We start from the raw sequence: 112376 nt of genomic DNA on the forward strand, positions 1-112376 counted from the left end.
TTTCACACCCGCCTTCTAATTGAGGTTGTCAGCTGATGTGCGGGGGCAGGAAAGCCGACTCCGTAGTCGGCTTTCACACCCGCCTGCTAATTGAGGTTATCAGCTGATGTTGTGCAAGGGCAGGAAAGCCGACTCCAAAGTCGGCTTTCACACCCGCCTGCTAATTGAGGTTATCAGCTGATGTTGTGCGGGGGCAGGAAAGCCGACTCCGAAGTCGGCTTTCACACCCGCCTGCTAATTGAGGTTATCAGCTGATGTGCGGGGGCAGGAAAGCCGACTCCGAAGTCAGCTTTCACACCCGCATGCTAATTGAGGTTATCAGCTGATGTTGTGCGGGGGCAGGAAAGCCGTCTGAAGTCGGCTTTCACAGCCGCCTGCTAATTGAGGTTATCAGCTGATGTTGTGCGGGGGCAGGAAAGCCGTCTGAATTCGGCTTTCACAGCCGTCTGCTAATTGAGGTTATCAGCTGATGTTGTGCGGGGGCAGGAAAGCCGACTCCAAAGTTGGCTTTCATAGCCGCCTGCTAATTGAGGTTATCAGCTGATGTTGTGTGGGGGCAGGAAAGCCGACTCCGAAGTCGGCTTACACACCTGCCTGGTAATTGAGGTTATCAGCTGATGTTGTGCGGGAGCAGGAAAGCAGACTCCGAAGTCAGCTTTCACACCTGCCTGCGAATTGAGGTTATCAGCTGATGTGCGGGGGCAGGAAAGCCGACTCCGAAGGCGCCTTTCACAGCCGCCTGCTAAATGAGGTTATCAGCTGATGTTGTGCGGGGGCAGGAAAGCCGTCTGCTAATTGAGGTTATCAGCTGATGTTGTGCGGGGGCAGGAAAGCTGACTCCGAAGTCGGCTTTCACAGCCGCCTGCTAATTGAGGTTATCAGCTGATGTTGTGCGGGGGCAGGAAAGCCGACTCCGAAGTCAGCTTTCACACCCGACTGCTAATTGAGGTTATCAGCTGATGTTGTGCGGGGGCAGGAAAGCCGACTCCGAAGTCGGCTTTCACACCCGCCTGCTAATTGAGGTTATCAGCTGATGTTGTGCGGGGGCAGGAAAGCCGACTCCGAAGTCGGCTCACACACCTGCCTGCTAATTGAGGTTATCAGCTGATGTTGTGCGGGGGCAGGAAAGCTGACTCCGAAGTCGGCTTTCACAGCCGCCTGCTAAATGAGGTTATCAGCTGATGTTGTGCGGGAGCAGGAAAGCCGACTCCGAAGTCAGCTTTCACACCCGCCTGCGAATTGAGGTTATCAGCTGATGTTGTGCGGGGGCAGGAAAGCCGACTCCGAAGGCGCCTTTCACAGCAGCATGCTAATTGAGGTTATCAGCTGATGTTGTGCGGGGGCAGGAAAGCCGACTCCGAAGGCGCCTTTCACAGCAGCATGCTAATTGAGGTTATCAGCTGATGTTGTGCGGGGGCAGGAAAGCCGACTCCGAAGGCGCCTTTCACAGCCGCCTGCTAATTGAGGTTATCAGCTGATGTTGTGCGGGGGCAGGAAAGCCGCCTGCTAATTGAGGTTATCAGCTGATGTTGTGCGGGGGCAGGAAAGCCGACTCCGAAGTCGGCTTTCACACCCGCCTGCTAATTGAGGTTATCAGCTGATGTTGTGCGGGGGCAGGAAAGCGGACTCCGAAGTCGGCTTTCACACCCGCCTGCTAATTGAGGTTATCAGCTGATGTTGTGCGGGGGCAGGAAAGCCGACTCCGAAGTCGGCTTTCACACCCGCCTGCTAATTGAGGTTATCAGCTGATGTGCGGGGGCAGGAAAGCCGACACCGAAGTCGGCTTTCACACCCGCCAGCTAATTGAGGTTATCAGCTGATGTTGTGCGGGGGCAGGAAAGCTGTCTGAAGTCGGCTTTCACAGTCGCCTGCTAATTGACGTTATCAGCTGATGTTGTGTGGGGGCAGGAAAGGCGTCTGAAGTCAGCTTTCACAGCCGCCTTCTAATTGAGGTTATCAGCTAATGTGCTGGGGCACGAAAGCCGACTCCGAAGTCAGCTTTCACACCCGCCTGCTAATTGAGGTTATCAGCTGATGTTGTGCGGGGGCAGGAAAGCCGTCTGAAGTCGGCTTTCACAGCCGCCTGCTAATTGAGGTTATCAGCTGATGTTGTGCGGGGGCAGGAAAGCCGTCTGAATTCGGCTTTCACAGCCGCCTGCTAATTGAGGTTATCAGCTGATGTTGTGCGGGGGCAGGAAAGCCGACTCCAAAGTTGGCTTTCATAGCCGCCTGCTAATTGAGGTTATCAGCTGATGTTGTGTGGGGGCAGGAAAGCCGACTCCGAAGTCGGCTTACACACCTGCCTGCTAATTGAGGTTATCAGCTGATGTTGTGCGGGGGCAGGAAAGCTGACTCCGAAGTCGGCTTTCACAGCCGCCTGCTCATTGAGGTTATCAGCTGATGTTGTGCGGGAGCAGGAAAGCAGACTCCGAAGTCAGCTTTCACACCTGCCTGCGAATTGAGGTTATCAGCTGATGTTGTGCGGGGGCAGGAAAGCCGACTCCGAAGGCGCCTTTCACAGCAGCATGCTAATTGAGGTTATCAGCTGATGTGCGGGGGCAGGAAAGCCGACTCCGAAGGCGCTTTTCACAGTCGCCTGCTAATTGAGGTTATCAGCTGATGTTGTGCGGGGGCAGGAAAGCCGTCTGCTAATTGAGGTTATCAGCTGATGTTGTGCGGGGGCAGGAAAGCTGACTCCGAAGTCGGCTTTCACAGCCGCCTGCTAATTGAGGTTATCAGCTGATGTTGTGCGGGGGCAGGAAAACCGACTCCGAAGTCAGCTTTCACACCCGCCTGCTAATTGAGGTTATCAGCTGATGTTGTGCGGGGGCAGGAAAGCCGACTCCGAAGTCGGCTTTCACACCCGCCTGCTAATTGAGGTTATCAGCTGATGTTGTGCGGGGGCAGGAAAGCCGACTCCGAAGTCGGCTCACACACCTGCCTGCTAATTGAGGTTATCAGCTGATGTTGTGCGGGGGCAGGAAAGCTGACTCCGAAGTCGGCTTTCACAGCCGCCTGCTAATTGAGGTTATCAGCTGATGTTGTGCGGGGGCAGAAAAGCCGACTCCGAAGTTGGCTTTCACACCCGCCTGCTAATTGAGGTTATCAGCTGATGTGCGGGGGCAGGAAAGCCGACTCCGAAGTCGGCTTTCACACCCGCCAGCTAATTGAGGTTATCAGCTGATGTTGTGCGGGGGCAGGAAAGCTGTCTGAAGTCGGCTTTCACAGTCGCCTGCTAATTGACGTTATCAGCTGATGTTGTGTGGGGGCAGGAAAGGCGTCTGAAGTCAGCTTTCACAGCCGCCTTCTAATTGAGGTTATCAGCTAATGTGCTGGGGCACGAAAGCCGACTCCGAAGTCAGCTTTCACACCCGCATGCTAATTGAGGTTATCAGCTGATGTTGTGCGGGGGCAGGAAAGCCGTCTGAAGTCGGCTTTCACAGCCGCCTGCTAATTGAGGTTATCAGCTGATGTTGTGCGGGGGCAGGAAAGCCGTCTGAATTCGGCTTTCACAGCCGCCTGCTAATTGAGGTTATCAGCTGATGTTGTGCGGGGGCAGGAAAGCCGACTCCAAAGTTGGCTTTCATAGCCGCCTGCTAATTGAGGTTATCAGCTGATGCTGTGTGGGGGCAGGAAAGCCGACTCCGAAGTCGGCTTACACACCTGCCTGCTAATTGAGGTTATCAGCTGATGTTGTGCGGGAGCAGGAAAGCAGACTCCGAAGTCAGCTTTCACACCTGCCTGCGAATTGAGGTTATCAGCTGATGTGCGGGGGCAGGAAAGCCGACTCCGAAGGCGCCTTTCACAGCCGCCTGCTAATTGAGGTTATCAGCTGATGTTGTGCGGGGGCAGGAAAGCCGTCTGCTAATTGAGGTTATCAGCTGATGTTGTGCGGGGGCAGGAAAGCTGACTCCGAAGTCGGCTTTCACAGCCGCCTGCTAATTGAGGTTATCAGCTGATGTTGTGCGGGGGCAGGAAAGCCGACTCCGAAGTCAGCTTTCACACCCGCCTGCTAATTGAGGTTATCAGCTGATGTTGTGCGGGGGCAGGAAAGCCGACTCCGAAGTCGGCTTTCACACCCGCCTGCTAGTTGAGGTTATCAGCTGATGTTGTGCGGGGGCAGGAAAGCCGACTCCGAAGTCGGCTCACACACCTGCCTGCTAATTGAGGTTACCAGCTGATGTTGTGCGGGGGCAGGAAAGCTGACTCCGAAGTCGGCTTTCACAGCCGCCTGCTAATTGAGGTTATCAGCTGATGTTGTGCGGGAGCAGGAAAGCCGACTCCGAAGTCAGTTTTCACACCCGCCTGCGAATTGAGGTTATCAGCTGATGTTGTGCGGGGGCAGGAAAGCCGACTCCGAAGGCGCCTTTCACAGCAGCATGCTAATTGAGGTTATCAGCTGATGTTGTGCGGGGGCAGGAAAGCCGACTCCGAAGGCGCCTTTCACAGCAGCATGCTAATTGAGGTTATCAGCTGATGTTGTGCGGGGGCAGGAAAGCCGACTCCGAAGGCGCCTTTCACAGCCGCCTGCTAATTGAGGTTATCAGCTGATGTTGTGCGGGGGCAGGAAAGCCACCTGCTAATTGAGGTTATCAGCTGATGTTGTGCGGGGGCAGGAAAGCCGACTCCGAAGTCGGCTTTCACACCCGCCTGCTAATTGAGGTTATCAGCTGATGTTGTGCGGGGGCAGGAAAGCGGACTCCGAAGTCGGCTTTCACACCCGCCTGCTAATTGAGGTTATCAGCTGATGTTGTGCGGGGGCAGGAAAGCCGACTCCGAAGTCGGCTTTCACACCCGCCTGCTAATTGAGGTTATCAGCTGATGTGCGGGGGCAGGAAAGCCGACACCGAAGTCGGCTTTCACACCCGCCAGCTAATTGAGGTTATCAGCTGATGTTGTGCGGGGGCAGGAAAGCTGTCTGAAGTCGGCTTTCACAGTCGCCTGCTAATTGACGTTATCAGCTGATGTTGTGTGGGGGCAGGAAAGGCGTCTGAAGTCAGCTTTCACAGCCACCTTCTAATTGAGGTTATCAGCTAATGTGCTGGGGCACGAAAGCCGACTCCGAAGTCAGCTTTCACACCCGCCTGCTAATTGAGGTTATCAGCTGATGTTGTGCGGGGGCAGGAAAGCCGTCTGAAGTCGGCTTTCACAGCCGTCTGCTAATTGAGGTTATCAGCTGATGTTGTGCGGGGGCAGGAAAGCCGTCTGAATTCGGCTTTCACAGCCGCCTGCTAATTGAGGTTATCAGCTGATGTTGTGCGGGGGCAGGAAAGCCGACTCCAAAGTTGGCTTTCATAGCCGCCTGCTAATTGAGGTTATCAGCTGATGTTGTGTGGGGGCAGGAAAGCCGACTCCGAAGGCGCCTTTCACAGCCGCCTGCTAATTGAGGTTATCAGCTGATGTTGTGCGGGGGCAGGAAAGCCGTCAGCTAATTGAGGTTATCAGCTGATGTTGTGCGGGGGCAGGAAAGCTGACTCCGAAGTCGGCTTTCACAGCCGCCTGCTAATTGAGGTTATCAGCTGATGTTGTGCGGGGGCAGGAAAGCCGACTCCGAAGTCAGCTTTCACACCCGCCTGCTAATTGAGGTTATCAGCTGATGTTGTGCGGGGGCAGGAAAGCCGACTCCGAAGTCGGCTTTCACACCCGCCTGCTAATTGAGGTTATCAGCTGATGTTGTGCGGGGGCAGGAAAGCCGACTCCGAAGTCGGCTCACACACCTGCCTGCTAATTGAGGTTACCAGCTGATGTTGTGCGGGGGCAGGAAAGCTGACTCCGAAGTCGGCTTTCACAGCCGCCTGCTAATTGAGGTTATCAGCTGATGTTGTGCGGGAGCAGGAAAGCCGACTCCGAAGTCAGTTTTCACACCCGCCTGCGAATTGAGGTTATCAGCTGATGTTGTGCGGGGGCAGGAAAGCCGACTCCGAAGGCGCCTTTCACAGCAGCATGCTAATTGAGGTTATCAGCTGATGTTGTGCGGGGGCAGGAAAGCCGACTCCGAAGGCGCCTTTCACAGCAGCATGCTAATTGAGGTTATCAGCTGATGTTGTGCGGGGGCAGGAAAGCCGACTCCGAAGGCGCCTTTCACAGCCGCCTGCTAATTGAGGTTATCAGCTGATGTTGTGCGGGGGCAGGAAAGCCACCTGCTAATTGAGGTTATCAGCTGATGTTGTGCGGGGGCAGGAAAGCCGACTCCGAAGTCGGCTTTCACACCCGCCTGCTAATTGAGGTTATCAGCTGATGTTGTGCGGGGGCAGGAAAGCGGACTCCGAAGTCGGCTTTCACACCCGCCTGCTAATTGAGGTTATCAGCTGATGTTGTGCGGGGGCAGGAAAGCCGACTCCGAAGTCGGCTTTCACACCCGCCTGCTAATTGAGGTTATCAGCTGATGTGCGGGGGCAGGAAAGCCGACACCGAAGTCGGCTTTCACACCCGCCAGCTAATTGAGGTTATCAGCTGATGTTGTGCGGGGGCAGGAAAGCTGTCTGAAGTCGGCTTTCACAGTCGCCTGCTAATTGACGTTATCAGCTGATGTTGTGTGGGGGCAGGAAAGGCGTCTGAAGTCAGCTTTCACAGCCACCTTCTAATTGAGGTTATCAGCTAATGTGCTGGGGCACGAAAGCCGACTCCGAAGTCAGCTTTCACACCCGCCTGCTAATTGAGGTTATCAGCTGATGTTGTGCGGGGGCAGGAAAGCCGTCTGAAGTCGGCTTTCACAGCCGTCTGCTAATTGAGGTTATCAGCTGATGTTGTGCGGGGGCAGGAAAGCCGTCTGAATTCGGCTTTCACAGCCGCCTGCTAATTGAGGTTATCAGCTGATGTTGTGCGGGGGCAGGAAAGCCGACTCCAAAGTTGGCTTTCATAGCCGCCTGCTAATTGAGGTTATCAGCTGATGTTGTGTGGGGGCAGGAAAGCCGACTCCGAAGTTGGCTTACACACCTGCCTGCTAATTGAGGTTATCAGCTGATGTTGTGCGGGGGCAGGAAAGCTGACTCCGAAGTCGGCTTTCACAGCCGCCTGCTCATTGAGGTTATCAGCTGATGTTGTGCGGGAGCAGGAAAGCAGACTCCGAAGTCAGCTTTCACACCTGCCTGCGAATTGAGGTTATCAGCTGATGTTGTGCGGGGGCAGGAAAGCCGACTCCGAAGGCGCCTTTCACAGCAGCATGCTAATTGAGGTTATCAGCTGATGTGCGGGGGCAGGAAAGCCGACTCCGAAGGCGCCTTTCACAGTCGCCTGCTAATTGAGGTTATCAGCTGATGTTGTGCGGGGGCAGGAAAGCCGTCTGCTAATTGAGGTTATCAGCTGATGTTGTGCGGGGGCAGGAAAGCTGACTCCGAAGTCGGCTTTCACAGCCGCCTGCTAATTGAGGTTATCAGCTGATGTTGTGCGGGGGCAGGAAAGCCGACTCCGAAGTCAGCTTTCACACCCGCCTGCTAATTGAGGTTATCAGCTGATGTTGTGCGGGGGCAGGAAAGCCGACTCCGAAGTCGGCTTACACACCTGCCTGCTAATTGAGGTTATCAGCTGATGTTGTGCGGGGGCAGGAAAGCTGACTCCGAAGTCGGCTTTCACAGCCGCCTGCTAATTGAGGTTATCAGCTGATGTTGTGCGGGAGCAGGAAAGCCGATTCCGAAGTCAGCTTTCACACCCGCCTGCGAATTGAGGTTATCAGCTGATGTTGTGCGGGGGCAGGAAAGCCGACTCCGAAGGCGCCTTTCACAGCAGCATGCTAATTGAGGTTATCAGCTGATGTTGTGCGGGGGCAGGAAAGCCGACTCCGAAGTCGGCTTTCACACCCGCCTGCTAATTGAGGTTATCAGCTGATGTGCGGGGGCAGGAAAGCCGACACCGAAGTCGGCTTTCACACCCGCCAGCTAATTGAGGTTATCAGCTGATGTTGTGCGGGGGCAGGAAAGCTGTCTGAAGTCGGCTTTCACAGTCGCCTGCTAATTGACGTTATCAGCTGATGTTGTGTGGGGGCAGGAAAGGCGTCTGAAGTCAGCTTTCACAGCCGCCTTCTAATTGAGGTTATCAGCTAATGTGCTGGGGCACGAAAGCCGACTCCGAAGTCAGCTGTCACACCCGCCTGCTAATTGAGGTTATCAGCTGATGTTGTGCGGGGGCAGGAAAGCCGTCTGAAGTCGGCTTTCACAGCCGCCTGCTAATTGAGGTTATCAGCTGATGTTGTGCGGGGGCAGGAAAGCCGTCTGAATTCGGCTTTCACAGCCGCCTGCTAATTGAGGTTATCAGCTGATGTTGTGCGGGGGCAGGAAAGCCGACTCCAAAGTTGGCTTTCATAGCCGCCTGCTAATTGAGGTTATCAGCTGATGTTGTGTGGGGGCAGGAAAGCCGACTCCGAAGTCGGCTTACACACCTGCCTGCTAATTGAGGTTATCAGCTGATGTTGTGCGGGGGCAGGAAAGCTGACTCCGAAGTCGGCTTTCACAGCCGCCTGCTCATTGAGGTTATCAGCTGATGTTGTGCGGGAGCAGGAAAGCAGACTCCGAAGTCAGCTTTCACACCTGCCTGCGAATTGAGGTTATCAGCTGATGTTGGGCGGGGACAGGAAAGCCGACTCCGAAGGCGCCTTTCACAGCAGCATGCTAATTGAGGTTATCAGCTGATGTGCGGGGGCAGGAAAGCCGACTCCGAAGGCGCCTTTCACAGCCGCCTGCTAATTGAGGTTATCAGCTGATGTTGTGCGGGGGCAGGAAAGCCGTCTGCTAATTGAGGTTATCAGCTGATGTTGTGCGGGGGCAGGAAAGCTGACTCCGAAGTCGGCTTTCACAGCCGCCTGCTAATTGAGGTTATCAGCTGATGTTGTGCGGGGGCAGGAAAGCCGACTCCGAAGTCAGCTTTCACACCCGCCTGCTAATTGAGGTTATCAGCTGATGTTGTGCGGGGGCAGGAAAGCCGACTCCGAAGTCGGCTTACACACCTGCCTGCTAATTGAGGTTATCAGCTGATGTTGTGCGGGGGCAGGAAAGCTGACTCCGAAGTCGGCTTTCACAGCAGCCTGCTAATTGAGGTTATCAGCTGATGTTGTGCGGGAGCAGGAAAGCCGATTCCGAAGTCAGCTTTCACACCCGCCTGCGAATTGAGGTTATCAGCTGATGTTGTGCGGGGGCAGGAAAGCCGACTCCGAAGGCGCCTTTCACAGCAGCATGCTAATTGAGGTTATCAACTGATGTTGTGCGGGGGCAGGAAAGCCGACTCCGAAGGCGCCTTTCACAGCCGCCTGCTAATTGAGGTTATCAGCTGATGTTGTGCGGGGGCAGGAAAGCTGTCTGCTAATTGAGGTTATCAGCTGATGTTGTGCGGGGGCAGGAAAGCTGACTCCGAAGTCGGCTTTCACAGCCGCCTGCTAATTGAGGTTATCAGCTGATGTTGTGCGGGGGCAGGAAAGCCGACTCCGAAGTCAGCTTTCACACCCGCCTGCTAATTGAGGTTATCAGCTGATGTTGTGCGGGGGCAGGAAAGCCGACTCCGAAGTCGGCTTTCACACCCGCCTTCTAATTGAGGTTGTCAGCTGATGTGCGGGGGCAGGAAAGCCGACTCCGAAGTCGGCTTTCACACCCGCCTGCTAATTGAGGTTATCAGCTGATGTTGTGCGGGGGCAGGAAAGCCGACTCCGAAGTCGGCTTTCACACCCGCCTGCTAATTGAGGTTATCAGCTGATGTTGTGCGGGGGCAGGAAAGCCGACTCCGAAGTCGGCTTACACACCTGCCTGCTAATTGAGGTTATCAGCTGATGTTGTGCGGGAGCAGGAAAGCAGACTCCGAAGTCAGCTTTCACACCTGCCTGCGAATTGAGGTTATCAGCTGATGTGCGGGGGCAGGAAAGCCGACTCCGAAGGCGCCTTTCACAGCCGCCTGCTAATTGAGGTTATCAGCTGATGTTGTGCGGGGGCAGGAAAGCCGTCTGCTAATTGAGGTTATCAGCTGATGTTGTGTGGGGGCAGTAAAGCTGACTCCGAAGTCGGCTTTCACAGCCGCCTGCTAATTGAGGTTATCAGCTGATGTTGTGCGGGGGCAGGAAAGCCGACTCCGAAGTCAGCTTTCACACCCGCCTGCTAATTGAGGTTATCAGCTGATGTTGTGCGGGGGCAGGAAAGCCGACTCCGAAGTCGGCTTTCACACCCGCCTGCTAATTGAGGTTATCAGCTGACGTTGTGCGGGGGCAGGATAGCCGACTCCGAAGTCGGCTTACACACCTGCCTGCTAATTGAGGTTATCAGCTGATGTTGTGCGGGGGCAGGAAAGCTGACTCCGAAGTCGGCTTTCACAGCCGCCTGCTAATTGAGGTTATCAGCTGATGTTGTGCGGGAGCAGGAAAGCTGACTCCGAAGTCAGCTTTCACACCCGCCTGCGAATTGAGGTTATCAGCTGATGTTGTGCGGGGGCAGGAAAGCCGACTCCGAAGGCGCCTTTCACAGCAGCATGCTAATTGAGGTTATCAGCTGATGTTGTGCGGGGGCAGGAAAGCCGACTCCGAAGGCGCCTTTCACAGCCGCCTGCTAATTGAGGTTATCAGCTGATGTTGTGCGGGGGCAGGAAAGCTGTCTGCTAATTGAGGTTATCAGCTGATGTTGTGCGGGGGCAGGAAAGCTGACTCCGAAGTCGGCTTTCACAGCCGCCTGCTAATTGAGGTTATCAGCTGATGTTGTGCGGGGGCAGGAAAGCCGACTCCGAAGTCAGCTTTCACACCCGCCTGCTAATTGAGGTTATCAGCTGATGTTGTGCGGGGGCAGGAAAGCCGACTCCGAAGTCGGCTTTCACACCCGCCTGCTAATTGAGGTTATCAGCTGATGTTGTGCGGGGGCAGGAAAGCCGACTCCGAAGTCGGCTTTCACACCCGCCTGCTAATTGAGGTTATCAGCTGATGTGCGGGGGCAGGAAAGCCGACTCCGAATTCGGCTTTCACACCCGCCTGCTAATTGAGGTTATCAGCTGATTGTAGTGCCGGCGTCCCTGCCCTCTGCTAGGCAGGGACGCTGCTCCCCTCACCGCTCTGCCCCGTGCCCGGCGTCCCTCTCCCGCTCTGCTGTCAGCGCGCGCTCCTTCCCGGCGTCCTCCTCCCGCTCTGCTCTCAGCGCGCGCTCCTTCCCGGCCCCTGTGCTTAGGGCGCGCGCGCGCGCTCCCCTCCTCTTAAAGGGGCCGCGCGCGCCGTCCTAAGGAGTCCGCGGCCAATGGCCGGAGGACTTCATCATATTTAAGGCACCTCCTCCAAAATGGAGGTGCCCGAGCAATGTTGTTTGCACCTGTGTCTCACCTGTGCTTCAGCCCTCAGGTCCCGTTGCCAGTTACCTGCCAGTTACCTGTCAGATTCCTGCCTGATTACTTGCTACCTGTCTGCTAGTCTGAGGTCCGACGGTCTGCCTTACTACTCCTGTCAGTCTAAGGACCAGCCTGCCCGCTCACCTGGGAGCGCACCTCAGCTACCTGCCTGCTTGCCTGAGGTCCGACGGTCTGCCTTACAACTCCGGTCAGTCTGTCTATGGACCAGCTTGCCCGCTCACCTGGGAGCGCTTCTCCGCTACCTGCCTGCTTGCCAGCCCGGAGGCTCCGCTGTCACGTGCTGTGACCACCAGCTACTCCAGACTCTTGCCCGCTCACCTGGGAGCGCTTCTCCGCTACCTGCCTGCTTGCCTGCCCGGAGGCTCCGCTGTCACGTGCTGTGACCACCAGCTACTCCAGACTCTTGCCCGCTCACCTGGGAGCGCTTCTCCGCTACCTGCCTGCTTGCCTGCCCGGAGGCTCTGCTGTCACGTGCTGTGACCACCAGCTATTCCTGAGACTCTTGCCCGCTCACCTGGGAGCGCTTCTCCGTTACCTGCCTGCTTGCCTACCTGGAGGCTCCGCCGTCACGTGCTGTGACCACCTGCTATTCCAGAGACTCTCGCTTGCTCACCTGGGAGCACACATTCTTCATCTGCCTTGCTAGCCTACCTGGAGGTTCAGCCATCACAGGTCGTACCTACCCTTTATCCAGAGACTGCCCCGATCACTTGCCGTGTCCTCCTGCCCGTACACCCAGAGACTGTCCTGGTCACCTCCTGTGACTACCTGCCTGGTCGCCACCCGCTCCCTTACAAGGACCGCCCCCTTGTATTGTAGCCCAGAGGTTCCGCCTCCCAGACCCGTTACAGTTTGCTCGGGCCATGGAACCCGGTGGCACCCAAGCTCCCTCGCTCTCGGACCTCTGTCTTGAACTGTTCCGTCAGAGCTCCCAACAGGAGTCCATCCTGGGTCACCTGCGGAATGTCAATACTCGCCTGAACACTCTGTCTGATCCACCAACAACCTCCGCCAGTGCCATATCTTGCAATCCGGCAGCTTCGCTGCCCACTAATACCATGGTATCCTACCCCGGACCCCGGCTTTCTGCACCTCCTCGCTTCGGAGGCGACTCCGTCCAGGCTCGGGGCTTCTTAAATCAGTGCACCCTGCACTTTGAACTTTTGTCCCACCAGTTTAACTCCGACCGGGCCAAAATTGCCTTTATCATGTCCCATCTCACCGGGGAGGCCCTGGCCTGGCTAAATCCTCTATGGGAGAGAGGAGACCCCCTGGTGTCCAACTTGCCTGCTTTTCTCACGGCTTTCCGGAAAGTCTTCGACGAACCCGGACGGAAGACCTCATCTGCATCATCGTTGCTACGCCTCCGTCAGGAGAGTCTCACCGTGGGCCAATATGCCATACGGTTCCGTACCCTTGCCGCGGAGCTGGCCTGGGATAACGACGCTCTGGTTTCCGTCTTCTGGGAGGGTCTGTCCGGCCGTATTAAAGATGAACTTGCCGGTCGGGATATTCCTACCACTCTCGATGACTTAATAACTCTTGCCACCCGGATTGACCTACGGTTCCAGGAGCGTGCCAGAGAGGTCACCCGTGAGAGGAGGTTACCTCATCTAGCTCCTACTTTTCAGAAACCCGTCACTCCTTCTGTCTCTAACCAGGTACACCCTCCTGAGCCTATGCAGGTCGACCAGACCAAGATGGTCAAGACCCGTCAGGACTTACGCCGTGCCGAGGGGACCTGCTTCTACTGTGGCAGTAAGGAGCACCGGATCCGTGCCTGCCCGGAGAGGTCGGGAAACGCCTGTGTCTAGGTTCGCTCAGAGAGGTCCACCTAGACAAGAATAAATCCTCTCCATCCCTGCTGTTGTCAGTTTCAATCGTCTACGGGGAGAACCGTTATTTCGAACTAGCCCAACTGGACTCTGGAGCAGCCGGGAATCTTATTTCACAGTCCCTGGTAGAGAAATACCGCATCCCCACCAAACCTCTGGCTGTACCCTAGTCTGTGGCTCCCGTGGATGGGGGGCTCTTACCACGCCCCATCCAACTCATCACCGAATCCATTACTCTGCAGGTGGGAATGCTGCATTCTGAAAGTATCTCCTTTCATGTTCTGCCTGGACTCTCTCACGCCCTCTTGCTAGGTCTGCCTTGGCTCCAGAAACATGCACCCGTGCTTGACTGGCAAACCGGAGAAGTCCTTCGCTGGGGACAAGACTGTCATAAGACCTGCCTGGTTCCCGTCCATCCCGTCCGTCCCTCTCCTACCCCAGCTAATCTACCTGGACTTCCAATTCCTTATTGGTCTTATGCTGATGTCTTTAATAAAAAGGAGGCAGAGACATTACCCCCTCATAGACCATACGACTGTCCCATCGACCTGTTACCCGGTACTACTCCTCCCCGTGGGCGTATTTATCCTTTATCCGCTGCTGAGACCCGGTCGATGTCCGAATATATTGAGGAGAATCTGGCCAGGGGATTCATCCGGAAATCTACCTCCCCGGCGGGAGCAGGCTTCTTTTTCGTCAAAAAGAAGGACGGCTCTCTCCGTCCCTGTATAGACTATAGAGGCCTAAACCAGATCACGGTGAAGAATAAGTACCCCCTTCCGCTCATTCCAGAATTATTTGATCGTCTGAGGGGGGCTAGAATCTTCACCAAACTAGACCTCCGTGGGGCGTACAACCTGGTTCGTATCCGTCAAGGGGATGAATGGAAGACGGCATTCAACACCCGGGACGGCCACTATGAATACCTGGTAATGCCCTTTGGTCTCTGTAACGCTCCTGCCGTCTTTCAAGAGTTGGTCAATGACATCTTCCGGGACCTTCTCTACTCCTGCGTAGTGGTGTACCTGGACGACATCTTGGTCTTCTCTCCGGATCTCCAGACTCACCGGAGGGACGTTCGTCAGGTCCTGCTCAGGCTCAGGCAGAATCACCTCTTCGCTAAATACGAGAAGTGCCTCTTTGAGCAGACCTCGCTTCCGTTTTTGGGCTACATTATTTCTCAGACCGGCCTACGAATGGATCCAGAGAAACTGTCTGCCATCGAGAAATGGCCCCGACCGGAGGGGTTGAAGGCCATTCAGCGGTTCCTGGGCTTCGCCAACTACTACCGCCTCTTCATACCACACTTCTCTTCCCGGACTGCCCCAATTTCCGCGCTCACCCATAAGGGTACTAATCCCAAAGAGTGGCCGCCCGAAGCAGAAGAAGCCTTTCTTTCCTTAAAACAGGCCTTCTCTTCCGCCCCGGTGCTGCATCGCCCGGACGGCAACAAGCAGTTCTTCCTGGAAGTGGACGCCTCCTCCTCTGGAGCTGGAGCGGTACTTACTCAAAAATCTTCTTCCGGGAGGATGGTAACTTGCGGCTTCTTCTCTAAACTCTTCTCCTCCTCAGAGCGCAATTATTCCATAGGAGATCGAGAGTTATTGGCCATCAAACTGGCATTGGAGGAGTGGCGTTACCTGCTTGAGGGGGCTCTTCACCCGGTAATAATTTACACTGACCACAAGAACTTGGCTTACCTCCAGCATGCCCAGAGACTTAACCCGCGCCAAGCCCGGTGGTCCTTGTTTTTTGCTCGTTTTGATTTTGTCCTTCATTTTCGCCCGGCTGACAAAAACGTCAAGGCGGACGCCTTGTCTCGATCCTTTCTGGTATCTGATCTCGAGGAAGATCCGAAACACATCATCGATCCCGCCAGAGTAATGCAGGTGGCTCCCGTGAGTCTAAATCGTCTCCCTCCCGGAAAGACGTTCGTATCAGTACCTGATCGGGAGAAGATCCTTCACTGGGGTCACTCGTCTAAACTGGCTGGCCACGCTGGTCAGAAGAAGACCCTCCAGCTTATTTCCCGGCACTACTGGTGGCCTAACCTGCACAAGGATGTAATAGACTTTGTTTCTGCCTGTGTGTCCTGCGCCCGCAACAAGGTTCCGAGACATCTGCCAGCCGGTCGCCTCCTTCCGCTCCCAGTACCTGCTGCCCCCTGGCAGCATATTGCAATGGACTTCATAACTGACCTCCCACTCTCTGCCGGTTGTACGGTCATTTGGGTGGTCGCTGACCGCTTCTCCAAGATGGCTCATTTCGTTCCCCTGCCAGGCCTCCCGTCTGCACCCGAGCTAGCTAGAGACTTTATTCGTCACATCTTCCGTCTTCATGGCCTGCCCCTCCACATCGTGTCGGATCGTGGGGTACAGTTCACCTCACGCTTCTGGAGAGCCACTTGTAAACTACTAGACGTCACCCTGGACTTCTCTTCCGCTTACCACCCACAGTCCAATGGTCAAGTGGAGCGGATCAATCAGAACCTGACCAGTTACCTCCGGCACTTCGTTAATGCCCACCATTCTGACTGGGTGGATCTCCTACCATGGGCCGAGTTCTCTTACAATAATCACGAGAGCGAATCCTCCTCCAAATCCCCGTTTTTTGTAGTCTTTGGTCAGCATCCTCGGATTCCTTTTCCTGTCTCCACCTCGGTGGACAACCCGGCTGCGGAATCTCTCGTTAGCAAATTTTCCTCCATTTGGGAGAGTACCCGATCCGCACTCCTTCAGTCGTCCGAGCGGATGAAAAGACACGCTGACAAAAAACGCCTGGATCCTCCTCAATTTCGTCCAGGAGATAAGGTCTGGCTCTCATCTAAATATGTTCGACTCAAGATACCCTCTTACAAGATAGGGCCTCGGTTCATCGGACCTCTGGAGGTCACCAGTCAGATCAACCCGGTGGCCTATAAATTGAAACTCCCGGCCAACTTACGGATCCCTAACTCCTTCCATGTATCTCTCCTCAAACCTGTGGTACTTAACTCTTTTTCCAAGTCTACAGGTACGCCTCCTGCTCCGGTTTCTGCTGAGGACGAGTTTGAGGTAGAGAACATTCTTTCCACCAAAAGGGTAAGAGGAAAGACCTTTTTTCTGGTAGATTGGAAGGGGTTTGGTCCTGAGGAGAGAACGTGGGAGCCCCGGGAGAACATCCATGCCCCTCTCATCCTAGCTAAATTTCTGTCTGGCCTAAAAAAGGGGGGGCCTAAAGGGTGGGGTACTGTAGTGCCGGCGTCCCTGCCCTCTGCTAGGCAGGGACGCTGCTCCCCTCACCGCTCTGCCCCGTGCCCGGCGTCCCTCTCCCGCTCTGCTGTCAGCGCGCGCTCCTTCCCGGCGTCCTCCTCCTGCTCTGCTCTCAGCGCGCGCTCCTTCCCGGCCCCTGTGCTTAGGGCGCGCGCGCTCCCCTCCCCTTAAAGGGGCCGCGCGCGCCGTCCTAAGGAGTCCCCGGCCAATGGCCGGAGGACTTCATCATATTTAAGGCACCTCCTCCAAAATGGAGGTGCCCGAGCAATGTTGTTTGCACCTGTGTCTCACCTGTGCTTCAGCCCTCAGGTCCCGTTGCCAGTTACCTGCCAGTTACCTGTCAGATTCCTGCCTGATTACTTGCTACCTGTCTGCTAGTCTGAGGTCCGACGGTCTGCCTTACTACTCCTGTCAGTCTGTCTAAGGACCAGTCTGCCCGCTCACCTGGGAGCGCACCTCAGCTACCTGCCTGCTTGCCTGAGGTCCGACGGTCTGCCTTACAACTCCGGTCAGTCTGTCTATGGACCAGCTTGCCCGCTCACCTGGGAGCGCTTCTCCGCTACCTGCCTGCTTGCCAGCCCGGAGGCTCCGCTGTCACGTGCTGTGACCACCAGCTACTCCAGACTCTTGCCCGCTCACCTGGGAGCGCTTCTCCGCTACCTGCCTGCTTGCCTGCCCGGAGGCTCCGCTGTCACATGCTGTGACCACCAGCTACTCCAGACTCTTGCCCGCTCACCTGGGAGCGCTTCTCCGCTACCTGCCTGCTTGCCTGCCCGGAGGCTCCGCTGTCACGTGCTGTGACCACCAGCTATTCCTGAGACTCTTGCCCGCTCACCTGGGAGCGCTTCTCCGTTACCTGCCTGCTTGCCTACCTGGAGGCTCCGCCGTCACGTGCTGTGACCACCTGCTATTCCAGAGACTCTCGCTTGCTCACCTGGGAGCACACATTCTTCATCTGCCTTGCTAGCCTACCTGGATGTTCAGCCATCACAGGTCGTACTTACCCTTTATCCAGAGACTGCCCCGATCACTTGCCGTGTCCTCCTGCCCGTACACCCAGAGACTGTCCTGGTCACCTCCTGTGACTACCTGCCTGGTCGCCACCCGCTCCCTTACAAGGACCGCCCCCTTGTATTGTAGCCCAGAGGTTCCGCCTCCCAGACCCGTTACACTGATGTTGTGCGGGGGTAGTAAAGCTGTCTGAAGTCGGCTTTCACAGCCGCCTGCTAATTGAGGTTATCAGCTGATGTTGTGTGTGGGCAGGAAAGCCGTCTGAAGTCAGCTTTCACAGCCGCCTTCTAATTGAGGTTATCAGCTGATGTGCTGGGGCACAAAAGCCGACTCCGAAGTCAGCTTTCACACCCGCCTGCTAATTGAGGTTATCAGCTGATGTTGTGCGGGGGCAGGAAAGCCGTCTGAAGTCGGCTTTCACAGCCGCCTGCTAATTGAGGTTATCAGCTGATGTTGTGCGGGAGCAGGAAAGCCGTCTGAATTCGGCTTTCACACCCGCCTGCTAATTGAGGTTATCAGCTGATGTTGTGCGGGGGCAGGAAAGCCGACTCCAAAGTTGGCTTTCATAGTCGCCTGCTAATTAAGGTTATCAGCTGATGTTGTGCGGGGGCAGGAAAGCCGACTCCGAAGTCGGCTTACACACCTGCCTGCTAATTGAGGTTATCAGCTGATGTTGTGCGGGGGCAGGAAAGCTGATTCCGAAGTCGGCTTTCACAGCCGCCTGCTAATTGAGGTTATCAGCTGACGTTGTGCGGGAGCAGGAAAGCCGACTCCGAAGTCAGCTTTCACACCCGCCTGCGAATTGAGGTTATCAGCTGATGTTGTGCGGGGGCAGGAAAGCCGACTCCGAAGGCGCCTTTCACAGCAGCATGCTAATTGAGGTTATCAGCTGATGTTGTGCGGGGGCAGGAAAGCCGACTCCGAAGGCGCCTTTCACAGCCGCCTGCTAATTGAGGTTATCAGCTGATGTTGTGCGGGGGCAGGAAAGCCGTCTGCTAATTGAGGTTATCAGCTGATGTTGTGCGGGGGCAGGAAAGCTGACTCCGAAGTCGGCTTTCACAGCCGCATGCTAATTGAGGTTATCAGCTGATGTTGTGCGGGGGCAGGAAAGCCGACTTCGAAGTCAGTTTTCACACCCGCCTGCTAATTGAGGTTATCAGCTGATGTTGTGCGGGGGCAGGAAAGCCGACTCCGAAGGCGCCTTTCACAGCCGCCTGCTAATTGAGGTTATCAGCTGATGTTGTGAGGGGGCAGGAAAGCCAACTTCGAAGTCGGCTTTCACACCCACCTGCTAATTGAGGTTATCAGCTGATGTTGTGCGTGGGCAGGAAAGCCGACGCCGAAGTCGGCTTTCAAACCCGCCTCCTAATTGAGGTTATCACCTGAAGTTGTGCGGGGGCAGGAAAGCCGTCTGAAGTCGGCTTTCACAGCCGCCTGCTAATTGAGGTTATCAGCTGATGTTGTGCGTTGGCAGGAAAGCCGACTCCGAAGGCGCCTTTCACAGCCGCCTGCTAATTGAGGTTATCAGCTGATGTTGTGCGGGGGCAGGAAAGCCGTTTGAAGTCGGCTTTCACAGCCGCCTGCTAATTGAGTTTATCAGCTGATGTCGTGCGGGGGCAGGAAAGCCGACTCCCAAGTTGGCTTTCACAGCCGCCTGCTAATTGAGGAAATCAGCTGATGTTGTGCGGGGGCAGGAAAGCCGACTCCGAAGGCGCCTTTCACACCCGCCTGCTAATTGAGGTTATCAGCTGATGTTGTGAGGGGGCAGGAAAGCCAACTTCGAAGTCGGCTTTCACACCCACCTGCTAATTGAGGTTATCAGCTGATGTTGTGCGGGGGCAGGAAAGCCGACGGCGAAGTCGGCTTTCAAACCCGCCTCCTTATTGAGGTTATCACCTGAAGTTGTGCGGGGGCAGGAAAGCCGTCTGAAGTCGGCTTTCACAGCCGCCTGCTAATTGAGGTTATCAGCTGATGTTGTGCGTTGGCAGGAAAGCCGACTCCGAAGGCGCCTTTCACAGCCGCCTGCTAATTGAGGTTATCAGCTGATGTTGTGCGGGGGCAGGAAAGCCGTTTGAAGTCGGCTTTCACAGCCGCCTGCTAATTGAGTTTATCAGCTGATGTCGTGCGGGGGCAGGAAAGCCGACTTCCAAGTTGGCTTTCACAGCCGCCTGCTAATTGAGGAAATCAGCTGATGTTGTGCGGGGGCAGGAAAGCCGACTCCGAAGGCGCCTTTCACACCCGCCTGCTAATTGAGGTTATCAGCTGATGTTGTGCGGGGGCAGGAATGCCGTCTGCTAATTGAGGTTATCAGCTGATGTTGTGCGGGGGCAGGAAAGCTGACTCTGAAGTCGGCTTTCACAGCCGCCTGCTAATTGAGGTTATCAGCTGATGTTGTGCGGGGGCAGGAAAGCCGACTCCGAAGTCAGCTTTCACACCCGCCTGCGAATTGAGGTTATCAGCTGATGTTGTGCGGGGGTAGGAAAGCCGACTCCGAAGGCGCCTTTCACAGCCGCCTGCTAATTGAGGTTATCAGCTGATGTTGTGCGGGGGCAGGAAAGCCGACTCCGAAGGCGCCTTTCACAGCCGCCTGCTAATTGAGGTTATCAGCTGATGTTGTGCGGGGGCAGGAAAGCCGTCTGCTAATTGAGGTTATCAGCTGATGTTGTGCGGGGGCAGGAAAGCTGACTCTGAAGTCGGCTTTCACAGCCGCCTGCTAATTGAGGTTATCAGCTGATGTTGTGTGGGGGCAGGAAAGCCGACTCCGAAGTCGGCTTTCACACCCGCCTGCTAATTGAGGTTGTCAGCTGATGTACGGGGGCAGGAAAGCCGACTCCGAAGTCGGCTTTCACACCCGCTTGCTAATTGAGGTTATCAGCTGATGTTGTGCGGGGGCAGGAAAGCCGACTCCGAAGTCGGCTTTCACACCCGCCTGCTAATTGAGGTTATCAGCTAATGTTGTGCGGGGGCAGGAAAGCCGACTCCGAAGTCGGCTTTCACACCCGCCTGCTAATTGAGGTTATCAGCTGATATGCGGGGGCAGGAAAGCCGACTCCGAAGTCGGTTTTCACACCCGCCTGCTAATTGAGGTTATCAGCTGATGTTGTGCGGGGGCAGGAAAGCTGTCTGAAGTCGGCTTTCACAGCCGCCTGCTAATTGAGGTTATCAGCTGATGTTGTGCGGGGGCAGGAAAGCCGTCTGAATTCGGCTTTCACAGCCGCCTGCTAATTGAGGTTATCAGCTGATGTTGTGCGGGGGCAGGAAAGCCGACTCCAAAGTTGGCTTTCATAGCCGCCTGCTAATTGAGGTCATCAGCTGATGTTGTGCGGGGGCAGGAAAGCCGACTCCGAAGTCGGCTTACACACCTGCCTGCTAATTGAGGTTATCAGCTGATGTTGTGCGGGGGCAGGAAAGCTGACTCCGAAGTCGGCTTTCACAGCCGCCTGCTAATTGAGGTTATCAGCTGATGTTGTGCGGGAGCAGGAAAGCCGACTCCGAAGTCAGCTTTCACACCTGCCTGCGAATTGAGGTTATCAGCTGATGTTGTGCGGGGGCAGGAAAGCCGACTCCGAAGGCGCCTTTCATAGCAGCATGCTAATTGAGGTTATCAGCTGATGTTGTGCGGGGGCAGGAAAGCCGACTCCGAAGGCGCCTTTCACAGCCGCCTGCTAATTGAGGTTATCAGCTGATGTTGTGCGGGGGCAAGAAAGCCGTCTGCTAATTGAGGTTATCAGCTGATGTTGTGCGGGGGCAGGAAAGCTGACTCCGAAGTCGGCTTTCACAGCCGCCTGCTAATTGAGGTTATCAGCTGATGTTGTGCGGGGGCAGGAAAGCCGACTCCGAAGTCAGCTTTCACACCCGCCTGCTAATTGAGGTTATCAGCTGATGTTGTGCGGGGGCAGGAAAACCGACTCCGAAGTCGGCTTTCACACCCGTCTGCTAATTGAGGTTATCAGCTGATGTTGTGCGGGGACAGGAAAGCCGACTCCGAAGTCGGCTTTCACACCCGCCTGCTAATTGAGGTTGTCAGCTGATGTGCGGGGGCAGGAAAGCCGACTCCGAAGTCGGCTTTCACACTCGCCTGCTAATTGAGGTTATCAGCTGATGTTGTGCGGGGGCAGGAAAGCCGACTCCGAAGTCGGCTTTCACACCCGCCTGCTAATTGAGGTTATCAGCTGATGTTGTGCGGGGGCAGGAAAGCCGACTCCGAAGTCGGCTTTCACACCCACCTGCTAATTGAGGTTATCAGCTGATGTTGTGCGGGGGCAGGAAAGCCGACTCCAAAGTCGGCTTTCACACCCGCCTGCTAATTGAGGTTATCAGCTGATGTTGTGCGGGGGCAGGAAAGCCGTCTTTAGTCGGCTTTCACAGCCGCCTGCTAATTGAGGTTATCAGCTGATGTTGTGTGGGGGCAGGAAAGCCGTCTGAAGTCAGCTTTCACAGCCGCCTTCTAATTGAGGTTATCAGCTGATGTGCGGGGGCACGAAAGCCGACTCCGAAGTCAGCTTTCACACCCGCTGGAGCGTCGGCGTCCCTGCCCTCTGCTAGGCAGGGACGCTGTTCCCCTCACCTCTCCGCTCCGAGCCCGGCGTCCTCCTCCCGCTCTGCTGGCAGCGCTCGCTCCTTCCCGGCCACGGTGCTTAGGGCGCGCGTGCGCTCCCCCCCTCTTAAAGGGGCCGCGCGCGCCGTCCTAAGGAGTCCCCGGCCAATGGCCGGAGGACTTCACCATATTGAAGGCACCTCCTCCAAAATGGAGGTGCCCGAGCAGTGTTGTTGCACTGTTCACTACTCTGCTTCAACCCTCAGGTCCCGTTTTCAGTTACCTGCCAGATTGCTGTCTGATTCCTGCCTGTTATCCGCTTACCTGCTTGCTAGCCTGAGGTCCGACGGTCTGCCTTCCGACACCTGTCAGTCTGTCTATGGACCAGCTTGCCCGCTCACCTGGGAGCGCCCACCTGCTACCTGCCTGCTAGCCTACCAGGAGGTTCCGCCGTCACGTGCTGTGACCACCTGCCAGTCCAGAGACTCTTGCCCGCTCACCTGGGAGCGCTCATCTGCTACCTGTCTGCTAGCCTACCTGGAGGCTCCGCCGTCACGTGCTGTGACCACCTGCCAGTCCAGAGACTCTTGCCCGCTCACCTGGGAGCGCTCATCTGCTACCTGCCTGTTAGCCTACCTGGAGGCTCCGCCGTCACATGCTGTGACCACCTGCTTATCCAGAGACTCTTGCCTGCTCACCTGGGAGCACACATCTGCCATCTGCCTGCTAGCCTACCTGGAGGCTCAGCCGTCACAGGTCGTACCTACCCTTTACCCAGAGACTGCCCCGGTCACTTGCCGTGACCTCCTGCCCGTTCACCCAGAGACTGTCCCGGTCACTTGCCGTGACCTCCTGCCCGTTCACCCAGAGACTGCCCCGGTCACTTGCTGTGACCTCCTGCCCGTTTACCCAGAGACTGTCCCGGTCACCTGCTGTGACTACCTGCCTGTCTTCCCTGGTCGCCACCCGCTTCCTTACAAGGACCGCCCCCTTGTATAAGTTGCTCAGAGGTTCCGCCTCCCAGACCCGTTACAGTTTACTCGGGCCATGGAACCCGGTGGCACCCAAGCTCCCTCGCTCTCGGACCTTTGTCATGAACTGTCCCATCAGAGGTCCCAACAGGAGTCCATCCTGAGTCACCTGCGGAATGTCAATTCTCGCCTGGACACTCTGACTGCTCCACCAGCAACCACCGCTAGTGTCTTGACTCGCAACCTGGCAGCTCCGCTGCCCACCAATACCATGGTATCCTGCTCCGGACCCCGGCTTTCTGCACCTCCTCGCTTCGGAGGCGACTCCGCTCTGGCTCGGGGCTTCATAAACCAGTGCACCCTGCACTTTGAACTCCTGTCCCACCAGTTTAACTCCGACCGGGCCAAAGTAGCCTTCATCATGTCCCATCTCACGGGAGAGGCACTGGCTTGGCTAAATCCTCTATGGCAGAGGTCCCCAACCGCCGGTCCGCGGACCAGGACCGGGCCGTTGGGGTTTTTCAGCCGGTCCGCGGCGCCGCTGACAGCTAGCTCCGCGGCCCTGCGCCTGGTCAGAGCTCGCTCTGTGTGGATTTATAATGTTTTCTGCCATAGCCGTGACAGCTCGCAGCTCCCGGCAGAGAACATTATGCAGGACGGGGTGGGGCGTCGGGCGGGTCTTAGTGACGCAGCCCTCCACAGCACAGCATGGTACCTGTTGTACGTCACGGGGCGGGTCTTAGTGACGCGGCCCTCCTGCACAGCATGGTGTGTTCCTGACGGGGTGGGGCGGCAGGCTCTCCTCACTGACACGCCCCCGGCAGAACATGTTATGTGGGGCGTGCTGGGGCAGCAGACTGGCTTCAGTGACGCGGCTCCCGGTACCGGTGTTCAGTGTGTAGCGCTGCTAAGCAGCAGCGCTGTATACACTGACGCTCAATGTACAATGCTGCTACTTAGCAGCGCTGTACACCGAGGTCCCGCCAGCATCCTCCCCATACAGCTCCACCCCTCCATAACCCCACCCCCATATGACCAAAGCCCCGCCCCCACCCCCATCGGGCCATGGAAAACTGGTCTTGCTTAAAGCCGGTCCCTGGAGCAAAAAAGGTTGGGGACCTCTGCTCTATGGGAGAGAGGAGACCCCCTGCCTTTCTCACGGCTTTCCGGAAAGTCTTCGACGAACCCGGACGGAAGACCTCATCCGCATCGTCTCTGCTACGCCTCCGTCAGGGAAGTCTCACCGTGGGCCAATATGCCATACGGTTCTGTACCCTTGCCTCGGAGCTGGCCTGGGATAACGACGCTCTGGTGTCTGTCTTCTGGGAGGGTCTGTCCGGCCGTATTAAAGATGAACTCGCCGGTCGGGACATTCCTACCACTCTCGATGACTTAATAACTCTTGCCACCCGGATTGACCTACGGTTCCAGGAGCGTGCCAAAGAGGTCACCCGTGAGAGGAGGTTTCCACGTCCAGCTCCTACCTTCCAGAAACCCGTCACTCCCTCCGTTTCTCCCCAGGTACACTCTCCTGAGCTTATGCAGGTCGACCAGACCAAGATGGTCAAAACCCATCAGGACTTACGCCGTGCCGAGGGGAGCTGCTTCTACTGTGGCAGCAAGGAGCACCGGATCCGTACCTGCCCGGAGAGGTCGGGAAACGCCTGTGTCTAGGTTCGCTCAGAGAGGTCGACCTAGACAAGAATAAATCCTCTCCATCTCTGCTGCTGTCAGTCTCAATTATCTGCGGGGAGAACCGTTTTTTCGAACTAGCCCAACTTGACTCTGGAGCAGCCGGGAATCTTATTTCACAGTCCCTGGTAGAAAAACACCGCATTCCCACCAAACCTCTGGCTGTACCCTTATCTGTCGCTGCTGTGGATGGGGGCCTCTTACCACGTCCCATCCAACTCATCACCGAATCCATTACTCTGCAGGTGGGAATGCTGCATTCTGAGAGCATCTCTTTTCATGTTCTGCCTGGACTCTCTCACGCCCTCTTACTAGGCCTACCTTGGCTCCAGAAACATGCACCCGTGCTTGACTGGAAGACCGGAGAAGTCCTTCGTTGGGGACAGGACTGCCATAAGACTTGTTTGGTTCCCGTTCATCCCGTCCGTCCTTCTCCTACCCCAGCTAATATACCTGGACTTCCGATTCCTTATTGGTCATTTGCTGATGTCTTTAATAAAAAGGAGGAGGGAGTCCTGAGGAGATAATTTGCATATTCCCACTGCATTTTGGGGTAAGTGAAGAGTCTCCGCGAGCTCAAAGAACACTGGATTTTGGCTGTTGGAGCTGAAAAGAGGACATCGGTAAACCAGGGGAGGAGTCCTGAGGAGATAATTTGCATATTCCCACTGCATTTTGGGGTAAGTGAAGAGTCTCCGCGAGCTCAAAGAACACTGGATTTTGGCTGTTGGAGCTGAAAAGAGGACATCGGTAAACCAGGGGAGGAGTCCTGAGGAGATAATTTGCATATTCCCACTGCATTTTGGGGTAAGTGAAGAGTCTCCGCGAGCTCAAAGAACACTGGATTTTGGCTGTTGGAGCTGAAAAGAGGACATCGGTAAACCGCGCGCCGATAGGCGCGCACATTTTGAAGCTTTTTTTTAAAGTTTTTTTCACTGTTTTCAGAACATTAACAATAAGAACATGGAAGAGTCCAGGAGCCATTTGGTGAGCTGCATATCCTGCTACATGTTCACAGACTTGCCAGTGGAAAAGCCAAACTTCACATGCCAGAAATGCAAGCTTGTGTCCCTGTTGGAGGAAAAGTTGCGAAATCTAGAAGAGAGGTTAACTACCTTGAAAATCATTAAGGAAGGTGAAGAGTTCTTAGACAGAGCAGAATTATCTCTTCATGATTCAGAAAGAGAAGAAATTCGAACTGCACCTGAGGAAACAGAGGAATGGAAGCATGTGACCCACAGAAGCAGGAGGATCGAGAGGCAGTCAGCACCCATACTGCTCAGGAACCAGTACCAGGCTCTCACGCAGGAGAACCATGAAGAAATACAGCAAAATAAGACTTTGCCAGCAATGAATAACCTTGTAAGCCCTCAGAATCCTCCTGGATGGAGAAAGAAGAATGTTGTGAAGAAAAAACGGAGAGTGGTGGTCATGGGGGATTCCCTGTTAAGAGGAACAGAGGCCGCTATCTGCAGACCAGACATAACCTCAAGAGAAATGTGCTGTCTTCCAGGAGCAAAAATTAAAGATGTGTCTGACAGGATATCAAGACTCTTCAGACCTACAGATCACTACCCATTCCTGCTAATACATGTGGGGACAAATGACACCGCAAGAAAGGACCTGGAAACCATCTGCAGTGACTTTGAAGACTTAGGCAAGAAAGTGAAAGAATTGGGAGCGCAGGTGGTCTTCTCATCCATCCTCCCAGTGGATGGCCATGGAACAATGAGGTGGAATAAGATTCTACAGGTGAACAACTGGCTACGTCGATGGTGCCGTCAACAAGGATTTGGATTTCTGGATCACGGAATGAATTACCTATACGATGGACTACTTGCTAGAGATGGGGTGCACCTTACGAAGACTGGAAAACATGTATTTGGAAGTCGCCTTGCTACATTCATCAGAAGAGCTTTAAACTAGAACAATGTGGGAAGGGAAGCAAAAGGCCAGAAAAAGCCATACAGCTGACAAATACTATTGAGATCTCTGCTACTGGAAGTGGAAAGGAAGAACAAAGACAAAACAATTTAAATAATAAAAATATGGGAGGAAGAGAAACCAATCACAAACTAAAATGTTTTTATACAAATGCACAAAGCATGGGCAACAAACAAGGAGAATTGGAGCTACTAATGCAGGAAAAGGAATATGATGTCATTGGAATCACTGAAACTTGGTGGGACGATACACATGATTGGAATAAAAGGCTAAAAGGATACAACTTATTTGCAAGAAACAGACTTGATAAACGAGGAGGAGGTGTTGCATTGTATGTTAGAAAAGCGTATATCTGCACAGAGATTGAAGCTTCAGAGACTGGGAGTTCTGTGGAAACTGTTTGGGTAAGAATACAAGGAGAGAACAACGGAAAGGACACCATTGTAGGCATTTACTACAGGCCACCTGGGCAAGCTGAAGATATGGATGAACTCTTTATGTATCAAATGACCAAGTTCTCCAAAAAATATGACGTAGTGGTGATGGGAGATTTCAACTATCCAGACATTTGTTGGGAATCTCTCTCAAGTAAAACTAACAGGTCAAGCAAATTCTTATCCTCTCTTGCTGACAACTTTATCTTCCAAAAGGTAGGGGAGAAAACAAGGGGATCTGCTACTTTGGATCTAATCCTTATAAACAGGGAGGAAATGGTTGAGGAGGTAAAGGTGGCTGGGACCCTAGGAGGCAGCGATCATGCTATTATAGAATTTTGGATAACTAGAGGAGGAAGACATGTGAAGACTCAAACTTCAAGGTTAGATTTTAGAAAGGCAGATTTTAAGAGACTCAGAAAGAGAATAGGAGGGATCCAATGGCTGGATGTCCTTAAGGACAAAAATGTCCAGGAAGGATGGGAAATTTTTAAAAATGAGATTCTCAAAGCACAATCGTTAACAATCCCGAAAAGTAGGAAGAATGGGAAGCATTTAAGGAAACCAGGATGGATGAACACAGAACTTAAACACATGCTAAAAAGAAAGAAAGAAATGTTTATTAAATGGAAAGAGGGAGGCATATCTAAAGAAGATTATAATGCAGTCTGCAGATCCTGCAGGGCACGTATCAGGTTAGCTAAAGCTGACAATGAATTAAGGCTTGCAAGAGATGTCAAAAGCAATAAAAAAGGATTTTGGGGGTATGTCAAAAGTAAAAGAAAAGTCAAAGATGCTACAGGATTTTTACAGGATGAAAATGGAGAAATGGTAAGAGAGGATGTTGAGAAGGCCGAACTTTTTAATTCCTATTTTGCATCTGTTTTCTCTCAGAAAGAAAATGTAACATCAACTGATCTTCACTGTCCTTTTAAAGGAATAGAGGAATCCAAGTTATCTGTAAACAGAAAGATTGTGAGGGAATATTTAGCTAACATAAATGAGTTCAAGTCTCCAGGTCCAGATGAATTACACCCCAGAGTACTGAAGGAGATCGTAGAAGAAATTTTAGAACCACTCTCCATAATCTTTGAAAATTCTTGGAGAACAGGAGAAGTCCCAGAAGACTGGTGAAGAGCAAATGTTGTTCCTATCTTCAAAAAGGGGAAGAAGGTGGACCCAGGGAACTATAGGCCGGTGAGTCTGACTTCTATACCAGGAAAGATCTTTGAACAAATTATTAAACAACATGTATGTAAGTACATGGATAAGAATGAAGTGATTAACCAGAGTCAGCATGGGTTTGTAACTAACAAGTCATGTCAGACTAACTTAATTTCCTTCTATGACAGAATCACTGACTGGGTGGATCAGGGAAATGCTGTAGATATAGTATATCTTGACTTCAGCAAAGCATTTGACAAAGTATCTCACACCATCCTTATTGAAAAAATGACCAAGTATGCAATGGACCAGGCAACTGTTAGGTGGATTCATAACTGGCTTAGTGATCGGACTCAAAGGGTGGTTGTAAATGGCTTCACATCCAGCTGGATGAATGTCTCAAGTGGGGTACCACAGGGCTCCGTCCTGGGACCTGTATTGTTCAACATCTTTATCAATGATTTAGATGAAGGAATTGAGGGTAAACTGATTAAATTTGCTGATGACACAAAGCTAGGAGGGATAGCTAATACTAGAGAAGAGAGAGAGAGGATTCAAAAAGACCTAAATAAACTGGAGCAGTGGGCAACAACCAACAGAATGGTTTTTAACAGGGAAAAATGCAAAGTACTACATCTGGGCAATAAAAATGAAAAAAGCATATACAGAATGGGAGGAATAGAGCTAAGCAACAGTACATGTGAAAAAGACTTAGGTATACTAATAGATCATAGACTGAACATGAGTCAACAGTGTGATGCAGCAGCAAAAAAGGCAAATACAATTCTGGGATGTATTAACAGAAGCATACAGTCTAGATCACGTGAAGTCATTATCGGTCTTTACTCCTCTTTGGTCAGACCTCATCTGGAATACTGTGTACAGTTTTGGGCACCACATTTTAAAAAAGACATAGACAAACTGGAGCAAGTTCAGAGAAGAGCGACCAGAATGGTGACTGGTCTGCAAACCATGTCCTATGAGGAACGGTTGCAGGATTTGGGAATGTTTAGCTTGCAAAAAAGAAGACTGAGAGGAGACTTAATAGCTGTCTACAAATATGTCAAGGGCTGTCACATTGTAGAAGGATCATCTTTATTCTCATTTGCACAAGGAAAGACTAGAAGCAATGGGATGAAACTAAATGGGAGGAGACACAGATTAGATATTAGAAAAAACTTTTTGACAGGGTGATTAATGAGTGGAACAGGCTGCCACGAGAGGTGGTGAGTTCCCCTTCAATGGACAGACATCTGTCTGAGATGATCTAGTGAATCCTGCTTTGAGCAGGGGGTTGGACCAGATGACCCAGGAGGTCCCTTCCAACTCTACCATTCTATGATTCTATGATTCTATGAGGCAGAGACATTACCCCCTCATAGACCATACAACTGTCCTATCGACCTGTTACCCGGTACTGCGCCTCCCAGTGGGCGTATTTACCCATTGTCCGCTGCTGAGACCCGGTCGATGTCCGAATATATTGAGGAGAATCTGGCCCGGGGATTCATCCGGAAATCTACCTCCCCGGCGGGAGCAGGCTTCTTTTTCGTTAAAAAGAAGGACGGCTCTCTCCGTCCCTGTATAGACTATAGAGGCCTTAACCAGATCACGGTGAAGAATAAGTACCCCCTTCCGCTCATTCCGGAGTTATTTGATCGTCTGAGGGGGGCTAGAATCTTCACCAAACTGGACCTCCGTGGGGCATACAACCTGGTCCGTATCCGTCAGGGGGATGAATGGAAGACTGCATTCAACACCCGGGACGGCCACTATGAATATCTGGTAATGCCCTTTGGTCTCTGTAATGCTCCTGCCGTCTTTCAAGAGTTGGTCAATGACATCTTCCGGGACCTTCTCTACTCCTGCGTAGTGGTGTACCTGGACGACATCTTGGTCTTCTCTCCGGATCTCCAGACTCACCGGAGGGATGTTCGTCAGGTCCTGCTCAGGCTCAGGCAGAATCACCTCTTCGCTAAATATGAGAAGTGCCTCTTTGAGCAGACCTCGCTTCCGTTTTTGGACTACATTATTTCTCAGACCGGCCTCCGAATGGATCCAGAGAAACTGTCTGCCATCGAGAAATGGCCTCGACCGGAGGGGTTGAAGGCTATTCAGCGGTTCCTGGGCTTCGCCAACTACTACCGCCTCTTCATACCGCACTTCTCTTCCCGGACTGCCCCAATTTCCGCGCTCACCCGTAAGGGCACTAATCCCAGAGAGTGGCCGCCCGAAGCAGAGGAGGCCTTTCTTTCCTTAAAACAGGCCTTCTCTTCCGCCCCGGTGCTGCATCGCCCGGACGGCAACAAGCAGTTCTTCCTGGAAGTTGACGCCTCCTCCTCTGGAGCTGGAGCGGTACTTACCCAAAAATCATCTTCCGGGAGAATGGTAACTTGTGGCTTCTTCTCCAAACTCTTCTCCTCTTCTGAGCGCAACTATTCCATAGGAGACCGAGAGTTATTGGCCATCAAGCTGGCATTGGAGGAGTGGCGTTACCTACTCGAGGGGGCTCTTCACCCGGTAATAATTTACACTGACCACAAGAACTTGGCTTACCTCCAGCATGCCCAGAGACTTAACCCGCGCCAAGCCCGGTGGTCCTTGTTTTTTGCTCGCTTTGATTTTGTTCTTCATTTTCGCCCGGTTGACAAAAACATCAAAGCAGACGCCTTGTCCCGATCCTTTCTGGTGTCCGATCTCGAGGAAGAACCTAAACATATAATCGATCCCACCAGAGTAATGCAGGTGGCTCCCGTGAGTCTAAATCGTCTCCCTCCCGGTAAGACGCTCGTTTCAGTACCTGATCGGGAGAAGATCCTACACTGGGGCCATTCGTCTAAACTAGCTGGCCACGCCGGTCAGAAAAAGACCCTCCAGCTTATTACCCGGCACTACTGGTGGCCTACCCTGCACAAGGACGTAATAGACTTTGTTTCTGCCTGTGTGTCCTGCGCCCGCAACAAAGTCCCGAGACACCTGCCAGCCGGTCGCCTCCTTCCGCTTCCTGTGCCTGCTGCCCCCTGGCAGCATATTGCTATGGACTTCATAACTGATCTCCCCGTCTCTGCCGGTTGTACGGTCATTTGGGTGGTCGCTGACCGCTTTTCCAAGATGGCTCACTTTACTCCCCTGCCAGGCCTCCCGTCTGCACCCGAGCTGGCTAAAGACTTTATCCGCCACATTTTCCGTCTTCATGGCCTGCCCCTCCACATCGTGTCGGATCGTGGGGTACAGTTCACCTCACGTTTCTGGAGAGCCACTTGTAAATTGCTAGACGTCACCCTGGACTTCTCCTCCGCTTACCACCCACAGTCTAATGGTCAAGTGGAGCGGATCAATCAGATCCTGACCAGTTACCTCCGGCACTTCGTTAATGCCCACCATTCAGACTGGGTGGATCTCCTGCCATGGGCCGAATTCTCTTACAACAATCACGAGAGCGAATCTTCCTCCAAATCCCCGTTTTTTGTAGTCTTCGGTCAGCATCCTCGGATCCCATTTCCCGTCTCCACCTCGGTGGATAATCCGGCTGCGGAATCTCTTGTTAACAAATTTTCCTCCATGTGGGAGACTACCCGGTCCGCACTCCTTCAGTCGTCCGAGCGTATGAAAAGACATGCTGACAAAAAACGTCTGGATCCTCCTCAATTCCGTCCAGGGGATAAGGTCTGGTTCTCGTCCAAGTATGTCCGGCTCAAGATTCCTTCCTATAAGTTAGGGCCTCGGTTCATCGTTCCTCTGGAGGTCATCAGTCAGATCAACCCGGTGGCCTATAAATTGAAACTCCCGGCCAACTTGCGGATCCCTAACTCCTTCCATGTATCTCTCCTCAAATCCGTGGTACTTAACTCTTTTTCCAAGTCTACAGGTACGCCTCCTGCTCCGGTTTCCGCTGAAAACGAGTTTGAGGTAGAGAACATTCTGGCCACAAAAAGGGTAAGAGGAAAGACCTTTTTTCTAGTAGATTGGAAGGGGTTTGGTCCTGAAGAGAGAACGTGGGAGCCCCGGGAGAACATCCATGCCCCTCTCATCCTTGCTAAATTTCTGTCTGGCCTACAAAAGGGGGGGCCTAAAGGGGGGGGTACTGTAGCGTCGGCATCCCTGCCCTCTGCTAGGCAGGGACGCTGTTCCCCTCACCTCTCCGCTCCGAGCCCGGCGTCCTCCTCCCGCTCTGCTGGCAGCGCGCGCTCCTTCCCGGCCACGGTGCTTAGGGCGCGCGCGCCGTCCTAAGGAGTCCCCGGCCAATGGCCGGAGGACTTCACCATATTTAAGGCACCTCCTCCAAAATGGAGGTGCCCGAGCAATGTTGTTGCACTGTTCACTACTCTGCTTCAGCCCTCAGGTCCCGTTTCCAGTTACCTGCCAGTTACCTGCCAGATTGCTGTCTGATTCCAGCCTGTTATCCGCTTACCTGCTTGCTAGCCTGAGGTCCGACGGTCTGCCTTCCGACACCTGTCAGTCTGTCTATGGACCAGCTTGCCCGCTCACCTGGGAGCGCCCACCTGCTACCTGCCTGCTAGCCTACCAGGAGGTTCCGCCGTCACGTGCTGTGACCACCTGCCAGTCCAGAGACTCTTGCCCGCTCACCTGGGAGCGCTCATCTGCTACCTGTCTGCTAGCCTACCTGGAGGCTCCGCCGTCACGTGCTGTGACCACCTGCCAGTCCAGAGACTCTTGCCCGCTCACCTGGGAGCGCTCATCTGCTACCTGTCTGCTAGCCTACCTGGAGGCTCCGCCGTCACGTTCTGTGACCACCTGCCAGTCCAGAGACTCTTGCCCGCTCACCTGGGAGCGCTCATCTGCTACCTGCCTGTTAGCCTACCTGGAGGCTCCGCCGTCACATGCTGTGACCACCTGCTTATCCAGAGACTCTCGCCTGCTCACCTGGGAGCACACATCTGCCATCTGCCTGCTAGCCTACCTGGAGGCTCAGCCGTCACAGGTCGTACCTACCCTTTACCCAGAGACTGTCCCGGTCACTTGCCGTGACCTCCTGCCCGTTCACCCAGAGACTGTCCCGGTCACTTGCCGTGACCTCCTGCCCGTTCACCCAGAGACTGCCCCGGTCACTTGCTGTGACCTCCTGCCCGTTTACCCAGAGACTGTCCCGGTCACCTGCTGAGACTACCTGCCTGTCTTCCCTGGTCGCCACCCGCTTCCTTACAAGGACCGCCCCCTTGTATAAGTTGCTCAGAGGTTCCGCCTCCCAGACCCGTTATACCCGCCTGCTAATTGAGGTTATCAGCTGATGTTGTGCGGGGGCAGGAAAGCCGTCTGAAGTCGGCTTTCACAGCCGCCTGCTAATTGAGGTTATCAGCTGATGTTGTGCGGGTGCAGGAAAGCCGTCTGAATTCGGCTTTCACAGCCGCCTGCTAATTGAGGTTATCAGCTGATGTTGTGCGTGGGCAGGAAAGCCGACTCCAAAGTTGGCTTTCATAGCCGCCTGCTAATTGAGGTTATCAGCTGATGTTGTGCGGGGGCAGGAAAGCCGACTCCGAAGTCGGCTTACACACCCGCCTGCTAATTGAGGTTATCAGCTGATGTTGTGCGGGGGCAGGAAAGCCGACTCTGAATTCGGCTTTCACACCCGCCTGCTAATTGAGGTTATCAGCTGATGTTGTGTGGTGGCAGGAAAGCCGACTCCGAAGTCGGTTTTCACACCCGCCTGCTAATTGAGGTTATCAGCTGATGTTGTGCGGGGGCAGGAAAGCCGTCTGCTAATTGAGGTTATCAGCTGATGTTGTGCGGGGGCAGGAAAGCTGACTCCGAAGTCGGCTTTCACAGCCGCCTGCTAATTGAGGTTATCAGCTGATGTTGTGCAGGGGCAGGAAAGCCGACTCCGAAGTCAGCTTTCACACCTGCCTGCTAATTGAGGTTATCAGCTGATGTTGCGCGGGGTCAGGAAAGCCGACTCCGAAGTCGGCTTTCACACCCGTCTGCTAATTGAGGTTATCAGCTGATGTTGTGCGGGGGCAGGAAAGCCGACTCCGAAGTCAGCTTTCACACCCGCCTGCTAATTGAGGTTATCAGCTGATGTTGTGCGGGGGCAGGAAAGCCAACTCCGAAGTCGGCTTTCACACCCGCCTGCTAATTGAGGTTATCAGCTGATGTTGTGCGGGGGCAGGAAAGCCAACTCCGAAGTCGGCTTTCACACCCGCCTGCTTATTGAGGTTATCAGCTGATGTTGTGCGGGGGCAGGAAAGCCCTCTGAAGTCGGCTTTCACAGCCGCCTGCTAATTGAGGTTATCAGCTGATGTTGTGTGGGGGCAGGAAAGCCGTCTGAAGTCAGCTTTCACAGCCGCCTTCTAATTGAGGTTATCAGCTGATGTGCGGGGGCACGAAAGCCGACTCCGAAGTCAGCTTTCATACCCGCCTGCTTATTGAGGTTATCAGCTGATGTTGTGCGGGGGCAGGAAAGCCCTCTGAAGTCGGCTTTCACAGCCGCCTGCTAATTGAGGTTATCAGCTGATGTTGTGTGGGGGCAGGAAATCCGTCTGAAGTCCGCTTTCACAGCCGCCTTCTAATTGAGATTATCAGCTGATGTGCGGGGGCAGGAAAGCCGTCTGAAGTCAGCTTTCACAGCCGCCTTCTAATTGAGGTTATCAGCTGATGTTGTGCGGGGGCAGGAAAGCCGTCTGAATTCGGCTTTCACAGCCGCCTGCTAATTGAGGTTATCAGCTGATGTTGTGCGGGGGCAGGAAAGCCGACTCCAAAGTTGGCTTTCATAGCCGCCTGCTAATTGAGGTTATCAGCTGATGTTGTGCGGGGGCAGGAAAGCCGTCTGCTAATTGAGGTTATCAGCTGATGTTGTGCGGGGGCAGGAAAGCTGACTCCGAAGTCGGCTTTCACAGCCGCCTGCTAATTGAGGTTATCAGCTGATGTTGTGCGGGGGCAGGAAAGCCGACTCCGAAGTCAGCTTTCACACCTGCCTGCTAATTGAGGTTATCAGCTGATGTTGTGCGGGGTCAGGAAAGCCGACTCCGAAGTCGGCTTTCACACCCGTCTGCTAATTGAGGTTATCAGCTGATGTTGTGCGGGGGCAGGAAAGCCGACTCCGAAGTCGGCTTTCACACCCGCCTGCTAATTGAGGTTATCAGTTGATGTTGTGCGGGGGCAGGAAAGCCAACTCCGAAGTCGGCTTTCACACCCGCCTGCTAATTGAGGTTATCAGCTGATGTTGTGCGGGGGCAGGAAAGCCGACTCCGAAGTCGGCTTTCACACCCGCCTGCTTATTGAGGTTATCAGCTGATGTTGTGCGGGGGCAGGAAAGCCCTCTGAAGTCGGCTTTCACAGCCGCCTGCTAATTGAGGTTATCAGCTGATGTTGTGTGGGGGCAGGAAAGCCGTCTGAAGTCAGCTTTCACAGCCGCCTTCTAATTGAGGTTATCAGCTGATGTGCGGGGGCACGAAAGCCGACTCCGAAGTCAGCTTTCATACCCGCCTGCTTATTGAGGTTATCAGCTGATGTTGTGCGGGGGCAGGAAAGCCCTCTGAAGTCGGCTTTCACAGCCGCCTGCTAATTGAGGTTATCAGCTGATGTTGTGTGGGGGCAGGAAATCCGTCTGAAGTCCGCTTTCACAGCCGCCTTCTAATTGAGATTATCAGCTGATGTGCGGGGGCAGGAAAGCCGTCTGAAGTCAGCTTTCACAGCCGCCTTCTAATTGAGGTTATCAGCTGATGTTGTGCGGGGGCAGGAAAGCCGTCTGAATTCGGCTTTCACAGCCGCCTGCTAATTGAGGTTATCAGCTGATGTTGTGCGGGGGCAGGAAAGCCGACTCCAAAGTTGGCTTTCATAGCCGCCTGCTAATTGAGGTTATCAGCTGATGTTGTGCGGGGGCAGGAAAGCCGACTCCGAAGTCGGCTTACACACCCGCCTGCTAATTGAGGTTATCAGCTGATGTTGTGCGTGGGCAGGAAAGCCGACTCCGAATTCGGCTTTCACACCCGCCTGCTAATTGAGGTTATCAGCTGATGTTGTGTGGTGGCAGGAAAGCCGACTCCGAAGTCGGCTTTCACACCCGCCTGCTAATTGAGGTTATCAGCTGATGTTGTGCGGGGGCAGGAAAGCCGTCTGCTAATTGAGGTTATCAGCTGATGTTGTGCGGGGGCAGGAAAGCTGACTCCGAAGTCGGCTTTCACAGCCGCCTGCTAATTGAGGTTATCAGCTGATGTTGTGCGGGGGCAGGAAAGCCGACTCCGAAGTCAGCTTTCACACCTGCCTGCTAATTGAGGTTATCAGCTGATGTTGCGCGGGGTCAGGAAAGCCGACTCCGAAGTCGGCTTTCACACCCGTCTGCTAATTGAGGTTATCAGCTGATGTTGTGCGGGGGCAGGAAAGACGACTCCGAAGTCGGCTTTCACACCCTCCTGCTAATTGAGGTTATCAGCTGATGTTGTGCGGGGGCAGGAAAGCCGACTCCGAAGTCGGCTTTCACACCCGCCTGCTAATTGAGGTTATCAGCTGATGTTGTGCGGGGGCAGGAAAGCCGACTCCGAAGTCGGCTTTCACACCCGCCTGCTTATTGAGGTTATCAGCTGATGTTGTGCGGGGGCAGGAAAGCCCTCTGAAGTCGGCTTTCACAGCCGCCTGCTAATTGAGGTTATCAGCTGATGTTGTGTGGGGGCAGGAAAGCCGTCTGAAGTCAGCTTTCACAGCCGCCTTCTAATTGAGGTTATCAGCTGATGTGCGGGGGCACGAAAGCCGACTCCGAAGTCAGCTTTCATACCCGCCTGCTTATTGAGGTTATCAGCTGATGTTGTGCGGGGGCAGGAAAGCCCTCTGAAGTCGGCTTTCACAGCCACCTGCTAATTGAGGTTATCAGCTGATGTTGTGTGGGGGCAGGAAATCCGTCTGAAGTCGGCTTTCACAGCCGCTTGCTAATTGAGGTTATCAGCTGATGTTGTGCGGGGGCAGGAAAGCCGTCTGAAGTCGGCTTTCACAGCCGCCTGCTAATTGAGGTTATCAGCTGATGTTGTGCGGGGGCAGGAAAGCCGACTCCAAAGTTGGCTTTCATAGCCGCCTGCTAATTGAGGTTATCAGCTGATGTTGTGCGGGGGCAGGAAAGCCGACTCCGAAGTCGGCTTAACCTCAATTAGCAGGCGGGTGTGTAAGCCGACTTCGGAGTCGGCTTTCCTGCCCCCGCACAACATCAGCTGATAACCTCAATTAGCAGGCGGGTGTGAAAGCCGACTTCGGAGTCGGCTTTCCTGCCACCACACAACATCAGCTGATAACCTCAATTAGCAGGCGGGTGTGAAAGCCGAATTCGGAGTCGGCTTTCCTGCCCCCGCACAACATCAGCTGATAACCTCAATTAGCAGGCGGGTGTGTATCAGCTGATGTTGTGCGGGGGCAGGAAAGCCGACTCCGAATTCGGCTTTCACACCCGCCTGCTAATTGAGGTTATCAGCTGATGTTGTGTGGTGGCAGGAAAGCCGACTCCGAAGTTGGCTTTCACACCCGCCTGTTAATTGAGGTTATCAGCTGATGTTGTGCGGGGGCAGGAAAGCCGTCTGCTAATTGAGGTTATCAGCTGATGTTGTGCGGGGGCAGGAAAGCTGACTCCGAAGTTGGCTTTCACAGCCGCCATCTAATTGAGTTTATCAGCTGATGTTGTGCGGGGGCCGGAAAGCCGACTCCGAAGTCGGCTTTCACACTCGCCTGCTAATTGAGGTTATCAGCTGATGTTGTGCGGGGGCAGGAAAGCCGACTCCGAAGTCGGCTTTTTCACCCGCCTGCTAATTGAGGTTATCAGCTGATGTTGTGCGGGGGCAGGAAAGCCGACTCCGAAGTCGGCTTTCACAGCCGCCTGCTAATTGAGGTTATCAGCTGATGTTGTGCGGGGGCAGGAAAGCCGACTCCGTAGTCGGCTTTCACAGCTGCCTGCTAATTGAGGTTATCAGCTGATGTTGTGCGGGGGCAGGAAAGCCGACTCCGAAGTCGGCTTTCACAGCCGCCTGCTTATTGAGGTTATCAGCTGATGTTGTGCGGGGGCAGGAAAGTCGACTCCGAAGTCGGCTTTCACAGCCGCCTGCTAATTGAGGTTATCAGCTGATGTTGTGCGGGGGCAGGAAAGCTGACTCCGAAGGCGCCTTTCACAGCCGCCTGCTAATTGAGGCTATCAGCTGATGTTGTGCTGGGGCAGGAAAGCCGACTGAAGTCGGCTTTCACAGCCGCCTGCTAATTCAAGAAGAAGAGTGAAGAGGAAAGAATAGGAACATAGTATGAAAAGTTGAAGGAAGACCTAACATGTTGATTCAGAGGAAGGCAAAAAAAAAACATGCTCCTTTTCTGGGAAAAAAATTCCTTCCTGACTCCACATACGGCAATCAGACTAGTTCCCTGGATCAACGCCCTATCAAGAATCTAGTATATATAACCTGTAATCAGAGTCAGACTCATAGTGCACGGTATGGCAGATCATTGCCATACAGTGCACCATGACTATGACCCCAAAGACTAAAACAAGGGAAGTAGGAAGAGGAGGGAAGAAGACCAGCTCGGAAGAAGACCAGAGGACACAGGGAGAAGACAGAAGACAGGTGGGGGGGGATCGGAGGGCAAGGGTGAGGGGTCCCACCCTCGGGAAGAGGTAAAGCAGAAAAGAAGACAACAAAAACATTTTTATTTCAATCAGGGGGAGATCGGAGGGCAGGGGTAAAGTTAAAAAAGAGGACAATAAAACATTTTTTTTAAAAACAAACAACAATGTGAACAATTCTAACAATTTAAATAAGTATTAAATTAACAATATTTACAAAATGATAACAAAAATAGAAATTAAACGTCACTACAGTTCTTCGTATCGATTGTCTGTATTTGTGTATCCATGCCTGGGGGAAACAAAAGAATCTGAAAACATGGGATACTGTGGGGGGGGGGCCAAGGCTTTGTGGATGCCGGGTCCTCTGCACTGGTGTGCAGTGAAGTGGGTCCGGCGTATGGGTCCAAGAATGTTGTTGAAAAGGGCCAGGGTCGATCTGAGTGTGTACAGTAGAAGTCTCATTAAGTTCACCGGCTGCCGCTTTAGTTAAAGTCTCAAACATGACCCTTTCTGCGTGCGCCCTCTGTCGGTCATCCAGCCTCTGTAGTCTCTCGCCAGCAAATGTTGCAAAGCTGTCCCGCTTGGTCTGGGTCTGTAGCAGTAGAGTCTTGTTTGCCAAAGATATTAGATCTGGCGATGGCGGCAAGCTGGCCTTTCTTTTCCTTGATTTTCTTTGTCGCCGAGGCACAAGGTCTTCACTTGTAGAGGCCATAGGGTCTTCATTCGCCGATGCCATAGGTTCCTCATTCGTTGACAGCACACTCGCCTCCTCCATACCACGTTCCGTAGCCGGGATGTCGTCATCTTGCCGATGGTGCTGTGGGAACACAAAATTAATGTTAAGATTTTGGTTACAACATCCAGCAGGTAGGTCATGACCAGCATGGGTACACGTGCACTAAAAACAAATGTGAGGGGCGGCTAAACTATGGCATGTACATTGAAAGTATAAATGCTATTTACAGGGAAGCAAAGAAGGTACTTACATCTTCAACAGGGGAGTCAGTCCGGATATCAGGGTCTTCTTCCGGGGTCGGCCGCATCGTACACGCCATTCGCCGAGGTAGCTCCTGGTCACGGGTGAAGGCAAGCAAGTCATAATACCATAATGTTGGCACATAAACCTCATCTGTGCTGGTACCCGACTTCTTTGACTTCTCCACCTTATTCAGTTCTTTCTTGTATACGGTGCGAAGACCCTGGATTTTTCTCTTCACCAGCTCCTCATCCACCTTCTCGTTGGGGCCATGCCTATTAAAGAGGGCAATCAATTGCTGGTACGCCTCCCTCTTTTTTTCTCTATTGCAGTAGTCAGTAGATTTTATTTGCCAAAGGCACGGCAGGGAGCGGTACAGGTCAATCATTTCCCTGAGGAATTCTTCAGTTTTAAAAGACATCTGAAAAAAGGATAGCATACAGTGAGCATACATGAAACATTTTAAAACACAGTAAAAAATACCGCACACTGTTTGTTGACCCCTTTAAAATGGCCTCCGATGCATAAGCAAATGTATACTTGTTGGGTGTGGCAGGACCCCCCTTAAAATGGCCTTCAATGCATAAGTAAATATACACTTGTTGGGTGTGGCAGGATCCCCCTTAAAATGGCCTCCGATGCATAAGCAAATGTATACTTGTTGGGTGTGGCAGAAACCCACTAAAATAACTTACCGTGTAAACAAAGCAATATAGGTGCCTGAAGAACCAAGAAATCGATGTGGAGTCACAGCTGAAGAAAATCCACAAACCAGAACGCTCGTCAGGAACAAAGCCCAGATGAATGGATACAGAATCACAGGCAAAGAACACTGCTACAATCCAAAAGCCAAGATGCAATCAGGAACAAAGCCCTGATGAATGGAGTCACAGCTGGAGAACGCTACTAGAATCCAAAAATCAGGACGCTGACAGGGCCTTAACAAAGCCTAGATGAACGAATATTGCCCGGAGAACACTGCTACGATCCGAAACCAGAGCGCAGATAGGAACAAAGGAACGATCCGAAACCAGAGCGCAGATAGGAACAAAGGAACGGAATTGCTGCAACGTGGCCTTATTTTAAACCTGCCGCCCAATCAGAACGCAGTAGCGTCCACCAATTGGAGATGAGGGGGCGCGGAAAAGTAATTTTATGCACGCCTTTGTGACACAGTACAAGTGTGGATCGTTGAAATAGCTGCTGTGTGAAAGCGCCCCAACGACCAACGAGATCGTTAGTTAAATCGCTGGGGCGGCCGAAATTGTTGGGAAGTTCTGCATGTTTGACGGCTCCCCAACGATCATGATAAGACTCTCCAGCGATTTCAAAACCGTGACGTAATAACGATCTCGCTAGCGATCTCGTTATGTGTGACAGGGCCTTTAGGCAACCCACACAAAGGAACAAAATGGCACTGTTTACTAAACCTATAAATCATCACCCAATTAGTAGCCTTTCATTCAGAGGACAGCAAGTCAGAAATGGGAGTCCATGGAGAGGAGAATCCATCGACTTTTGGGGGTGGGGTGGAGACTGAAGTTCAGTTGGACGAGCTTGGGCATTTTGGCTCAGGCACAGATTTTACATGCAATAACATATTCCCTGCAATTCCTAACAATGGTAGGCCACCAAAAATTCCTGGTTATCAATTATGGTATTATTAATCCCAGGGTGACCTGTGAATACTGATTCATTCAAGTCCATCCTTAATGCAGCAGCCAGGGTCATCTATTTGGCTAATTGTTACTCGGACGCTTCAGCTCTGTGCCAGTCATTGCACTGGCTGCCCATACATTATAGGATCCAATTTAAATTGCTTGTTCTCGCCCACAAAGCTCTCCACAGCACGGCACCCCCTACATCTCCTCACTTATTTGTTTATCTGCCTACCCGTTCTCTACACTCCGCAAGTGACTTTCGACTAACATCCACATTAATCTGTACCTCCCACTCCCAGCTCCAAGACTTCTCCTGAGCAGCACCTATTGTTCGGAATGCTCTACCCCAAGAAATTAGGATGAACCACAACTTACAGTTTTAGGAGCTCCCTAAAAACACATCTGTTTAGGGTGGCCTTTCACGTTCCCTAATCAAAGCCCTTTTGTATTTTTATAGCCCACTCATTATTTCTCCAAACATAAGTCTCCACCAAACTCCACAGCACCCAAAAGCACTACAGATACTGGCTGGTGATGAGATCATGTAGCCTTTATATATCCCTCATCCCCTCAAGATGGCTGGACCATCATTGTAAATAAGCCCCTGTTTTTTGTGTCGCCCCCACCTCATTGTAGATTGTAAGCTCTTACGAGCAGGGTCATCATTATTTTTGCTTTAATCATTGTATTATCTTTAGCTATGTTACTTATGACTGTTGTATATGAACCTCTGAATTGTAAAGTGCTGCGGAATATGTTGGCGCTATATAAAAAAGATTATTATTATTCATTCCGGTAGGACTCGCAGACGAAACTGGGGAGGAGCAAATAATCTTTGGGTAGGAGTATTGTCTAGAGCTAACTCTTTAGATCTATAGATCTCTTCCACTAGGTCCAGGGAGACAAAAGACACAACTATACTCTCATCTAGTAGAGGAATAGGTTCAGACTCTTCAGTTGGGCGACTCTGTGAACCAGGGAGGGACCAGGTGCAACTCTGGGACCAACCTTGTGTGAAAGCAGGTGACTCCCACGGGACAGATGGCAGGAACGGACCGGTACAGCGGATGAGCACAGCAGGAAGGCTGACGGGTGCTCCGGGTAGCTAAGCAGGCGGGCAAGGCAGGTAATTGGCAGGTGCTCCAGGTAGGCAGGCTGTTGGGCACGACAGGTAACAGGCAGGTGCTCTAGTCAGGCTGGTGGGCACGACAGGTAACAGGCAGGTGCTCCAGGTAGGCAGGCTGGCGGGCACGGCAGGTGACAGGCAGGTGCTCCGGGGAGGCAGGCTGGCGGACACGGCAGGTTACAGGCAGGTGCTCAAGGTAAGCAGGCTGGCGGGCACAACTGAAGACAGACTGGAGGACAGAACTGTTAGACAGGCTGGCGGGCTGGACAGACTGACAGGCAGCGGGACCTGAGGACTGGAGCAAGTGTTAGCACACGGAACAATAAACTTGCACAGGCACCTCCATTTTGGAGGAGGTTCCTTATATAGGGGAAGTCCTCCAGCCATTGGCCGGGGACTCTAAGCACAGTGCCCAGGAAGCTGCGCGCGGTGCACGCCACAGCAGCAGGGGAGGGGGAAGATGCCGGACCTGGACCGCGGCGGTGAGGGGGAACGGCGTCTCTGCCCGGCAGGAGGCAGAGACGCCGATGCTACAGTGCCCCCCCCCCTTTACGCCCCCTCTTCTTTAGGCCCGTGAGAAATTTTTTAAGAAGATGAGGGGCATGAATGTTCTCCCTGGGTTCCCAAGACCTCACCTCAGGGCCAAACCTTCCAATCCACAAGAAAGAAAGTCTTTCCTCTTACCCTCCTGGTGGCCAAAATGTTTTCTATCTCAAAGACATCCTCAGCGGAGACTAGAGCTGGAGCGGTACCTGGGTTGTCCAGAAAAAGAATTAAGGACAACAGGTTTGAGGAGGGATACATGAAAGGAGTTGGGAATCCGTAAGGTGACCGGGAGTTTCAGCTGGTAAGCCACGGGATTGATCTGGTTCAGAACCTCGAACGGGCCGATGAACTGCGGACCCAACTTATAGGAAGGTATCTTGAGACGAACATATTTGGAGGAAAGCCAGACCTTGTCTCCCGGACGGAATTGAGGCGGATCCAGACGTCTCTTATCAGCATGTCTCTTCATCCGCTCAGAGGACTGAAGAAGTGCAGATCTAGTGTCTTCCCAAATAGCCGAAAATTCGCTGACGAGACTCCGCGGCAGGGTTGTCCACAGAAGAGGAGACGGGAAAAGGAATCTGGGGGTGTTGACCGTAGACCACAAAGAACGGGGATTTAGAAGAAGACTCGCTCTCATGGTTGTTATAGGAGAACTCGACCCAGGGCAGGAGCTCAACTCAATCGTTATGGTGAGCGTTGACAAAATGCCGAAGAAAGCGGGTAAAGACCTGGTTAATAAATTCCACTTGACCATTGGATTGAGGATGATAAGCAGAGGAGAAATCCAAGGAGACATCCAGCAGCTTACACGTAGCTCTCCAGAAGCGCAAAGTGAACTGGACCCCGCGATCAGACACAATGTAGAGGGGTAGGCCGTGAAGACGAAAGATTTGATGGATGAAGTCCTTAGCCAGCACAGATGCAGACGGAAGATCAGGCAGAGGGATGAAGTGGGCCATTTTAGAAAAGCAGTTAGTGACTACCCAAATGACAGTACAATCGGCAGAAAGAGTGAGATCCGTAATGAAGTCCATAGCAATGTGTTGCCACGGAGCGGAAGGCACGGGAAGAGGAAGGAGACAGCTAGATGGAAGGTGCCTGGGAACTTTGTTACGGGCACAGGAGGAACAAGCCGTGACGATGTCTGCGACATCCTTGCGCAGGGAAGGCCACCAGTAATGTCGGGCGATGAGCAGAAAGGTCTTCATCTGGCCAGCATGACCGGCTAGTTTGGATGAATGACCCCAGAGTAGAACTTTCTTACGATCCGGAACCGCTACAAAGGTCTTACCGGGTGGAAGATGAGACAGGTCAAACGGAGCCACAGTCATTACTTTGGAGAGGTAAATGATATGTAGAGGCTCCTCCTCTTGGTCGGAAGACAGGAATTAGTGGGATAGAGCGTCAGCCTTAATGTTCTTGTCTGCTGGGCGGTAATGCAGAGTGAAGCAGAATCGGGCAAAGAATAGAGACCACCTGGCCTGATGCGGATTTAGTCTTTGGCCGTTCTGCAAATAAGCAAGGTTTTTGTGGTCAGTGTAGATGACCACCGGGTGCAGAGCCCCCTCCAGCAAGTAGCGCCACTCCTCCAGCGCTAATTTGATGGCCAGCAGCTCACAATCTCCTATGGAGTAGTTGCGCTCGGACGAGGAGAAGAGCTTGGAGAAGAAGCCGCAGGTTCCCATTCTCCCGGACGAGGATTTCTGGATGAGCACTGCTGCGGCGGAGGATGCATCAACCTCCAGGAAGAACTGCTTGTTGCAATCCGGACAGTGTAGCACAGGAGCGGAGGAGAAGGCTTGTTTTAGGGAGACAAAGGCCTCCTCCGCTTCGGAAGTCCATTCCCTGGGATTTCCCCTTTACGGGTGAGCGCGGAGATGGTAGCAGTCCAGGAGGCGAAATGAAGAATGAAGAGGTGGTAATAATTTGCGAAGCCCAGGAATCACTGAATCGCCTTCAACCCCTCCGGTCGGGGCCACTTTAAGACGGCAGAGACCTTCTCGGATCCATCCGCATACCAGTCTCAGAGATAATATAGCCCAGGAACTGTAGGGAGGTCTGCCTGAAGAGGCATTTCTCGAATTTAGCGTATAGGCAATTCTTCCGGAGCCTTAGCAGAACCTGACGCACATCCCTCCGGTTTGAGGGCTTATCCGGAGAGAAGACCAAGATATCGTCCAGGTATACCACCACACAAGAATACAGGAGATCACCGAAGATGTCATTAACCAGCTCCTGGAAGACGGCTGGAGCATTACAGAGACCAAAGGGCATCACACGGTATTCGTAGTGACCGTCCCGGGTATTGAATGCCGTCTTCCACTAGTCTCCCTGGCGGATCCGGACCAAATTGTACGCCCCACGAAGATCGAGCTTGGTGGAGATCTTCGTGCCTTTAAGGCGGTCGAACAGCTCCGAGATGATAGGCAGGGGGTACTTATTTTTGATGGTAATCTGGTTAAGACCCTTGTAATCGATACAGGGACGTAGAGAGCCGTCTTTCTTCTTGACGAAGAAGAATCCTGCTCCAGCTGGAGAGGTGGATTTCTGGATAAATCCCCTAGCAAGATTATCCTCTATATACTCAGACATGGCCCGGGTCTCAGCCAGTGACAAGGGGTAGATACGCCCGCGGGGAGGAGAAGCACCAGGTACCAGGTCGATGGGGCAATCATACGGCCTATGAGGTGGTAGTGTCTCTGCTTGCTTTTTGTCGAAGACGTCCGCATAGGACCAGTAGGGTGCCGGCAGACCAGGTAGATTAGCCGGAGTAGACGGGGGTCGAGCTGGACGAACCGGAACCAGACAGGATTCATGGCATTCCTGACCCCAACGGAGCACTTCACCAGATCTCCAACTCAGGACAGGCTCATATCTTTGTAACCAGGGTAGACCAAGCAAGAGGGGGTGAGAGAGACTGGACAGCACATGAAAGGAGATCTTCTCCGAGTGCCGCATTCCCACCTGAAGGGTTACTGGCTGTGACAAGCAAGAATCTGATACCGCTCCACAACAGCCTGTTGAATGAGATTCCCAGCGGCTCCGGAATCCAGATGGCCAGTCTCAAAGAAGCGGGTCTCACCACTGGAAATAGAAACAGATAGAGTCAAGGATGGAGAGGATTTACTCTTGCCTAGGACGACCTCTCCGAGCGGTCCTAGACAGTGAACAAACTAACAATAACAGACTGATACAGAGGGGAGAGGGCCCTGCCCTTGCGGGTTTACAGTCTACCAGATAGTGGGGATAGAGACAGTAGGTTGGGGGGTTGCGGCAGCTCTGGTGGTGGTGAGGAGGCAGGGGGTTATTATAGGCTAAGTTTGCTTGAAGAGATGCGTTTCCAAGTTCCATCTGAAAGTTCAGAAGTTGGTGGATAATTGGAGGTGTTGGGGCACAGAATTCCAGAGTATAGGGGATGCCTGGGAGAAGTCTTGGAGGTGATTGGGTGAGGAACATATAAGTGAGGAGGAGAGATAATACAGTTGTGCAATAAATTAGTTTGGTTAGCTTGACAATAAATGGCTTCACCCAACCAATAACCATGAGTGGAGAAAACGTTTTTTTGTTATCATTCATATTCTCTGAAACAAGGCCAAGAAAGCAAAAATCCTGCCGGGGTATGTAAACTTTTGAGCACAACTGTAGTTTCTATAATTCTACTTTTGTTGGGAGTTCTGCAGTTTTTGCACCTCAGGAGCTCTGCAAATTCAACATTGCGTCCATAAGGTATTCCACCCTAATTTGTGCTGTAAAATAGCACTTAATCCCTTCCAAGCTCAGCCGTGTAACCAAACAGCAGTATCCAACTACATTTCAGGTATTGCTATGTTTGGAAGAAATTGCGTTAAAAATTAGAGTATCCAATTTTTTCCTATTACCCCCTTTGTGAGAATTAAAAATTTGAGGCTAGGGTATCATTTTAGTAAAATATAAAATTGGCAAGTGAAAATAAAAATTATTTTTAAAAGTACATTAAAGCATCTGTGGGTTAAAAATGCACTCACCACCCCTAGATGAATTACTTAAGGGGTATTGTTTCCAAAATAGAGTCACTTTTTTGGAAGAGGATGTTTCTGCTTTTTTGGCACCTCAGGAGATTTGCAAATGCAACACGTATCTGCAATCTATTTCAGATAAAACTGAATAACGCTCCTTCCCTTTCAAGGCAAAACAGTAGTTTTCAACCACATATGGGATAATGCTGCATGTGCAAGAAATTGCATAATACATTTGGAGTCCATTTTCTCTTTTACCCCTGTGAACATGAAAAATTTGTGGCTAAGAGGATTATTTATGTGAAATTTGTTTTGATACCATTCATTCCAATTTGCATTAATTCCTTTGAATCACCTAATGGGTTATCAGTAGGGAAATAGGGATGAGCAGACCCGTGGAGGTTTGTGTTCTAGTACCCGACCGAATTTTAGTCCAAAGTTTGGTTCGGGTACCAGAACTTGTACCTAAACCACATTGAAATCAACAAGGACCCGAACTTTGGAGCTGGAAAATCACTCTCTCTTACTCTGTGACACATCGGCCAGGTGAGCCAAGCTTCAAAGCATGGGCATATAGTCCTTTATGGCGAGGCTGGACTTTTCCGATTCACTATTGGGAGATGGGTGGTTGGAAGAAACAAGGTATTTCACATGCAAGATTCTCGCATCTAAGACCATGGTCCAGTTACAGACCTGCGATTTTATTATTACAATCTAGGCTGTCCTGGAAACTTGAGCCCAGGGCCAGGCATATAAAAGATTGGCTACTCAATGAAAAGATGTTCACAAGTGGGGTTCAGGTTCTGCTGGATGTGATCCATAATCCTATTCTCCTTCCCTCAGGGAAATAGAAGAATAACTTTAGATGGAAAGGTTTAGGAATTTCTGTTTTCTTCATTTTTATTGTAGAACTGTTTTTCTTATTTGTGTGTATCATTATTTTTCTCTTTTTAAACCTTTTCATGTAAGCATTATACTTTATATATTAAAGCTTAAAACTTTAGTAAGTTTCGTCCTTGCATGCTCTAAAGAATTCATAGCCTTTCAGAGGTTGTATGGTCTTTTGACTATCGGACAGTAGTATATATTTCGTAGGCTGGATGAGTTGTGGCGTCGTGTTGTGAATCCGGGATGTTTGGATTGTGTCGGGTGTGATTTCTGCTCACTTTCAGCCTATAACAGAGGTTGAGTGCAAGATTTAGTGAGAAGAGATAAAATAACCTGTGCAGGCATACCCGACCTCACATGCGGAAAAGTGTGTTCATGACATGCCAAATCATGAGAAATCAAATGACCAGTGCTGGGAAAAGCCCCTAGGCAAAAAAAAATAAATATGGAAAGGTGAAAAAACAGCTATGAAGGTTATTGAAAGCAAAAAGAAAAAAAAAAAAAGAAGAAGAAAAACAACACAGATAAGTGCAACTTTCTTAATTAGAGAAACATTCTTTATTGATTTTTATGTGCACAATGGAGTCCATAACTTAATAGGTTAACAATACTTAATTTATCACTATAAAGTTTCCCACATTCAAAACATTAAAATAGCTTTATACCTACGTAAACCTTCCTAGGCCTCATTCAGATGTCCATATTTATGGTACACAACAACATGGACTGTCATTCATCACAGTTTTGGATCAGAGTTTCATTAGTTTCTGGTCAGTGGTCTGTTTTTACCACTAGTATTTCATGAGTGTGATTCTTAATGATGAAAAAACAAATTGTGAGGCTTCTTCACTTTTCCTATCCACAATTTTGTTCACAAACAGCACACTGATGCCATTCGTAAGCTGCCCGTGATTTTCACAGACTTGTATGGATAGTTTTCACCCGTGATTCCGATCAAAAAGGAACACATCTCTCCTTAATTTGTTTTCTGGACATACGGTCCACAAAAAGCACAGACATGTAGATAGCACTATAGACTTTAAGGCGTACTTGTCGCATCTGTGAAAACCACGGCTAGAACACACGAGTGAAATCACAGATATCCGAATGAGGCCTTGTGTTTGACAAGATTTGATGCAACATTAATATTTTTACGTATTTTGATGTTTAACAGTATTTTGATGTTTAACAAGAGTTGATTTCTGGTTAAAACATTTTCCACATTCAGAACATGAAAATGGTTTTGTACCCGTGTGGATTCTCTGATGTCTAAGAAGAACTGATTTCTCACTAAAACACTTCCCACATTCTTCACAAAAAAATGGCTTTACACCTATATGAATGTTTTTATGTTTAATGAGGTTTGATTTCCGGTTAAAACATTTCCCACATTCCGAGCAAACATATGGCTTCTCCCCTGTGTGAATTTTCTTATGTTTTACAAGATCTGATGTCTGCCTAAAACATTTTCCACATTCTGAACACGAATATGGCCTCTCCCCAGTGTGACTTCGCTCATGTTTAATAAGATATGATTTTTGATTAAAATATTTCCCACATTCAGAACATGTTAACATCTTTGCTTCTTTGTGAATTCCCAGATGTCTAACAAGATCTAATTTAGTATTATAACATTTTCCACATTGTGAACATGAGAACATCTTTGCTTCTGTGTGAATTTCCAAATGTCTAACAAAATCTGATTTAGCAGCATAACATTTCCCACATTCAGAGCATGAGAACATTTTTGATTCTTCGTGAATGCCCAAATGTCTAACAAGATTTGATTTAGCAGCGTAACATTTCCCACATTCTGAACATGCATATGGCTTGGCACCTGTGTGAATACTTTGATGTCTATCAAGCCCAGATTTCTGGTTAAAACATCTACCACATTCTGAACAACAATACGGCTTCTCCCCTGTGTGAATTCTCTGGTGTCTAAAAAGATCTGATTTCTCGCTAAAACATTTCCCACATTCTCCACAAGAAAATGGCTTCTCCCCTGTGTGAACTTTCTTATGTTTCATAAGTTTGGATTTCTGATTAAAACATTTTCCACATTCTGAACATGAATATGGTTTCTCAATCGTATGACCGCTTTGATTTATAAAAACCCTTCTGTGAGATTTATTTTTTTTAACAGTTTGTGATGAATCAAAAGTTGGAACCTCATTCAAAGAATAAGATGATAGATCATTGCTGTCAAGGCATGGAGGAATAACTTGAATAATGACATGCTCTTCATATGGATCTTGTGTGATACTATGATCATCTAATTTACAATGTAAAGATATCGGCGGTCCCTCTGAGCACCTGGTACAGTCACCTGCCAAGAATAAAACATATTACTTTTTAATAACCACCTGTAAACAGTACTGATATTTTATAACATAACTAAAAACTTTTCTATGCAATTTGTGAGACATGCAGCAAACCGCAAAATTTGATTATTAACGTAAACCAAGGATCTCAAACTGAAGGATTCTTGCTACCTCACAGCCCATGGTTGTCACTGCTTGGTTTTTGGTTTCATAATGCTTCAAATGTTTTCTGTTGGTCAAAATTCTGGACTGCAGGCGGCCAAGTCATCCCCCAAACTCTTCTTCTGCAAAGTCATGCTGTTGTAATAGATGCAGTATGTGATTTAGCATTGTTTAGTTGAAATGTGCAAAACCTTCAATGAAATAGACATTGTCTGGATGGGAGCATATGTTGTTCTAAAACCTCAGCATTGTTTGTGCCTTTCAAGATGTGTAAGCTGCCCATGCTATAAGCACTAATGCCCCCCATACAGACATCAGAGATGCGGAACTGTGCGCCGGTAACAAGTTGGATGATAGCTTTCCTCTTGAGTCTGCAGGACACAGCGTCTGTGGCTTCCATAAAGAGTTTCACATGTTCATTCATTTAACCACAGAATCATTTTCCATTTTGTCTCAGTTCATTATAAAGGAGTTTGGCCAAGAGAAGACAGCAGTGTTTCTGGATTGTGTTGGTTAATGGCTTTTTCTTTACACTGACTGCACAATTATTAGGCAGTGAGTATTTTGACCATATCATCATTTTATGCAGATTTTCCAACTCCAAGCTGTAAAAACTTGAATGCTTATTGGATGAAGCAGATCCGGTGATGTGTATTTGAATATTAAATGAGGGTTTGGCCTAAGGATACCATCACTTTTTGTACAGGTGTACAAAATTATTAACAGCTTTTTTTCCCTCAGGCAAAATGGGCCACAAACAGAACTGTAACCAAAATTGTTAAAGTTTTACACAGGAAGGTAGTACTCCTGAAATTTCTCAGATATTGAGTCGATCACAAAACCATCAGAAGTTTTTTTTGCAAATAGTCAACAAGGTCAGAAAAATGTGTTGAGAAAAAAGACGCACATTAACTACAAGAGATACAGATGCGAAGCGACCAGGAAGCCATTATCCTCCAGTGCTGTCATATTCAAGAACTGCAACCTCTCTGGAGGCCAGAAGTACAAGGTGTTCAGCGCTCAGAGACATGGCTGAGGTAAGGAGGCCGAGCCTGACCACCACTGAGGAAGACACAAACTACAAGGTGCTCAGAGACATGGCCGAGGTAAGGAGGCTAAAATCCGGCCACCACTGAGCAAGACACAGAAGTACAAGATGTTCAGTGCTCAGAGACAAGGCCAAGGTGAGGAGGCTGAGCCCGACCACCACTGAGCAAGACACAGAAAGCGAAACGTTGCAATTGAGCCAAGAAATATCTTAAGACAGATTATTCACATGTTTTATAGATTGAGGAGATCATCGTGACTCTTCACAGACCAGATGGATGGGCCGTGACTGAATCAGTATTGGCAAAAGACCTCCACTTCCACTCAATTGCCAGCAAGGTGAATGTGGGGTACTGCTGGTATTATTGAACATAAACTAGTTAAACCCAAAATGGTCTAAGATGGACTGAAAAATAAACACCCAAATCTACTGCCAGTTTTTAGAAGACACTTTCTTCAAGCAGTGATACAGAAAAAAGTCTGCATCTTTCAAGAAAACCATTATTTTTCTGTAGTAAAATGCTCCATTGCAGCATTGAAGTCTCCAGTGCTCGGTGCCAGGAAAGGCCTTAAGGATGAAAGAATAATGACATGGCCCTGTCATCACCGGACCTAAAAGCTATTGAGAACTTGTGGTCCCTTCTTACATAAGAGATTTATGGTGAATGAAAACGTTCACCTCTCTATTCAGTGTCTGGGAGGCTGTGGTTTGATCAGTGATATATTAGGAACTGACAGACTATGGGCAGAAGGATTATGGCTGTTACTGAAACTACAGAAATGTAGTTTTGTACATTTTTAGTTTTTTGGTTATTGTTCTCACTTTAACAGATGAAAATAAACAACGGACGTTTTTCAGTTAGTTGCATAATAATTCTGCATACAGAGATATTCAGGATAATTAACCTTTGGACTGACAACAGCACTAGAGTTGTTCAATAATAAAATTATTCATAAAAAATACAAATTGGCTAATAATTCTGCACACAATGCACATTATACAACTTTAACTTGTACTTATGGATTGCATAACAAAAACTGTGTTTGCAAACAATGATCTCTGGTCAGTCTTGTCCCTTGTGCACGTGGATTTCTCCAGAATCTCTTGATGATATTTTGTACTGTAGATGGTGGTATATTGAAAGTCTTTGCAATTTTACGTTGAGGAACAGGTTTAGGAAATTGTTCCTCAATATTTAGAAGCAGTTGTTCATAGATTGGTGACCTCTGACCATATTTGCTTCTGAGAGACTCTGCCTCTCTAACATGCTCTTTTATACAGTCATGTGACTTAGTTGAAAACTGATCCTCCAGCTGTTTTTCATTAGTGCCACTAACGTTTCCAAGAAGGTAGTCAGAATTCCTGACATTCATAACAGTATCATATTTTCATCCTTATAAAATGTGTATTTTGGTTGAACGAGGGAAAATAACTGCGCACAGAGTTCAATACAATGAACACAAAATTGTAGCAGCCAGTGAATGACGGCCCCCCATGACAAATAATCAGAAGGGGCACATGGGAATATTGTAACAAAATGGTTTCTCTCAGTTTTCTAATCATTCTGTGTTTCATTGCTGAGTAATAATGATGAGTTAAATGTGTCATGTAACACAAACTCACAGAAAAGATTTGGATGGCCTTGGATAAACAAAAATGAATATAGATACTGACTGGTGTCTGACAAGGGAGAAGTGAGACACTTGGACATAAAAAAACATGCAGTCCAACAGTATTGTCCTCTGCAAGTAGAAACGCTGAAGAGCCAAGTAATTTTGTCTTACTTGATTGTCATGTATGGTTTTTTTTTTGTTTTTTTTTTTAAGAAAAATGTGACACCCAGCTTTTCTTTACATGTTAAGAATTAGTTCTGTCATGGTATATATATTCCCATGAGAAGAATTTGTGACTTCTCTGCACTTAATGGTTACTACTCACCTGAGTCATCATCTGAAGCAATCTCCTCTTTACACCACTCATCATCCATCACACATGTCTCTATAGTATCAATATGGGTCAAATCTTCATCCTGAAATAAATACTATAAAAGTCACAGACAGATGGAGAAGTCACATCTATGATCAGCTCTAATCCTGCCATCTACACCGTTCTCATTACACAAGCATAAAACATATAATGAGGAATCGCTCCTGCCAAACAAACCTGATTGACTTCTACGAGGAGGTTAGCTCTCGAATAGATCAGGGGGAACCAGTGGATGTCGTGTATCTCGACTTCTCAAAAGCGTTCGATAGCGTGCCACATAATAGGTTAGTATACAAAATGAGAATGATGGGGCTGGGGGCAAATGTCTGCAAGTGGGTAGCTAACTGGCTAAAGGATAGAAGGCAGAGGGTGGTTATAAATGGAATATACTCAGATTGGGTAAGTGTCACTAGTGGGGTACCACAGGGGTCTGTACTAGGCCCAATGTTATTTAATATCTTTATTAACGACATAGTCAACGGGATAAATAGTAAAATATCAATATTTGCAGATGACACAAAGTTATGTAAAACAATTAATACAAAAGAGGACAGTGCAGACCTACAGAGGGATTTGGATAAGCTGGGTAGGTCGAGCATTAAATGGCAAATGAGGTTTAACGAGGAGAAATGTAAGGTCATACATATGGGAAGGAAAAATGGAAGTCACCAGTACTCACTGAATGGGAAATCATTGGGGAATTCAGAGATGGAGAAGGACTTGGGCATCTTGATTGATAGCAAACTAAATTGGAGTGCCCAAAGTCAGGCCGCTGCTGTAAGGGCAAACAGGGTAATGGGATGTATCAGAAGAGGTATAGCTGCAAAGGATGAGAACATTGTTCTTCCACTGTACAAAGCACTGGTCAGACCACACTTGGAATACTGTGCTCAGTTATGGGCCCCAATATATAGAAAGGATATAAATGAGCTTGAAAAGGTACAAAGGAGGGCAACAAAATTAATAAAGGGAATGGAGGGACTGCAATACCCAGAGAGGTTGGCAAAACTAGGACTATTCAGCCTGGAAAAGAGAAGGTTGAGGGGGGACATAATAAATGTGTACAAATATGTTAGGGGACAGTATAGAGATCTTGCCCGGATTTGTTCAAAAGGAGGGATATTACGGTAACAAGAGGACATTCACTAAGACTGGAAGAGAAAAGGTTTCAGCACCAGCATAGGAAGGGGTTCTTTACGGTAAGAGCAGTGAGAATATGGAATTCACTGAGTGAGGAGACGGTAATGTCAGATTCACTACACCAGTTCAAGCGGGGACTGGATGCATTTCTAGATACCAGGCAGATTTCAGCATATACTTAAAAATAAAATAAAATAGTAGGTTGATACAGGGATTTATTCTGACTGCTGGTTTCAGAGTCGGGAGGGAATTTTTCCTCAGGTGAAGATTGGCTAAATCATTTGGGGTTTTTGCCCTCCTCTGGATCAACTTTAGCAATTACAGAACTAACAGGTCGAACTTGATGGACGCAAGTCTTTATTCGGCTTTACAAACTATGTTACTAATACTGGGGGATAAAACAAGACTGAACACAAGACCTTCACAGCCGTCTACACATCATAGGGGAGATCTCATGACACCTTCTCTCCATCTACCTGATGATCCTGAGGAACATTGGGATCTTCTTGTTTACAGTCCTGTGGAAGAAGAGGATGGGGACATCTCTCTGGTGTTGTCCTCTTACTAGATAGAACTGGAGGAAACACATAAAGGGACTGAAATCATTCTTTACATACAGATAATCATAAGCCGTCTATATTTAGTCCTGTCTATTACCTGGTGATGTGAGGGGCTGGGGAACCTCCATCATGATGTCCTTGTACAGATCTTTGTGTCCTTCTAAATACTCCCACTCCTCCATGGAGAAATAGACAGCGACATCCTGACACCTTATAGGAATCTGACACATACAATGATACAGTCATCCCCCGATACCTTCATAGCGTTACTGTATAATGTCCCAGCATTCCCAGCAGTGTCACCTCTCCAGTCAGCAGCTCAATCATCTTGTAGGTGAGTTCTAGGATCTTCTGGTCATTGATGTCCTCATGTATCAGGGGGTGAGGAGGAGGCCCAGTGATTGGACCCGGGGGTCTTCTCCATCCCTCAGACATAGGGTCCTGACACAGCTCACTAGAGGTCTTCTTCACTACTGTGTAATCCTGGTTATGGAGAGACACATTAATAAATCCCACTACAGACATTTCCAGAGTCCTCACCTCTCCAGTTCTGTTCATCTGTTATTCCCATAGATAAGAATGATGTAATGTGACATCATCAGAATCTCTCACCTCTCCAGTAAGACGGAAGAGGATCTCTAGGATGAGGTGTAATATCCTTTCCGCCATCTTGTCCCTGTCTCTATCCATGTTTGACTGGTCATTAAAATTGGACAAACCTAAATGGAAAAAGGACAAGCCAGTGTAAAAACAGACAAAGTACTATATGGAAATGCAATTTCTAGAATTGTGATGCCAGTATAAAACAATAATGTGATAGAACTCTACAAACATATAGAGGTCAGACAGAGAATACTTACAGTATGTCCTGTCAATTGATATAATTGAAGATGAATTCAGATAATTTAGCATAAAGAACACAAGGCTCAGCATGACAGTCTTTATAGAGCCAACAAATTATGGTAACGGTTCATTTTTATACATCTCATCATTCTGGAAAGAAGAGGTCTTATAACTCCAGCTGCTATTCTAGATTTCAACATGTCTAAGAAAAAAGTTTTTCTTCTTGATTGCTTTAACCCCTGACTCTCCCTTTGGCACAGGCTCCAGTGATGAGCCTGCACCTTTCCGGGGACATGACAGCTGATCTGTACAGCTGTCATGTGCCCCTAATAGCTGCGGGTGGAATCACGATCCACCCGAGGCTGTTAACATACAGGTGCATCTCACTAAATTAGAATATCATCAAAAAGTTAAAATTATTTCAGTTCTTCAATACAAATGATATATATGAAACTCATTATATAGAGTCATTACAAACAGAGTGATCTATATCAAGTGTTTATTTCTGTTAATGATGATGATTATGGCTTACAGCCAATGAAAACACAAAAGTCATCATCTCAGTAAATTAGAATACTTAATAACAACAGCTTGAAAAATGTTTTTAAAATCCGAAATGTTGGCCTACTGAAATGTATGTTGAGTAAATGCACTCAATACTTGTTCGGGGCTCCTTTGGCATCAATTACTGCATCAATGTGGCGTGGCATGGAGGCGATCAGTCTGTGGCACTGCTGAGGTGTTATGGAAGCCCAGGTTGCTTTGATAGCAGCCTTCATCTCGTCTGCATTGTTGGGTCTGGTATCTCTCATCTTCCTCTTGACAATTTCAGGCGAGTTTGCTGGCCAATCAAGCACAGTGATACTGTTGTTTTTAAACCAGGTATTGGTACTTTTGGCAGTGTGGACAGGTGCCAAGTCCTGCTGGAGAAGGAAATTTCCATCTCCAAAAAGCTTGTCAGCAGAGGGAAGCATGAAGTGCTCTACAATGTCCTGGTAGACAGCTGCGCTGACTTTGGTCTTGATAAAACACAGTGGACCTACACCAGCAGATGACATGGCTCCCCAAACCATCACTAATTGTGGAAACTTCACACTAGACCTCAAGCAGCTTGGATTGTGTGCCTCTCCACTCTTCATCCAGACTCTGGGACCTTGTAGAGTGTGTCAATGACTGCCTTTTGGACATCTGTCAAGTCAGCAGTCTTTCCCATGATTGTGGAGCCTACTGAAACAGTCAGAGACCTTTTTAAATGCTTAGGAAGCCTTTGCAGGTGCTTTTTGTCAATTATTTTAATTTACTGAGATAATGACTTTTGTGTTTTCATTGGCTGTAAGCCATAATCATCAACATTAACAGAAATAAGAAATAGATCACTCTGTAATGACTCTATATAATATGAGTTTCACGTTTTGTATTGAGGAACTGAAATAAATTAACTTTTTGATGATATTCTAATTTAGTGAGATGCACCTGCATACCGCTGTCATTCTCTAACAGCGGCATTTAACATGGCCGCGGCGGAAGGACGTCACAAGTCCTGCCCATCGGCACCCGTGTTACATGAATGCAGGTCGCCGATGGGTTGGCATGACAACCCGGGGTCTGCAGGAGACTTTGTTATAGTAAAATGCACTCCCCATAGTCCTCCATATAGTAAAATGCACTCCCCATAGTCCTCCATATAGTAAAATGCACTCCCCATAGTCCTCCATATAGTAAAATGCACTCCCCATAGTCCTCCTTATAGTACAAAGCATTCCCCACAGTATAATGCATCCCATAGTCCTTCATATAGTATAATGCACTCCCCATAGTCCTTGATAGAGGATGATGCAGCCCCCATATAGTACATATAGTATAATACATCCCATAGTCTTCAATAGACTATAATGCAGCCCTCCATAGAGTATAACGCAGCCACCCCATATAGTAAAATGGAGACCCCTTAGTATAATGCACCCCATAGTCCTTCATACAGTATAATGCACCCCATAGTCCCCAATAGAGGATAATGCAGCCCCTTCATATAATGAAGCCACCCCATATAGTATAATGCAGACCCCCAAATAGTCTAATGCAGCCCGCCATATAGTATAATGCACCCCATAGTCCTCAATAGAGTATAAAGCAGCCCCCCCATAGAGTATAACGCAGCCACCACATAGAGTATAATGCAAACCTCATAGTCCTTCATATAGTATAATGCACCCCATAGTCCCCAATAGAGGGTAATGCAGCCTCCCCATAGAGTATAACGCAGCCACCCCATATAGTATAATGCAGACTCCATAGTCCTCAATAGAGTATAACGCAGCCCCCATAGAGTATAACGCAGCCACTCCATATAGTATAATGCAAACCCCCAAATAGTATAATGCACCCCATAGTCCTTCATATAATATAATGTACCCCATAGTCCCCAATAGAGTATAATGCAGCCCCTTCATAGAGTATAATGTAGCCACCCCATAGAGTATAATGCAGCCCCCAAAGTCCTGCAGTGTTATGGCCACAATGTACTCACTGAGATATATACACTGCTCAAAAAAATAAAGGGAGTACTCAAATAACACATCCTAGATCTGAATGAATGAAATATTCTCATTGAATACTTTGTTCTGTACAAACTTGAATGTGCTGACAACAAAATCACACAAAAATCATCAATGGAAATCAAATTTCCATCCCCAAAATTAAAGTGGAAAAAACACACTACAGGCTGATCCAATTTTGATGTAATGTCCTTAAAACAAGTCAAAATGAGGCTCAGTATTGTGTGTGGCCTCCACGTGCCTGTATGACCTCCCTACAACGCCTGGGCATGCTCCTGATGAGGTTGCGGACGGTCTCCTGTGGGATCTCCTCCCTGACCTGGACTAAAGCATCCACCACCTCCTGGACAGTCTGTGGTGCAACGTGATGTTGGTGGATGGAGCGAGACATGATGTCCCAGATGTGCTCAATCGGATTCAGGTCTGGGGAATGGGCGGGCCAGTTCATAGCTTCAATGCCTTCATCTTGCAGGAACTGCTGACACACTCCAGCCACATGAGGTCTGGCATTGTCTTGCATTAGGAGGAACCCAGGGCCAAAAGCACCAGCATATGGTCTCACAAGGGGTCTAGAGGCTCTCACCTCGGTACCTAATGGAGCTACCGCTAGCGAGCACATGGAGGGCTGTGCGGCCCTCCAAAGAAATGCCACAGAACACCAGGATTGGCAAAGTCAAGACTGGCGCCCTGTGCTTTTCACAGATGAAAGCAGGTTCACACTGAGCACATGTGACAGACGTGACAGAGTCTGGAGACGCTGTGGAGAGCCATCTGCTGCCTGCAACAACCTTCAGCATGACCGGTTTGGCAGTGGGTCAGTAATGGTGTGGGGTGGGATTTCTATATATACACACACAGTACAGACCAAAAGTTTGGACACACCTTAGTCACCCGAAATGGTCTTCCAACAATCTTGAAGGAGTTCCCAGAGATGCTTAGCACTTGTAGGCCCTTTTGCCTTCACTCTGCGGTCCAGCTCACCCCAAACCATCTCGATTGGGTTCAGGTCTGGTGACTGTGGAGGCCAGGTCATCTGGCGTAGCACCCCATCACTCTCTTTCGTGGTCAAATAGCCCTTACACAGCCTGGAGGTGTGTTTAGGGTCATTGTCCTGTTGAAAAATAAATGATGGTCCAACTAAACGCAAACCGGATGGAATAGCATGCCGCTGCAAGATGCTGTGGTAGCCATGCTGGTTCAGTATGCCTTCAATTTTGTATAAATCCCCAATAGTGTCACCAGCAAAGCACCCCCACACCATCACACCTCTTCCTCCATGCTTCAAGGTGGGAACCAGGCATGTAGAGTCCATCCGTTCACCTTTTCTGCGTCGCACAAAGACACGGTGGTTGGAACCAGAGATCTCAAATTTGGACTCATCAGACCAAAGCACAGATTTCCACTGGTCTAATGTCCATTCCTTGTGTTCTTTAGCCCAAACAAGTCTCTTCTGCTTGTTGCCTGCTATTTCACCATGAAGGCCTGCTGCACAAAGTCTCCTCTTAACAGTTGTTGTAGAGATGTGTCTGCTGCTAGAACTCTGTGTGGCATTGACCTGGTCTCTAATCTGAGCTGCTATTAACCTGCGATTTCTGAGGCTCAGAAGCAGAGGTGACTCTTGGTCTTCCTTTCCTGGTGCGTTCCTCATGTGAGCCAGTTTCTTTGTAGCGCTTGATGGGTTTTTTTACTGCACTTGGGGACACTTCCAAAGTTTTCCCAATTTTTCGCACTGACTGACCTTCATTTCTTAAAGTTATGATGGCCACTCGTTTTTCTTTACTTAGCTGCTTTTTTCTTGCCATAATACAAATTCTAACAGTCTATTCAGTAGGACTATCAGCTGTGTATCCACCAGACTTCTGCACAAATCCCAATTATTAAACCTGACAGAGCACACCTGTGAAGTGAAAACCATTTCCGGTGACTACCTCTTGAAGCTCATCAAGAGAATGCCAAGAGTGTGCAAAGCAGTCATCAAAGCAAAAGGTGGCTACTTTGAAGAACCTAGAATATAAGACATATTTTCAGTTGTTTCACACTTTTTTGTTAAGTATATAATTCCACATGTGTTAATTCATAGTTTTGATGCCTTCAGTGTGAATATACAATTTTCATAGTCATGAAAATACAGAAAAATCTTTAAATGAGAAGGTGTGTCCAAACGTTTGGTCTGTACTGCGTATATACACACACACACACACTGCGTGCAGAATTATTAGGCAAGTTGTATTTTAGAGGATTATTTTTATTATTGATCAACAACTATGTTCTCAATCAACCCAAAAGACTCATAAATATCCAAGCTTAATATTTTTGGAAGTTGGAGTGTTTTTTTTTAGATTTGGCTATCTTAGGAGGATATCTGTTTGCATATTACTGTGCAGAATTATTAGGCAACTTAATAAAAACCAAATATAATCCCATCTCACTTGTTTATTTTCACCATTTAAACCAATATCAGAGCACAAAATTTAGAAATAAACATTTCTGACATGCAAAAACAAAAAACAAAAAAATTAGTGATCAGTATAGCCACCTTTCTTTATGATGACACTCAACAGCCTTCCATCTATAGATTCTGTCAGTTGCTTGATCTGTTTTCGATCAACATTGCGTGCAGCAGCCACCACAGCCTCCCAGACACTGTTCCGAGAGGTGTACTGTTTTCCCTCCCTGTAGATCTCACATTTTATGATGGACCACAGGTTCTCTAAGGGGTTCAGATCAGGTGAACAAGGGGACCATGTCATTATTTTTTCTTCTTTTAGACCTTTACTGGCCAGCCTTGATGTGGAGTAGTTGGATGCATGTGATGGAGCATTGTCCTGCATGAAAATCATGTTATTCTTGAACGATACTGACTTCTTCCTGTACCACTGCTTGAAGAAATTGTGTTCCAGAAACTGGCAGTAGGTCTGGGAGTTGAGCTTCACTCCATCCTCAACCCGAAAAGGTCCCACAAGTTCATCTTTGATGATACCAGCCCATACCAGTACCCCACCTCCACCTTGCTGGTGTCTGAGTCGGAGTGGAGCTCTCTGCCCTTTATTGATCCAGCCTCTGGCCCATCAAGAGTCACTCTCATTTCATCAGTCCATAAAACCTTTGAAAAATCAGTCTTAGGCTGTGTGCCCACGTAGCGTTTTTCAAGCGTATATGCTGCGGAATTTCCGCAGCGTAAACGCTTGAAAAACGCATGTATATCCGCACCCCATGGTCCCCAATGGCATTCCGCAATGTCAATGTCCAAGCTGCGGATTTTTCCGCAGCGTATATGCTGCGGTCAAAAATCCGCAGCATGTTCATTAATTTTGCGGAAGCGCAGCGGAATCAATGTGCGGATGGTACCCAATTCTGGATGAGAGGAGACTCTCATCCAGACCTGGGTACCAAAGAACCTGTAAAAAAAAGAATAAAATAAAGTTTATACTTATCTTCTGATGTTTTCCCTCCGTCGCGCTGTTGTCTGAAGGACCTGCCACGTCATTGAGTCATGTGACCCACCACATGACACAATGACGTCACCGCAGGTCCTGCCACAACAGCGTGAGCCGCTCAAGCCTCCGGACGGGGCAGAGAATGCATCAGAAGGTGAGTATAAAGTTTATTTTTTTATTTTTTACCATTCTAAACAAGTTGTCAAGCACTTTTCCAAGTGATGCTTGGAGAAGTGCTTGATAACCCGCATGCGGAAATGCATGCAAAGACACCTCACAAACGCTTCTACCTGGCGGGAAAACCGCATGTAATATCCGCATGCGATTTTCCCGCCAGGGAGAAGCGTAAAAAATATGCTTCAGGTCCGCAACGTGGGCACATAGCCTTAAGATATTTCTTGGTCCATTCTTGACGTTTTATCTTATGTTTCTTGTTCAAAGGTGGTCGTTTTTCAGCCTTCCTTACCTTGGCTATGTCCCTGAGTATTGCACACCTTGTGCTTTTTGATACTCCAGTAACGTTGCAGCTCTGATATATGGCAAAACTGGTGGCGAATGGCATCTTGGCAGCTTCACGCTTGATTTTCCTCAATTCATGGGCAGTTATTTTGCGCCTATTTTGGCCAACACGCTTCTTGCGACTCTGTTGGCTATTTGCCATGAAACGCTTGATTGTTCGGTGATCACGCTTCAAAAGTTTGGAAATTTCAAGACTGCTGCATCCCTCTGCAAGACATCTCACAATTTTGGACTTTTCAGAGCCCGTCAAATCTCTCTTCTGACCCATTTTGCCAAAGGAAAGGAAGTTGCCTAATAATTAAGCACACCTTTATATAGGGTGTTGATGTCATTAGTCAACACCCCTCCTCATTACAGAGATGCACATCACCAGATTTACTTAATTAGTAGTTGGCTCTCAAGCCTATGCAGCTTGGAGTAGGACAACATGTATAAAAAGTATCAAAGTGATCAAAATACGCATTTGCCTAATAATTCTGCACGTGGTGTATATATATATATATATATATGTATATATATATATATACAATACTTACCTCTCCTCATTCCCCCCGCTGCTCTGGATTCTGCAGTGCGTCTCAGCTTTACTGCCCGATACAGGATGGCGACGTCATTGCACCCGCTGCGTCAGGGGCAGAGGGGGAATGATGGGAGAGGGAGTGTCACATGACGCTCTCTCCTCCATCATTGCTTTCGTTTCTATCTGCATCTATGATGCTGATACAGTTAAATATGTGATGCGGAGGAAGCGGCGGCGCTGGCCCCTCTAACTCACGGGCCCCATAGCGGCCACTTGGTGTGCCGCCATTAGTGGCACACCATTGTCTGGGGGCCCTAGGTAGATGACTAGTCTGCCTGACCCTAACCCTGCCCGTTCTTCACGGCTTGACTAATCATTTATACACACCTTCCCACCTGCTTGTTTTCCCTCAAACTCCACCCCCTCTCCTTTGATTGACAGCTCTGGCTTCATAGGGTCAGAGAAGGCTAGAGATAGATGGAAATCAAGCAGGTGGGAAGATGTAATTAAATATTTGGCCCCGCCACGTAGCACCAAGCGCCTGTACTTGGTTTGATCAGTCATTCTGTGCTGACAAGAGTCCCTTTAAACTCATCTTTCTCAAGAAAAGACAAACAGCCAGGAAAGTGAGATATCAGGTTATCCTCCAAGTGGAAGGACCTGAAAGAAATGGCAGCACAAGAATGACATCTGTGCGCTGTTCATTATCTACAGACTGGTTACTAGGATACGCTGGAAACTTCTACGGCCTCTGTACACAATATATGTCAAGAAAAACTACACCCGAATAGTAATAAACCAGACCATGGACGTACGAGTGTGAATAACGGCTAATCCTGATAGAGAATAACGGGGATCTCCACATACCTCCACCTGCAGAGCCGCCACCACATATATGGCTGTTCTGTGTGCACAGGACCTGTGATGAGGTCACAGGAGGGGAGGAGTCAGGGGTCACATGATCAGGGGCCTCAGTGGATGCAGGACTCTGCTGTGCTGGTTGTCATGGTGCTGGATGAGGTGAAGTTTATGTGTGGGGTCAGGAGGGGTTTACAGTGTGGATGTAGCAGAGCCGTGTGTGTACGAGGTGTACGGAGCGGAGCCGCGTGTGTACGAGGTGTACGGAGCAGAGCCGCGTGTGTACGAGGTGTACGGAGCAGAGCCGCGTGTGTACGAGGTGTACGGAGCAGAGCCGTGTGTGTACGAGGTGTACGGAGCTGAGCCGCGTGTGTACGAGGCGTGCGGAGCGGAGCCGTGTGTGTACGAGGTGTACGGAGCAGAGCCGTGTGTGTACGAGGTGTACGGAGCGGAGCCGCGCGTGTACGAGGTGTACGGAGCGGAGCCGTGTGTGTACGAGGTGTACGGAGCAGAGCCGTGTGTGTACGAGGCGTACTGAGCGGAGCCGCGCGTGTACGAGGCGTACGGAGCAGAGCCGTGTGTGTACGAGGCGTACGGAGCAGAGCCGCGTGTGTACGAGGTGTACGGAGCAGAGCCGCGTGTGTACGAGGCGTATGGAGCGGAGCCGTGTGTGTACGAGGTGTACGGAGCGGAGCCGTGTGTGTACGAGGTGTACGGAGCGGAGCCGCGCGTGTACGAGGTGTACGGAGCAGAGCCGCGCGTGTACGAGGTGTACGGAGCAGAGCCGCGCGTGTACGAGGTGTACGGAGCAGAGCCGCGTGTGTACGAGGTGTACGGAGCAGAGCCGCGTGTGTACGAGGCGTACGGAGCGGAGCCGCGTGTGTACGAGGTGTACGGAGCGGAGCCGCGTGTGTACGAGGTGTACGGAGCGGAGCCGCGCGTGTACGAGGTGTACGGAGCGGAGCCGCGCGTGTACGAGGTGTACGGAGCAGAGCCGCGTGTGTACGAGGCGTACTGAGCGGAGCCGCGCGTGTACGAGGCGTACGGAGCGGAGCCGCGCGTGTACGAGGCGTACGGAGCGGAGCCGCGTGTGTACGAGGTGTTCGGAGCAGAGCCGCGTGTGTACGAGGTGTACGGAGCAGAGCCGCGTGTGTACGAGGTGTACTGAGCGGAGCCGTGTGTGTACGAGGTGTACGGAGCGGAGCCGCGCGTGTACGGTGTACGGAGCGGAGCCGCGCGTGTACGAGGTGTACGGAGCGGAGCCGCGCGTGTACGAGGTGTACGGAGCGGAGCCGCGCGTGTACGAGGTGTACGGAGCGGAGCCGCGCGTGTACGAGGTGTACGGAGCGGAGCCGCGCGTGTACGAGGTGTACGGAGCGGAGCCGCGCGTGTACGAGGTGTACGGAGCGGAGCCGCGCGTGTACGAGGTGTACGGAGCGGAGCCGCGCGTGTACGAGGTGTACGGAGCGGAGCCGCGCGTGTACGAGGTGTACGGAGCGGAGCCGCGCGTGTACGAGGCGTACGGAGCGGAGACGCGTGTGTACGGGGTGTACAGAGCGGAGCCGCACGTGTACAAGGTGTACGAGGTGTACGGAGCAGAGCCGCGCGTGTACGAGGTGTACGGAGCAGAGCCGTGTGTACGAGGTGTACGGAGCGGAGCCGTGTGTGTACGAGGTGTGCGGAGCGGAGCCGCGTGTGTACGAGGTGTACGAAGCGGAGCCGCATGTGTACGAGGTGTACGGAGCGGAGCCGCGTGTGTACGAGGTGTACGGAGCGGAGCCGTGTGTGTACGAGGTGTACGGAGCGGAGCCGCGTGTGTACGAGGTGTACGGAGCGGAGCCGCGCGTGTACGAGGCGTACGGAGCGGAGCCGCGCGTGTACGAGGCGTACGGAGCGGATCCGCGCGTGTACGAGGCGTACGGAGCGGATCCGCGCGTGTACGAGGCGTACGGAGCGGAGCCGCGCGTGTACGAGGCGTACAGAGCGGAGACGCGTGTGTACGGGGTGTACAGAGCGGAGCCGCACGTGTACAAGGTGTACGAGGTGTACGGAGCAGAGCCGCGCGTGTACGAGGTGTACGGAGCAGAGCCGTGTGTACGAGGTGTACGGAGCGGAGCCGTGTGTGTACGAGGTGTGCGGAGCGGAGCCGCGTGTGTACGAGGTGTACGAAGCGGAGCCGCATGTGTACGAGGTGTACGGAGCGGAGCCGCGTGTGTACGAGGTGTACGGAGCGGAGCCGTGTGTGTACGAGGTGTACGGAGCGGAGCCGCGTGTGTACGAGGTGTACGGAGCGGAGCCGCGCGTGTACGAGGCGTACGGAGCGGAGCCGCGCGTGTACGAGGCGTACGGAGCGGAGCCGCGCGTGTACGAGGCGTACGGAGCGGAGCCGCGCGTGTACGAGGCGTACGGAGCGGAGCCGCGCGTGTACGAGGCGTACGGAGCGGAGACGCGTGTGTACGAGGCGTACGGAGCGGAGCCGGGGGTGTACGAGGTATACGGAGCAGAACCGCGCGTGTACGAGGTGTACGGAGCAGAGTCGCGTGTGTACGAGGTGTACGGAGCGGAGCCGTGTGTGTACGAGGTGTACGGAGCGGAGCCGCGTGTGTACGAGGTGTACGGAGCGGAGCCGCGCGTGTACGGGGTGTACAGAGCGGAGCCGCACGTGTACAAGGTGTATGGAGCGGAGCCGCGCGTGTACGAGGTGTAAGGAGCGGAGGCACATGTGTACGAAGCAGAGTAGCGCGTGTACAGAGCGGAGCCATGAGTAACCATTACTTATATTTATAAATGTATAGACATAGTACAGAATATATACATGGCTGAAAGTGTTGACACCCTTGAAATTGTTTCAGAAAATTAAGTATTTCTCCCAGAAAGATATAGCAAGTACAAATGTTTTGTTATACACGTTTATTTCCTTTGTCTGTATTGGAACAACACAAAAAAAACTGAGGAAAAACGGCAAATTGGACATAATTTCACACAAAACCCCAACAATGGGCCGGACAAAATTGTTGGCACGCTTAACTTAATATTTGGTTGCACACCCTTTGGAATAAATAAATGCAATCAATTGCAATGTCAAGCTTCAACTCAACCAATAAGTCCCCACTCAGGTATGTCACCTGTTAACAGAAATATAGGGGTATCCAAGTTACTGATAGCACAAAAGCTCTGGAAAAGTGACATGGCTCCCACCAAAAGAAATCTAGCGAAATCTGCTCTCCTAAATCCAAATGCCCCCTCCCTTCTGAGTCCCACAATGTGCCTAAACCGCAGTTAGCAGTCACGTCTGACATTGAGGGCGGTTTCACACGTCCAGATATTTCTGGTACCGGTATGGCACACGTGTTCCACATCAGGATCACAGGTATCGGCGTTTGGGAATCAGCGATACAGTTAGTGATGTTAAAAATAAGAATAAAATAATAAAATCCTTATACTCACCTGTCCGGAGATGTCCCCCGCTGTAATCCTCTGACTGCTGATGCCAAGGAGCCAGGGAGAATGTGCAGCTCCAACGAGTGGGCCCTGCGCTGAGCTCAGGAGCAGTGACCTGTCACTCAGTGAGCTCCGCTCAGTGCAGGGCCCCGCTCGCTGCAGCTGCTCATTCTCCTCGGCGTCAGCAGTCAGAGGATTACAGCGGAGTACATCTCCGGACAGATGAGAATAAGGATTTTATTATTTTATTCTTATTTTTACACATGGACTTTGCGGGAGCAGACTACTACTCCCCACATTGTTCCTTGCTTGTGCTGATCACGGCGCGAGCAAGGGACAATGATGAGGGCAGCGTTCAGCACCCGACGCTTGGGAATAGCGCAAACTGTACACTGATTCCCTGGCACCGGTACGTGTCATACTGATGACACATGGATGTCATCTGTGTGTGTTCAGCATGAGACATTTTGCAGACCGTGCAGCGTGTAAAAAACAGACATGTCAGCGTGTTTTGCCCACAGACACATGGTCCGTGGAAACACACTGACATGTGCGCAGACACTTAGATTTGAATGGGTCTGCGTGACAGTGTCTCCAGTACGTGTGGGAACAGTCACCACACGTACCGTACACACTGACTTGTGAAAGAGCCCTTACGTAGTGAGGAGAGCCTAGTTAATTTACTGGTGCATGGCTGCAGAAGCACAAGTTGGGCACAATGTATTGGGCACTACACTGGCATATTTGCAATTTTCACTCTGCAACTTACACTGCATGTTTGTTTCTGGGAAAACTCCCACAGCGTAAAAATCATCACTACACCCATAGATGAATTCCCAGAAGGGTGTAAATTCCAATAAGGACACACTTGAGGAAAGTTTCCACTGTTTAGGAACATCAGGGGTTCTGAAAATAAAATCAGAAAACTATTCTAGACAATTTTGCCCAGCAAAAGTCAAATAGCGCTCCTTCCTTCCTTAGCCTGGTCCATTTTCTCCAATTATTCCTTTTGAAAATTAAAATCTTGGAGCTAAAGCAACATATTAGTGGAAAAAAATAATTTTTCATTTCCACAGAACAGTTTTACGCAATTCTAGGAATCATCTGTGATTTAAAATGCTCACTATACCTATAGATAATCCCTTGAGGGGTGTAGTTTCCAAGACGGAGTCACTTGTGGGGAGTTTCCACTGTTTAAGCACATCAGAGGCTCCCCAAATGCGACATTGCGTCTGATATCTATTCCAGCAAATTTTGTGCTCCAAAATTCAAATGGTGCTTCTTCCCTTCCGAGCCCTGCCGTGCGCCTAAACAGTAGTTTTTCACCATATATGCAGTATTGGCGTACTCATGAGAAATTGCACAATAAGTTGTCCATTTTCTCCTGATACCCTTGTGAAAATGCAAAATTTGGGGCTAAAGCAACATTTTTGTGGGAAAAAGTAAAATTTTCATTTTTTCCTTCTATATTGCTTTCATTACTGTGAAGCACCTGAAGGGTTAATAAACTTCTTGAATGTGGTTTTGAGAAATTTGAGGGGTGCAGTTCATAAAATGGTCTCACTTTTGGGTATTTTCTGTCACATACAGTATGCCACTCAAAGTCACTTCAAATGTGATGTTGTCCCTAAAAAATGGTTTTGTAAATTTTGTTGGAAAAATGAGAAACTGCTGATAAACCCTTGTAACTTCCTAAAAAAGAAAAAAAAATCTATATATATATATATATTTTTTTTAATTTTTTTTTTTTAAAATCATGGTCTTGTAAAGTAGACATGTGGTAAAAGTTATTTTTTAACTATTTCGTGTGACATAACTCTCTGGTTTAAAGGGAATCTGTCACCCCCCTGGGCGATATCAGACCTCTACTATGGGCATACAGGTGATAGAAAAGTAAATCTATACTTACCTATATGGCCCATAGCAGAGGTTTGATTGCATTGAAATCTGGTTTTATAAAGTCTGATTTCGAGAGGCTTGCTAAATTACCATATTCCCCCCTCCCCTGCACGTCACAGGGCCCTGTGACAGGCCCTGTGACGTGCCCTGCCCCGCCTCCCCTCCCGCGCATGCACAAAGCGCCGCTCCCATGGAGCGCGCTTTGTTTCCCTCCGGCCCCATTTTGCTGCGTACTGCCAGCGGAGCGGAAGTCTCAGTGACTCACCGTCGCTTGCGCAATACAAGGCTGCGGCGCAGTACGCAGCCAAACGGGGCTGAGGGAAACAAAGCGTGCTCCATGGGAGCGGCTCGTTGTGCATGTGCGGTAGAGGAGGCAGAGCAGGGCACGTCACAGGGTCTGTCACAGGGCCCTGTGACGTGCAAGAGAGGGGGGGGGATATGGTAATTTAGCACAAAGGCTGCGATTTAGGGGAATAGTAAGCAGATAGGAGGGGTTTGCTTGTAGTCCCCCAGACCCCAAGCCTCTGGAAAACAGACTTTATAAAACCAGATTTATCTGCAATCAGATCTCTGCTATGGGTTATACAGGTAAGTATAGATTTACTTTTCTATCACCTGTATGGCCATACTGGTCTGATATCGCCCAGGGGGGTGACACATTCCCTTTAAGTGATTCGTGGCAGTTCTGGTTGCTGGAATTTAAATGTTGTTTTTCCCTTTGGTCCAGCAAGAGTTATTGTCAATTTCTTGCTGGCAAATTCTTTTTGTCTGATAAGATGACTTTAGTTTGTAACCACTCCTACCTCCCTTTCAATAGTCACATGACCCATCAGCTGACCGTCAGTTATAGAGTTACTTATATTTAGACCAGCTTGGTTTGGAGTCCTCCTGTGACTGTGATGCAGCCATTTTTGGAGTTTTGCTGTAGATTCTAAGTAGAGATGAGCGGTGTTCGACTCGAACTGTTCGCCAATCTCAAATTCGAGCTGTTTTGGGCGGTGTTCGAGCCGATCGGCGAACACGAACAATTTGAAAAAAATTCGGCTGTTCGAGGTTATGTTCGATAACTGTTCGTGCACCAAAATCATAACTGGATTTTTTCTCAGTAATGCTGAAAATTAATGTTAATACGCAGTTTGAGTGTACAGCGGGGCGGGGGGAGGGGCAGGGGATGGATCTCTGCATAAATAATGAAGATCTCCATTTTTTTTTCTCTTTCCCGCATTTACAGTGGGGAGGTGCAATCTGTCAGCCTATCTGCAGCGCACACACGGAGCGAACTGCTTTTTTTCACACAAGCAAGGGCATGTGTCATTGGCAGTGTATGTCACATGTCCTTGCCCTATAAGACCCAGCCATTTTCCACGTAGCCACCATTTTCTCACTGCTGCAGCTGCGTGTTAGACGGCACCGCTGTTGCTGTGTGCGCTATACCTTGTTAATTTCAAGCCAATTTTCGCACAAATCTACAGATAGCTTGGGAGTAGGGAATAGTTGTGATTGCAGTCCTTTTGAGGACTAGGTTACATAATTTCCTACGACTTTTATCAGGCAGGTCTGTGCTCTTAAATAGATAGGTTGGGAGTAGGGACTAATTGTAATTGCAGTCCTTTTGAGAGCTAGGTTACATCAGTTCCTATCACTTTTTGCCAGGCAGGCCTGTGTCAGTGCTGTGCAAGTTTTTTTCACAGCATTTGGCTAATTCTAGCTAAGCAAATCCTTTTTGGCCTCTTGCAGTGTGTGTTAGTCAGTGGAGTAGCCTATCTGTGTTGCAAGCTACACCACCTGTGTATAGAATACAATTTTTTTTACTGCACCTAGCCAAGTAAAACCTTTTGGGCACAGCATCATTTTATTAGTCCATCTATACTAACCTCCACCAGGTTGCAAATTAAAAATAATTTTTATCTGCATCTAGCTCTGAAAAAATATTTGGGCTCGTAGCAGTGTGTGGGACTTGTTCTATTAGTCCATCTATACTAACCTCCACCAGGTTGCAAATTAAAAATAATTTTTATCTGCATCTAGCTCTGAAAAAATATTTGGGCTCGTAGCAGTGTGTGGGACTTGTTCTATTAGTCCATCTATACTAACCTCCACCAGGTTGCAAATTAAAAATAATTTTTATCTGCATCTAGCTCTGAAAAAAATATTTGGGCTTGTAGCAGTGTGTGGGACTTTTTTTATTAGTCCATCTATACTAACCTCCACCAGGTTGCAAATTAAAAATAATTTTTATCTGCATCTAGCTCTGAGACAATATTTGGGCTTGTAGCAGTGTGTGGGACTTGTTCTATTAGTCCATCTATACTAACCTCCACCAGGTTGCAAATTAAAAATAATTTTTATCTGCATCTAGCTCTGAAACAATATTTGGGCTTGTAGCAGTGTGTGGGACTTGTTCTATTAGTCCATCTATACTAACCTCTGTAGCGTCGGCGTCCCTGCCTCCTGCTAGGCAGGGACGCTGTTCCCCTCACCTCTCCGCTCCGTGCCCGGCGTCCTCCTCCCGCTCTGCTGGCAGCGCGCGCTGCTTCCCGGCCACTGTGCTTAGGGAGCGCGCGCGCTCCCCCTCTCTTAAAGGGGCCGCGCGCGCCATCCTAAGGAGTCCCCGGCGAATGGCCGGAGGAACTCACCATATATAAGGCACCTCCTCCAAAATGGAGGTGCCCGAGCAATGTTGTAGCATAGTTCATCACTCTGCTTCAGCCCTCAGGTCCCGTTTCCAGTTACCTGCCAGTTTCCTGCCAGTTTCCAGTCTGATACCTGCCTGACTCGTGTCTATCTGCTGTTATTCCTGCGGTCCGACAGTCTGCCTACCAGCCCTGCCAGTCTGTCTATGGATCCGGCTGCCCGCTCACCTGGGAGCGCTCACCTGCTACCTGCCTGCTAGCCTACCTGGAAGCTCTGCCGTCACGTGCTGTGACCACCTGCCTGTCCAGAGAATCTTACCCGCTCACCTGGGAGCGCTCACCTGCTACCTGCCTGCTTGCTTACCTGGAGGCTCAGCCGTCACTTGCTGTGACCACCCTCTTGTCCAGAGACTCTCGCCCGCTCACCTGGGAGCGTCCACCCGCTACCTGCCTGCTTGCCTACCTGGAGGCTCAGCCGTCACTTGCTGTGACCACCCGCTTGTCCAGAGACTCTCGCCCGCTCACCTGGGAGCATCCACCCGCTACCTGCCTGCTTGCCTACCTGGAGGCTCAGCCGTCACTTGCCCTGACCACCCGCTTGTCCAGAGACTCTCGCCCGCTCACCTGGGAGCGTCCACCCGCTACCTGCCTGCTAGCCTACCTGGAGGCTTAGCCATCACTTGCCGTGACCACCCGCCTGTCAAGAGACTGCCCCCGTCACTTGCCGTGATCTCCAGCCCTCTTACCCAGAGACTGTCCCCGTCACTAGCCGTGACTGCCTGCCCGCCTTCCCTGAGTGTCACCCGCTTCCTTACAAGGACTGCCCCTTTGTATAGTTGCTCTGTGGTTCCACCTCCCAGACCCGTTACAGTTTGCTCGGGCCATGGAACCTGGTGGCACCCAAGCTCCCTCGCTCTCGGACCTATGTCATGAACTGTCCCGTCAGAGGTCCCAACAGGAGTCCATCCTGAGTCATCTGCGGAATGTCAACTCTCGCCTGGACACTCTGACTGCTCCACCAGCAACCACCGCTAGTGTCATGACTCGCAGCCCGGCAGCGCCGCTGCCCACCAATACCATGGCATCCTGCCCCGGACCCCGGCTTTCTGCACCTCCTCGCTTCGGAGGCGACCTCGCTCAAGCTCGGGGCTTCATAAACCAGTGCACCCTGCACTTTGAACTCCTGTCCCACCAGTTTATCTCCGACCGGGCCAAAGTAGCCTTCATCATGTCCCATCTCACGGGGGAGGCACTGGCTTGGCTAAATCCTCTATGGGAGAGAGGAGACCTCCTGGTGTCCAACCTGCCAGCCTTTCTCTCGGCTTTCCGGAAAGTCTTCGACGAACCCGGACGGAAGACCTCATCCGCATCATCTCTGCTACGCCTCCATCAAGGAAATCTCACCGTGGGTCAATATGCCATACGGTTCCGTACCCTTGCTTCGGAGCTGGCCTGGGATAACGACGCCCTGGTGTCTGTCTATTGGGAGGGTCTGTCCGGCCGTATTAAAGATGAACTCGCCGGTCGGGACATACCTATCACTCTCGATGACTTAATAACTCTTGCCACCCGGATTGACATACGGTTCCAGGAACGCGCCAAAGAGGTCACCCGTGAGAGGAGGTTTCCACGTCTAGCCCCTACCTTTCAGAAACCTGTCACTTCTCCCGCTACTCCCCAGGCGCACTCACCCGAGCCTATGCAGGTCGACCAGACCAAGATGGTCAAGACCCATCAAGAGTTACACCAAGCCGAGGGGAGCTGCTTCTACTGTGGCAGTAAGGAGCACCGGATCCGTTCCTGCCCGGAGAGGTCGGGAAACGCCTGTGTCTAGGATCGCTCAGAGAGGTCGTCCTAGACAAGAGTAAACCCTCTCCATCTCTGTTGCTGTCGGTCTCTATCATCTGCGGGGAGAACCGTTATTTTGAACTAGCCCAACTTGACTCTGGAGCTGCCGGAAATCTCATTTCTCAGTCCCTGGTAGAGAGATACCGCATTCCCACCAAACCTCTAGCTGTACCCTTGTCTGTCGCTGCCGTAGATGGGGGCCTCTTACCACATCCCATCCAACTCATCACCGAATCCATAACCCTGCAGGTGGGAATGCTGCACTCAGAGAGCATCTTCTTTCATGTTCTGCCTGGACTCTCTCACGCCCTCTTGCTAGGCCTACCTTGGCTTCAGAAACATGCACCCGTGCTTGATTGGCAGACCGGAGAAGTCCTTCGCTGGGGACAGGACTGCCATAAGACTTGTTTAGTTCCCGTCCATCCTTTCCGTCCTTCTCCTACCCCAGCCAATCTACCTGGTCTTCCGGTTCCCTATTGGTCTTATGCGGACGTCTTTAATAAAAAGGAGGCAGAGACATTACCCCCTCATAGACCATACGACTGCCCAATCGACCTGATGCCCGTCGCTACTCCTCCCCGTGGGCGTATTTACCCTTTGTCCGCTGCTGAGACCCAGTCCATGTCTGAATATATTGAGGAGAATCTGGCCCGGGGATTTATCCGGAAATCGACCTCCCCGGCGGGAGCAGGCTTCTTCTTCGTCAAAAAGAAGGACGGCTCACTCGGTCCCTGTATTGACTATAGAGGCCTTAACCAGATCACGGTGAAGAATAAATACCCCCTTCCGCTCATTCCGGAATTATTTGACCGTCTGAGGGGGGCTAGAATCTTCACCAAGCTGGACCTCCGTGGGGCGTATAACCTGGTCCGTATCCGTCAGGGGGATGAATGGAAGACGGCATTCAACACCCGGGACGGCCACTATGAATATCTGGTAATGCCCTTCGGTCTCTGTAACGCTCCCGCCGTCTTTCAAGAGTTGGTCAATGACATCTTCCGGGATCTTCTCTACTCCTGCGTAGTGGTGTACCTGGACGACATCTTGATCTTCTCTCCGGATCTTCTCACTCACCGGAGGGATGTTCGTCAGGTCCTGCTCAGGCTCAGGCAGAACCACCTCTACGCTAAATATGAGAAGTGCCTCTTTGAGCAGACCTCGCTTCCGTTCTTGGGCTACATAATCTCTCAGACCGGCCTACGAATGGATCCTGAGAAATTGTCTCCCATCCAGAAGTGGCCCCGACCTGAGGGGTTGAAGGCTATTCAGCGGTTCCTGGGCTTCGCCAACTACTACCGCCTCTTCATACCGCACTTCTCTTACCGGACTGCCCCAATCTATGCGCTCACCCGTAAGGGCACTAATCCCAGAGAATGGCCGCCCGAAGCAGAGGAAGCCTTTCTTTCCTTAAAACAGGCTTTCTCTTCCGCCCCGGTGCTGCATCGTCCGGACGGCAACAAACAATTCTTCCTGGAAGTGGACGCCTCCTCCTCTGGAGCCGGAGCGGTACTTACCCAAAAGTCGTCTTCCGGAAGAATGGTAACTTGCGGCTTCTTCTCCAAACTCTTCTCCCCTTCTGAGCGCAGTTATTCTATAGGAGACCGAGAGTTATTGGCCATTAAGCTGGCACTGGAGGAGTGGCGTTACCTGCTCGAGGGGGCTCTTCACCCGGTAATTATTTACACGGACCACAAGAACTTGGCTTACCTCCAGAGCGCCCAGAGACTTAACCCGCGCCAAGCCCGGTGGTCCTTGTTTTTTGCCCGCTTTGATTTCGTTCTTCATTTTCGTCCGACAGACAAAAACATCAAAGCTGACGCCTTGTCCCGATCCTTCCTGGTGTCTGATCTAGAGGAGGAGCCTAAGCACATCATTGATCCTGCCAGAGTAATGCAGGTGGCCCCCGTGAATCTAAATCGTCTCCCTCCCGGTAAGACGTTCGTAACAGTACCTGATCGGAAGAAGATCCTACACTGGGGTCACTCGTCTAAGCTAGCTGGCCACGCCGGTCAGAAAAAGACCCTCCAGCTTATTACCCGGCATTACAGGTGGCCTACCCTGCACAAGGACGTAATAGACTTTGTTTCAGCCTGTGTGTCCTGCGCCCGCAACAAGGTTCCGAGACATCTGCCAGCCGGTCGCCTCCTTCCTCTTCCAGTACCTGCTGCCCCGTGGCAGCATATAGCTATGGACTTTATAACGGATCTCCCTGTCTCTGCCGGTTGTACGGTCATTTGGGTGGTCGCTGACCGCTTTTCCAAGATGGCTCACTTCATTCCCCTGCCGGGCCTCCCGTCTGCACCCGAGCTGGCTAAAGACTTTATCCGCCACATCTTCAGTCTCCATGGCCTGCCCCTCCACATCGTGTCGGATCGTGGGGTTCAGTTCACCTCACGCTTCTGGAGAGCCACATGTAAACTGCTGGACGTCACCCTTGACTTCTCCTCCGCTTACCACCCACAATCCAATGGTCAAGTGGAGCGGATCAATCAGATCCTGACCAGTTACCTCCGGCACTTCTTTAATGCCCACCATTCGGACTGGGTGGATCTCCTACCATGGGCCAAGTTCTCTTACAATAATCACGAGAGCGAATCTTCCTCCAAATCCCCGTTTTTTGTAGTCTTCGGTCAGCATCCTCGGATCCCATTTCCCGTCTCCACCTCGGTGGACAATCCGGCTGCGGAATCTCTCGTTAGCGAATTCTCCTCCATTTGGGAGAGTACCCGATCCGCACTCCTTCAGTCGTCCGAGCGGATGAAAAAACACGCTGACAAAAAACTCCTGGATCCTCCACAATTCCGTCCTGGAGATAAAGTCTGGCTCTCGTCCAAGTATGTCCGGCTCAAGATTCCTTCCTACAAGTTAGGGCCTCGGTTCATCGGCCCACTGGAAGTTATCAAACAAATCAACCCAGTGGCCTATAAATTGAAACTCCCGGCCAACTTGCGGATCCCTAACTCCTTCCATGTATCTCTCCTCAAACCCGTGGTACTTAACTCTTTTTCCAAGTCTACAGGTACGCCTCCTGCTCCAGTTTCCGCTGAAAACGAGTTTGAGGTAGAGAACATTCTGGCCACCAAAAGGGTAAGAGGAAAGACCTTTTTTCTAGTGGATTGGAAGGGGTTTGGTCCTGAGGAGAGAACTTGGGAGCCCCGGGAGAACATCCATGCCCCACTCATCCTTGATAAATTTCTGTCTGGCCTAAAAAAGGGGGGGCCTAAAGGGGGGGTACTGTAGCGTCGGCGTCCCTGCCTCCTGCTAGGCAGGGACGCTGTTCCCCTCACCTCTCCGCTCCGTGCCCGGCGTCCTCCTCCCGCTCTGCTGGCAGCGCGCGCTGCTTACCGGCCACTGTGCTTAGGGCGCGCGCGCTCCCCCTCTCTTAAAGGGGCCGCGCGCGCCGTCCTAAGGAGTCACCGGCCAATGGCCGGAGGACCTCACCATATATAAGGCACTTCCTCCAAAATGGAGGTGCCCGAGCAATGTTGTTGCATAGTCTATCACTCTGCTTCAGCCCTCACGTCCCGTTTCCAGTTACCTGCCAGTTTCCTGTCTGATACCTGCCTGACTCGTGTCTATCTGCTGTTATTCTTGCGGTCCGACAGTCTGCCTACCAGCCCTGCCAGTCTGTCTATGGATCCGGCTGCCCGCTCACCTGGGAGCGCTCATCTGCTACCTGCCTGCTAGCCTACCTGGAGGCTCTGCCGTCACGTGCTGTGACCACCGGCCTGTCCAGAGAATCTTACCCGCTCACCTGGGAGCGCTCACCCGCTACCTGCCTGCTTGCCTACCTGGAGGCTCAGCCGTCACTTGCCGTGACCACCCGCTTGTCCAGAGACTCTCGCCCGCTCACCTGGGAGCGTCCACCCGCTACCTGCCTGCTTGCCTACCTGGAGGCTCAGCCGTCACTTGCCGTGACCACCCGCTTGTCCAGAGACTCTCGCCCGCTTACCTGGGAGCGTCCACCCGCTACCTGCCTGCTAGCCTACCTGGAGGCTTAGCCATCATTTTCCGTGTCCACCCGCCTGTCAAGAGACTTCCCCCGTCACTTGCCGTGATCTCCTGCCCTCTTACCCAGAGACTGTCCCCGTCACTAGCCGTGACTGCCTGCCCGCCTTCCCTGAGTGTCACCCGCGTCCTTACAAGGACTGCCCCTTTGTATAGTTGCTCTGTGGTTCCACCTCCCAGACCCGTTACAACCTCCACCAGGTTGCAAATTAAAAATATTTTTTATCTGCATCTAGCTCTGAAAAAATATTTGGGCTTGTAGCAGTGTATGGGACTTGTTCTATTAGTCCATCTATACTAACCTCCACCAGGTTGCAAATTAAAAATAATTTTTATCTGCATCTAGCTCTGAAAAAATATTTGGGCTTGTAGCAGTGTGTGGGACTTGTTCTATTAGTCCATCTATACTAACCTCCACCAGGTTGCAAATTAAAAATAATTTTTATCTGCATCTAGCTCTGAAAAAATATTTGGGCTTGTAGCAATGCGTGGGACTTGTTCTATTAGTCCATCTATACTAACCTCCACCAGGTTTCAAATTAAAAATAATTTTTATCTGCATCTAGCTCTGAAAAAATATTTGGGCTTGTAGCAGTGTGTGGGACTTGTTCTATTAGTCCATCTATACTAACCTCCACCAGGTTGCAAATTAAAAATAATTTTTATCTGCATCTAGCTCTGGAAAAATATTTGGGCTTGTAGCAGTGTGTGGGACTTGTTCTATTAGTCCATCTATACTAACCTCCACCAGGTTGCAAATTAAAAATAATTTTTATCTGCATCTAGCTCTGAAAAAATATTTGGGCTTGTAGCAGTGTGTGGGACTTGTTCTATTAGTCCATCTATACTAACCTCCACCAGGTTGCAAATTAAAAATAATTTTTATCTGCATCTAGCTCTGAAAAAATATTTGGGCTTGTAGCAGTGTGTGGGACTTGTTCTATTAGTCCATCTATACTAACCTCCACCAGATTGAAAATTAAAAATAATTTTTATCTGCATCTAGCTCTGAAAAAATATTTGGGCTTGTAGCAGTGTGTGGGACTTGTTCTATTAGTCCATCTATACTAACCTCCACCAGGTTGCAAATTAAAAATAATTTTTATCTGCATCTAGCTCTGAAAAAATATTTGGGCTTGTAGCAGTGTGTGGGACTTGTTCTATTAGTCCATCTATACTAACCTCCACCACCTGTGTATGTAATAAAATTGTTTTACTGCATCTAACCCAGCCAATACTTTTGGGCTAATACCACAGTTTGGCCACTCAGCTCTGCTCGGTTTCCATCCATTGTTTTTTGTGCAAACAACTCCAGAGTTGTCAATTAGTTAACCACCAAAATGAGTGGAAAAAGCCTGCTGCTGGTGGAAAGGGGAATAGGCGTGTTGGGAAGGGAAAAAAAGGTTGTGTCCATGGGGTAGGTGTTAAAGCAACAGTAACATCTGCAGAAGAAAGACCATCTTCCAGCCAAACTAAGATGTCTACTTCTTTTAGCGGACAATGTGATAAGATCCTTTTCTTACGGCCACGCCAATCGCTACAAATTCCAGATGAGCCACAAAAACAGCAGGTGCTTCAACGGATATCAAGTGCTCCTTTAAGTGGGCTCTCCTCCACCTCAACTTCAACATCACAAATACTCCAGTCCTCAGAGGTGTCACCCCAATCGCACTTGCTTCCTCACAGCTCCCAAGTCTCCAGCTGCCCATCTGAGTATGGGGTAGAACAGATGGTTGAGTCTGCAGAGCTGTTTACTCATACTATAGCCTGGGAATCAGAGGTCGGCTCCAGAGCTTCTGTGAATCCAGACGAGGAAATGATCTGCACTGATGCCCAGAATCTTTATGAGTCGGATCCAGGACCAGATGCAGAAGGTTCTGACCATAATGTAGACCCTCGTTCCCAAACTGTAACTCCTGTTGGTAGAGACAATGAGGAAGATGATGATGAGACTCAAATACCGGATTGGAGCGACAACTTGAGTTTTTTGTCAGGGCAGGAAGAGGTTGGCTCTGAGGACGACGGGTGTGATAACACACAGGGTGATGATGACGAGGTTGGAGATCCCACTTACTGTCAACCCACAGTCAGCCAAGAGATGAGGTCAGCAGAGGAGGTGGAGAAGGATGCTAGTGACGATGAGGTCAGGTTGCGCCTTATTGGACAGAGACGTAGTACTGGAAGCACGTCAACAACTGCATCCTCAAACACAACTCTGCCTCTGACCACAAGTCGTGGTGGCTCTTCAGGTCGCATGGGTGCTAAGCCTTGCATAGCCTGGGCATTTTTTCAGATCGATAAGGATGACCCAACTCGTGTTATCTGTAACATTTGTCAGCAAAAGCTAAGTAGAGGCCAAAAAATACATAGTTTGAGTACTTCATGCATGAACCGGCACATGGATATGAAGCATAAGTTGCAGTGGGAAGCTCACTGTGCTACAATGCGGCCTAGCCGGCCGGGCCAGCCACCGTCTGCCACATCTTGTGCATCCGCGGCCTCTTCATCCTCTGTGACTGGGGGGACAGCAGTCACACCTGTTTTGGGACGCAGACCTGCCACCTCTTTACCCGCAACAGCCAGTGTGATTGGCAGGTCATCATTTTCTTTGGAGGTGGAAACACCAGCTGGTGTTCAGCGCTGTCCGACATCGATAGCACCACCTTTGGATCAAGGCAACCTAACATGTCCGTCTGCATCTTCCTCACAGACCGGCAGTTTGCCGGGCACACCCTTCTCAGCCCCGTCTAAGCACAACAGCCAGCCCTCGGTCCCTCAGATGTGGACAAGTAAAAGACCATTTCCTCCTAGCCATGAGAAAGCAAAGAGGTTGAATTTCACCATCTGCAAGCTGTTGGCTACAGAAATGCTGCCTTTCCGCCTGGTGGACACAGAAGATTTTCGAGACCTTATGTCCGTCGCAGTGCCCCAGTACCAGATGCCCAGTCGGCACTACTTCTCAAAGAAAGGTGTGCCTGCGCTCCACCAGCATATCGCACACAATATCACCGCTTCTTTGAGAAACTCTGTGTGTGACAGGGTGCATTTCACCACAGACACTTGGACGAGTAGGTATGGACAGGGGCGTTACATGTCGCTGACTGGGCACTGGGTAACTATGGTGACAGCAGGACAAGGGGCTGCTGTCCAAGTCTTACCGTCCCCATGAGTTGTGCATCAATCCTCTTTATCTCGAAGTTCCTCCACTGCTTCTGCCTCCTCAACCTCCTCTCGGTCCTCCACCTGCACCCAAAGCCTGTCTGGTCATGCCACAAGCTTTCTAACTGCGCAGAAGGGATCCTGCACACCTACTTACTATGCTGGCAGCAGGGCTCAACATCATCAGGCGGTTTTTACTTTGAAATGTCTGGTAAATGTGAGTCACACAGCTGAGGAGTTGTGGTCAGCTCTGGAGAACCAGTTTCATGAATGGTTGTCTCCATTGGACCTGAAAACAGGGAAGGCTGTGTGCGACAATGCTGCAAACCTCGGTGTGGCCCTTCGCCGGGGCAATTTCACACACGTGCCTTGTATGGCTCACGTGTTGAACCTGGTTGTCCAGCAATTTTTAGCCCACTATCCCGGACTAGATGGCCTTCTGCAGAGGGCACTGTCGCTGTGTGCTCACTTCCGCCGTTCGCATCCCGCAGCTCAGCGATTTACATCTCTACAGAAGTCGTTGGGCCTGTCACTTCACCGGCTAAAATGCGACGTGCCTACCCGGTGGAATTCAACTCTGCACATGTTGCAGCGACTGTGGCAGCACCGACAAGCCCTGGTGCAATATGTTCTGAAGTATAGCCTGGGCCAACGAGATCCAGAGGTGGGGCAAATCACGCTGGAGGAGAGGCCTCAGATCAGGGACCTATGCACCCTTCTGCACAGTTTTGAAATGGCGACGAAGATGTTTAGTGCTGACGATGCCATTATCAGCATGACTATTCCGGTGATTTACATGCTGGAGTCAGGTGGTGGCACAAGAGGAGGTGGAGGAAGTAGAGGAGGAGGAGTTGTATGCGGAAGGGCTAACATCTGCAAGGTCCAGAAGGTCGGCAGCACCAAGGCGGCAGGCATGTGAGGGTGGGGGAGATGGTTTTACCAGGGCGCATGGTAGCAGCCAAACTAGTGAGGAAGGTGCAGGAGCCCAGGAAGAAATGGAGGACGAACTGATGGAAGACTCATCAGATGAGGGAGACCTTGATCACATTTCTGTTGTGCGAGGTTGGGTGGAGAGGGCAGAGGAAGGAAGCATGATTGTTACCACGCCACCAACACAACAGGGACTTAGTGCTCCTGGATGCGCAAGACACATGAGTGCCTTCTTGCTGCACTACCTGCGACATGACCCTCGAATTGTGAGAATTAGAAATAATCCTGACTACTGGGTTGCCACACTGTTAGATCCCCGGTACAAAAGTAAATTTGCAGAAATTATTCCTGCCATAGAAAGGGATGCACGCATGCAGGAGTATCAGCAGAGACTGTTGCAGAATCTTACATGTGCTTTTCCACAAAACACCAGTGGTGCACGTAGTGAATCTCACAGTTCCAACTTGCCAACCGTGGGACCGTCGAGTGTTCAGCACTCAAACCGTAACAGAAACACAGTATCTGCTGGTAGCATCAATTTTGGGGAATCATTTCACCACTTTTTTAGCCCATCCTTTGCAAGGCCACAGGAGACAAGAAGTCTGACACATAGTCAACGCCTAGAGATGATGGTACAGGAGTATCTCCAAGTAAACATTGAAGCCATGACTGTGTCACTGGACCCTTGCTCTTTTTGGGCTTCCAATCTGGATAAATGGCCAGAGCTCGCCACTTACGCTTTGGAGATCTTGTCATGCCCCGCAGCCAGCGTTCTGTCTGAACGTGTGTTCAGCGCTGCTGGTGGTGTGCTGACAGATAAGCGCACGCGGCTCTCCACTGGTAATGTAGACAGACTCACGTTCATAAAGATGAACAAATCATGGATCCGAAAGGACTTTTCTACCCCTGTGTCATCCTGGGGAGAGTAAAAGCTTGATGATTTGTTAAAATCACCTCACCAACCGTTTTAAGCTTTCAAATTACTAATCATGTTTATCTGTATCTTGGCTGGAAAATAATTTGGGCCTTGTAGCAGTGTGCAGTACTGATTCTATTAGGCCATCTATACTAAACTCCACCAGATTTAAAATTACTAATCATGTTTATCTGTATCTTGGCTGGAAAATAATTTGGGCCTTGTAGCAGTTTGCAGTACTGATTCTATTAGGGCATCTATACTAAACTCCACCAGATTTAAAATTACTAATCATGTTTATCTGTTTCTTGGCTGGAAAATAATTTGGGCCTTGTAGCAGTTTGCAGTACTGATTCTATTAGGCCATCTATACTAAACTCCACCAGATTTAAAATTACTAATCATGTTTATCTGTATCTTGGCTGGAAAATAATTTGGGCCTTGTAGCAGTGTGCAGTACTGATTCTATTAGGCCATCTATACTAAACTCCACCAGATTTAAAATTACTAATCATGTTTATCTGTATCTTGGCTGGAAAATAATTTGGGCCTTGTAGCAGTTTGCAGTACTGATTCTGTTAGGCCATCTATACCAAGCTCCACCAGATTTAAAAGTACTAATCATGTTTATCTGTATCTTGGCTGGAAAATAATTTGGGCCTTGTAGCAGTTTGCAGTACTGATCCTATTAGGCCATCTATACTAAGCTCCACCAGCTTTCAAATTAATAATAATTTTTAGCTGCATCTAGCCCGGAAAATAATTCTGGGGCTCCTAGATGTGCAAGACACATGAGTGCCTTCTTGCTGCACTAGCTGCAACATGGCCCTCAGATTGTCAGAATTCGAAATAATCCTGACTACTGGGTTGCCACACTCTTAGATCTCCCACACTCTTCGATCAACCTTTTCATTTTTATAAAGAACAAAAAAATGGTCATTTTTGAAATTTTAAGCATTAGCAGGTTATTAGAAACTGAAATCAAACAGTTTTCAACTCAAAACTTTATTCTAGGTGATGTTACATTTGCACATAGGACCCCTTGTTCAAAAGGAGCTTCTGAACTCTCTTGTCCATTGAATTTGTCAGGTTTTGGATGGTTTCTGCTTCAATTGTTTTGCATGAGGACAGAATACCCTTCCAGAGCTTTTGCTTAGATGTGAACTGCCTCCCGCCATCATAGACACTCCTTTTGATGATGCTCCAGAGGTTCTCAATGGGGTTCAGGTCAGGGGAGCATGGGTCCCACACCATAAGTTTGTCCCCTTTTATGCCCATAGCAGCCAGAGATACAGATGTGTTATGTGCAGCATGAGACGGTGCATTATCATGCATGAAAATGATCTTGCGGTTCTTCTTCTTGAACCATGGCAGGAAGTGCTGTTTGAGAAGCTCCACATACATTATGGAGTTAATCTTTACCCCTTCAGGGATCCTAAAGGGGCCGACAATCTCTCTCCCCATGATTCCAGCCCAAAACATTACTCCACCTCCTCCTTGTTGGCGCCGTAGCCGTGTTTGCATGGGGTGTCCATCAACCAGCCATCCTCCACTCCATCCATCTGGACCATCGAGCGTTGCATAGCACTCATCGGTGAACAAAACAGTTTTGAAGTCAGTCTTCATGTATTGTTTGGCCCAATTGGAGCCGTTTCTGCTTGTGTACAGTGGATAGAGGAGGTCGACAGGATGGCTTACGCACAGCTGCAAACCTCTGAAGGACCCTGCATCTGTTGTTCGGGGGACGTTGGAGGCACCAGCAGCTTCCAAAACTTGTCTGCTATGACAAGGCTTTTTTGCCGCTGCTCTTTTAACCTGACGTAATTGCCTGTAGGAAAGAGTCCTCAATTTTCCCTTATCAGCACGCACACGTGTGTACTGTGAATCAGCTACATTCGTCTTGATTGTGCGATGATCAGGATGAAGTGTCTTGGCAATGTTGATTGTAGTCATGCCTTGACCTAAACACTCCACAATTTGTTGCTTCTCAGCAGCCGACACATCCTTTTTCTTTCCCATTTTGGCAGAAAATGTAGGCTGCTTAATAATGTGGGACAGCCTTCTTAAGTAGTCTTGCCTTTCATTGGACACACCTGCCAAACTAATTTGCACAGGTGTCTGCAATTGCTTACAGTGATATAAAGAGCCCTGACACACATCACCATCAATGAGTTTAACTGACAAACAAAAAAATTCTTACCTTATCACTCCTAAACACTTTTTGCATAATAATTTGGAACACAGTGTACATGTGCTTTTCCACAAAACACCAGTGGTTCACGTAGTGAATCTTACAGTTCTAACTTGCCAACCGTGGTCTGTATGGAGTTGTTCAATAAATGGCCCAAAATTAAGATAACATAGACGGGAGAGGTCTCTATGAATACGAATTCCTAAGTATTTGATACCCTGTGAGGGCCAGGCAAAGGGAAAGTTGGACTGGATGGAATCCTGTATGGATTTGGGGAGGGAGACATCAAGGGCCTCAGACTTTGCTGCATTGATTTTAAAATTTGACCATGTAACAAAGTGATCTATTTCAGCCATAACAGCAGGGATGGATATATGTGATTGATATATACTAGGACATCATCAGCAAATGCAGAGCACTTGTACTCAGTGCCTCCCACCTCAATCCACCTAATATTGGGGTTATGGCGAATTGATGAGAGCAGGTGTTCCGTCACTAGGATGTATAAAAGAGGGGACAGAGGACATCCCTGCCTTGTCCCATTGGTGATTATGAAAGGTGATGAAAATGTTCCATTTATCTTCAGCCTAGGTGACGTATTCCGATACAGGGCCGTGATTTTGGCTATAAAAGGGTCCCCTAGACCCCTACCCCAAGCTTTTTAAGAGAATAATATATGGCGTGCCAGGAGACTCTATGGAATGCTTTCTCAGCATCCAACGAGAGTATCTAATTACAAATTTTTAACTGCATCTAGCCCAGGAAATACTTTGTGCCTAGTAGCAGTGTCTGCTAGTCAGCGGATTATCCCAGCTGTCAAGCAAGCTACACCACCTGTAGTTTGGACACTTAATTTTTTAAAAGGAAATGCTTCGGGCCCCCGGAACACTCATTGAAGAGCATCGGGAGGCACCCCAAGGCACAGGGGCTGGGACTGGCGGTAGGACGCCTTGCGGTGGACCGCAAAGCTCGATCCTTATAAAAGCTTTTTAACTGCAGCAGCTTTAGTGAACGCTACTGGAGCTGGAATTCCCGCGGCTGCTGGCATCAGACTTGCCCTCCAATAGATCCTTGTAAAAGGATTTAAAGTGTACTCATTCAAATTAGAGAGACAATTTAAATTAAAAAGCTTAGACCTGCCTCCACCGCAGGGGGGCTCGCTCGACCCACCAGCGGACAGGCACCAGTATTGGGAGAGGGGGGCTGGCCGTCAGGGTCCACCGCAACTCTGGCACAAACCCGGTGACACGGAGGTCGCACGGGCAGGAACGGACTGGCCGTGTCGGCTTCGCACTTTTTTGGTTTTAGAAGGGCATGACATGCCTATATATGTGTCTCCTCCTTCTTTTACTCCTCCGCCTCTTTTCTTTTCGCATGACTATATGTACTTGTCACTTTTCCATGTGGTAGTTGTGTCTTCTGAGCAGTTTGTCAGCTTTTGGACACCTTTGAAGTGTTTTCTATGTGTTTTCTATGTGTTCCTATGTGTTTTTGTTTGCCTGCCATTGGTTTTAACGGTGTTCGACGAACAGTTCGGCGAACATACGGGTGTTCGACGAACCGAACCGAACTCGAACACTACGGGGGTGGCTCAACACTAATTCTAAGTTAAAGAGAACCTCTCAGCAGGATTTTGCTAAGTAAACTACAGGCAGTGTCATGTTGAGGCTGTTGCACTGATTAATATGATACCTATGGTGAAGAAATCCGTCTTCTGGTTCTTGTGTAATCAGTGTTTGCAGTTTTGAGTTAATGATATGCTCGTGCTCCGGGGCGGGACTGTAGGCGGGGTCTTATCCTGGTGCTCTAGGCCACATCAGCAAGATAAGACCTGTCCACAGCCTGCCCAAAACACAAGTATGTTCCTCATCACAGAGACAACCAGTCAGAGGTTATTACACAAGAACCTCAAGACAGATTTCTTCACAGGTACCATATTAATCAGTGCAACTGCCTCAACAGGACACTGCCTGTAGTTTACTTAGCAAAATCCTGCTCACAGGTTCGCTTTAAGTTGTTTTTCTTGATGCCAGTCCAATGTTTGTCATCTTACTCTGTGTTCATTACCTGTAGTGACAAGGTTAGCATGCTTGTCGGCCAGTGCACTAGCCAGGGCTAGTTGAGGTGACAGTCAGGAACTAGGCACATGACAGCGGCAGGGAGGGGGGGGGGGGCGGAAGGACCCGCATAGGATGTTAGGGGAGCTTAGGGACAGACACAGGTTAGTGTCAGGAGGTGTCCCATCCCTCGCTCCCTACCGTTAGGGCCTTCCTCCCCCTTTTCCATCCCGTTGTATTTTATGTTGTGCCGTCCACCAGACATCGTTGTGTCCAAGCTTGACAGATTGATTAGCAGCAATGATGATGTTGAGGCTGGTTAGCTAATTGAATGAGGAGCCATCAGTTAAGAGGTGATTCTTAGGTTTCTCGTCCAGCTGCCACAGAATTTCGATGTATCCAATGGACCAGGTTCTTTGAATCAATGTGCACTAAGTCTAATGCTGATATTAAATCCATGGGGGAAACTCTCAGATCATATCCTCAAGCCTTATAGTGTCATGCGGAAAATACAGAACAAATAACTGGCTGTGCACATCGTACAGATGGCAATGGAAAAATATTTATATGCTTTTATAATCTGTAACACAGACTGACATATTCCTTCAGCTTCAGGAGGTAGTAATAAAAGCCATACTTTTTGTAAATCTGTAAGGCGAGGGTGGCTGTATTGTACCAGGGTAACATTTTCCCAATTTCTCCAAACTGAAAGAGAAAGTCGCCAAAAGGTGCAGAGTCTATTCGAAAAGGGGAATCAGTGTAACACCAGTTCTAAGAATCATGTCCTGTGCATAATTTTTTACTTGAAAGAATACCACAAATACATGGAATATTCATTTTATTTAATTTCACCTAGCTAAATCAGATGTCATACTTTGCAGTGATGAAGGGCAATACCCTGAAACACAGTCTGAAAATTAAGTTTGCCTTTTATGCTAAGTCATATTGCAAGGCTCGTTAAAAAGTTGATATTGACAATTAGGATCACTGCTTCCAATAGGTGGCGCTAGAGTTCTAGTCCTCTTCCTCTCTGAAGAGACAATTTGCATATTCAATTTAATCTGAAATTTACATCATGCTGGATTTCACATAACTTACAATTTTGCCACTATATTATCAATTCACATAACAATTAAACTCCAAGTAAAGCAACCAAATCACTCTAACCCTAGACAAGTTGCTTGTTGGGTGTAGTCTTTAAAACAGAGTTGCTTTTGGGAGGTTTCTGCTGTTCTGGCTTCTTTGGAGCATTGCTAATGAGACTTGACACATTCCATTCCAGAAAAATCTGCACTACAAAATGGCGCTCCTTTCCTTCCAAGCCTTTCAGTGTGCCCGAATTGTAGTTTTTGACCACATAAGGGGTAATTAGAATACTCAGGAGAAATTGAATTACAAATTATGGGGTTCTCATCTCCTGTAAATCTAAAAAACTTGGGTCTAAACCAACATTACTGTGGAAACAATGGATTTTTTCATCAAAGTTTGTTAGAAAATTCTGTTAAACATTGCATTGCATACCCAGATTCATTCATTTACTGGTATATTTTATAAAATGGGGTCACTTTTAGTGTTTCTGCTGTTCTGGCACCTCAAGAGCTCTGCTAATGCTGCAGTCTTCTTAAACTATTCCAACAAAATGTGCACTCTAAATAGGTTGTCTTCCCTTTCCAAGACCCGCTATGTGCCTTCTAAGTTTCTGACCATGTCGGGTATTGCTGTATTCTGGGCTAGTTATGTAACAAATTGGGGAATCCTATTGCCAGTAGTAAAAATCAAAAATTTGGGCAAAAATAACATTTTAGTGGAACAAATTAAATTTTCAATTTAATTTTAGTCTGAGGGGTAACCTTTTTCCTTGTGGCTTACACTCTGACTTTTAGGATTGCTGCTTCCAATAGGTGGTGCTAAAGTTCTAGTCCCCTTCCTCTCTGAAGAGAACATTTACATATATAATTCCACAAGGAGCATGCATGGCTTATAAAAGTCTCCTCACTCTGACATGCCAGGCTTGGCTTAGCACTCTCCACAAGGAAAACCGTTGCCACTCAGACCTCTATTTAGAGCCTCTCACCTAGTCAAATCAGATGTCATACTCTGCACTGATGAGGGGCAACACCCCGAAACACCATAACTGCAAATTGAGATTCTGGTTTGGCTTTTATCCTAAGTCATATTGCAAGTCTTGTTAAAGAGTCAATATTGACTTTTAGGATTGATACTTCCTGTAGGTGGCACTAGAGTTCTAGTCCTCTTTCTCCTGAAGAGACATTTTGCATATTTAGTTTAACTTTAAAAATTCTATGAAACACATGGGCTTAAACTGCTCACTATACCCATAGATAAAGTCATTATGGGTTGTAGTTTGAGGATTTCTGCTGTAATGGCAAGTGGGACATGGAATCTAGAAACTATTTCAGAAAAATCTACTGTCCACAATTGTGTTCCTTCCCGATGGAAACTTGCTGCTAAACTTTCAAGTTTTCAACCAACCTTAAAGGGGTTGTCCACTACTTTTACATTAATGTATGATCAGCCGGGGTCCCGCACGCAGCACCCCCGCCGATCAGCTGTTATCGGTGCCGGCAGCCGCCGGCCGGAGGTGCTCACCTGTGGGGCTCCACCGTCAAGTGGTAGTGGCGGGGCGGTGTACTGCACATCCACTTCCCATTCAATTGAATAGGAGGCAGATGTGCAGTACACCGCGGCGGCCACTACCACTTGACGGCAGAGCCCCGCAGACGAGCACTTCCGGCCGCCGGCACAGATAACAGCTGATCGGCGGGGGTGCCACGTGCGGGACCCCGGCTGATCATACATTGATGCCCTATCCCATGGATAGGGCATCAATGTAAAAGCAGTGGACAACCTCTTTAAAAAAAGGACATTTGAAAAAGTATGTGTAAAGAAGATATGATAAATGTTATTAAGGGGAACCTGTCATGTCCTTAAACATTATTCAACTGTAGATATAGGGTTAATCTGCAGTTTAATAGCGCAAGGAAAATTCCTGAGCGCAGCACTGAATGTACAGTTACTGGGAGGAAATTAGTTTTATTCCTCCCAGCAGCCATCGGCTTTCAGTCATAGAGGATGGCTGCCGTGGCTTCAGTCACCACTCAGTACACAGGGAGCATCAGATGTAAGCATGCCCTGACACATTGACTGACAGCTGTCTGTACACTGATACGCTCCAGAGACAACTTATAGTCAATGTTCCAGGACTTGCTTACTGCCACCGCTCACTTAGTAACGACTGAAGCCGCACCGCCTCGCTTTAATGACTGAAAGGAGGCTGCTGGAAGGAATACAGTTAATTTAACCGTATATCGTCAGATTAATAGTGTTTGGGGACATGACGGGTTCTCTCTAACTATTTTGTGTTATATGACTAACTACTGTAAGGGCAAATCTTGACACCTTTCAGATATTTTCATACATAAATTAAAAATATATTCACCTAACTTTACCAATAACAAAGTATAATTTGACATGAAAAAAATCTCAAAATTGTTGGGATATGTAGAAATGTTCCAAAGTTATCATATAAAATGGTGTATCTCAGAATTTAAATATGGGACTGTCCACAAGATGAAAACTGACTGTGTCCTCAAGGGGTTAACAAGAGTTGATTTATCACTATAAAAGTATCTCACATACTGAACAATACAATGGCTTTACTCATATGTCTAATAAGATTTGATTTAATATTTCACATTCTGCTCATACATATGGCTTTGGTTATGTAGGAATTCTGATTTAATTTCTTGTTTAACACATTTCCCACATTATTCACAAGAAAACGGCTTTTCCCCTGTGTGAACTTTCTTATGTCTAATAAGATTTGATTTACGTTTAAAACAGTTTTCACATTCAGTACATTAATATAGTTTCTCCCCTTTGTGACTTCTCTCATGTTTAATAAGATTCGATTTTTGGTTAAAACATTTCCCACATTCTGAACATGAGAACATATTTTCTACTATGTGAGTTCTCACATGCCTTATAAGATTTGATTTTGTAGTATAACTTTTTCCACATTCTGGACATGCATATGACTTTGCTCTTGTGTGAGTATTATGATGTGTAATAAGATTTGATTTAATGTTAAAACATTTTCCACATTCTGAACATGAATATGGCTTCTCCCCTGTGTGGGTTCTCTCATGATTAATAAGGTTTCTTTTTTGGTTAAAAGATTTCCCACATTCTGAACAAGAAAATTGCTTTATACCAGTGTGAAGTCTCTGATGTCTAACAAGACATAATTTCCGTTTAAAACATTTTTCACATTCTGAACATGAATATTGCTTCTCCGTTGTATGAATTCTCTCATGATTATTAAGATTTCTTTTTTGGTTAAAAGATTTTCCACATTTTGAACATGAAAATGGCTTTACTCCTGTGTGAATTGTCTGATGTCTAGCAAGACACGATTTCTGTTTAAAACATTTTCTACATTCTGAACATGTATATGGCTTCTCCCCTGTGTGAGTTCTCTGATGTGCAGTAAGATTTGATTTCTTGGTAAAACATTTCCCACATTCTGAACATGAATATGGCTTCTCCCCTGTGTGAGTTCTCCGATGTCTAATAAGAGCTGCTTTCACGCGAAAACATTTCCCACATTCTTCACAAGAAAATGGTTTCTCCCCTGTGTGAATTTTCATATGTGTCATAAGATTTGATTTCTTGTGAAAACATTTTCCACAATCTGAACATGAATATGGCTTCTTCCCTGTGTGACCTCTTTGATTTATAACACTCTTTCTTAGACATTTATTTTTCTTAACAGTCTGTGATGAATCAGATGATAGATCTTTGCTTTGAAGGCCTTGAGGTACATCTGCGATAATTACAGGCTTTTTATAAGTATCCTGCATGCTATGACCATCATATGATTTACACTTTAAAGATATCTGATGTCCCTCTGAGCTCCTGACACATTTACCTGCCAAAAACAGAAAAGATTTTATTATTTTTGAATGATATCACCTGAAAAAATGTCCATACAACTTGCAAAGCATGCAGTGGACACTACTTAACTACTTAAAGGCCCCCTTAATAAGTAAAAAACATATACCTACCTCTCTGACAGGCGCCGCTGTGGTGAGGTCAGCGCTAATTTCAGCGGACACCATTTGCGATCATATAATATCAGAATGTCACATTACTGCCTAGAATCGCAGCACTGACATTGTAGGAGCAGCGCCGATCTGGTATGTAACATAGGGATTCACGCTCTCTGGCAGGCATTAGGCTTTAGGTAGCGTTCACACTGGCAATGTAGTTTTGTTCCAAACACATGCAGTTTTTATGGCTTTCCACAGGTTGCTCAGCAACAAAACAAACTCAAACATAAATCCCTAACTTTGTCCAGGCGCTAACTAAACAGAACAGACCAGACTCTGGCTACTCAGACACGGCTGAGCTAGCCTAAGCTCAGGCAAACAAAACGGTTCTCTGCACACGGTCTGTGCAGGCTCTTCTCAGTTCCAAGACACCTCCAGTCTGCTCTGCTTCCCCAGCAGACTGACACTCACACACTCGACTCTGCTCAATATCCAGCAGACGGACACTCCCTCAAGAGACTACCACTCCATTAATCTACTTCCTACAGGTGAATCTAAATCAAGATCCTGCAGAGTTGGGATTTAACCCTGTCCTTACCAGCTATGCTACAGTAACTCTTTATTTTTATATTATACGGGACACTTATTAAACAGTTAATAATTATTTATTTATATAGCCATTGATTCCATGGTGCTGTACATAAGGAGGGGTTACATACCAAATACAGATATCACTTACAGTAAACAAACTAACAATGATAAACTGGTACAGAGGGAGGAGGACCCTGCCCTTGCGGGCTTACATTCTACAGGAATGTGGAAAGAGACAGTATGTTGGCGCGTTGCAGTAGCTCCGGTGTTGTTGAGGTGGCAGCAGGCAAGGCCATGGCAGGCTGTAAGCTTGTTTGAAGAGATGGGTTTTCAGGTTCCGTCTGAAGGAGTGTGGCGGATAATTGGACGTGTTGAGGCACAGAATTCCATAGGATGGGGGATATTAGGGAGAAATCTTGGAGGTGATTGGGCGAGGAATGAATAAGTGTGGAAGAGAGAAGGTCTTGGGAGGACCGGAGATTACGTAAGGGAATATATCGGGAGATTAATTCAGAGATGTACAGAGGAGAGAGGTTATGAATGGCTTTGTAGGTCAGTGTTAGTTGGTTTAACTGGTTACGCTGGGCAATTGGGAGCCAGTGAAAGGACTTGCAAAGGGGGATAGCAGAGGAGTAGCGAGGTGAGAGATGAACAAGTCGTACAGCAGAGTTGAGGATGGACTGGAGGGGTGCAAGAGTGTTAGCTGGAAGGCCACAGACGAGGATGTTGCAGTAGTCGAGGCGGGAGATGATGCGGCATGCACAAGTAGTTTAGTAGATGGAGGGTTGAAAAAAAGCACGGATTCTGGAAATATTTTTGAAATGGAGGCGACAGGAGGTGGCGAGAGCTTGGATGTGGGGTTTGAAGGACAGGGCAGAGTCAAGGGTTACTCCGAGGCAGCAGATTGCTGGTACAGGGGAAAGTATGATGTCATTTATTGTGATAGAAAGGTCAGGTGGGGGAAGATATGCGAGATGGGGGAAAGGTGAGGAGTTCAGTTTTGTCCACATTGAGTTTGAGGAAGCGGGAGGAGAAGAAGGAGGATATGGCTTCTAGACATGCTGGGATTCTGGACAGCAGAGAGGTTACATCTGGGCCAGAAAGGTAGATCTGGGTGTCATGAGCATACAGATGGTACTGAAAGCAATGGGATTTTATGAGCTGTCCCAGGCCAAGGATATAGATTGAGAAGAGTAGGGGTCCTAGGACAGAACCTTGAGGGACTCCTACAGAGAGGGGGCGGGGTTAGGAGGTAGTGTGGGTGCTGGAGACGCTAAATGTGCGATTAGAAAGGTATGAGGAGATCCAGGATAGGGCAAGGTTTTTGATGCCAAAGAAAGAGAGGATCTGTAGTAGGAGGCAGTGGTCAACTGTGTCGAAAGCAGAGGACAGGTCAAGAAGGAGGAGTACAGAGAATTGTCTGTTAGCTTTGGCTGTAAGCAAGTCATTTGTGATTTTGGTAAGGGCAGTTTCAGTGGAATGGTGGGGGCAGAAGCCGGATTGTCGGTTGTCGAAGAGAGAGTCAGATGAGAAGTGAGAGGAAAGTTCACCGTGAACGTGTTGCTCAAGGAGTTTGGAGGCAAATGGGAGCAGCGATATGGGGTGGTAGCTGGACAAGGCGGTCGGGTCGAGGGATGGCTTTTTGAGGATGGGCATGATTGTGGCAAGTTTGAAGGCAGCAGGAAAGGTACCAGACGTTAGTGATAGGTTGAAGAGATGGGTTAGGGATGGGGTGGGTGTGGGGATGAGGTTGGGGAGGAGGTGGGATGGGATGAGGTCGAATGCACAAGTGGTAAGGTGTGATTTGGAGAGGAGACGAGTAAGGTCTCCTTCCGTGATGTTGGGAATGGAGGTTATGGGGGGGAAGGGCAATGGTCTGGAAAACAAAGGGTTGTGGTGGTTGGACAGTAAAGACTTGCCTTGTTTGGTCAATCTTGTTTTTGAAGTGCATGGCAAACTCCTCAGCAGAGATGACGGAGGTTGGAGGGGGCAGTGGACGGCGGAGGAGAAATTTAAAAGTGTTCAATAGCTGTTTGGGGTTGTAGGATAAGGAAGATATGAGGGTTGTGAAATAGGCCTGTTTAGCAGAGACATTCAGAAACACTTGGCACTCTTTGAAAATAAGTTCCTTTTATTTGCATTCATATAGCGTTAAACGTTTTCGGTCCTGATACAGACCTTCATCAGAACTGAATTTTTTTTTTGTATGGAGCTCCCAGAAAAACGCGCTTGTGTGTGCAACTGAAGTCGCTTGAGGAGAGCAACTCAATCTTGGTTTCATCAGTCCACAGGACCTTCTTCCAAAAAGAAATTGGCTTCTCCAAATGTGCTTTTGCATACCTCAGCCGACTCTGCATCACTCTCCCATACAGCTTCTCCTTGTGCAAAGTTGTATAGTTGACCGATGCACAGTGACACCATCTGCAGCAAGTTGATGCTGCAGCTCTCTGGAGGTGGTCTGAGGATTGTCCTTGATTGATCTCACCATTCTTCTTCTCTGCCTTTCTGATGTTTTTCTTGGCCTGCCACTTCTGGCCTTAACAAGAACTGTCCCTGTGTTCTTCCATTTCCTTACTATGTTCCTCACAGTGGAAACTGACAGGTTAAATCTCTGAGACAGCTTTTTGTATCCTTCCCCTGAACAACTATGTTGAATAATCTTTGTTTTCAGATCATTTGACAGTTGTTTTGAGGAGCCCATGATGCCACTCTTCAGAGGAGATTCAAACAGGAGAACAACTTGCAAGTGGCCACTTTAAGTAGCTTTTCTCATGATTGCATACACCTGGCTATGAAGTTCAAATCTCAATGAGGTTACAAAACCAAAAAAAGTGCTTTAGTAAGTCAGTAAAAAGTAGGTAGGAGTATTTAAAACAAGAAAATGATAAGGGTGCCCATACTTATGCACCTGTCAAATTTTGTTTGAATGCAGATTGCACATTTTCTGTTAGTACAATAAACCTCATTTCAAGGCAGAAACATTACTGTGTCCAACAGTTATTACATATATCAAACTGAAATAATTGTTGCAAAAACACCAATTTTTATAAAACATTAAGCTTAAGATTAATAGGGGTGCCCAAACTTTTTCATATAACTGTACATATAATTCCTCTGTAAAATATATACATACACACACACACACACACACACACACACAGCCCCTCTGAATAAAGCAGCCCCCCATCTCCACATACTGCCTCTAGCCCAACTGTGTCCCCTTTCACATTAATACATTCAATGCTTGGCTCCTTCAGGAGCTCTCACCAGAGCCCGTGCTCAGCGCGCTGTCTCTGCTCCTCTGCGGCCCGGGCACAGGCACAGTGTGATGAGGTCAGTATCTGGATGACGTCATCACACTGCTGCACGTCGGACCCAGGGCTAACAGGAGCTCCTCTGCCTCAGTCCCGGCGCAGCATTGATCAAATGCAATCATGTCTAAAAGACGCAAATACATTTGAACAAAGAAGCGGAGCGTCGTGCGTGCAACGGCGGGCCTGGCGTGGGTGCCCACAGAGAGGGCTCTGAGTGCCACCTCGGGCACGCGTGCCATAGGTTCGCCACCGCTGACCTAGGAGATACATTTTAGACATTTAATCTCATTGGGAAAAATCTTTTCCACAGATCTAAATTTTTTTCACGAAAAGTAAATCTTCATAAGAAGGAATATGAGCAGCGTTCCCGTCACCCATAGTACTGATCTTCCATCCTCCTAATAATCTCCTGTCATTTGGCGATATGTCTCCATGTTCTGTGATCATACAGTCATTATATATGAATCTAATAAAGTCTTATGGTCCCCAAATAGGTTAGAATCCCTCATCAGCACAGACAGTAGATTGCGAAGAAATTAGCCTCAGTCTCAAAGGTATATTTCATGTCCATATTCCACCTGTGTTATTACATCCACATTATATTTGTGTTGTCATCTACACTAGTATCACATTTTTATCCATGTAATGTGCATTTTGGCTGAAGGAGAAAAAATACAGCTAAATAACTGACTGCACAAAGAACATAAAAGACGTAACATAAAATTGTACCAACCAGGGAATGACGGCCCCCAGGGCAAATAAATATCAGGGTCAGATGGAAATATTGGACCCAAAAAAAATTCCAACCGAACGAAATTTGTTTTATCTCTTTGTTGAAAGGTTTTTATAGAGATTTGTCACCCAACTTTTATGGATTGGTTAAGAATTAATTATGACACAGCACATATATACAATTATGTGCAAAAGAAGGTTGTTATCAAGCCTACATAAGCTTTTGGAACAACCTGCCTACCGAGTTCATTCAAATTCTGTATGCAAGTACCTGAATATTGATTGGATTTAGATTTGTCTTTTTTTCTGTCACTTTGCATTTTGTAAATTGATAAAAATAAACTATTAACACTTCTATTTTGAAGGGTTCTTACTGTGCAGCATTTTGTTCACTCCTGCTTAAGAACTGTTGCACAGTACTGTATATACTGCCATAAGAAGAATCTGTGACTTCTCTGTATTTAGTGGTTACTACTCACCTGGGCGGTTATCTGTAGGAATCTCCTCTTTACACCACTCATCACCCCTCACATATGTCTCTGTAGTATTAATATGGGTCAGATATTCACTCTGAAACAAATATTGTAAAAATCACAGACAGATGGAGAAGTTCCATCTATGATCAGCTCTAATCCTGCCATCACCACCGTCCTCATTACACAAGTATAAAACATACAGGTGCTTCTCACAAAATTAGAATACCCTCAAAAATGTAATATATTTCAATTCTTCAATACAAAAAGTGAAACTCATATATTATATAGAGTCATTACAAACAGAGTGATCTATTTCAAGAGTTTATTTCTGTTAATGTTGATGATTATGGCTTCCAGCCAATGAAAACAAAGAAGTCATTATCTCAGTAAATTAGAATACTTTATAACAACAGCTTGAAAAATGATTTTAAAATCCGAAATGTTGGACTACTGAAATGTATGTTCAGTAAATGCATTCAACACTTGGTCGGGGCTCCTTTTGCATCAATTACTGCATCAATGCGGTGTGGCATGGAGACGATCAGCCTGTGGCACTGCTGAGGTGTTATTGCAAGCCCAGGTTGCTTTGATAGCAGCCTTCTGCTCGTCTGCATTGTTGGGTCTTGTATCTCTCATCTTCCTCTTGACAATACCCCATAGATTCTCTATGGGGTTAAGGTCAGACAAGTTTGCTGGCCAATCAAGCACAGTGATACTGTTGTTTTAAAACCAGGTATTAGTACTTTTGGCCGTGTGGACAGGTGCCAAGTCCTGCTGGAGAACGAAACTTCCATCTCCAAAAAGCTTGTCGGCAGAGGGAAGCATGAAGTGCTCTAAAATTTCCTGGTATACGGCTGCACTGACTTTGGTCTTGATAAAACACAGTGGATCTACACCAGCAGATGACATGGCTCCCCAAACCATCACTGATTGTGGAAACTTCACACTAAACCTCAAGCAGCTTGGATTGTGGCTTCTCCACTCTTTCTCCAGACTCTGGGACCTTGATTTCCAAAATAAATGCAAAATTTACTTTCATCTGAAAACAACACATTGGACCACTGAGCAACAGTCCAGGTCTTTTTCTCCTTGGCCCAGGTAAGACGCTTCTGGCATTGTCTATTGGTCATGAGTGGCTTGACACAAGGAATGCGACACTTGTAGCCCATGTCCTGGATATGTCTGTGTGTGGTGGCTCTTGAAGTAATGACTCCAGCAGCAGTCCACTCCTTGTGAATCTCCCCCAAATGTTTGAATGGCCTTTTCTTAACAATCCTTTCAAGTCTGCGGTTATCCCAGTTGCTTGTGCACCTTTTTCTACCACACTTTTTCCTTACACTCAACTATCCATTCATATGCTTGGATACAGCACTCTGTGAACAGCCAGCTTCTTTAGCAATGACTTTTTGTGGCTTACCCTCCTTGTGGAGTGTGTCAATGACTGCCTTCTGGACATCTGTCAAGTCAGCAGTCTTCACCATGATTGTGGAGCCTACTGAAACAGATTAAGGGACATTTTTAAATGCTAAGGAAGCCTTTGCAGGTGTTTTTTGTTAATTATTCTAATTTACTGAGATAATGACTTTTGTGTTTTCATTGGCTGTAATCCATAATCATCAACATTAACAGAAATAAACACTTGAACTAGATCACCCTGTTTGTAATGACTCTATATAATATACGAGTTTAACTTTTTGTATTGCAGAACTGAAATAAATTAACTTTTTGATGATATTCTAATTTTGTGAGAAGCACCTGTATAATACTGGTGGATAAAACAAGACTGAACACAAGAACCTTCACAGCCGTCTACACATCATAGGGGAGATCTCATGTCACTTTCTCTCCATCTACCTCATGATCCTGAGGAACATTGGGCTCTTCTAGTGTACAGTTCTGTGGAAGAAGAGGACGGGGACATCTCTCTGGTGTTGTCCTCTTGTGGGTTAGAACTGGAGGAGAAATATACAGGGACTGACTTCATTCTTTACATACAGATAATTATAGGCCTTGTGTATTTAGTTTTGTCTATTACCTGGTGATGCGAGGGGCTGGGGAACCTCCATCATGACGTCCTTGTACAGATCTTTGTTTCCTTCTAAATACTCCCACTCCTCAATGGAGAAATAAACGGTAACATCCTGACACCTTACAGGAACCTGACACATATAATGATACCGTCATCCCTCCGATACCTTCATAGCATTACTGTATAATGTCCCAGCATTCCCAGCAGTGTCACCTCTCCTGTCAGCAGCTCAATCATCTTGTAGGCGAGTTCTAGGATCTTCTGGTCATTGATGTCCTCATGTATCAGGGGGTGAGGTGGAGGCCCAGTGATTGGGCTCAGGGGTCTTCCCCATCCCCCAGACACAGGGTCCTGACAGTGCTTACTAGAGGTCTTCTTCACTACTGTGTAATCCTGGTTATGGAGAGACACATTAATACATCTCATTACAGACATTTTTAGAGTCCTCACCTCTCCAGTTCTGTTCATCTATTATTCCCATAGATAAGAATGATGTAATGTGACGTCATCAGAATCTCTCACCTCTCCAGTAAGCTGGAAGATGATCTCTAGGGTGAGGTGTAATATCCTCTCCACCATCTTGTCTCTGTCCCTATCCATTCTTGACATGTCAGGAAAATTATGAAGATCTCAATAACTAGTTTTCAATACTGTAGAAACCTAAATAGGAAGAAGATGAACCGGTGTAAAAACATACAAAATACCATGTAAAATACAGTTGTGATGCCAGTATAAATCAATAATGTTGTAGAGCACTTTATACATCAAGAGTTCACATAGGGGGTAACTAAGTCTTATCAGTTAGGATCACGAAAGTCATAAATGAATCACCTGATTCATGCTGCCCAAACCTCAGGCAGCATGAATCAGAGCCTGGCTGCACAATTGGGTAAAAAATTTTTGTAGCGCTCTGGCGTTTTAGAGAAGATATACTTTGAATATCTGGCTGGGGACCATAGTTGGAAACTAGTTTGGCACTGATCATGGCCAGCTTTTCCCAGTGCTGCAAGAGCTGATTGACTGGTCTTGGGGGCACGAGTGCATTTTTGTCTAAGTTCCATATTTGTCAAAGTGCACAGCAATTAAACATGGTAACTAAACATTGTAGGAGACGCTATGCAATATACCCAAACAAATTTGTTTCCAAGTTCACTTGAGCTACTAAATGTTTTCCCATATTTATTTGCGCCTTCTGTTTCTGCTGCTGTTTTCTTCCAAATTTACCACACTGCCCTTTCACACATTCATTTCCACATCAGTCCCACTTCCCCCCTCCTCTCCCATGTGCAGTTCACATGCCCTTCTCACATTCATAAAACACTCAAATCCATCCTCTCCCAACTTATAATGAAGGAGACGCTCTCACAATTCAGAGAAAACTCCCCTAACCATGGCCCTCCTTGCACCATTTTTGTTGCTAATCTCATAATCATTCATTTCATGCCTTCTACTGTAGAATCTCTTATAATTGTACCCTCTAAAACTCCTGGTCAGTATTCAACAAACTCCCATACATTCACGACTTCTACGAAATTTTCTTAGGCATGCGATTCTCACTGAAACATGTATCCAGCATTCGGACACCATCATCACTACTGCTCTCTCATATAGAGGGCTACATTTTTCTCCTACTCCCCTAGAGACCTGAGAACAGACAGGGTGGCCTCTTGCATCAAGGAAACCTTTCAATACTAGTCTCTTTTGTGTACCACTATATTACCTGGATTTTTCCTTGATGTTTGTCTTTTTAGTCTGGTCTTTCTTTTATTAGTGATTATTTATATTTAGTTATAGTTTATTATCTGTTTCATATTATTCTGTCTGTGTTCCCCTCTTTTTTCTTTTGGGCAAGATCTCGGAAAAAAATTTTTCGGCACATTAGATTATTTTGGTTTAGTTTGTTTTCATAGGGGACTTACCGTGTATTATATTTGGAGATATAATGTAGGTTTAATAGGTGAAGGTGCTAGTCTGCTTCTTTCGTTAAAATGTTCAGGTCCCCCCCCCCAGTACCCCCACTTATCTTTTCCTCTTTAGATGTCCACACTGTCAGACTTTTCCACCCCTTCTCCCTGTGAGTGGAGGTTGTGTACTGCCCTCAGGGCCAGTGCCACCTTTTCCTGGATCATTTTGCAGCGTGGCTTTAACACTTTCTGTCCTGACATTGACATTCCAAATCTAGTCATGGCGGACTTTAACATCCCCATTGATAATCCTCTTTCCCCATCTGCCTGTTATCGTCTATTTCTACATTCCTCTCTAGGTCTTTCACAGCTTATTAACTTTTCTACACATGAAGAGTGTGATAAGATTGGACCTGTTCTTCTTTTCTCCAGAAGACAGATATACACTGAACCTGGTCTTATTTCCTGAGTTTGCTCAGCTGAATATCAGTAGAGAAAGTCACTTTCATCAGGAGACTTTTGAAAATTTATACCCTAAACACCTAAGTCTGCCATTCATCTCACCAAACAAGTCTACATCACCACCTCACCATCCAACAATCCAAAATGACTCTGACACCTTTTACTCTCTCCTCTGTCCTTAGGTGAAGGCCTCTATCACAAACCTCTGCGCTGACAATCTGAAAACTTATTTCAAAGAAAGAAATGTCTATATCTGACAGGAATTTTTCTCTCAAACCCGTAACAGCATAGATTCTATTTCCTTCTGTACTTCATCAAGATGTTTTTGAAACGGTGGTGGAAAATGAAGTTACCAAGCTCCTTTGTTCTGTAGAACGAGCAAGAAAGCTTGTAACAGAACTTCAACATGACGTTTCAAGGATGGAGCGAGACTGCCATCTACTGGCCAGAGCCAGTCAAGCGGAACCAAAATATACAAGGGAAGTTGCAGGGAGGGCAGATTCAGACGCTGGACCCGATCAGGTGACTTCCAGGAAGGAGTTCAGAGAGATAAGAGGCCAGCGCGCCAAGCCTGAGGGGTCTTTGGCGCCAAGCAGCAGACGCGCTCCCTGCGTCCTGAGAAACCCCGCGTGACAGGCCAAATCCAGAGGCCTGAGAGGTGCTCCAGCCGGGCACCGGTAAAAGAGCTCCAGATCCCTCGCAGTTGTGACTCGAGTGCTGTGCCTGCTGAGCATACTAGGAACCTGATTGCGGCGCTGAGTGAGTTCGCGGAACCCGACGTCGGCCGCCGACAGACGAGGCCTGGACCCCCCTATCCAAGGCTCAAGAGACTGCCTCCAACGGCCAAGCAGAGAGGAGCTGCATACGTGAGCAGGGCCGTCACTTCCACTGCTCACCCACGGTACCGGGGACAATTGGGTTTAAGTACTCAGGTTGGGAGGGGGACGGTTGGGGCTAAAGTAGCACAACGTGATTTAATTGAATTCATCCAGAAAGAGACTCACGGCCTACCGGGAATAACCGGTGACCCCCGCTAGGGCCAAATTCACGGTTAAAGAACTTGTGTGGTGTCTCTCATGCTTGAGGGCATCACCTTACTTTAAGAGACTGCGCCTTACTTTGAGAAATTTCGTATTTTTCTGATATTTCAAACCACTGTTCATTACCCTTGTTGCTAATCCCTTGTTTCAGAATACCTGTTGTATAAAACTGTTTAAAATCATCTCTGACTGTTCTCACCTTGTGTCTCTGTGCATTGCATTCCGGCACCTGCATTACAGTTCTCACACTACTAACTGCACCAGACACTCTATTCCTTCTCACTTACATCTTTTGTCTGATATCTTTCTCTCCTCCTTCAAACACGCCATCACAAACCCTTTAATAAAAATGCGTAACTCAACCAAAACCGCTCTTCTAACTACAGAATTTTTAATAAAATGGTGATGCGTCTTATAGTCCGCTTTTACGGTAGCTTACCGGGTGGTGGGGGGGGGTGTGGTGGCTGTGGTAAAGCAGGGTCCCAGGAGGCATAGTCGCTGGCGCAGGTCGATGCTGTGGGCCCCGGCCTGGGAGTACAAGGTGTTCGGTGATACGAAGCGGCGGCGGGCCCTGGGCTTTCACAAAATGTCAGCGGAGTCCCTGCACTTCCCATAGTTCTCACTGTAGTGGACTTCGGAAAAATGGCAGCTGAAGGCGGCGTATGCGCAAATTGAGATCTCGGGAGATAACATCTCAAGAGACGAGATCTCGGTGCCAGGAACTCAATCTGCGCATGCGTCGCCTTGTATTCTCATTTTCCAAAGTCCACCGCAGTGGAAACAGTGGGAACTGTGGGGTTAAAGCTCGGGGCCTGCTGAAGCCTCGCTGAACACCCCTTATTCCCAGGCAGGGGCCCACAGCATCGCCTCACTCCTGCTGCCGATGCCAACTTCCTGCAGCAGCGACCCTGCCTCCTGTGACCCTACTCCACCGCAGCCGCCCCATTTCCTGGTCAACTTCATTTGGATTCTAAGATGCATCCCCATGTTCCCCCCAAATTTGGGGGAAAAAGTGCGTCTCAGGCTGTGTGCCCACGATGCGTTTTTTAAGCGTTTCCGCAGCGGCAAAAACGCTGCAGAAACGCTTAAAAAACGTATGGTAGAAGGCCTCCCATGTCCCCCAATGATAATCCGCATGCTGCGGAAATTTCCGCTGCGGATTATCATTGCGGAAAAAAACGCAGCACTACCAATTATTTTGCGGAAGCGCTGCGTTTTCGCCGCCATTGACTTGCATTAGAACGCGCCAATTCCGCAAGACTGAATCATTACTTGCCTAATTGGCGCGTTCTAATATGCAGTTGGTACCCGGGTGTGGAGGACAGGAGACTCTCCTCCGGACCCGGGTACCATAGAACCTGTAAAAAAAAGAATAAAATAAAAAATAAAGATTATATTCACCTTCCGACGGCCCCCGGACTCCTTTCCTGTGCTTGCCTACAGATTGCGCAGGACTGAAGGACCTGCAGTGACGTCACAGTCATGTGACGGCAGGTCCTTCAGTACAGCGTACCGCAATCTGCCGGCAGCCAGCACAGGAGCGCAGCAAGACTGCAGGGGCCATCGGAAAGCAAGTATAGGTTTATTTTTTGACATTCTCTCGGGTCACACTATATAAATCCATGCTGTTTGCATGGATTTATATAGTGTGACCGAGTTGTCAAGCACTTTCCAAGTGATGCTAAAATCGCTTGGAAAGCGCTTGACACCCGCATGCGGAAATGCAAATGAATAACGCGTCATTTCCGCAAGTCCCTGGCAGGAAAACACATGTACAATCCGCATGCGTTTTTTTCTGCCAGGGAGATGCAGAAACGCTCAGGAAAAAATCCTGAGCATTTCTGCATCGTGGGCACATAGCCTTATAATCTGAAAAATATGATACTCTCTTCTTGACACTTTACAATCTGGTTTCCACTCCTTACACTCTACTGAAACTGCCCTCACTAAAGTCTCTAATGATCTACGAACAGCTAAATCTAATGGTCACTGCTCCCTGCTGATTCTTTTGTATCGTTCTGCCACATTTGACACTGTGGATCACCAGCTCCACTGGCCTCAAGGACACCTCTCTCTTCTGGTTCTCCTCCTACCTATCTTTCCGCTTCTTCACTGTGTTGTTTCCCGGCTCTTTCCTTTCCTCTTCCCTTTACTGTCGGGGTTCCCCAGGGTTCAGTTCTAGGTCCCCTCTTCTACCTATACTCCTTTCCTGTTAGATAAAACCAACAGATTTACTTTCAGTACCATCTCTATTCTGATGATATCCAAAAGTTAAGCTAAATTAGCAACAAGTAATGATAGAATTGCTGTTTTGTCCCCATTTCCAGTAAAAAAAAAGTGTTGTACCCCATAATTATAACATTTAAAAGCACCCCCAGAAAGAAAAGCAATATATGAATATATTGAAGGAAACTTAAAAAAAATTGTGGCTTTTGGAATACAATAAGAAAAAAATAAAACAAATGTCAGTAACACCAAGGGGTTAATGATAATGGGCCTTATACACATGAAGCATGATTGTGATATTTACATGTCCAGGCTTTCTGGACTGATGGTCTAGGTGAAAAAGATGGAGAAATCTCCGACATTGGGAGCAATTGTAAACTAATCTCATGTGAATGGATTAATTAAGAAAAAATGGCAGCACAATGTGTAATATCCATTATTCACAGCCTGGCTGCTAAGAGACGCCGGGAAACGTCCTTTTCAGCCTTCCTACGACATTTTTTAAATTTGTGAAGAATAATAAAGAACCAGAACATAGAACGGAAATAGATGAAAATCAGCCAGTCACTAGGAGGAAACATGACCCATTATATATGGGAACTCCACATACCTCCACCTGCAGAGCCGCCACCACATATATGGCTGCTCTGTGCGCACAGGACCTGTGATGAGGTCACAGGAGGGGAGGAGTCAGGGGTCACATGATCAGAGGCCTCAGTGGATGCAGGACTCTGCTGTGCTGGTTGTCATGGTGCTGGATGAGCTGAAGTTTATGTGTGGGGTCAGGAGGGGTTTACAGTGTGGATGTAGCAGAGCCGTGTGTGTACGAGGTGTACGGAGCGGAGCCGCGTGTGTACGAGGTGTACGGAGCAGAGCCGCGCGTGTACGAGGTGTACGGAGCGGAGCCGCGCGTGTACGAGGTGTACGGAGCGGAGCCGCGCGTCTACGCAAAGACCCAACAGTGGTAGATATCAGTCCTGCAGACCATACAAGTAATAACAGTACAGGCATGTATAGTAACTTACAGTTGACGTTCTTTGTGGTGGAGTAGATCATTTTCCTGTCTTTTCCATCTGTCCCAGACCGTCACGACAACTTCTTCCAGCCAGGACTCATCTGCACAGATTACAACGAAAACACATTTGACTTTTCACATTACCTGCCCCGTCCCCATCTATTCCCTCATCCTGCTGTTACCCCAATACTGTGCCAGGGCTGGCTCCAGGTTTTCGTGGGTCCCGGGCGAAAGAGTCTCGGTGGACCCCTTTAGCACATACCACGATTCATGATGTACAGATACGGCGGAGAAATATAGGTATACAACACAGGACCCAGGCTGCCCCCTCATCCTTCACATATACAAACATGCGCGCACACACATGGTAAGCAGACATGCACACGCTACACAGACATGCGCACACACGGTACGCAGACATGCGCACGGTACGCAGACACGCACATACACAAACATATACACAGATACATACACATACATATTTGAACACATTCTTAAAAACACATATAAAAACAGACAGAAATATATATACTGTGGTAAAGCGACTTGCTCAGCTCTCACAAAGGCAGACACAGGACACAGGTCTCAAGTTAACTTCCTGCGGGTTTATTAGGCGGAATAAACTCCAGCAGGATTCCACAAAATAAACACGTCCTCTCAGGATAATGGAAAAACCCAAAAAAATCAAGTATAGCTCAGTTCATAAGTGAGCAGGTTTCGCCTGCTCTCGATATCCCAAACAGTCCAGCAAAGTCTTTTAGTGGAGCTCTCGGGCTTCCACACACACTGCCTGGAGACTTCCTTCTCCAGACCACAACACCGGGAAAAAAAAACAGTGACTGAGTATTTAACTTCTCCCAGCCACATCCTCGAGGCGGAGATATGGTGAGTAGGCGTCCCACCCGTCTCTCACCTACTTACTAAAAACCACACCCTTTGACTATAATGAATTAACCCCCGACAGTTAACATGCTTTAGGAAATTGTAGGTTTCAGTCCACTAAGGCTAATAAGCATAGTGAAACATATCTCCCCTCAGATATAACACCAGAGACTCTGTCACATATTACCCCCCTCTGCCCAAAGTCAGGGGTTTGGGCACCTTCAGACACCAGACAGGGAATTCTAGAGAGGGCATCAGTGTTCCCCTGTAACTTCTCGGGCCTATGCTCCACGTGGAAATTAAAGTCCTGGAGACCCAAAAACCACCTGCTCACCCGGGCGTTTTTACCCCTCTTTTCCCTCAACCATCTCTAAGGGGCATGGTTCGACACTAGTTTAAAGGGGTTGTCCACTACTTTATATGATCCTCCAATGTATTCCCCCAGGGCCCATGAGTGTTTCTCTAAATACCTTGTGGTGCCTTTTCTGCCTGTGAGCGGCGCTATCACTGGCCGCTCCCAGGCATCACGTGACCCCCGGCTGCAGCCGGCTCTTACATCCGCTGACGTCACGACAAATCCAGGCTGCAGCCCAGGGTCCCTCTTCCGCGTTGCACTGGTGGCTGCTGGGTTGTGGGTTGGGTTACCCCGTGCGTCACACCCAGCATCTACCGCGCGCTCTCCCTCTCCTCATTCAATGGGAAAACACGCGGTGGATGCTAGGTGTGACGCACGGGGTAACCCCGCCCTCAGCCCAGCGTCCACCGTGGGGAGCGTGTCACTGATGTCACGCCTCACTTGACCTGACATCAGTGACGGGTCACGTGATGCCTCTCAGCGGCCAGCGATAGCACCGCTCAGAGGCAGAAAAGGTACCGCAAGGTATTTACAAAAAACACTTCTGGGACCCAGGGGGATACATTGGGGAGTTCATATAAAGTAGTGGACAACTTCTTAAAACTTCCGGCCTAGTAGGTAATATATCAGTGTATCTACAGCCCATTTTATGGCTAAACACTCTTTTTCTACTATAGCGTAGTTTTTCTTGCAAAATGACAGCTTCCGGCTCAGATAGAGAATGGGATGTTCTTCCCCATTTATCTCCTGAGAGATTACAGCTCGCAGGCCAACTTCTGAAGCGTCTGTTTGGACCACAAACTCTTTCTCAAAGTCTGGTGCGCTGTCTCTGTTTCCTCCAACAATTTCACCATCGTTCATCTGGTGCCTTTTAGGAGATCCGTAAGTGGCGCGACCATCATGGCAAAATTTGGGTTAAACCAGCGGTAATATCCCACCATTCCCAGGAACGCTGTCACTTGCTTCTTGGAGAGCTGTTGCGGCCATTTCTGGATTACTTCCACTTTAGTGACTTGTGGCCTTATTTTGCCTCTCTCGATGACATAGAACAAGTACTTGGCCCCCTCCTTTCCAACGGCACATTTTCTCGGATTTATAGTAAATCCCACCTTCCTCAGAGCATTCAGAATGGCCTGTACCTTAGGTAGATGACTAGCCCAGTCTGGGCTAAAGATCACAGTGTCGTCAAGGTAGGCTGCGGCATACTTCTTATGTGGGGTTAGGACCCAATCCATAGCCCTCTGGAAAGTGGCTGGGGCCCCCTGCAGTCCAAATGGCATCCAAGTGTATTGGAAGCACCCATCAGGTGACGAGAAAGCCTCTTCTCCTTGGCCGTCTGGGAGATGGGGTTCTGCCAGTAGCCCTTTGTCAGGTCGAGGGTGGTAATGTACCTCGCCGGTCCAAGCCTTTGTCGACGTGGGGCATCTGGTATGCGTCACACTTGGACACCTCATTCAGCCGGCGGTAGTCATTGCAAAACCTCTACTCCCCGTTGGGTTTTGGTACGAGGACGATGGGACTCGACAATCCACTCTTCGACTCCTCTATCACGCTGAGGTCTAACATCCTTTTCACCTCGGTTGAGATCACCTCTCGGAGTGCTTCAGGAATCCTGTATGGCTTTAGGTTCACTTGTATATGCGGCTCCTTTAGCACGTCATGCTCTACCACCTGAGTACGCCCCGGCAACTCTGAGAACAGGTCACTGTTCCGTTGTAGCAGTTTTCGACACTGTTGCTTCTGGGCCGGCGATAGAGTCTCTGCTATCGTGACCTCTTCCACATTACCTTCGGGAGCGGCTCCCAGGCAAGGATCTTCCACAGGTTCCCAATCTCGCCAAGGCTTGAGCAGGTTCACATGGTACACTTGGTGGGACTTTCTTCGGCCTGGTTGGTGGACTTTATAATTAACTTTACTGATTTTCTCCACCACCTTGTACTGGCCTTTCCATTTGGCCAGGAACTTGCTCTCAACCGTAGGGATTAGCACCAAAACACAGTCCCCAGGGTGGAACTGCCTCGGCCTCGCTGATCGGTTAAAGACCCTTGCCTGGGCCTCCTGCGCCTGAAGGAGATGTGCCTTCACGATAGGCATCACTTTCGCCATTCTCTCCTGCAACTGGGCGACATGTTCAGTGATGCTTTGGTGTGGCGTAACCTCGGCTTCCCAGGTTTCCTTAGCGGATGTCGTCCGGTTTCCAGAGGAATTTCTCAACCACCTGATACCTCTCTATTAGTTCGTCTGCGTTCTGGGGATCGCCCTGGGCAACCCAAGTCTGTACCAACTTGGGAAGGGCGTGCATGAATCTATCAATCACCACACGCTCGACCGTCTGGGCAGGAGTGGAAGACTCTGGCTGCAACCACTTCTGGATGAGATGCAGCAGATCAAACATCTGCGAACTAGGGGATTTGTCGCCAGCATACGTCCAGTGGTGGACTCGTTGGGCTCTCACCGCCATATTCACTCCCATGTGTGCCAAGATCTCCGTCTTTAGTTTGGCATATTCTTTGGCATCCTACAGTGCCAAGTCATAATATGCCTTTTGGGGTTCACCCGACAAATATGGAGCCAGAACCTCTGCCCACTGTTCTGGTGGAAGTCTCTCCCGATCAGCCACCCTCTCAAAGACTCTCAGAAATGCCTCTACATCATCCCCGGGGCTCATCTTCTGCATGGCCCATCTTACCGCCTTCCTGACGTGTGAGTGATCAGTCGGCCCCAAGGATTGGGCGGTTGCTCTGCCCTGGATGGCGTCCGCTAGAAGCTGTATCTGCTGCTGCTGGTGCTGCTGCTGTGCTTTCTGCTGCAACTGGATCTGTTGCAGCAACAGTTTGGTCTTTTCCTGTTGAGCTTGCTGCTGCTGCAGGATCTGCTGTTGCTGTAGCTCCCGGTATTGCTGTAGCTGCTCTCGGTGCTGCTGCTGCATTCTCTGCTGGCTCAGCAAGTGTTGCTGGTGCTGCGCTTGTTGGCTTTGAAGCAGGTGTATGAGGAGCTCCTCCATGCTGCCGGACATCTCTGGCTGGCTGACGGCCTTCACCCAGGACATCCACCGTTCTTTATGGCAGGTACACATGTTCCTGGAATCTTGCCAGCACTCTCACACCAACTGTGGTAAAGCGACTTGCTTGTCTCTCACAGAGGCAGACACAGGACACACGTCTCAGGTTAACTTCCTTCGGGTTTATTAGGCGGCATAAACTCCAGCAGGGTTCCACAAAATAAAGACGTCCTCTCCGGGATAATGGTAAAACAAGAAAAAATAAAGTATAGCTCAGTTCATAAGTTAGCGGGTTTCGCCTGCTCTCGGTATCCCAAACAGTCCAGCAAAGTCCTTCGCTTAGGCTAATAATCGTAGTGAAACATATCTCCCCTCAGATATAATACCAGTGACTCTGTTACAATACACAGTCATACACACTGACATACGTAGACATTCACATCATAATTAGAAATATTTTTAATATGGGGATTGGGGAAGCTTGCTCACCTGCCCCCTGGCCTGTGTCCCGTCCAGCTCCTCAGTCATGTGGCATTGCAGGGCCTCCGTCGTGTCACATGACCCTGGACCATCACGCCGCTTCCCTGTCATCTGTGCAGGGCCGCCGGCTCTGTCCGAGCTTTGCTCTGCTTCATGCAGCAGCAGTCAGTGTGCTGCTTCTCTACCAATCAGGCCCAGTGCTGTCACTTTCCAGACATGGCGGCGCACTGTGCAGCTGTGTCTGCTAGTAATGACATGGCAGGGGCAACACACCAGCACAATTAAAGGAGCAGTGTCGCCCCTGCGTGTCATTATTATCAGGAGTATGGAGAAGCGCGTTGCGAGTGTTTGGTTCTGTGCAGTGTGAGGCAGCACAATATGTTGGGTTCTGTGGAATGTGGGGCAGCATGTCGTGAGTATTTGGTTCTGTGGAGTGTGGGGCAGCACATATGTTTTATTCTGTGGAATGTGGGGCAGCATGTTGTGAGTGTTTGGTCCTGTGGAATGTGGGGCAGTGCGTTGTTAGTGTTTGGCTTTGTGGAGTGTGGGGCAGCACATTCTGAGTGTTTGGTTCTGTGGGGTGTGGGGCAGCGTGTCATGAGTGTTTAGTTATGTGGAGTGTGGGGCAGTGCATTGTGAGTGTTTGATTTTGTGGAGTGTGGGACAGTGCCTTCACACATTTTTGTGACACGTCCTAGTGCTGTCCTTTTTTTTCTTGGACATTCCCCTAGTCCATAAACTTTCATTACATACATCAGTTTTAAAAATGGGTCTATGTTTTTGGTTCGTGATACTCAGGGCATGTCCTATTCTCACCGGTTTTTCAGACTCAACCATTAAAGTCTTTTGGGATTCTTGAAAAATTAATGAAATTAGGAAGACAAACTTTGTTCCATTCATTTTTAATTGATACATTGTTAAGAGTCAATAGTTAAAATTGTTCAGGCAATCTATCTGGTTCAGTGAAAAAAAAAGATTAGAAAAAAAACTGATGTAACTAGGATGACAAGTGAGAAAAAAACATTTATCAGTTTCTCTCTGATGGTAACACTTACGTAAGTATGAATTGAGCCTTATATTGAGTATGTAATGGGATATGATAGAAGATAATTTGTGAAAGAAGGCTCTAGTCAAGAACCAGGTGGTTGCTTAGTGATGCCCCTCCACAACCACGTGCGTAACAGTACTCAATAGTATGATTAGTTCATCCATTCTTGGTGCTCTCTAAGCATGTGTCGGCTCCAGGTAAAGATGTGTGAACAAAAGAAGTCCATACTGTGCTCTAATAGACATGAATTTGTCTAAAGGGAATACAAATGGAATCCGTCATCAGAATTTCACCAACCTAACTATATATATGCGCTTGTCGCTCTTTCAAGGACAAGTCCAGCAATACCTTTACATGGCCAAGTCCATGCCTGTTGTAGCATCGGCGTCTCTGCCCCCTGCCAGGCAGAGACGCCGTCCCTCACACCTCCTCGCTCCCTGCGCGGCGTCCTCCAGCGCTCCTCTTCCTGCTGCTGCTGTCGGCGCGTGCTGCTTCCCGGGCACTCTGCTTAGGGCGCGCACTCCCTCTCTCTTAAAGGGGCCGAGTGCGCCGTCCTAAGGAGTCCCCGGCCAACAGCTCTCTGCTGTCCTAAAGTGGCCCCGTCTGGAGGGGTTGAAAGCGATTCAGCGATTCCTGGGCTTCGCCAACTACTATCATCTCTTCATTCCGCACTTCTCTTCCCAGACTGCTCCCATATCTGCGCTCACCTGTAAGGGAGCAAATCCCAAGGTATGGTCGCCCGAAGCTGAGGAGGCCTTCCTTTCCTTAAAGCAAGCCTTCTCCTCTGCCCCAGTACTGCACCGTCTGAACTGCAACAAACAGTTCTTCCTGGAGGTTGAT

The 112376-nt window shown here is 48.9% G+C and overlaps 1 protein-coding gene across 1 annotated transcript; it reads right to left on the reverse strand.

Annotated features, from left to right (window-relative positions):
- Positions 1–48451: 48451 nt before the first annotated feature.
- Positions 48452–105432, reverse strand: LOC141270844 (uncharacterized). Its single transcript, XM_073680941.1, has 16 exons — positions 105366–105432; positions 104623–104738; positions 99646–99783; positions 99337–99516; positions 99130–99253; positions 98949–99046; positions 97098–97188; positions 90797–91860; positions 87507–87614; positions 63837–63897; positions 55708–55814; positions 55399–55578; positions 55193–55316; positions 55012–55109; positions 53348–53438; positions 48452–50204 (listed from the first exon to the last, which is right to left on the reverse strand). The coding sequence occupies exons 3-16, from the start codon at positions 99730–99732 to the stop codon at positions 49027–49029; spliced, it is 3591 nt and encodes a 1196-aa protein (XP_073537042.1). The 5' UTR covers positions 99733–99783; positions 104623–104738; positions 105366–105432; the 3' UTR covers positions 48452–49026.
- Between the last annotated feature and the right edge of the window lie 6944 nt (positions 105433–112376).

This window comes from Phyllobates terribilis, unplaced genomic scaffold (genome assembly GCF_046119375.1).
Source record: "Phyllobates terribilis strain yellow unplaced genomic scaffold, ASM4611937v1 Scaffold_5__5_contigs__length_657084704, whole genome shotgun sequence".
NCBI lineage: Eukaryota > Metazoa > Chordata > Amphibia > Anura > Dendrobatidae > Phyllobates > Phyllobates terribilis.

What these genes read in the sequence shown, in the direction of transcription:
- LOC141270844 (XM_073680941.1), bottom strand. Translation starts at nt 99,732, where the DNA reads ATGTCAAGAATGGATAGGGACAGAGACAAGATGGTGGAGAGGATATTA. An exon ending in CCAGCCCCTCGCATCACCAG is followed by an intron (nt 99,047 to 99,129) that starts GTAATAGACAAA and finishes TTTCTCCTCCAG; the next exon opens with TTCTAACCCACAAGAGGACA. An exon ending in TGGCGGCTCTGCAGGTGGAG is followed by an intron (nt 55,815 to 63,836) that starts GTATGTGGAGAT and finishes TTTTCCATTTAG; the next exon opens with GTTTGTCCAATTTTAATGAC.